This window comes from Micrasema longulum, unplaced genomic scaffold, assembly GCF_059751315.1.
Source record: "Micrasema longulum isolate JH-2025_06_02 unplaced genomic scaffold, ASM5975131v1 h1tg002911l, whole genome shotgun sequence".
NCBI lineage: Eukaryota > Metazoa > Arthropoda > Insecta > Trichoptera > Brachycentridae > Micrasema > Micrasema longulum.
In genome coordinates this window covers 2,331-143,397 of record NW_028280030.1, presented here as the reverse complement: position 1 = coordinate 143,397, position 141,067 = coordinate 2,331, and the positions used below count along the sequence as shown (strand labels likewise).

Genomic DNA, 141,067 nt, shown 5'->3' with positions numbered 1-141,067 from the left:
GGACTCTTCAAATAATGAATTTCGCAGGAAAAAGAAAAAAAACACTCTTTGTGGTACACCTGGTTTATATATTGAATAGTTTTATAAAAAAGCTTCTCAAATAATAAAAACAATATTTTATGCAATCAGAAAACTGTGAAAATAATATTTTGAGTTTGTACAAATTTTTAGAAAAAAGGAATGCATTTCTCTCCTTAAGATAAACATATTAAAACACAAATGGTGAACATTTTAGAGAAGGGAATATATTAAATAATAAACACAGTTTTATGATCTATCATCTATCATTGTCTAGTTTAAGTAATCACTTTACAATCTGTGTGGGCACATGGGGTTAATATTAAATGCGTTAGAAAATTTTTTGGTTTCTTAAAACTAATTTCATTGGAAAGACATTTCATGAATTCAACATAAACAATGTACGAGTATTATGTCTATGAAAATCAATTGGTTCAATGAGTTTCCACACAAAATAATTTTTAACGGTATTGATAAAAATCGGAAGTGATCTGTTAATACGGGTCTCGAATTAAAGTTGAAATTTAGCAAAACGTTTTTTTTTTTTTAAATTACGACATATTAAAAAATAAAGATTTTTTAAACATTATTTAGCATTGAATAAAACATTTTTACGAGCGTATTCTAATACATAAATATTTTTAATTTTAAATTTCCTTTCTTATTGAAGATTCTACATCATTACCTAACTCACACACAGCCTCCATATATATATACGCCTTTCAAGGCTGCGAAACTTGTACCTTATAACTGAACCGAGAAAGGAAGAAATATTGTGACACATCAATTTCCAAGCCACAGGTGATTCCTGTGGGAAAGTTAAAGAAAGAATTCTCATTTACGTCCTACACTTCATCCTCATTGTTATGGAAAAGACTTTTTTAAACTCTGTTCGCAGGAAATAACTCGAAGCTATTGATAAAATGGAAATACTTCGGCGAGTCGGATACGTTATTTGAAAAGCCATAAACATCAATTTTGTCTTGTGAGGAAATTCGCTGTATTTTCTCGGTTGTTTCGAAGTGTTGGGAAAAAAAGGGTTTAAAATTAATTTAACGTATCACCGAATATCTTCTTTGCTTCGTATAAAAAATACATAAATCATCAATCTTGACAAGCGCCGTGGCGTAGTTGGTTAGACGGCTAACTCTAAAACTGGCGTCGCGGGTTCGATTCCTGCCAGTTGCATGAAACAAATCCAAGAAAGATTTTTTTTCTCAATTTTTCTCAACCTCGTTCCATATTGTCTCTTTCCCCACCTTCTGACAAGCCTCTTAATTAGAGGTTTAGCGAGTTATTCCATTTTTAAAAAACCTGTCCTTCCGCTCTTTCCTTTCCATAAAAGAAATTTATAGTCCAGAAGTTATATTAACATTTTAAGATTCACCAACTTTTCAACATAATATGTATCTCTCCTGTAAGTATTGATATTGTTATTTTTCCATCCTACCAATACAAATTCAAAGGTAATTAATGTATGCAAAGTATGAAAAAAAACGTTTGTGTCCAAGCACGTGGATAATAAAGATTTGTCTGTTCAATTTGATGACTACTCTCAGGTAAAAATTCTAAAAAAATACTTGTAAGAGGATAAACCGGCCTCGCAGTGCAGTGGTTGATCCATTCACTTACCATGCTTGAGGTCCTGGATTCGATTTCTAGTGGGATTGACGTGCAGTATTTGTTTTAAAGGTGGTTTAAAAATACAGTATTTTACTGTACCTGAAGCAAAAGACTGATTAACATACTTTTATGTAACAGATAATCAAGGTTAGCAGAATTTGGTATTTTAATGTATTGCTCTATGCACAATCGAGAAATGATAAAGGGATGTTAAAAAAAAATAATCTAAAAATATATTTAAACGTATCTGTTTATAATACCACAATGGTATTATTTTTGACAGTCCTTTGTTGAAAAAAAACTTTTGTTCAATCTTTATTTCTCTACGTTTTTTTATCATTTACAAATAAACTTTTTTAAGTAAAATAGAATCCGTTTTACTCGCTTTTTTTAAATAAAATTTAGGTAATTAATAATACTAAAAATTAAAGTAAATTCATAAAAAAAGAATAATATTGCTAATGTTTATTTTTATTTTTTCATTCTATCATTCTATAATATAGAAACATGCTCTTGGAGAGAGGGAGAGGGACTAAAAATGACATACTATTAAAGTATTTTATATGACAAAAATATATAAATGATAACATTATAAAAATATGATATATTGACATATTAGAACATAGATCAGGAACATTTTATAGAAGGTAATATAGAAGTCTAGGTATCTACAGGGCTTAAGACCTGTCATTGGCTGGTTTAAGTGGCCACTTTGCACACGGTTCATATTTACCATTCTGCCCATATTTGAACATCTATATTCCTTAAATTCTTTCATCTGTTGATGTTTGTGAACCTAGACTTCTATATTACCTTCTCTAATTTTTTTTTACCTCTGTTGTAATATGTTGATATTAACAGCTCCCCAGGGAGTTGAATCCAGTTCTTGTCTAAAAAAAATTTGAACAAACTCAAAATATTGTTCATGATATATTGATTTTCTTTACTGTATACATCAACTGGTTTTTTTTTGCATGGTATTCCTTTAATACCACTCAAAAATACAATGTAGCACTTTAGAAATAAACGTAAAATCGTTAGCGAATCAGTTTTAACTTAATATAGTTTATAAACGACAACAGTAATAATATAAATAAAAAAATAAACTGTTTAAATTAAGTTATAATTATTTTTAATGTATCCAACCGCGTTTCGATTATTTTAGCTTTCTTTTGAATTCGTTGATAATTCGATAGCTAGATGTAAGAGTTCTATTTTTGTCTTCGTTTCAGGATTATTCAAGGATACGAAAAGTCGAGAGAAGCGAATTTTCCGATCCTTTGGCTTGGCGTTAATTGCAAAACGAATATATCGCCTAATAAATTTTCGTAATGGTTTCAAATAACTCTTTCTTGCGGCTAGATATCGCATCTGGTGGAGTAGATGATAATGATTGCTTATTGGCCGTCATAACTTAAGCTAGTTTGTAAAGAGACAAAATGTTAAGACTAAAAAAACTTAAGCGCAAACTTAATTAAGCAAAGCATTATGTAAAAGAACTTTACCCGTGGAAAGTGAATGCGTTTAATCAAAAATTAATAATCCTTATAATACCAAACTTCATATCTGTAAACTTATTCACATATTACAAAAGAGAGAGAAAACTCTTTTAAGGAGGAATTCAAAGGGTTTTTTTATGATTTATTTATGATCAACGATTTTGCTCTCCGGATGTAACTTAATACGTTAACGTTGCCTAAACATAGATTAAACTTTTTTTTAAAATAAAAAGTTTTATTTATTGCTTTGAAACGATCATCTGTTTTTCTTATATATATATATTTTTAAACCCTTTATACAAAAAAATAGTGATGCAAATTTTTACCATAAGGGAATTGCAATAAAAAAAGTGGTTATTTTTCCAATACTATACACTTACCAAAATAAATGAAAAACCCGCATTTTAATCAAACCACAAAAACATTTTCATTTAAAAACTTGCCTATTCAAATTATAATATTAAGGTTTATAAAGAAGAAGTAATTTTACACAAACAAAAGGATGACAGCTCTACGCAAAATAAGAGTAACTTTTTGGAACAAATTACTTCAAAATGGCTGAAACTACTCAAAAATATCCAAATATGTACAGGCTGTGGTTAGTTTTATCAAGTGCATTCTTGTATAAAAAATTAACAAGTAAATTTTACACCTGTAAAAATTTGAACCGTCATGTCAGGGAGAAAAGAACTTACTTTAACCCAAAAAAAATGTTTACTTGTTTGAATGGAATGGAAAATGCTCGTTATGGTAAGTGCGTTTTCTTTTGAATCTAAAATGCGGAACATTTTTTGATACCTATTGGTTTAATAATTTCCTAATTGCAGAAATCCAGTTTCTCACTAAAATAATGTTAACAACACTTTCAGATTTTGTGGTCGTTTGATAAAATTGAACAGGCTACCCATGAACGTGTGTTTAATCTTAAATAACATACTTATTTATTCCTATGTAAATTGTAACTGTACTTTACATCTTAAGTGTAAATAATGCATGTTCAAATAAATTGAAAGATTGACAAAAACGAAAAATTGAAAAAACTTGTATTATAATTAATTTTTTACAAATATAAATTTCACTTTCCAGTTAAATCAACGAACAGTGTGTAAATGTTCTCAAAATCTCTTAAATATTTTTTTATACTTAAAATGCATGTCAAATTTAACAGTTTTTAATTTATAATAATCAAAAGAGTTTGTGGTTTACGCACGGCATAATTAATGGTGTAGAAGAAGCGAAAAAAACTTATTAAACACTTTTCTAATACCTTGATTGCCAGCATCTTTCTTCATTTGTACAGCTAAGAGAGGAAGAAAGGGGAGATCTAGTTTATTATGCTATTAAGTCCTCCGCAGGACGCTAAAGGACCTAAAGGTTACCGCCTGAGCCATGGCCCAGGGGAAGGAACAGTAAAAATAATACATTCATGAGATTGAAAAGAAAACAACTTCGAGGAAAGGTTTTCACCTTAGATTTCGGTCCTTATGTGGTGAGTTTATGGAAAAAGATGTAAAAGAGTTATAAAAAATGCTCCCCGCACTTTGCGTACAGTTCCTAACACAAACCTCAATACTTGTAAATTTCTTAACTCTGTTTTGTGTGTTTGTTTTATTTTTTTTTAGTTTTTTTTTTATTGGTATTACAATCGAGTCCTTAATAAGTATTTGAATGTTCGTTTTATATGCCTTATCTTACCAGCATTAGAAAATATTTTTCAAATATGTGTGAGCACGATAAACAATCAAATTAGGTGTAAATTGTGCATTCTGTGATGTACTGCCGATAAAACAACTTTACTAATTCAAATTTACTAGAACTACAAAATCCTTCGACAAGCTTTTTTTCTTTATTTTAAGTTTGTTCAATAACCTCCCAAAAACCATTATTCACGGGGTAAATCTTTTTTTTTAAGTCCTTAATTTGTATCTGTTAAAAAATATGTGTCCCACTGAAAAGTGTATAGAATTAGTGGGTCACTCAAATTACTGCATTAATTAAATATAATTATTAATTAACATTGTTCTGCAGCACTGCAAGTAAAAACCTCCTAACTTTCACATTACAGAACATCGAGATACGCTGCATTTGGCATACCAATTCAATGCCCTATGCTCCACTGAGTGCGAATAGGTGAAAATTGTTGATAATTATGAATCATTCAAATCATTGCTACTCGTGAACGCTCTAGCTATATTGTATATCTATCTTTATACTTGTCGTGTTTCCATTATGTTGCATTTTATTTGTCAAAAGAACTTTAATTGTTTGGTAGGTAGGTAGTTATTGACAAACTCGAGTGTTCATAATTTTGATAAATAAAATAAAAGTGAATTTAGCGATTTCATAGTAAATAAGATTTTCATGACCTTTTTTTTATTTTTAATTCATTCTTCAAGGCTTTGCAGTGTCCTTTATGAAAATAACGCCAATCTTGACATTTCAGTAAAAACTTGGTCAAAAAGAATCGCCATTATCTGCGCCTTTCCTGTCATGTTGATATTACAACATCAGATATTCAACATAAATATGATTTGTTGTGCTGGTGAGTATGCGGCAATAATATAAAAATGGTTGTTAATTTGCAAAAAAACTTTATAGGTTCTATATTTAAAAAAGCATTTTTCAAGTAACCTCAAAAAACGTTTTTCGTGACTTACTTTTGAGTAGGGTAGGTTGCTTTTTATAGGCGAATAAAGGACGGTAAGAAAATCCAAATAAATTCACTCATTTGACTTGGGTGGGTGTGACCCTCTTCTTGGAAAGCCACTGTAGACCTGGCTGCTTTATTTATTTATCAGCAATCTTAGGGGACGCAAACAAAATTACGAAATGTCCACTTTTTTTAAGTAGTAAAAATCTTCTAGTTCTAAAGATTTTTTTCGTTATTTTCTCATGTATAAAATTTAGAAAAATTCATCAAAATAGAAAATTTTAAATTTTTATAACATGTTTACACTTAAACACACCATCATTATTTTAAGCCACCTAATGGTCCATATGAAACTGTATTGGCACAACATGTTCATTAGGGTGGTTCGATTTCTAATTTTTTGGCGATTGGTAACGGCCCTATGCGGAAAAGATGTTCTGTATTTAAAGTATTTTAACATTTTCATGGTAGTATAAAAAAAAAAATTTTCGGTAAGAAAATTTTTAAATATTTATTTTAGTATTTATTGCAAAGATAAAAAATTAACATACAACTTTTTTATTGATAATATGTATTAAGCAGCTTCAGAAAATTATTTTGTTTTATGTTAAAAAAACATCCAAATTCCAGTGGACGGTTATTACTTTTCTTAAACACTGGAATTAATTTTCTTAATTTTTGCAATTTTTTATCATACCTGTTTCTTTTTTGGTTTTCTGTAGAGAGAAACTTATGCTTTCGTTCCTATTTTAACAATTTGTGTGGCTTGACTGTGACAGGAAAACCCCTTGGTGGAAGGTAGTATGGCTTCCTTAATAATCGATGTGTCTCCTTTTGCTTCCGAAATCATTTTATAGGTAAATTGTTCAGTCATTCAGGCTCCGCCAGATTATTGTTTAAAGTCAAATCTTCATTATCTGTAGCACAAATATCACATTCTGTTAATTAGAATATTCAAATTCTTGTTGCAAGTGAATTCCGTTTTATTTTACAGGCTCTCGGAATTCTCCTGAAAACTATTTTTTCTTCCGTGTTTTCTCTTGTCAGCTAGCACTGATAAAATAACATTCTTAGGATACCAAGTAAGTCTTTTTTTAAACTGGGTCATATTAATTGAGTTAAATGACAGTCTTTAATGTTACTTAAATCTCGGATGGATTATTGTGAGACGCAGACAGCTTATGATTCTTATTTGCGGTTGTAGAACACTTACAGTACCAAATTTTTCTAGGGGTTATCTTCGATTATCTTATCATTAATTGCAATGTCCAAAGTTGATGATATCACAATATCCATTAAGTATAGCTGGTCAATGCTTAAACCTTTTTTATTAATGAATTCAGGTAGCTTGCATTCTATTGAGGTGAATAAAACTATAGGCAGCTTCTCGCCATATATTTTTTTTTCTATTTCTCTCGTAAATCGTCTGAGCCCAATTTTAGTTCCATCGAAATTTACAAAAATATGACAATGCGGAACGCTATTGGCATGTGACTGGCACACAAACCACTGTTTCATCGAATCCAATCGCAATCAGCTTTGTGAGAACAATATCAGACCTTATCTTGTGTTTTCTAATTTTTCTAATATTTTTTCAATATACTCGGACTCAAGTTCTTTTTAACAGACTTATGTGTTTTTTTGTTTGGATTTTTATTCCATTTTTATTAATTTGTTACTATTATAGTTTTGTCTTTATGTTGGTAAAAATATAAATTAATCAGATCAGAATTTGGTACAACTGGCTGAGATGGTTAAAATTCAATCACTGACGTTCGATATGTTGCTTAGTGATATAAGGCCAACATCTTAAAGTGCAGCTGACACGATAACTACCCCTGCTCAATCAGAAGCGCCATACTGATCTAATGTTCTTGTGAGGGGTTTGAGAATTTATGATGGGGTTTTAACAATATCCGACTGTATAGGAAAGAAAAAAGTCTCGTTTACACGCTGGTTCCGATTGCTTGTATTTTTTCTCTGATTATTTACATTTGTTACATTCAACATAATTTAAACTATTGTCTTAAGTGTTAACAATTTATTTGATGTGTGCATGAGTGTCATACACTAATTTACAAAGAAGTTGTCAATATTACTGCACATTCTGTTTGTTTACCCAATAAAATAAATAAATAAAATGATCTTGTACTAAATGTTTGGGATTAATGCTCGTTGTTAGATATCGTCTTACTTCTTAAAAAATATTTACAAGGTGCAGAAATGTCTTTTTTATGTCGTATGTTCGTTTAAATGCCAAAATACGTACCAGATTTGGTTTTCAGACAGGTAAAAAGCATACTTAGTGGCATATCACAACCATGCCCGAAAATATGGCAAATCATGTCTTCACACAATTCAGACAGTATAATAATTATTTATGTATCGGGAACAGCGGTCAGCTGTCGAAATGCGATCCATCAGGCGAATGTGTGGTAAAACGATGTATGATAGGTGCACAAATGTCGAGATCCGTGAATGTAAGGCTGAGACATGCAATATCGACAGAATCAAGAAAGGGGTGCCGCGTTCGTTTGAACATGTAGAGCAACATGTAGAGTGTTCTGGGCCTTCATTTCAATACTTTTGGGGCTCATCTTGTACCCCCCTGCCTAGCCATATGTCCCGTCTATTTCAGCCATAGTTTTGTCACACGGTTCATGACGTTAGCAACTTTGGTTCTCCCACTGAGGCTCACACCATGCATCTGCTATTCCATGAACCGTTGTGTGCATTTTTAATTTCCAGACATTCTTAAATGTAAGGGTGTCGTATTTTGTCCATACATTGTCATCGTTAATATGCACGTATAAAGACCTTTCTTCTCAGATAGATTGGAAAAAAACAATGTTTTATTGCATTCGAAATTTTTGTGGAATTCTTTCAAATCATATAAGGACATATTTATCAAATAAAATATCTTCGAAATATAATACTTTCGATGAAAAAAAAAAGTACGAAATAAAAAAAAAAATGAGAAAATGGTATTTAAAATGTCAATTTTTTTACCAGCTACTGTTTTTGAAAAACGGTTACAAGATTATAGTCTAAAACGTGTGTAACTGACTCAAAACAAGTCAGAAATGCTAAATTAATAATTACGTATTCCTTAATAATTTTAGAGGATCACTCCCAGTTAGAGCATATGTGGTAGTGAGGGTAAATAATTATGTATTCAACAAATCTCCATAATACATAATGTTTGTTAGTTCAGCGCGGTGTTTCTGGCAAATAACTACGTACTCTATTATTGTCTATGAAGTCAAGAAATTTTAGTGGGTGGAATCAAATATTTATTATTAGTCTTACAGAAGGGAAAAAAGAAACGTCGGGTGTTAAGCACTCATAAGGATACGATGAAAAACATGTATTGACCTTATTATCATAGAAGTTTATTACTAATGACAGAGTTTATAAACGGGGAAATGTTTTCACACAATGGCCAGTAATAGTAGTTAAACTTATAGGCGAAATATTATTATTATTTAATTTTAGGTGTAATTAAATATGAGTGCTATTCAGTATCATGAGATGGATAATTATTCAGAGGACTAATTCAGGTAAAATAATTCAGTATCATTCAAATGAATCTCGTGTTTAAATAAAGGCATAATGGTGAACTTTACAGTGTGTGAAGTACCCACTTAAACCATTTGACGACAGTCATAAGTTCTGTAAATGCTTAGACTTCCATGTTCATTTCTCTAAAATATTATCGATCTCTCTTATAACACGCTTATCTTAATAACTCTCTAAAGAATAAAATCAAGACCTGTCTCTAAATTTTTTCAAAATTTAATTAAATTTATAATAGTTCAACGCTACTATGTAGCACTAAACCAAACTAAACTGTATTTAATAAAGTATTGCAGACATTCGTTTTGATTATTTAAAATAAATAAACACTACGCCATCGGACCCGTTATCCAAAAACTTAATTTAAAATATAAATCAGAATATTTAGGCCAAAGACAAAAGATAGAATGCAGTTTTAGTGAGTAAGTTCCCTTTTTTTCTGACCAAAGAAAGTGTTTTTTATTCAGCAGTAAGTTTCAAAGGGGTCTAATGGTTCAATATTTCTCCATTACATTTAATAAGAGGGTTTTTATTATATACAAAGGAAAAGTGAAAGGAGGGTCAGAAATTTCAGTCAGAGTGTGATAAATCCAGTAAAATTAGTCATGTTAAAACAACTGTGTTGGATCTTTTAAATCTTTGTTTCGAGTGAAAAATTGATACCCTATATAGGATTGTTTATACTTTCTGTAACGTTACATAATATAGTTTTTAAACAAAATATTAAAAAAAACCTTTAACAACCATTATAAACAATTGTTATAAATACAAAATGATAAAACAAAGATATATTTATGAAGGTGAACTTATTGCCGCCAACTATTTTTTAGTCTAACCAATACAAATTTTTAAAAATGTAGTAACAGTAAAAAAAAAATTCGATAAAACAAATAAACAAAAAAGTAAGTTTAGTTAAGGAACCAATTAAATGTGAATCTATGTATTTTAACTAAAATATTTTGAGTTTGTCCAAATTTTTGTAGACAAGGACTGGATTCAACTCCCTGGGGAGCTGTTTATATTAACATATTACAACAGAGATGAAGAACATTTAAGAAAAGGTAATATAGAAGTCCAGGCATCTACAGGGCTTATGACCTGTCAATGGCTGGTTTAAGTGGCCACTTTACACACTGTGTAACATTCACCATTCTGCCTATATTTGAACATCTATATTCCTTCAATTCTTTCATCTGTTGATGTTTGTGAAGCTAAAGAGCTGAAACCTGCTGAAAGATGAAAGAGCGGTTTCAGTTCTTTAACTTGAACAAAATAAGTTTTTATTTTGAAAAACACGTAGCAGTAAAAACAACGAAAACTTAGAAGCATGTAAATATTTTACAAAAAAAAATGCTTTTTCCGAAAAAGTGTTTTTTTAAATTAAAATAAAATAAACTAGACGTCCAGAATCAAATCAGATGTTATAAAAAAATAAAAAAACTTTAAAGTGATATTCTATAGCGTTCTCCATGGCGTTATTCTTAACGTCCTGGGTTCCCGGGGAATTAAAAATACTTATGGTCATTTTGCATTTTATATATTGCATTAAACTCATACAATCTGAATTATGCTATTTAGATAAATTATTAAATAATAAAGTAGACTTTTTAACCTACTCTCAAAAATTAATCTCAATGTCCCCTTTCGCACGACAAGAAATAAGTATTTGTTCTATCTGCCAGTCTGTAGCACTAACTATGCACAACACTCTTTCATCTATCGTTCTTGCTCTAACTATAATGCTTTTTTTTTTTCATCTATAGATATATTTGACATGCCCCTCAATTTATTTAAAAATAAATTAAGACTCCTTTTTTCTGGCTGCGATACGATCTCACTTACTAATTAATGATGCTCACACTTACACTCACCTGAACACTTACTCCTACACTAATACACATTAACACACATATACACTTACTCTCATACAAATACACATAAACAAACCCTTTTGTTGTAACAAAATTTTATAATATGTATGATTCTTATTTAGAAACTTGGCTGGTCTGTCTTTTAACTGTATTTTTTTATCTTACTATATCATTGTCGACTGTTTGTTTCTTTAAAATAAATAAATACAATTATGAATTCATTATTTTATAATTTCTCTAACCAAACTAGGATAAGTAACTCCGTTGTAAGACTATGAAAATATAAAAACAATAATCAATACACACAAAAAAAAAAGACAATGAATAACTATATTTTTAACAAAAAACCTCTCAGACGCACCGCGACCAATTTCACAAAGGAAAGCCGTCTGTAATTTCTTTGGCTTGTGGCTCTTACAATATGTCCACGGTTCAGGCATTACATCACATGCATTTTTTTTTTTAAAAACATAACTTTGTTTTATGAACCACTTTATTCATTTACATAACCGACAAGTTTCGGCAACAACACGCTGCCCTATTCAGAGTTAATTTACAACTAAACATACATTATTTATCTTTTCTGCTTCAATCAGATATTAATTCTTTTAATATGTGGTGCAAAGCCAGCTCCCTACAATTAAATATAAAAAAAATGGAAAATAATGTGTTTTCATAGAATGAAAAAACCTATCTCCTTTGATTACAAAATAAAAAATATTAATTTAGATGTCGTCAAGTCTATTAAGGACCTCGGAGTTATCATGGACTGTTAACTTACCTTTAATGAATATATTGATACTATGATTAACAAGTCACGAAAACTCTTGGGTTTTGTAAGCAGGACATCTAGTGACTTTACTAATGTGATCACAGTTAAAACACTATATTTCTCACTTGTTTGTTCTCTTTTAGAATATGCATCCGCGATCTGGTCTCCCTTCTATGTAGGCCGGATAAATCATATCGAATCGGTGCAACATCGTTTGCTTAGAAAATAAGCATGGACGATTAGCCTCGAGAGGAGTCTACACTTACGGAGAAATAGAGTCAATGTTAAAAATCTCAAGTCAACAAAAACGTAGAAATAACATTGACTCCATATTTATGTCTAATTTGCTGAATGGCTCAATTGATGTACCATCGTTACTAAAACAAGTAGCATTCAATGTTCCGGTCCGCCGATTGAGAAATAATAATTTGCTGTTCCTCGATCAACACAGCACAAACTATGGCTTGTATCCACCAATGTCTCGATTGCGTCGTATTGTAAACTCGAGACAAGATCTGGACTTTTTTGGTGTAAGTCTTTATAGATTTATGGACTGCATAAGTCCGTCAAATCAAATAAATAAATAAAAAAAAATTATAAAAGAAATAGTGAACATATTACCCATTCCTCTATTCTTATAAACACCCACTAATATATATTTACTGATTCTTCTATATATTATGCATGTTTAATTGTTTAATACCCCTAAATAGGGCAACGTGTTGTTGCCGCAACTAGTCAGTTGTGCAAATAAATAAAGTGGTTTAAGAAACGAAGGTATTGTATTCGTATTTCTCAAAAAAAAATGTAGAAGTACTCTCTTTTATATTTACATACTTTTATTAAGCCGTCATACCTTCACCATGACGGTATAGTTGAAGATAAACTCTCCCGAATGATTAAGAAGATTCGCTACCGATCCCCCCACCATCAAGTTTAGATATAAGCTCATCGCTTTGGGTCGGGTCTTGTACCCCTCGATATTTATTTATTTATGCTTTATTAAGTTAGTTCATAACATTTTAAGAACTAATATAAACTTTTAATAATACTACAATTTTTTTATCAAACTTTCTCAATTATACATTTTTTCAAATTAATTTTAAATATTTCAATTTTATCTATTTCTTTTATTTCTTCAAGTAACTCATTGTACAGCTTTAATCCCTTGTACAGTGAGTTTTGAGATTCTGTTTTTTTCCTCATTAGTAATCTTATCTTTTTTTTACCCCTTGTTTCATATGTATGACATTGTTGGTTAAATTTTATTATTGTTTTTATTTTATTCATCCCCTTAATTATTTTATTTCTAAAAATTGCCACATTATATTTAATTTGTTGCTTTACTGTGAGCAAGCCAATTTCTTTGTGCATTCTTTCTACATTAGAATATATTATTTTTTTTAGTATAATCCTCATTGTCTTATTTTGAAGAATTTGTATATTTTGAATTTCTCCTTCATTACATAACAAAAAAAATGGAAGAACAGTAATTTATGTGTGGACATATTATTGTTTTATATATAAGAATACTACTTTTTAAATCTATGGTATATCTTTTATAACTAAAAGTGTCAAAAATTGGTTCCACCTTGCAATTTTTCATTTAATTACGATTTATTTAAATTTTAAATCGTTCTGAGGTTGGCACTTTTTTTCTAAAAAGCCTATTAAAAATAAGAGAGAAAAATAAGTCAATTTAGAAGTTGACTTGAATTTTCATATAGCTGTCACTTTTGAAAATGACGCCTAGATGCGAGGCTAGATTCTGCCCGATTAACATACAAGAGCACCTAAGCTTAAAATTTTGCCACTTTGAAAAATATGTTTAGTTGTTATATTTTTTTCAACTGTGTTTCTTTGAGTGTACGTATCGAGACGTTAATGGGGCCAGCTTTGTAACCGCTAGGTAGATAAATACGTATGATCGTTAAACATACTGTCTTGGTTATTGTCCAAAGTCATATAAAAATCTTGTTCATGCGAGCTTTTTTCGCTTGAATTGGGATTTATTGGAGTTTTTAATGAAAAAAGAAATGCGAACTACATTTTAGTAGTAACACATTAGTTGGATTCGATAAATGACGTCGAGATGACAAGTCGGTAGAACGTAACTAGGTAGATATAAATAGAGCAGAAGTTAAGGATGCCATCTCGGTATGTACCGATAGAGATTGCCTTTATAATTGCGGCCCAGAAAAGATGGGAAGATGATGTGATCCCAGTCGTGGAAAGAAATCGGTCGAAAAAAGCACTAGATACAGAATAATAGAAAATATTAAAAGAGGCCTATATCCAGCAGTGAAGAACTGGCTGATAAAAAAAGAAGAAGAAGGTATCATTTCCTATGATCTTATGAAGTAACAAAGCATACATAAATTAATCGAACCGTTAAAAAAAGCCATATAAAAACTATTGTATGACTTAGATGCACCGAAATTAAGTTTACCGTCTCGATATGTACAGATGAAGATAGCGTTCAAAATCGCGGCACTGGTGTTTTCTGTCTTAATTACTCATGAATTTAAGTCTCAGAACAACATTTTTATGCACCAAATACAAAATTATGATGGGAATAAACATGTTTTTGAAACATTCTCGGTACACAACATTAAAAACGTATTTTCCGATACTATTCACCCAATTGAAGGCAAAGGTCTAAAGGACCCTCCATATCTTTTACATCCCTCTAGAGTATTATTAGCCCTCAGCGATTCTCAAGGGGTGTTTCTATACTTTGAATCTCTCTTGAACTTTGGATTTTTTCCCAAGTCATTTGACCTGCAATCGTTTCATCAGAACAGACTTCTTCACCGAGTAATGCGTTTGAATACTAAATATTTGAAGTGCGTAAAAAAAAAATTGTCTTATATTTTAGATGCATAGGGATATTTTCTTTATTCTTCTTGAATTCGAGTGATACATTAAGAAAATAATAATAATAATACCTGTAATTTTCTCAGTGAAAACCAAATGCCGCCTCTGGAACGCCTGCATAACACCTATAAATAAATAAAAAATATGAGAATGGGCGTGGCTTTACAAGGCATTGACGCATCATCGTTATCGGCGTTCTGGACGTCCACTGCTGACTATTCATCGGCAGTTCATGTCAGAACTATGGGGCGCGAACCTGACTTGGGAAGATATGTACCAGTTCCGGGCCGTGATTTATTTTATAGGTAATCTACAAAAATGATCATTAATTTGTACCTACATATAAGAACATAATATGTAAGTAATGTAATCATAAATCACTTTGTTTTGTGTGTTTCTGTGAAAATGAACTCAAACAACAACTATAATTAAATAATCAATTAATCAATTAATCAATAATTGACAGTCCTGCTTTACTTGAACTAATTTAAATTCAAATACCTGGTAGGTGCACTAGAAGTACAGAATTATTTTATTGTAACAATTCTCGTATCAACTTCGAAATGCATTCACCTATATCCAGAATACATAGGTATGGAAATAAGTGCGAAAAAATATTTAATATTTTTAAAACAAACTCTGTAAATGCATTAAAATGTTATCTCACTCACATTGATCCAAAAAACGTATTATTAATAAAATATTATTTTAGCATTATTTTTCTTTTTCATTATAACCTAGCTAAATACTAGTCACTTTATGTTTATGTTAAATTATTCTCAATTTGAATTTGCTATATTTATATTTAGAACATAAGGTTTTCTCACTTTAATTTGTTATCTTTCATTTGTCATCTTATATTTGTATGTTTTTTTTAAAACTTTTTTGCAGTTTAAAAAAAATTGAAAAATTAATGATTTGTTTAGTATTGGTTATTTAGTTGAATAATATTGTTAAATTTCATATTATATATAACACAATGAATTTTTCCGTGCTGTAATTATTTCTGTATTTTTTTTTTATTGAAAAAGGTTCTTTGAACCGTTGATACGTAAATAATTAACCACGCGATAAACGTAGCTTTGTAAATTTTGTACAATGCTGGTACAAAAGTTTATTCACAAATACCACAATGATATTTAGCAGTAACTGTCAACACTGAGCACTAGCCAATTATTTTTAAAATGGATAATACCAAAAACGGTCACTGTGAACGCCACATGTCCTATGTAATACATAATACATGGCAACGGTATCCTATCAAAGAAAAATAATCCTTCGGAAATAATGTTCAAAATATTAGTTTCCAAATAGAGAATCTTCAAATAAAATTGGCAATCTGCAATCTTGTTTTAGTACTAAAAAGCTGACTTGGGTTAAAGACGTAAAATATAGTTTTTTTTTTATATTTGGAGAAATAAACTAATATAATCAGCTAGTTTCTTCGTTTACTGAGAACGAACTGGGCGCTGGGCGCACTTCATATATATTTGTTTGTAGGAAGATAAAAACGGTGCTGGTGATGTATAAAAAAGAACGATTTTTTCATTTATTTTTGGGTAAATATATTTTCTATAAAACATTAAAATCGAACGTCAAATACAATGGTTAACTGTGCGTAATCGCTTATTTTGACGATTTACCCCTGAAAGATACACAAGAGATGATAGCAGATAGAAAAGTTTCAAACGTTTTCGTAGAAACATAGGCACAATAGGCTCGAAGATAATTCTTCATATTATTTTGACCTTTTGATGTTCATCGTAAGACTTAATAATGAGTGTTGTATAAAAAGCCAACACCAACGTACGTAAACTGGTTATAATATAAAAACATATGCCATCGAAATTACTCTACCGCACATTCGAAGAAGGACAGCCGCCAAAGCAGAGAGGTACAAACAAACAAACAAACAAACCCATGATTCTAAACATCCCCTACACAACCACCAAGCGACGGCCTCACGAGGAAATTCAAGAAAGTGAACATCTACCCTACTTCCTTTGGATCACCTTCAAGAGACTCGGGGTTGGTGTAACGCGATGTAAAAAAATCTCCTTAAAAGGCTAAAAATTTCCAAATTACATAAATGAGAACATTCAAGAGTCTCTCTTTTTATTTCAAATATGTTTTTAAAATGTTCCAATCACCCTTTTTTAAAATGGAATAGTTGCGTAATGAGAAAATTCAGATTTAAAAAGTATATTCAACGGACTATCTATATAAGCAAAAATTTAAAAAATATTTTTTTAGTGTAATATATTATCAATGCAATAGTTTGTAAAGTTTTATAACTTTTAAATTACTCCGTGTGTGACGTAACATTTTCTCTTAGGTGAGTTCTGCTGATTCGTAAAACGGCTTCCTGTAAACCGAAAATCCATCGGAACACCCTATCATTGGTTGATTTAGAAGAACTAGGGACGTCGTTCAAAGTTATTCGTGTAAGTTAAAATCATTTTTTTTCATTAATTTGTAGAAATCTTTGCCCTATTATTTAATGCTTTAATTTTCAATGCTCGCAAGAATATATTTTTTTAATATTAAATTTCCTGGAGCATTGAACATCCTCACTCAAACAATTGCTATTTATAAAAACAAAAAGAAAGTGATTTAAATTTGAGCTGGTAGACGTTATGCAGGAAGAATATTACACAAATGATAGCGTTGAAAGATGTAGCGAAAGAAGATTTAATAGGCAATCATGAACCACGTTTCGTTGTCATACTTATCATGTCATTTGGCATATTAAATCCTGCTACTTACTGCAATAGGTTACCGGATGCACAATGTCATAATACAGTCCATTTTAGGCTGCACTATATAAGGCACCTTGTTTATATTATATGGATGGGTGAATTGATTTGAGGTTAAATGAGAAAGATGGATTACAATTGAAGTTATTTATTGAGTAGATACACACAAGTTACACCCTTACATTTTTGTACAGAAGGAATTGCAAAAACAAACACTGGACTGAGAGTTGTGGTGAGCGGCACGAAATGCCAAGACGAAATGTGAAATGTTCTTCCGGTGCACGACGTTTAATATATTGTCCGAGCTGACGTTGCAGAGGATTACACTTGCGGATCAAAGCGGAGTTTGGCTCTGCCAACCACACGGCTTTTGGTAGTGTTCTACACTATATCACTGGACAAGTTACACACATCTTCCGCTAAAATGTTAATTAGTGCTTCAAGAGTCCACAATCTACTCGCCTAATAAGAAGGACCATTTTTGAAATTACTTTAATAAATTAAGGACACTTGTATTAACTTACATGGTCATAATATGTCTTTACATTTGTTAATACAGAGTGGAGCGGAACCGATGAAACATTTTAAGGATGTATAAATAAAGAACAGTTGTAGGGATGAAACGACAAATCTCCATGAGGAATTTTTCTCAAAGAGCGAGCGGTGTGACATCCCTAAAATATCCGCTTGCTTTCGAACTGAGCGTTTTGGTGACTGCCCAAATACTGCTCAAACCAACCTCACATTTTAAGAGATATTAATTTTACTGTTGTGAGTACTAAATATCAACCTTTTTAGGGTATTTTGATATTTTCCAATTATCGTGTTGGTCGAAGGGGTGGAAATGGTGCGCGAAATGCAAAAAAGTCGAAAAAGAGGCTTTTGCGTGACGAAAATTGAACGGTTATTTTCGTAAAACATGCCACGATGAAACATCAATGCACTTTTATCCAAATTATTGTAATTATTCAAAACATGATAATAGTTTAAATACAATTAAATTGTGCATTCGTCGACCTTAATTCAGTCCGAGCGCGAACCCCCCCAAATTACTCAGTTGGCTCCGCTCCACCTGCACAAAATAGTTTTTTTTAACTTTGCTCACATATTTGAAATCGTCCTCCGAGACATATTTTTGTTTTATAGTAATATAAAGTAAAAATATAATGTACACTTTCACAGAATTTACTAAACGTAATTAGTTACATAGTCCATGTTCCATATTTTATAATTTTTGTGGATTATGTTAAGTTATATAATCTTATGTAATTCAGAAAAGTTTTTTTTGTCGGCAAAGTAAGCTATTAAATCAACGATTTGTTATTTTACTCCTTTAAGTAGAGAACTATTATTCGAAGTCTGCTTTATTATGAAAAAAAAAACAGATTAAAAACGTAAAAAATATGAATAGGTAAGTACTAACTAGTACATACATTATCTATAATTCTTTATGTATATTTTCCTTGCGAGCCTTATTTTACTATTGTGTGGCTATGATGCAACACTAGTTTACATAGGATACAGACCTAATACATCTCTCTTATTTTTTTGCACGATGAAGATGTATTTTTTATAATCTTTAAATGAACGTAGTTATATGAGAGAAGCCACCCATAGAAAAGTGAAACTGAGATAACAGCCATTTTGTGAAAAGAGTGAATTATAAAATCTACACAATAGTTTGAATGTTTTTGACTTTAACAAACGATAAAAATGAAAACACAAGTTTTTTTTATATATTACAAACAAGAACTTTATTGTGTATTTGACCGGTTGAAAAGATTTTTAAACTACCGTAAATTTTTTCTACTTTTTTGGGTGTTTTCTGCAAATTGAGAAATGCCGTTATTGTGATCAACACCTTTTTCCGGAGGTGATTAATACAGTTTTTTATATGAAAGCGGTCTGGCTGTTTTTAGCAAAACATAAAATCGAGCTAACTGCACCCGATAACATAAATATCTCATTTTTCCGAAATTGTGGACTGGCTGCTTTCTATATAACTACGTTCAAATCAACATTTTCATACCAGATTTGGAAAGTAAAATTTATTTATATGTTAATTTTAAAATATTCATCTTAGCGAACGAAAAATATTTAAATGAATTATGTGATACCACACAACATTTAATCTGTCTAACTGCATAAGAAAGAGCACGAGTATAGGACTTATAACAAGGAAAACAGAGACGCTGTTCTATGGCCAGTATTTTCGTGAAAGAGATAACAGCATCCAGATAGCACGATATATGCATGTACCATGCATAAGACAAGGAAAACATTGGTGGTGCGTGTTTTTTTCATTCGTTTAAATCAGTCGGTTATTGGCAGTTATTGGCACGATAGTTAAATGACCGGTGTAATTAGGACTTTTAATTTATGTTTATATAACAGGCCTCAATTTTAATATTAATTATAATTCTCGTGGAAAAGAAATTATTGTTAAGCAAGTCTCTTTTTTTTTCAAATGTCTGAAAAAATGTATTTTACTTAATTCAACACAACATTACAGCACCGTTCTCAAAAGATTTTTTAGAGCATCCTTTTAAAAGTTATTTGACAGTTTGAAATTTCGATTTGCGATTATAAATACATTCAACGACATGGGCGAAAAATAAACAATATACCATGTAAGTGTATGAACAAGTTACAAAAATGGGTGAATTAAAATTAATATATTTTTTTACAGAATTCAATAAAAAATCATGCTTAGGGAGTGAAATATTTTTAATAATTGATTCTTCGACAAAACACCGAATTATTTACACAATTTATTTCGAAAAATTCTACTTAGTAATAATAATTTTAAACATTTGTCATAATTTTCTGCAGCTGTCTCAAAAACGCAGGATTATCCAAAGGAGCCTGAAAAAAATAAAGTTATCATTTTAAAAATAAAAACAATTTAAGAGTCACCCTTAACAATTTAAACTACGACTGGTCTCAATAAACAAGTCTCATAAAATTAGGCGTATCTTAACAGAGAAGAATGAAATAATTTTTAAGATATATCAACCGAGATGAAGGAATTATTAGAAAATGTAGAAATCTAAGCATTTACATGGCTTATTACCTTTTATTTGCTGGTTTAAGTGATTACTGTACATGCTGTGTAACGTTTACTTGTCTGCTTAATATTTGTGGTTTCCGCACCTTATTAATTTAAATATGTATCTAGTCAAAGCAAGCGTCCACTCTCGTTATTTGAAGCTATATCGAGTTCAAATGAGTAGCAGAGAATTTTGTAATGGAATTTCGTAAACGGGTTGTGGTCCCAATCCTCATGTCTCGGACTCACTAATCATAGGTCCTTTGTTCGGACTCCATTCTACTACAACTAGATTTTTATTTTTTGATAGTGAGTTGTTTGCAATAACAAAAAAATATGAATGAAGAGTTATTCTGAACGCAAATATGACTTTTTCAAAAAAAAAAAAATATGTATGCCATCAACCATAATCAAGAAAATCAGTGGTTTTTAAAAAAATATATTTGTCAGTTGACTATTAAACCAATCCAATTTTTTTTTTCTTTATGTATCGCATTATTAGCGCTATTATTTTTTTAGTTTTGTATTTTTGATATTACTTTGCGTGTGACTGTTGAGTTTTCTTCCCTTTCTTCTCGATGAGTTCTGCTGATTTGTCAGTTGGCTTATTGTAAACTGAAAATCTTTTGCAACCTCTAGACCAAGTAGACTGTCTGATATTTTCTATATGCGTAATATTAAAACTAAACATCGGAAACATTCTACCATCCCTTATATATGTGAAGCATTTAACAAGAATTTTAATAGTCTTGATGAATTTATCACTTCATATAATAGGAACAAATGAGAACTAATAAGCTTGATTTAAAATAACAGTGAATAGTCGTTTTGTCTCTTTTCTTGCTTTTTATCATCAAATCAAATGCAATTTTCCACTCCTACTTTCCTTCATTCATCCTTCACCACTCCTTATTGATTTCCTTTTTTTCTTTCCAACTATCTCCTTATGTTGTTCATGTGTCTTTTACTTTAAAATTAAGTATATTGATTATTTATATAGTTTATACAGTCGTCGCTTTATTGTAGTATAATAAGTGAATACACATTACTGGATGGCAGGCCCTACCATGTCTGTATACATTTTTTATACAGACATGGTAGGGCTTTGTTTTTATTTACAACCTTTACTATAAATATATATAAATTCTTTTTCTTTTAAAATTTTATTTGCACACATTGTTTAACTAGTTTTTTATACCTAAATATGTTAAATTAGTATTTATGTAAAATAAAACTTTTGTATTTAATTTTAAGTTTATCACATTATATTGAAATGTTTATATTATTTTTAATGTGTGTCTTTTAAGGTAAAAGGCACTGCGTGCCGTGTATATTAAAAAATAAATAAATTTGTTTGTATTTGAAATAAATTAAAAACTCTATTTTATTTGGAAATTTGGAAATACTAGTGACGTTATGCAAAGTACTTCGTTTTTGTTAAAATCAAAATTTTTATGATTTTTTCATACGTTTTTCAGAAACTTCGCTGTACAATTAAATGCTCCAAATTTTTCCACGTGTAAGAACATATTTTTTATTTCCAAATTTCAGTAGGTCTGAACTTCTTTATTCAGTTTTTTAAACTTACACTGTGACCCGCCACGTTGATGAAGTTGACTGCGAAATTCCCACCTGCATGCCTATATCCTTCAAGCACGTTATTTACCCAAACGGAAGTTCTTGCGGCTTTCCTATACTCAGACTCACGACTCCATCTAAGGTGCTGTTCCCACTCCATTTGTCCTAAGAAAGTTGGTTGTTTATGTAATTAAAATGAATCAAAATTTAATGCAACAGAGAGAGAAAATATTTTTGAGATGATAATATAGAAGTCTAATCATTTATGTGGATAATGACCTCTCATTGGCTGGTTTATGTGGCTACTTTACAAATCAAACATGTCAAACATTTGAACACACTCAAAACATTCTCGTTTAAAATAATTAACTTTTTTCTTACAACTTCGATAGTTAAAGCATTTGCTTAGTGGTCAAACATTTAAATAAAAGATGGAAAATATTTGTATTTAACCCCTTACCGACTTTTTTTGTCTACCGCTTTCTAGACTTATCCATCAGTACGCAGGATTTATATTTGTATGCAACTACGATTATAAAAGTGTATATTAGTGTAGTAAGTATCTTGGTGAAGAGATAGGTACTTCTCAAAACCTCTGGTGTATTAATACAAAAGTCGGCAAGTGTTTGTATAAAAAATATTTACTAACTTTTATGATTATTCTTTTTTTTAATTGGAGAAATATATTTTTTTTAATTTGAGAAAGAATAGCTATTTTCACATTCTTAAATTGGGTGGTATTATGTGGTATTATGATCACGTATCATTTATATTTTACCATTACGTCATTTTCGTATTTGTGGAGATATCTCTAAACTTCGATTAAACATACATTTAAAAAAATATAATACTATTTCATTTTTATATACATATCAATCATATCATGAACTTATAACAGTGTTATTAACAAAATTTATTTTCTCATTTCTATATTATTACCATACCTTTATGTAAATATTTTTTCGTCCCAAAATAAGTTTGGTTTAACTCCTGGGAAGACAAAAAAAACGTATGTTTGATAATAATTTCAAAAAAATAAATACGGTTCTTTTCTCCAAACGTTTCGACATAAAATAAAAATAACACAATTCTGATAGCTAATTGCAATAAGAGAAATAAAACTGTATTGCATAAAGCAATAAAATAATATTCTTTTTCTAGTGGAGTTAGTGCTTAGCGTATTTGCCTGTCTTAAAGAATGTGATTTTTAATTTTAGATTACATATGATCGGAGATACGCTACCATTGGATTATCGGTGAAGTTGCCTATGCACCAGAAAGTTCGAATAAGGTAATAATGATGGCAAGTGTTTACGTTATATGCATTGTTTATGCATAAATATTTTCATATTTGCGAACGGATATAATTCGTGGGCGTAGAAAAATATGACATGTTTTCATTTACCTGGAGTATTGCAAATCAAATCAACATTTCCATTGTACACATTAACTGGTATTGTTGTCCTGTTGAGAACTTCTTCAACTGTAACAAAAAAACAGAATTTTCACTTCCAATTCAAATTGTTAAGGGAGAAATAAAATATCTATTTTTAATTTATGTACGTATTTAAAAAAAACACATTTTTATAATATTTGAAATACTATAAGATCTAATCATGTCATGCCTCGTTTGGTTAGTGCAGTAATCATGTGCTTTTTCAGGTTGTTTTTTTGTTGTTGTTTGTAATGCATTTTTTCAAGTAGTAAGGTAAGGCGCTGTTTATTTAATTATTATTGTTATTATTATTATTATTATTATTATTATTTTTATTATGGATAACTTACATAGTGTCATTTTCGTAATTTAATACCTCAAGAGCGCTTTACAGTGTGATCAGTGGTTTATTCGAATAATTTTGAGAACAAGTGGATTCTTAATTTTCCTTAAAACATCACTTCACTCTCACAGTTTTGCTCGTCTGCTAGGAGAGCATTACATGCCGTAGGGCCTGCGATCGCAAATGCGCGTTCGCCGAATTTAGTGCGCTGTTTGCATAGAGGTATAATAACTTTTTCTCTCGACGTAGATGTAGCTGATTTTAGTTTAAGACGTCTGTCAGCTAGTTCATCTGGAATGCAAAGTTCCCTTAGATATTCTGGAGTTGTGCAGTGACTTATACATAAGCCAACAGAGTTCGTATTCCACCCTCTGTGGAAAACGTAACCATTCTAATTCTCAAAGTAGTGAAGTGATATGACTGAACTTAGAGATTCCAAAAATAAGTCTCGCTGCGGCATTCAATACAGACTGTAGGTGAGCCATTTTATTCATTGGTAGACGTGTGTAGATACTATTACAATTATCGACTCTAGACACTACAAACACTCTATTTTACTAGACACTACATTTAAGTCCACTGTTTAGTATTTTTGACTGTTCGCGTTTGGCTTTATTTTGTTAAAATGTCAGATTTGCTGCCTGGTATAATATTTGTGAATGTCAACATTTTTTATTAATTTTATGTCATCGTCTGGTATGTTACCCAATGCAATTTTGTGTACAATTTTTACCGTCTCAATTTTACTAAGCATTTTACGTCAAATCAATACGTTTTTTCGTACAATTCAGTTGTAGGGGTCAGGTAGGAGGTTGGATATTAGTTTCATAATTTCATTTTGTTATCCTAATCTTACGTCAAAAAAGCATTTTTACAAAAAGTAAATTCCAGGAGGTAGGTAATATTAAAATATTCATAGTGTTGAAGAGCGAATAAGATAATAGATTGCAAACGGCTTTAAGGATCTACGATGCAAATATTGATTAATAAAGAAAACAAATAAGACCAAAACAGACATGGCATGACTAAATGTAACAGATATTTGAAGATGAACATGTCAGGAGTCGGAATAATTGGCACGCGTGCATGGGAAGATGTGTGAATGTAGAAAAAGTGTATGAAAACACAAAGTGATTACATGGCGTCCTTTTCTCTCTGCCTACTCCTACGGGGAAACGGCGTGATAGTTAGTTCGTTTTTTTTATTGAAATAAAGAAAAATATTCTTATAAATATGCAAATATGAGACAATGTCATAACAGACATTTTTTTTTATGTTGTGAAATTAGAAAAAACGACAGATATTTTAATTTTATTTAATGAAAGCCCGAATGAAGATTATTTGTTACCAAAGTATTCAATACTAGGATTATTGTTGGCAAACTTAAGCGTTCTGGATAAAAAGGGTAAAAATCTGAATTGATTTGAGGATTTATGTGGTTTGTTGTGAGTAAAAGTTCAATTTTTAATGGTTTTTATCATTTAAATTAATTAGAAATTTAATGACATTTTACTTACTGATGTGAGTAACGGGCTTCATGAAGTCATAGTACATAGCATTAAATACAGAATTAGATTGACCACCCCATTTAACAGTGGATGGAATATTGAGGGTGGTTTTTACAGGACCATTCATGAGTTTGTCCAAGTCCCAAGCTTCCTTGCTATAGTATTTGCTGAATGTGTGTCTGTCAAAGGACATTTCTAAAACATATTGGTACATTTAATTATATGAGTATGAGTGCCTGACGATATTTAAAACGAAAAATAATAGAAATTCTCATTATTTAGAATCTTTAATTAAAAAATGTATAGACGTCAATTTTGTTGTGACAATGCATCAATCCTGTAATCATATTTTTCAGTCATTTTATTTTACGGTTGAAATAATAAACGATTTGAAATAACGCGAACTCTTTAATGTTGAAAAATATATTTTCATTATTTTATTATTTATTTTATTAGCTCATTGTCATTAAACCTTATTGCAAATTGCTATTTTTAAAATCAATTTATTTTGAGCCTCGTGTAGAGAATTGCAAATATAAATCTTTATTACCATTATGAAATAATAGAATCGGAGTGTGGTCCCGTGGCTAGTGTCTCGGACTTAGGGCTCAAATATCCGTTGTTCGAATCCCACTCTACTCCAACTTAATTCCCATTTTCTAAAAGTGAGTTATCTATAACTCGTTGAAAATGGCTCTCAAAATCAAATATTTAGTTTAATTATGAGAACGCTAATATTTGTTTAAAAATATAATTAACATCTCAACACATTCTCATGGGTTCGGGATTTATGTCTCAAATAATGTGCAAAAAACTTATGTTTGTTAATAAATAAATAAATATTTATGTATATTTATATAAATGTGTATTATCTATCAACGAACAAAATATTATAATAACGACTTTTACTTAATAATGACAAGATTGATTACTATTTTACGTGTAATTTGTCAAATGGTAAATCTGAATTCTAGATAATTAAAGAATAGGTGTTTGTTTTATATCTGACAACATTGTTCTTTTTCCAAATGATAAGAGAAAATACACGTTTTCTATTTATGTGAGTGCTTATTCACGTACAATTTGGGGCGTTATGTAACCTAGCCGGACTGAAAGGGGGATTCAAATCCCCCATAGACCGATTTTAATTCGATAACTCAAGTATTATTAAAGATATCTGACGTATATTTTTTGTAATCATGAAATTAATAGATAGAAGCATTTTCCTGTTTTTGCTTATAAATTTTCAAACGGTTTTTTTTAAATATTAAAACGTAAAAAAGACGTAAATAATACAAGGGTTAATTTCACTTAATGTACATAAGCATTCGGCAAACTATCAAAACGGAATAAAATTCACGAATGAGTAAAATATGTGTACGCGAAAACATGAATAAATTATTGCACAGTCATAAATTCTTCCAACGTTTTATTCTCCTGACGCCATTTACAAGTGGGCGCTGGGGTCGTTTGGTCCCCCCGTTCGGATCATGTGTATTTTTGGATGCTTAGTGAGGGAAAGTTCGAAGTTAGCCATACTAGTGACTAGTAGTACCCGCTGGCGAGCTTGTTGAAAATTGTCTCTAGACATGGCTTATTACGGAATCGCTACCACAAATTGTGTAAGAATAAACACATACGACATAAAAAAATATTTTTCTATTTTACCTTCTGGGGTCCTGTTTTTGCTGAAAGACTTTCTGGTATTCTTCGTTAAAATATTGTAAAAATCGACTCCGTCTGTTTTGGACAGAATAACGTTTTCAGTTCTTCCCCATTCCACTGTGGCTTGGTAATAGTTTCCGCTATCATACACAGTCTTGGTATACTGGGCTTGCTTGTTAACAGCCTCCAGTCCAGCTCTGTCGAGCAAACTAACCTGGTACAGGAACGGACCCCACGAGAGAGTTGACTCAATAGGATGGAGCCAAGAATTACCCATTGCTACTCCAGAAATATTGGACTTCAAATTTCCGGCTTCTTGTTCCTAAAAATACCAGTTTTTTCATAAGAGAGATCAATTTAGCGAACTTCTAACGTTTTCGTATTATTTACTTCTAAGTATTACAAATCAACCTCATTATCGTATTATCAATGAAAAATGTCACATAAGATAAAAATTTTATTAAGCATTTAATTTCCAGCTTCCATTAAAATTACCTCAATTATTGTACCTTTTGAACATTTTAAAATGTAATGAATGGTAATTTAACCTCTAGTTTAATTATAATATTTTTGAAACAGTGTTTTTTCTTGTAATATTAATTCTTTAAAATATTTTATTATCTAATTTGATTTTTTCAATTATTTACTAATTATTTTAAACTTTTTTTGAATGTGTTTTATAATTTTGAAGGTGAATTTTTATTTCTTAATCTTGGTCAAAAAGGATTGTATGTGTTAATTACCAAACCAAATATGTTTATTGAATAATTCTTGTAAAAAGCATTTTTGCCGTATATTAATAAAATAAAATAATACCTAAAAAAAACATTTATGACAAGATTAGGATGGCCGCCATGGTGTAGTGGTCAAGACGCTTGACTTACACACGAGCGGTTCCGGGTTCGATTCCCGGTGAGAACACCAAAATTAAAATATGTTTTTTTTCAATCTTGGGTGTTCTTTGATGTAATTTACTGTAATTGGGCCTTCTGGCCTGTTGGGGTGCAAAAATAAATAAATAAATAAAATCCTAACATCGTCTTCTTTTATAGATCTAGTCATTCATGCTCTTTTATTTGTTAAATATTTGACCCGGCCATATTAAAAGTTTCTTTAAAAACTGTTTTCGTATTCACTCTCAAAAATGTACGAATGTGTATGCTTTTTCACTATTTATTTTCAGCAAAACATTCTAAATCTTTTCGATTATCCTGTTCATTTTGTTTATTATTAAATTTGAGAAAGGTATTCAATAAACTTACATCCCAGACTTTAAGTGCGATTTCAATTCCCATTTTTCCACCATAAGATTGTCCAAAAATATAAAGTGGTGTACTGCTATATTCCGGATGGACATCATAAAATCCTTGAAGTAGGGCAACGAAATCGGTCGCTGAAAATCCCAAAAACATAATAAATTTTGGTATCTTAACAATACGAAAACGCTTTATTACATAAAAACTACTTGCATTTTGGTAAGAAATGAGAATTAAAATGGTTATGGATTGAAAAAGTTTGAGACTTGTAAAATCAGGAATGAAGGTGCAAGTTTTTTTAAGCGATTGATTTAATTTATCATACCGACTTGCTGATTATCGGTTGCATATTGAGATGGTTTTTCAACAAAACTGTATCCAGTACCAACTGGGTTGTCGACCAGAAGAACGTTGAAATCATTTATCTAAAAAAGAAATAAATAATAAAAATGAAAGCTAGGCAAAGAGGATTACTTACTACATAGATTGATCGAATATATCAATTTCAGGAGATATGTCAAAAAAACATTATGACCAACTTACTGTAATATGTTACATACTAATCAAAATGGCATCGAATATTAAATAAAATCATAGTAAATTTTTTAATGCACAAATTAACAAATGTATACGCCACTGAGAACAGAAAAAATATGTTTCATCTATCTTTTTTTGGATTACCCAGGCAGACTCTCTTGGTTTGAGTTCCAAATCGAGAGGTCCGAGGATTTCAAAATTTCCGTATCCTGTGGAAGATCCTCCCGGACCTCCTTGGAGCCAGATAAGGAGGGGTCTCTTGGAAGGTTCGGGAATATCAGCCAGGGTCTGCTGCAGCCACCAGAACATGTGCGCTCCTTCCCGGACTTTCACATAACCCCAATCTTGATTTCCAGGACCAAAGCCTTCCTTGGCTAAAAAAGTAACCAAGAAAAATTTCAGTAGTACAGTTTTCACTAAACTTGAACGTTGCGCCTTGACACCAAAACAATTAATGACTAAATCGATTTCCAAATTGTTTTTTTTTTAATGTTCCTCTTTATGTGTTCTCTTTTTTTTGCTATATTTACAGTTTGTCTAAATAAATTTTCTTAAAAAAAGAGAATGGTTTTATTACATAAAAAACAATAAATCAGCACTAAAAACGCTTAATCGAAAACCATCAGTAACAACTGTATTTTCATTAAGTGGGTAAGTTGGTATTCTGTGTATTGAAATACCAAAAATTTTAGTGTTCAGACGATTTATTTAAGTATCAATATTAAATACATAAACGAACAGAACTAGACCTCAGTAAAATGAAACAGGTTGTAGACTCGCGCACTCGGGATCAGGAGAGATCCCAGGTTCAAACCCCATCACACTTCAATATTTTTTTTTTGTAAAAAAAAATATTTGCGTTCTTATGATTTACCCAAATATTTGATTTTGAGAGCCATTTTCAACGAGTTGTAAATAACTCACAATTAAAAAATGGGAATCAAGTTGGGGCAGAGCGGGATTCGCACCGCGGACCTCTGTGCCGTGAGTCCGAGACACTAGACACGGGATCAGAACTCGATTACAAGAAACGATTTGATTTTTTTACGCAATGATATTACCATTACCATAATAACTAAAAAATGTATTTATAAATACCCCGAAATTAGAATATTTGAGTATATTATAAACATCTACAATTTGTTACTTTTTTTAAACCAATACATTCAAACAAATGTCAAAGCGCTTACCAATACTCGAAGAAATAAAAAACTTCTACATAATTAATTAACTAAGTCAGGTTGTGGTCCTGTGGTTAGTGTCTCGGACTTCAAATCCCACTCTACCCTAACTTGATTCCCACTTGCTAATAGTGAGTTATTTACAACTCGTTGAAAATGGCCCTCAAAATTAATTATTTGGGCAAATCTTAAGAACGCAAATATTTCTTTTTTCTACAAAAAAAATCTAACTAGATATCGTCATCATCATCTTCTATCTACATTTAATGTTGTATAAGCACTACATTGGTCAATCCGAGGCAGCGTATCTCGATCATCTGTTACTGGCGGTAAGGTAATCAGTCTTACGCTTTTCTACGACAAATACGCTTTTACTATGTAAGACTTAAGAATAAATGTATATATTTGTACCTTGGACTGCTGCCAATAGAGCACAAACACTCAGCAGTAACTTCAGCATCGTGGTTTGGTTACACACTGCTTATTGAATGAAATATTTCAAGTAGTTAAACTCAATATCTTCTGATTTTGTACGTTATCTTTTTTTGATAAACAAAACAATAAATCATCAATAAATTGATAAAATAGAGTTGTCAAATCATTTAACAATAGATTATAATAAAATGTCGAGAAAATTTATTTTGAAAACTTTACAAAACACATTTCCAATCAACTAAAAAAAATTACCTGCCACTGTATTGAAAAATCGATTGTTTGACATTTAATAAACCCTTTCACTCCTGGTGTTCATTCAAATGAGGGAACATTTTATTTAATGTAAAACAATAAAAATAAAATTCGTAAAATATTTTTTTTTTTTTCTCAAGAACGTACAAAAAATTAAAAGAGATGAGATATTTAAAAAATATTGCGAACCATAAGTTCGTTTTTTGGCTGAAGTTTGTAGTCGTCAATACACACTAATATTCCTTTTTAGTTAGGCAGCCGGCTTCTGCCTGTTTTGGTTGTCTTAGGAAATTCCTGTTCTTATTTTTAAGGCTAGTTTTAAAAATATTTCCTTATAAATATACTTTTTTTATGATAACAACACATATTTTATTAATTTGTTGATCAGTTTGCGGATAAGTGTCTTTTTTTTTTAAGGAAGCATTTGATATGATATGATATTAGTTTGTAGTAGAACAGAGTGTGAACCTTGAACGTTTGCTCCGTGAGTTTGCAATATTAGCCATAGTACCACAACCTAATTTCATAAAAATGAACCCAAAAGTATTTCTTAAGTATAAATACCTGAAATGCCAATATAATTCCTTTTAGTATGTACAGAGTAAAAAATATTTTTTAATATTTCCAGGAATAAACAAAGGTCTGAAATATTTTAACAGAAAAAAAAATGTAATATGCATTCCCATAACTAAAGATCGCAAGGTTATCAAAAACAGCTTCAAACATAAATTTTTAGATTGATTATTGTAAGAAATATTTATCAAGATTTTTTCCTTAAATTTACGATCTATGCAGAATGGAAGGATAAAGAAAAAAATATCAAAGTTATCAAGAAAAGCGCACTGCAAAATACTACTTCAAGAAGTCGAGCAAATAACCGGAACAAAAACAGTTAAAAATATTCAGTTCGGTTTAGACCCTCCGTTTAGGGCTAATTTTTTTTTTTACTTGAGCGTTTAGCGGCTATTTGATTTATTATTCTTTTCAATATTTCTGCCGTAAATTGAAACGCTTTTCTGATGATTACATGCTGACAGCTCTATAAGGTTTTTTCTTGTTATTGTTATAGTGTAGTTAAAGTTATAATTATTATAAATAAGGATAAGTAACTAAAACATAAAATTTATCCAAGTGGCACGTGGAGCAAGCACTGGACTGAGGCGGTTAAGTGTGTTTGATAATACAACTTGTATTTACTCAATTTATTTTACTTGAATATTGTGATAATCAAATAAATGTATACCAAGATTGTCGTTTGATTCAGTGCAGCTGGTATTGCGAAATACTTTACTAGCAGATCAATCGGGTTCTTTGACCATACTATTGCACCAAGTTTATTCAAATTTGCGTGTGTAGACCTAAAGACCTGAAAAGAGGAGGAGAGTTGCTGACTCTCTGACTCCGCGGAGTGCCGATGGTGGCGGCGTCAGTTACACCTTGTGCTGAACAAAAAAATGCGCGCCGCTATTGCGGAGATCGAGAAAATTATCTCCTCAGATAGAGTTCGTCTTAGTCAGGACCAAAGATCAGGAATCGATCTGCGGGTTTCAATATTTTAGCTATAGTTGGCCAGCTAACCTTTAGAGCGGCAATGTAATAGAAGCCAAACTGGCGAAAAAAAAAGTGGTTTATGTCGATAATGTGAAATACGAGTCTGTGGTTTCATAAGCAATAATTACTGGGTGTTTTTTTTAATTTTTATTTTATTTTATTTGGGAAACCAACAGTTCTACAAACATATTTATAGTAAACAAACAGACATAGTAAATAAACTCCTAACCAATAACGAATTTTCACAAAGCATACAAAGTTAGTAAAGAAAATATAGTAGGTACATATTATATAAATTCATTTAAGTTTATACATATTCAAATAATATTTTCATTTACTCGTATATATTTTTCAAAAATCAAAGTTTTTTTTTTTAAGAACAGTAAGTTATTGTAAATAGTGGGATTAGGACAATGATGCATGAAGAGAGGATAAGGAGGGGAAGAGAGATGTACATTTTTATTATTATAATGTCTACTAAGTTACATAATGCATTTTCAGTGTAAATTTTAAATCTGACAGTGATGTTTGTGTAGTCTATGTCATTAAATTTTGTATTTTGCGGCATTGCCACCAAAAAAATTAAAAAGAGTGCAGATAGTAGAATCGAACCGAGAAGGCTGACTATCTTCATCTACTTCGAAGAAAAAAAGCGGACCACGCTTTCGTAGAAAGCACGAGGGAGAATATCCAGAAGAAATTAAACCAAAAAGAAGATGGTTTCATACCAGTTAGGGTTAAAAAGATAAAATATGGCGGTGTTCTCATTGAAACGAAAAAAAAGGAGAGTGTCGAATGTATAAAGAGGTTATCTCTGATAGCTTTAAGTCTTGGGGACTAAATGTCGTTGAACCGAAAAGCAAACTCCCGAAAATAGTTGTTTATTATATTCCTCAGGAGATGACTGAGAATGAATTTGTTAAAGCCCTATTGAGTGCAAAATAAATGTGTCATAAGAAATCTATTTCTTACATCTTATCGCACAATTGTTATTTTATTTTTAGTCTTTATTCAATTAAACACACACGTTATTACAATATTAATACAATATAAAAATAAACACTTAAGTTTTAAAACGTATTTATCCCGATAACTTATTAAATAATAGTTTGTCATCAGGTGCTCGGATATAAGTTTTAATTTAGATTCAATTATAATTGTACAGATATAATATTGTCTATATATAAAATAACAAACATATATTTATTTTGTATTTGATGCTTTGAAAAAACATAAAAAAGCATTTCAAAGAAAGAAAGAAAAAAACTGAACAAAACCAAACAAAACTCATTAAAATATTTTTTTAAAAGAAGAAAAACAGAGAAAAAAAATACAATTGAATCAAATAATAAACAAACACTTGAATATATTTAAAACTTAAGACAACAAACGTAAAAGAAGAAGGTGCTCATAAATGCAACCAAAACGAAAAATTAAGAGTACCTTTTGAAATTAAGATCTAAATTTTTTAAATAAAATAAGTTAAGGTTAAAAAAAGTTTATTAAATGAAAGTTTCAGATAAATAATAAATCAGTACAGAAACGTTTTGTTGTTTAACCGCTTTTGTAATACAAATATATTTTTATTTTTACTATGACATGGTTTAAGTCAAGTGACAGCAAATAAAATATTTTTTAAACAATATGATCCAACGTACACTGTCCATATTTATTTTTAAATTTTGGTACAACTATGTAAATACAAAATATGTAAATCTTGTTTGTTAACTGTGTTTTCATACCACGAGTCTGTCTCTTGGCATAAGGTCAAATCTGTATCAATCAAAGAAACCATTTTGAGTGATTATAGATTGCCTTTCTTGAAAATCTCGAGAGCCTATAGAACGGTTTCTACAGTGGCATTGCCTATTTTGGTGACGAAGCTTTCCGCTGACTTTATTTAAGTCGTGCAGCATTAATTAGTATGCTGAAAAATGGGAAACCGGCTGAATATTTTAGACATATAGCTAGTCATAGTGACAAATCTTTGAAGGCGGATATCAAACCTATTTCAGAATTGACTATGGACAAATAGCAGAGATGTTAGGAATCCTCTCCAAAAGGTAGATGGACTTATCCTTTTTACCCAGACGTAGACGTGAGGACGAGAGTTTGAAAAAACGCTGGTGTCTAAATTACCGAGCAGTTTGAAAGATTTCAAATCAAGTATAATTCAGTGGTCGATTCCATCCTAATGCTCTTGTTAATGATCCAAGTTGCGCTTGTGGCGAGTTAAGTCAAACAGCCGAACATTTTTTATGGCACTGTCTTTTATGGCAAATAATGTTGGACGGTTTGATGAATAAAACATCCTGGCTCTATTAAAAACAGTGTTGAATTTAGATTATTTACGCAGTTTGATAGCTATTAGGTTGAGAAATGGGAGATTCTCAGGGGTAACCCATAATACAGTGACTGATACTTGAAAAGTTTTTGTCTTTGAGAAAATGTGCAGAATGGTTTATAAATATTATTTAATGTACTGTCCAGGATACCCAATGTCTTTGGGTATGAACTGAATCAATATTTTGTGCCGTTCTTTCCTATCAAAGCGAAATAGTGTTTCTTACCTTTGGCATTGAAATCGTCAAACGTAGTAGCTACCTACTAACAATCTTTCCACAGTTACTTGATTAAATTGATGCTTTAAAAATCTTTCAATAAGCGGTGCTACGTGCATGATTATGGAATTTATCGTTTGGTGACTTATATGAATGGCGTTAGAGTTGAGAAATAAATAATGATAATAATAATCTAAGCTGATATAATTAAAATTAATAAAATTGCTGTAATGAACATAAGCTACTGTGATACAAGTAAATACAGTTTTTGTTATCATTCGTATTTGCAATATGGCCATGAGAATGAATGACAATATCCGACTAAGGCCCTTCATATAATCTGCCAAACTCACAGTTTAAGGGCAGTGTAAGTGGTTTAGTTAAATTAAATTAAAATCGCGATATACGAAATTGAAAATTTTAAAAGTGTAACTTGTTTATTAATGATAAAAACCTTACATTTTTTTAGTCAAATCGATAGGAAGACCCAAGGTCTTTTAAACGATTTCGGGTCTGTGGAGATTGTAAAAAAGTGGACAATATTTAATATGCGTAGTCGGAATGTCATTGAAGATTAATAAATGAAAAGGAAGTGAGATTTGCAATTAAAGTATTTATTTATTTTATTTTATTAGGTAATTCAACAAAGATACATACTAGAAACATACAATTTGAAAGCATTCGTCGATACAATTTTGTCGATAAATAGTTTAGTACTACTTCTTTTCTTACCTCCACGTAAAGCAAGATGACTGTTTTTTGTTGAAATACATTTAAAAGCAGTATTTTTTACAACCCAAAATTATTGTCCTATTGCCACATTACATATAAAATGGATTTTTCATACAAATCACTGCCAATTAGTTTTCATTCCCCATCAGGGACTGTGACGTATATCTAAAAAGCACGGAAGGCGAGAGCTTTTAAACCTTGGGAAGCTCCGGATGGACGGATGTTTGAACTTCATTAGTCAAGCTTTGTGCTCAAGCAACGCCGACATCCCATGCTTGCCCGTGCCAAGGGTAAAAACATACTTAAAGCAGGTTAGAAAAACTCGCGAATATGATGAAACTTCAAGATAAGGAAGCGATTTATTTCAAGATGGATACATGTTTCGGAATAGCCAAAGAATCAATGTGTTCGATGACCTGTTTGATTAATATTTAATGAGATCACTCTACATATTAAACCGTGTTAACAATTATGAATTACTAAACATAATTTCATATGTATTTTAACACTTTTACAATTTCATCAACAATATTTTGAGTATATCTTTATGTTTCTAGACACAGTTGGATTTCTCTCCCTTACCAAGATTGAAATATATTACAAGAAAGAGGGAAAACGTTTTTAAGAAGGGAATATGGAAGTCCATGCATTTATAAGGCTTATTATATCGCATTGGTCACATAACACACTTTACACACTGTGTAATATACACCATTATGCTTTTGTTTACAAAAGTCAAGAGATAAATAAGTTGCCGCAATGCGTATATTTAAACATATACAGAGTGGTGAATGTAACACACTTGTAAAGTGATCTTCACAACTAGCCAATGCCAATTAAAATAAAGTTGAAGTGTTTTTTTTTCAAAGGTAGAATTTTTTTTTCTTCGATAGAATCATATGTATTTTATTTTCCTATCTCCATTCCCTGTAAACTAAGTAACAAATTACAAACGATCTCTTTACGCAGCGATATAAGCACATTTGTTTGTCTTTAATACGCACACATCAAATAAACGTTGTAATGCAGAGGCAGAAGTCCCGAATTTTCAAAATCAATGAAATATTAGTGTTATTGAGTGCAGTCGGATCTTTTCTATGTTCTGCTAAAAACAACCAGGCCGCTTTCATAAAAAAAACCATAATCACCTTCTGAAAATAGAGTTATTCACAAAAATGGCATTTATTTATTTGCAGGAAAAACACCCACAGCACTAAAAATATCTTACGGTTTTAATGCCGATAGGAAGATTAATGCCTCCAGAATTCTAGTTATCTTTAATAAATTAAATAGCATAAATACACGAATATTTTAATTTTATGAATTCATATAACAAAATACCTGAAGTTAAAAAAACATATTTTAATAAAGAATGTCACCTAGTATATTTAAAGTTTGAATGGGGTATCATTTCATATTAGATCTGGCTGTTTTCTGTCAAATTCATGTTTTAGGTTGTGTGGTCAGCCAGACTGTAAAAAATCCCCGAAATTTTTTTATACGTAATAAAATTAATTGAAAAGTTATTTCTAAAATAAATTAAGTAATTCTTTATACTAAAGTACCCTAATATAAATATAAAATAATATATTCAATACCTAATTCACAACATACATCATAGTTTTACAAGGGCTGGCTGTTTTATGCTCATTTTTTTTTGCACCACATCATGCCAGGAGGCCCAATTACAGTGGTGAATTACATTACAGAACACCCAGGCTTGAGAAAATTCACAGTTAATTTTTAGTGTTCTCTCCGGGAATCGAACCCGGAACCTTCCGTGTGTAATTCAAGCATCTTGACCACTACACCACGGAAGTCGCCTTATGCAGATTTTAGGTTGTGCGGTCTGTCAGATTTATAATAATTAAAACTGGTCAAATACATGATTCAATTCTTTATTATATTATGGAGAAAACAATTTTTACATTATTTATCATTTTTCAAAATAAAAAACATTCTAACTGTTGTGTTAATTCGATTATAAACACTATTATCTCAGTTTACTTTTCTATGGTTAGATACTCTCTGCAAAACTACTTTAAGCTGGTATTTATGTTTTCAAGTTGTTATTTTGTAAATACTTTTTGTACTATAGAAAATACTAAAATTACACAGCTAAATATTTTACACGCGTATACAAGAGAAAAAAAACCACAAACAGTTTTTATAATTTTTCGTCCTTTGTCCAACCAGCTTCTACTGTGTTTGTCCTTTAGCATAGAATTGTCGTACTTCCTCACGAGCATAAATTACACCATTCTGAAGGGAAGGCTTTTGTCTTCGTCTTAGAGCCCTCGCTAATCAGAGTTGTGATTTTAATACTAAGTCACCTCTGTGACCCCCTCACTAAGAATGACAGATGGTGGAAATGACGCAAACAGCAAAAAAAAAAAAAGAAAAATGCCTTGCTTCTTAAACCTAAATAAAACGTTTAAAAAAGTAAACTTGATTTCATAGAAAAAAGGATTTAAGTATTTAAACAAACATATATATTTATACAAGTATATCAATAGCAGAATTTTAAAGATAAAATTTTAATTTTGTTTTTCAAAACCTCATGAGAAAAAAAAATATTTGTGATTCTGAACAAAAAGACTTGACCAAACAAAGATTTGTATTATGGAAATCAACATAACAGCTTATTTTGATAATTGTTTTTTTGTAAACGGTATTCATCCAAGTATACGGTAATTCATCTATAGTAATACGTTCTTGTTAAAAGTACTGTATAATTTATAATTACTAGAAAATAATACAAACTTAATATTAGAAGGATGTTCTTTTTTATAAAAAAATATATTTAAAACGATTGTGTCTACGTTTTAAAAAATACTTGTGATTAAATTATGCAATTAATTATTACCACTTTTTTAAGGCCATCCGATTGTTTATACATAAGACTGGATTGAACTCCCTAGGGAGTTATTACAACATAACGCGTGTAAGTATCTATCTTAACAGTTTACAAAGATGTGGAAAACAATTCACAATTTTTCCTTTGTTTAAACATCCATATTTTTTCGATTCCACCATCTGTTGATTGAGTTAAGTTTAAGAGATGAAACCTTAATTGTTTTGAAAAGATTCACCGGATTAAATTGCTTCACATACTGGGCAAGGCCTGAAAACAATTTTTTTATTTTGTCTTGGACCAGTTGGTTTAGTTACAATATTTTGAGTTTGTCTGAATGTTTGTGGATAAAATACTTCTATATTTCTTTTTCTGATATGTTCTCCGTCTCTCTTGTTATTTGTTAATCTAAATAACAACCTAGGGGGTGAAATCTAGTATTTTGTCTATTAAAATTTGAATGAACTTAAAATATTGTAATCTTTAATACTTTTTAATATTTTTTGTTTGCTGAACTCGAGGTTTTTTAGAAGAAGTAAGTTTTTTTTTTAAAAAATACGTTTTCTTGAGTGAAAAACATTATTTTTTCTTGTCGAAAAATTTATATGGTATTTATTTCTACCACACGAATTCTCAGTTCTCACGTGTGTACGACGCTTGAATATATTTTTTAATGTTTACGCTTCTCGAACCAGTTGATTTTACAGATCGTAAGCCCTGTAAATGCTTGGATTTCCATATTACCTTCACTAAGATTTTTCTGTCTCTAATGTAATACGTTAATAATAATAATTCGAAAAAAAAGTGGAATCTAGTCCTGAACTACAAACTTTTGAGCCAATGTGAAATATTTTGTAAATGATTTTCTATAATAATATTGTTTATTTTAACTTATTTATATATTGATTTATTTAATTATTTGGTGTTTATTTTGTAGAATTCTTTATTTAAACTTATAATGTTAGAAATCAGTGTTTGATTTCTAATATTATTAGTTTACTTTTATATTTTTAACGCAATCATTTAAATAAAACTATTTTAATTGAAAAATCATTTTAATGTTATTTTTTTAGATTTTCTGTGAAATATGTGAGCGACTGTATTATAAAGTATATTCCATCATAAGTTATAATTCGCTGAAATTCGTACTTTAAATCGACGATAGATTGATCCATATTCGCTCACAGCATCCGGACTTCGTCAAAGGCTGTCGGATTACCAATGTCAATTTGCATATTAATTATCATATGAAATGCGATAGCCGAGAACGGGATATTTCGCGAGTTGCGCGAAATGTTCGCTCGACGGTAGTTTGACTTCCGATAAATATATGCAAAAGCTTCTGGTATCCCGCACTGAACATGCAAATTCATCCATTTCTATAGGACAGGGAAGCCCGATATATGGCACGTGTGCCGAATTCCATATTTTTAATAATATAGACTTTTGTTTGGTTTTTAGTTTAGCAACAAACGTGTGAGCGGTGTAACGGATGGTTTCGGTTTCCTCTTGCTATTTTCGATTTAAAAACATACGGCTCGTGGTATTGCTATAAACTGAAGATATTTTTTTCTTATCGACGACTCTTTTAGCCGGTAGCGTATTATTTTTCCGTATTAATTATTATGCTTTTTTTTAAAATTAATTCATTATTATTTTATTTTTTTATTTGTTTTATTTTTCCATAAATATATTTACATAGAATTTTAATAACAAAAATACACGTTAAAAAAAATACATCTTAAAATTAAGCCATAATATAAATTGGAAAAAAAAGTCCTACAAATACTTCAGCGTCTGAGCGTGGGCCATTCCTTTTGATTAATAATACGTTTATAGCATATAAATATGGTATGCCATTTCAACGGCATTTTAGACGGGCACTGCCTAAAACGCAAAAACAAAGTCATGAATATGGGTAATATGATTTAAAACGTAAGTTTATTTGAAAATGAGTACCTAAATAAATTAATTCTAAATATGTTTTAAAAATTGCGTATTTAATTATACAAATCGTTTTAATACAATTGTTCAGAACTTCAAGCAATGCATTCAATCGAATCAAATGCATTTAAATTATTCAGCTAAATTTTGAGTTTATTTTTTTTTTTGGGACAATGACTTAAGTTTATCCCCTAGAGAGTTATAAAGATAAAGATACAACTGACATGGATATTGATTTAACCCTTTATAGGGCAAATTTATAATTTGAGAATTTGATTTCAAATGTAATATTTTAAAATACTTATTGCCACATAAAATAAATTCGATAAAAAAAAAAATTTCAGATAAACTAAATTTTTGTCAGTCGATATATTGACCAATGATTGTTTAGACTCATGTTAGAAGAAGAAATATTTTTAAAAAAAATACAAAGGTATTCCTTACAAAATTTTATTATAGATTATAAACAATTACAAATACAAGTACAAATATCAGTAATTATTTTTTTTACAACCGTTTTGACAACGGCATAAATACATGGATTTCTAGGTTATTGCGCCAATTTTACATGATTGGAACAAAAACTTAGTCAACGACCGTTCTGGACAACGTATTAAAGTTGAAATTTCTATGGATGGTATTGGAAATATGACCCTGAGAGCGACTGGTATATTAACAATTTTGGCCTTTGCCCTACAAAGGGTTAACCCCCCAATGAAAGAACATGTATGTCTTGGCATTTACATGGCAATTTTTATTTATATTTACCTATCATCAACTGGTTTAAATGGCCACTTTTCACATTGTATGACATTCGCTATTATGCTTACGCTTGAAGATCGTATACTTTTATTAATTTGTTTTTATACTACTTTTATAGATTTTCCTGATAACTAGATATTGTTGTTGTAGTATGTGTCTTATACCTTTGCACTTTTCACTTAATTAAATGCTTTCTGTATAATACAAATAAAAATCCAGCAGAGTCATCTATCATTGGATGTAGATAAATTTATAATGAACTTTGCCTTGATAAACAAATTTTTAATATATGTTTAGCATGTATTACACAACAATCACTTTAGAGCCCGGGTGAAAAGTTGTATATATTTCGCATTTTCAAATTTGAAAAATATTTTGCAGATTTACCGCTAATAATTATTTGTTTTACTTTTACTGGTGCAAATCAACAAAATGCTATGAACCTCTGTACCATCTCTTCATTTAATATTGACCTACAAGCCAAAACGATTAATTTCCCCCAGTAGGTCGAATCCCATTTACCTCTCCAGCCATTTGCGATCACTGCAACTATGTACACGCCCCTGCTTTCCACGTGTTTCATTTTACGGGAAATTCACAATACTATACGAGTATTCTAGCTTAAATACTAATAATTACCCACTACGCTTACATGAAGCTTAAGAGACGAGTTCCGAGTTAGAACAAAATAGACGATCTAATTATTGCTAAGCATAACCCTCAATTTAGTGTATCAGAATTTTAAGAACATTGTTATTTGCGTCATAATTTTACAATGTGATAAAAACTTTTTTTAATTATTAAAATAAAGTTTCATTTATTTACATAATTTATACACAATTGATGAATGAACTTAATGGTTTGTCAATAATTATTTTTAAGTGTCGCAGTTAAAACGTATTTTTTTTATATTAATCTGTTTGCTCAATTATTTCAATATAAACTGTACAATATAAATATGTACTGCAAATAATATTTTATTCAATTTTAATTTTTACTATCAAAATTAATTACTTAATTGAATTATGAAATTATTAAAGAGGTAAATTAAAATTTTAGATATTTGACCTTAACTTTGCTACACCATGATATAATATAATTTATTATGATATTATATCATCTAATTTTTTTTTAATGCAAAAAAAATATCAAGATACGCTGCCATTGGTGTACCATGCAGTGCCCTATGCATTATTATGTGCGGAAATGGTGTGATGATTATAATGTATATTGATGTGACATAATATTAATAAACGTATTCATTTTAGTATAGAAGAGTCGCCACAAAAAATAATAATTGCGCTATGTTGTGTTTTCACACTAGAATATTTTATAGTCCTGGACTCGTAACTGAAGTATAAGCCTGATTATCTTGCCTTCGTGTAACAAAAATTATCATGATTCGGTGGAGTTGGAGTACCAATGCAGTGCTCTATGCACCATTAGGAGCGGAAAGGGAATAATAATGATGATTATGATTATAAAATTGTGTGTTGAGCGTATTAAATAAAAAAATGTATCTCGTACATATTATACAGATATTATATTATATAGATTATATTATATAGATATACATATTATACAGTGATACTTTAACCCACAAATTTGGAATATCCAGTGACCGGTTTCATTGCTTTCACGACATGTTCGAAACTGGTATCTTTATCAAGGAGTTTAATGTATTTATACAAAACAGAGGTAAGGATAGATAATTCAAAGTTATTTGAAAGTAAATTAAATAAAGTTATTTTTATCTTAATTTATATAATAAATTACAATGAACTTCCATCAAGATTTTTCACTTACAAACTTAAACCTTTCGATGTGTTATAATTAATATCATTACAAAATAACGATAACTTGCACACTAGGTACGTCATTTTAAAACGGAGATGAAAACATTTTTAAGAAAGCAATATGGAACTTAAGGCATTTACTCGGTTTATTGGATGGTTTAAGTGGCCATGTTACACTGTGCAACATTTACCATTCTGCATATGTTTCAACATCCACATTTCCTCAAATCCTCCATCTGTTGACTTTTGCGAAGTAAAAGTCTACAAACTCTTGGATATACTCGAAAAATTGTTACCACTTAAGACTTTATGTGCGTAAATGCATTCCGTCGTTATTAAACAGCAAAACGGTTTTTATCCACATGCCTTGTAATGATATAAACAGCAGGTTTTGTTTTATTTATAGAATTAATACATGCCCTACCTAAAGACTCGAAATAAGAATTAGATTTATATTTACTCTTGTTTAAAAATGCATTTGCAATTCTATCGAGCAACTCACGTTTCACCTTACTTAGTCAATTGTATTTCATCTCACGTTAACTCAAACTCAACAAATTTGGGAGGATTTTAATTGAATATATTACTTTAAAATTCTACATGGGCCAGATCGCTTAAATTAATATTTGGTAAATATATTGATACAAAACGGGTTTAATCTATTTTATATGTAATTTATGCATTCGATACTTTTTGTGTATGAATTGATTGTGCTGAAATATGCATTTTGTGTAAGTTGTTTGTAAAATATATAAAAAACAAAAGAAATTTCAAATTAACGAAATTAACCCATTATTATGTGATTTTTAGTGATTTTTTGAAGTCTTTGACGATCACTAATTTATAATTATGTGTATTAATTGATTGATCGATGATCGTCGTTAACCTTATTGGAATATAAATCACGCGTGTAGAAATGAAAATAGGTGTTTATGTTAGTTGATATACTCGAACAAATGTTGTATTAACTCATTAAAGAAAAAAGAATAATATTAATAATCAAAATCTCAATCTTAAAACAATATGGCGGATCTATATTAGATGGAGAGTAAATTCACTGAAAGACCCTACGTATAAAATATTAATGTTAAAATGCTTTAGTGTTGTATAGATTACCTGGAAATTAATGCATATGGGTATATGTTATAAATTATTAAAATAATTAATAATTACATCTGTATGTTTAATTATTAATTTTGTCTCTGTTTGTTTGTAGTAACAATGCATTCAATTAATGTATCATTCACGTGCAATAACCTCTTACTTGGCATAAGATTTCCTAACTGCAATCTCGTATTTCATCTGGGAGGGATGCAGTGACTTCACGCTTTGAAATCTAATTGAACATTTTAGAAGCTGTATTACCATTTAAATAATATTACACCGTGTTTGGTGAGGAGTTTCTGAGAAGATGGAGAGGTACGACGATATAACGGAAGAACACCAGGAGAGCATGAATTATGCATTCGTCCGCATCACGGGGTGTCAGGTGGAGGAATATATTTCACCCTGGAGAGAATCTCAACCCCATTCAAGTACGTTTTTTTTTTGAAAATTTTATCAAACGAGCTGTGAAAGATTATGCACCCGCTCGCACATTTATTTTAATGTGTTTTGTTACTCGGTTCTACAAAAATAGGGTGCGGTGAAATTCTGTTTTAAAGTGTTTCAACTTCACATTGGTTATTTTGTATTTTAATTAGCATTTATTTCATTGCAATCATAAATTCACTTCTTTATTTTGTATTTATAGTGGTAAATAAAAATCTCTCTGTTGAACTTTAAAAATGTAAATAAATTTTAGAATTTATTTATCTATTTATTTATACATACATTTCACATTTTACAAAATGGCACAAAAAACCCTCTGACAATTTTTGCTTGTACTAGGAGTATATGAAAGGTCGGCAAGCCAGAAATATTAGTATGCCGATTATAAAAAATAAAATAGATTTATAAATGATTTAATGGAATTGCACAATATTTAGATTACCATGCATAATACATTTTCTGATTCCTTACTTTGAATGTCTGTCATCCAAATCGTAATTCTCTTTATCAATACCGATGGTTTATCAGATTTCCAAGCACACGGAATCAGGTTATATATAGAATTATATTTATACGATCATATTTTATCAATTCTCTGTTTTTGTACAATTGAAGTAATCTAATACTGAAAAATATCATCATCATCATCATTCCCTTTCCGCACTTAATGGTGCATAGGACACTGTATTGGTACACCAATCGCAGCATGTCTCGATCAATTTTGTTACATGAAGGTTAGGTGATCAGTCTTACGCTTCAGGTACCTGTCCAGGAACTATGAAAGATTTAAGTGTGAAAACACCCTTTTAAATAAATACTTCATATCATCCATGTCGGGAATCGAACTCGAGACCTCTTGCATGATAAGAAAACGCGCCAACCATCACACCACGAGGCTGACAGTATAACCACGAGACAATATAACCAAGTATTTTATTTGTGGAAATCCTAATAATAAATTCAATAATCCTAACGGTTTCGAAACACGATTTACGTTTACAAGGGAAAATTCTTGATGGAAAAAATGTATTTTTATTTATTATAGAAATTTAAAACGAGTGAACAAATTTGCAACATCCAGTGACCGGTTTCATCGCTTTCATGTCATTTTTGAGACTGGTATCTTTATTAAGAAATTTAATGTATTTGTACAAAACAGAGGTAAGGATAGAGAATTCAAAATTATATGAGAGTAAATTAAATTAAATAAGTTTTGTCTTAAGGACCATTAAAAAAATGCTTTGGGTTAACTAATGAGTTGATATAATGATATTTCTAATGAGTTTAAGTACTGCATAATTATTATTTTTAGTTATCCCATCTTTGTTGGTTTGATTTCAATAGTCATTAGTAATGGATTAAGGTAAAAGGTGACTTTCAAATTTATTTTTATACATTTTTGAATGCCAGAATTTTTTTATATTCGGAAATCAGTCGGCATGTCATATTTATTTATTGATTTTAAACAAATTAAATACGAGTTTTATTATAAAATATACAGAAAACAGCTTTGTTTTATACCATTCACTTTTTTTTACCGGCTGGCTTCAAAGCTACACAAACTCATGAAGGTTTAATTAGCACAGAATTACTGCTTCGAATATAGATTTTATGAGCTTTATTATTCAAAACGGAAAATCACAAAGCTGGTGTTTTAAGTACCGTCTTTTATTTAATTTTTATTCAATTACAGGAGTTGGTAAATTATTGTTATTTAACAACGAAAATAAAAGTTTTTTTCTCTTTTTACACTCGTAAATAGATATGCCTACAATAATAATAATAAATTAACGAACAAAGTGATTGAAAAAGAAAAAAATGTACATGCAAACTGATTCATTAAAAATAGCAAAAACTTCATTTCTGTTTCTCTGATGCAGACGGATGCAAATCCTAATATCAAATATTCAAAACAAGCCATAAGAATCTACTTTCTCTTAGTTATTTTTAATAATGTATAGCATTAATCGGTGCTTTCAGTATATTTATACATTGGTTTTTCCATTATAAGACTAGCATTCCTTCAAAATCAATGGACGTGATCATCAACTGGTTATGACAGTCAAAATGTCATTTCACCAAATTCTGGATTTGCATCCGTCTGCCTCTAAGGTACGAAATTAGTTTCTGGGAAATTACATAATAAAATGATAAAACAAGTAAGCTCTGATTGAAGAACTAATATTTAATCTGTGAAAATCTCTCTTAACGAAAATATCTTAGAAAGTTTTAAATATGTATGAATAAAACTTTGGCAAAAAGTATCACAAAAACAAAATGAAATTTCTCTAAAGCAAAACTGAGAATGATAAACTTTCCAAACTTCAGCTTCACAACAATTTGAGTTACATACATTTATACATACACTTTTGTTGCCAACTTTTTTATATTTGAGTAACTAACTAAACCATTTCGTATGAATACACAAAGTTGGAAAGAATCTAGAGTTCGGCCCGCATCACGATTTCACAATTTAAAAGATGTTTGCACACATCCAAAGTTGTAAGATAGAAGATGAAGATTCTTTTGTTGTTCTTCTTTGCAGGAATTTAAGGCAGTTACATCTTGAGATATTTTACTTTTTAATGAATCTGCTTCTTCCGGTCGGTCTCGGAAATACAGTTTTAAGAAATTTATATCAAGCCCGAGCATTTCTCGTTACTGCATTCAAACGTAAATTTCAACTTAAAGGCTTTGAAATGTTAAAAATTCTTAATTAATCAGATTAGAGAATCTAACTGCACACGAACGAACAAACAAACAGTCAAACCACTACGCCGTTTTCCCGTTGGTATTGGCAGAGAGTATCACTATTTCTTTGCATACATCACTTGCTTTATCTACATTTATACATATTCTAATGCACGCACGCCGATTGTTCCGACTTTTAACATGATTTGGTCATTTTTTATCTTCATCGTTTTCTGCATCCATAAACATTCGCATGGCAAATCCTTTGAGCTGTTCTTTCTATGTTCATTCGCTCTATACTCGAGTATTCAAACCAACGCCGGACTTCTTTTATAATGTTGTCGATAATGCTAGTCTTAGCCTTTAAAATGTACGGATTTTGACATTTGCGCACCTATAATACATAGTTTAACCCTCAAAATAAGTTCGCGGCCTACAGAGACGGCGGCCTATACGGACAAAAATCATTTTAGGGTTATTAATCAATAAGTAAGCTACAGTTTACCGCAAAACTACGGTATTTAGGTAGAGAATTGTAAGCTTAGTGACAAACCATCTATTACACGTTTTTTGTTAAACTAAAAACCAAACCAAAAATTGCAACGCTTTTGTTCTATGCAATAGAGCAGTGGTTATTTATAAGTAGACCGCGAATTAGAACTTTTTTTTATCCCACATTCGCCTGATTCCATACTGCGCTCCCATAGATAAGTGTCAGCACCAGGACTCCATTCCTAACTACTAAACTCGGTTTCATTAATACATGAGAGTGGAAATGACGACTATTGTACCGTATAAACTCCCAAAAATACAGTATCTGAATAAAAAAACAAACAACACACGCCATAATGGCCCCCAAAAATTTATAAAAGGTTTTAATATCTTCGTTTGGGTATCACTGCGTTTTTTCCACCAAATGTAAGGAAATATTTATTACACTTTAACGATAATTTTATGTAACCCTTTAATCTAGAAGTAATTAAAATAAATGAATAGACAGCGTTGTATAGTCTTAATTACCCCACAGTTAACGCCCGCACCCGGATAATCCGAGCTTTAGGTAAAGATTCTTATGAAAATTGCAACGAATTTCTACGGTCGTAAATTTAGAGGAATTTAAAGTCTTCCCCTTTAAATTACGGCATTCATATGTTCGGTAAGCCATTACCAGAGTGGACTAGTTCAGCAAATAAACATCTAGATAAAAACAGGTTAATATAAGAAACGAGGGGAATTTTTTATATTTGTACTTATGTTTCCTATGTATGCTGTGTTCGGACGCATAACGAATAAATTTATCAGTGTGAAAAAGAACCGGAACCCTGGACAAGCGTTTTTTACTCGATGGCTACTTTCAAGTAAAATTCCAGTGGAGATAAGTCCACTTCGTTGTGTAGTGGTTGGCGCGTTCGCCCAATGTTCTCGAGGTTCTGGGTTTGATTCTTGGAAGAGCGAACGTGAAATATTGATTTTCAAGACGGTTCTACTCTGCAATATTTAAATCATGACCATGTTCGGTATCTTGGTGTTCAACTAGACAGAACTCAGTCGTTTCTCACGCACATCAAGACCGTTTCGGTAAAGGCTAAACAATTGTTTTTCCATTCACGTCGCCTAAGTTGTGTTGAGTGGGGAATCCGCTCTCCAGCCCTGCAGATCCTATATTGTGGGTCCTATGTGGCCCAGGTGACGTATGCGGCCCAGGTATGGGTACACCGTTTGAATATCGGAGTGGCTCGACTAGCACTTCTTAATAGACAGAGGGTTCCTCTGCTGGCACTGACAAGAGCATGTCGAACTGTGGCGCCTGAGACTCTTCCTGTGCTTGCAGGAGTTCTTCCAATAGATTTTGAGACAAGAAAGGCAGTAGTAAAACGCTCTGTGAGGAAAGGAGAGAATATGGAATACTTTGGTGTTGAGCTGCGCCCTTCCGAGACAATATTTAGCGTACTATTTGATATTATGCGAGGCGTAACTCTCAATCAATGGCAGAATAGATGGGACATGGCATGTACGGGGAGATGGACGTGATCTTTTTTACCTTCCATCAGACACAGGATGTGTAGTAAGTTCTTGATGTTTGACCATCATACTGCACAAATGGTTTCGGGACATGGGAAGTTTAGAGACAAGCTTCATAAACTTGGACTTGCCCCTGTCTCAAGCTGTGCTTGCGGAGATAACCATCAATCGGCCGAACACATCCTGTGGCACTGTGTGCTATTAGATGACGCCAGAGATGAGATGCTGAATGGTCTGACAGGGGTCATGCGACAAGCGTGGAATGTGGATCTGATGGCCAACAGTACGAATTTTGCACTCTTCTGTCAGTTTGTCCGGACTTGGGTATCGGGTTGGGAGCTCCTCAGATGCGCGGACGCCTAGATGGGTAAAATATGGTGGGACAAGCAACTGTTCCTGTAAGATGCTCATTCAGTTGGGACTGTGCTTCCTTCCGAGCGGAACGCACACGTTCTTTTGTTTTGTCCTCCCCTTACGGGGGTGGTATTCGGATCCTCTGCCTCTGACCACCCAGGGAGTCTTTTTTTATCCAAAATCGTTCTCTTATTGTAAATATCCGTGTTTTTACTTATGTTTTGTATAATTTATGTTTGTTATGTTACTATCGTTTTAAGAAAATGTTTTTGTAAATTTGGATACGTTTATTTATGTAAATTGTTTGTTAACATATTTTTTTGAATAAAAAAAAACAGTGGCATTAAAGGAATCCTGAGGGGTGAGGACGACGTGTTGGCCTCTGTCCATACGTCCTCTTCCCCCCTCCTTAATCTACATAGAGTTTGTATTCCTTAGGAATATTTATAATACCTTTCCTCTATGCGCAGCTGACAGAGAGTCCCTCAGGACTCTATAACAGCTGCTGGTGGATGGTAGGCTTAAGGATCTCCCCTCAATGCAAAATTTTAATATTTTTGGACCGGTGCCTGAAGCTTAAAACTGATCACCCTACCCAAAAGACACCGCATCGGTACGCAGCGTGTCTTAATAATTTTATATATGAAGGCAAGATATCAGTCTTACGCTTTAGGTGTCAGTCCGGGAATAGTAAAATCGAACCCGTACAAGCGTAGTAGGTAAATGCGCCAACGATTATACACTTTGCTCGAGTAATCCCCACTCGATTTCCAATATCAGGATTTTTACCTGAGGTAGCCGTCGAGTCTAAAATACTCGATGGTCGCACATGTCGGTAATTACCGACGTAATAAAAAATATTTGGGTAACAACAGCAACAAACCATCACGTCGTTTCCCTGTAGGGGTACGCAGAGAGAATAGAATGCCAAATCACTATATCTTTGCATACTGATCTCGCTTCCTCATCCTCTCATGCATGCACGCCGATTATTCCTACTTTTGATATGTCTACGTTCAATTATTTGATGGACTTGATTGTGCCATGTCTTTCTCGGTCTTCCTCGTTTTCTGCATCCATCAACATTCGCATCGTAGATCCTTTAAGCCGTTTTTTCACTATCCATTCGCTATACATATCCAAACCAACGCAGCACCCCTTTCTTGATAATGTCAATAATGCATATTTTAGCCTTAAACAGTTCGCGTATCTCGACATTTGTGCACCTATCATACATCGTCTTATCATCCATACACCTGAGGGATCGCATTTTGACAGCATTCAAACCTACTTTTATTATCATTTTTCCAATTCCATACTTCGCTCCCAGACATTAGAGTCAACATTAGAGTCGACACTAGAACTCCATTATGAACTGCTAGTTTAGCCTCCTGCGATAAACATTACACGATAACATGTGTGATTGAGCACCAGGGCGCTTGTTTCATTTAATAACCAGAACCGTATTCTTCATCCGCCTGGACACAGACAAATAATAATACAATTTGGAATCTCATATGCCGAATCAGGATAATTTTATATTCTATCTCAGGGTCTAAACAGGGTTAAGAAACTATCTACCCGAGGAGAACGTGACGGTCAAATTATTCCTCTTAAATAATTTTAATCCCAAACCGATTGAGTTTGTGCCTAATCTGGGAAATGGGAAACGTTTCGGAAGAGCAAACGATTTACCGGCTCTGATCACTTTCCTAAGTAAATATTGGCTGGTTTATAATCAAATCGATGAATCGAAGGTATTGGTGAGTCGGAACATTCATTATGCTAGCTCATGTCAGCACACATACGAGTACCAGACTCAAATATTGATAAACTTTATTACTAATATTTAAAATGTCAACATTGTTAGCCAAAATTTCAATGAATGAGTAGTGTAGAATCATTATAATCATTATTTTTATTTATATACAGAATTCATTGAACCTCTTATAATCGTCAATACTAAACTATAACTATAAAATACAAATCAATAAAATATAAATCATTAAAATATTGATCAATAATTAGTAAGACATTTAAGTTTGTAAGTGAAAATTCTTGATGAAAGTTCATTGTAATTTATTTTATAAATAAAAGACGAGTGATACTTTCATCCACAAATTTGGAATATTTAGTGACCAGTCTCGAAAATGTCGCGAAAGCGATGAAACCGGTCACTAGCTATTCCAAATATGTGGATTAAAGTATCACTTGTCCTTTATTTATATAATAAAACAATAATAAGTAAATTAAACCTATCAAACAAATTTTAATCAAAAACTAAAATCAATAAATTAAAATCAATAATCGCCGATCTAATGCCAAGCTGTCTTGTCCTGCAAATATTCATTAACTCTATAGAAGCTCTTTCCAAACAGGCTGTGATTGACAAAATCTTTGAAATTTTTTGTTGGCAAAGCCTGAATTTCAAGAGGTATCTTATCGTAGAATCGATTGCAGTTTGAGGTAAAATATTTTTTTTTTAATTTGCAGTCTTGTAGTGGGCACGACTAGCATATCTTTATATTTTGTATTGAACCTATGGACATCTCTGTTTCTTCTAAAATCAACAAAACTTTTAGGAACGTACATTAAATTTTCATAAATATATTGACATGTGACTGCCTATGTATTGATTTTTTTAAATATGTCTGAGTCATATTGTAAATTGCTCGAATAGCTCTCTTCTACAGCATAAAACCAAACTCAAAATCTGTAGCGCTTCCCCACAGCAGTATACCGTAAGACATAATACTGTGGAGGGAACTAAAGTATACCAACTTAGCTGTTTGATTAGTAAGATATCGAATCTTTTTATAACATCGTAGGCTGGAGAACTAAGTCTGTTCAATAAATTAGCTTCATGTTGACCCCATTGAAGCTTAGAATAAAATTTTATACCCAAAAATACGGTGGAATCCACAAGATCCAGTTTATGGTGTTTAATTTTCGCATTAAACATAGTTTGTTTGACATCACGTGTCACAAATCTAATACATTTAATAAAAACTTTTAAAATATGCGTTGATTAAGGAAAACGTACCAAGCAACTCTTATTAGCACTACCAATAGGTATACATTAAACTTCATTTTGTGGTTAAAATGTAGCTTTGAACTCTAGGGGCTCTGCTTATAAACTTGGCATAAAGTTATGCCTAAGTATAGAAGCAGATCAAGAAATATCCATCTCCCCCTTCCAAAAACTCGGTGACTTAAGAGTATGCCGATGATGCGGTTATAATTGCGGTTAATTTCAGGTCACTGTAGATAAGCTTAATAGGTATTCCACATGCATGGGTTTAAAAATCAATATTTCAAAAACCCATGTTCTGTGTAATATTTCATGCTTTGATGCTCAAAATCTCCAGACTCTGTCAAACCAAATCATCGAAAGAGTCGAGAGTTTCAAATACTTGGGAATATATGTTACAGAAATTGGCAGCTTTCAACAATAACTGGTAGTGTAGTTAGAATAGCAGACGCCCCATTTAGCAGTATGCAGGCTGTCTGGAGATTGGATATTTACTTAGTGAAAACCAAATGCCGACTTTATAAAACTTAGGTGTCTCAGAAGAATCTTGGGTGTGCGTTTGTTTGACTTCGTGAGTAATGAAGTAATAAAAGAATTGACGCAGCAAACTCTAGTGACAACTGTCATCAAGCGAAAGCAATGCAATTGACTGAGCCATAGATTGCGGATGCCTCCTGAGAGCCTTAACCATGCTTGCCTACTTTACAAAGCATCATGTTCTCGACGTCCTGGACTTCTACTGCTAAATGTTCGTCAGCAGTTAATGTCAGAACTTCGGGACGAGAACATGATTGGGAGGACGCACAGTAGATGGCAACCGATAGAGATGCATGAAGGCTCTTTATGGAAACCGTATGCTCCAATTAGGAAGCAAACATTGAATGATGATAGTGGTAGAATACGGATGGAAATGTCATCTTTATTAAAGTGGTAAAATAAGAATGGTATTTTCAGTCTTATTTTACCCTAATGCCTAGGTGTAACTTAATACCAGGTTTATAAGTAAGGCCATAGAAGTTTAAAATTTCTTTATAAAATGGGCGTTGGTAGTTTTGATACCAAGTCTTTTTAAACCATCAGAACTCAGCATTTTATAGGTTTGTCAATGCTAAAGGTGAAAATAAATAAGAAAGATATAAAAGAGGGTTACAAAAATACACCATAATACCCAAATCATTTAAGAAAATATATTTCATGGTTTATAACGCCAATTTCAATGTCAGCAAAGTGTTGGACCGAGGATCAGTTAATATTCAATGAGAGGTTTTGTTTTTTTTTAACATTATTATTATAACCTTTTTTTCCTTGTTTGTGCCTTAAAAAGTCACATCTTACCAAACCTTCGGATCAAAACTCACATTATTCGTTTTTAAAACATCCCCATTTTTTTATAAACGTTATTATCATATCTTAAAATAAAGAAATCGACTACATTCTACGATTACATTCTAATTATAAAATTATTCCCGTAAAAAATATTAAGAATATTTCTACGTAGGTTTTTTGCATTTTTCAGAAAAATCCTTTTTTGTGAAATGTGAGATTGATTTTGCATTACTCATTTATAAAATTTTATTTAAGCGATTGAAGAACACAATTAGGTTTGTGAAACAGAACTAAAACCCTGGCAAGTTTTTTCGACTCGATGGATGCTCTTGAGCTTAATCCTGTATAAGGAAATTGAGTAAAGATAAGTCTACATCAATGTTTAGTGGTTGGAGCGTTTACCTACCATTATTAAGGTACTGCGTTTGTTTCTTGGCAGGGTGAAAGTGAAATATTAATTTTAAAGGTTGAACTGCAAAACTGCAAAATTTCTGAACTGGCACCTGAAACATAGAACTGATCACCTAATTTTTATGTAGTAAAAGATCTAAAATCGCTGCATTTGGTTTACAAGGGCCGGGTCGTATACACTGCTAAGAGTGAAAACGAGAATGATGATTAAACATTTGTATATAATCACTGGCTGATTTTTCTGCGTCAACCGGTTTTAATACGTACCCGTCTCTTCGTCAGGACATTCATTGCACTGAGGTGCATATTCTTCTTCATTATATTACGATTACTCCAAACAACAGAAAATAAACATTGAGGCCCAGAGGGTAATTTTTCAAGGTTTCCGAGATCCAAATCAGCCGAGGTCAGAAGGGCCGATGAAAAAAGGACCAGTCATCCAACACGTAGCAGTTGCCGACCGCTGACTGTTTGCCGCAAGTAAAAATTAAACCAGTTGATAACTCAAAAAAGTAAACGAAAATTAATAATATATATTTTTTTCACAATTATATATTCCAAGAGATAATTATAATTTGGAACAACAAACACCGTACATAGCTCATATTTATTTAAACTACCTATCTAAACAACGTGTTTGCTTTAGAAATAAAGCAAATACTCCTAAACAGCTGCCATTTAGATGTGATATAATGATAAAATTAATTTCAAATGAACTGAGGGTTTTCTTCGGGAGTTTTTGTGACAGTTTCTACAATATTGGCTTGTTTTATGAGACCTGAAACTATATAAACGAAATTTACCATCTTAAAATCACACATGATATTAGATAGAAAGACAGACACCTGAAAAGTAACGATTTTCAGGATGTTAATAGAGTATAAAAAGTCGTTGGTTTGAATGATCACATAACATAAGGAAAGGTTAAGAATTCTGCATACACACATTTTATTATCTTGAAATAATTTTCTAAATGCTATCATTAATAACGACCATACGGTATATTAAGTCATTATATAATCGAAATAAGTTGGATGTGATAAAAAATAAGCGGTTCATGAAACAAAGTAATTTTATTTATTCCTTTTAAATATAACAACGAACAACAAAGTTAATGCAACAAAAATCCAAAATATAACATAAAACGATCCAATTTTGATAAAAACGTGGGTTGACTCATATTAACATGATGTTTTTTCACTACATCCTAAAATTTAAATGCATAATTAAAATTCTTTATCTGTAGTCGAAAATTTACTGCATAGATTTTTGATTTTCAAACAATTTTATAAATTTTATAAAACCAGAATCCTAGACCAGTACTTTCAACTCGATGGCTACTCTCAAGAAAAAATCCTGAAAAATGTAATCGTCATCATCATCATCATCATTCCATGTCCACTCCCTAGTTGAAGCATATGGTATCCACAAAGAGCTTCCATGTAATTCTATCAGTTGCTAGCTCCTGTGCGTCCTCCCAATCAGGTTCTAGTCCCGAAGTTCTGACATAAACTGCCAACGAACAGTCAGCAGTAGAAGTCTAGGACGTTGAGAACCTGATGCCTTGTAAAGTAGGCAAGCATGGTTAAAGGTCTCAGGAGGTATCCGCAGTATGTGATCTAGCCTAATGAATCGCCTTCGATTGATGTCAGTTGTTACCGGAGTTTGCTGCGTCAATTCTTTTTTTACTTCATTACTTTGGCTGCCAGCACCTGTGAATCCTCCCAAGTAAGGTTCGTGTCCCGTAGTTCTGACAACACGAACTGCCGACAAACAGTCAACATTGGACGTCCAGGACGTCAAAAACCTGATGCCTTGTAAGCGTGGTTAAGCATCCGCAGTACATGGGCAAGCCAACCGTATGATGCCTCCGCTTGGTGACAGTGATCACCGGAATTCGTTCCGTCCGATCTCTTATTTCCTCATTTGTTACAAACTCAAACCACTGCACACCCAAGATTTCTCCGAGATATAAAAAAATAAAATAATGTATCTGAAATACCTTAAATCATTTTATTTTTGCATTGTGTGTAACTAAAACTACATAAAATTACGATTGGTTACTTTTCCCCGCTTTTGCACAACATTTAATCTGTGGCTATGATCTAAAAAGGGTCAAAGTCAGATATTTTTTTTAATGAAATATTAGCATTTTCAGGATTTACCCAATTTTTTTAATTTTAGGGCCATTTCGACGGGTTCTAAATAATTTTTAATAAAAAATAGGAATCAAATTAGGGTAGAGTGGGGCTCGAACCTCAGACCTTTGATCCATTTTTGCAAAAACCTAGCAACGGACCACAACCCGATTTAGTTTATTTTATTTATTTTCTGACCTTCATTTTGTAGATGGATAATGTGAATTGAAATATATAAATAAAAAACTATTTTATATAAATATTCGTACGTAGTTATGTTTTTTAATTGTATTAACCATAAAAATTGTCAATTCATTACAATACCTCAAAATGGCCGAATAAAATCTCTTCTGTAATATTGCAATTTATGACATTGGCCAAAAAAGTCAGGTTCTTGTGTTTGGCAAGTGTAAATAAGTAAATAAACTGAAAAATTAAACACTTCAAACATATTTATAATATATATATATAATATAAATATACATAATATATATATATAATATATATATATATATATAATATATATATATATCAACAATATTATGCGTTTGTCTAAGTTTTTGTAGACAAGAACTGGATTCAACTCCCTGGGGAGCTGTTTATATTAACATATTACAACAGAGATGAAGAACATTTAAGAGAAGGTAATATGGAAGAATAATGATAAATTACCTGGTCCATGAAGAAGTATAGAAATTGAAAAAATAACATTTTCAGGCGTTGCCTATTATGCAGGTGAAATAATTCAATTAGATGAATCTCACTCGCATAAATAAAGGTTTTAGCTCTTTAACTTCACAAACATCAACAGATGAAAGAATTAAAGGAATACAGATGTATATATAGGCAGAATGGCCACTAAAACCAGCCATTGACAGGTCATAAGCCCTGTAGATGCCTAGACTTCTATATTACCTTTTCTTAAATGTTCTTCATCTCTGTTGTAATATGTTAATATATATATATATATAATATATATATATATTATATATACTGAGGCCTGTGGTTGGTGTCGTATCAGCCCATCCCAGTGGGGATGTCTGGAATCAGGAAACATCCCACTCCTTCTAAAATTTCGATGCTGTAGTAATGCGCATTAATCACTAGATGAAAGAATGGAAGGAATAATGATGTTCAAATATGGGTTGAATTGTAAATGTTACACAGCGTGTACAGTGGCAAAGTCAACCAGCGAATGATAGGTCCTTATTATTGTAAATGACCTAACGTCTATACTTGTTAACCCTTCAATATAATGTTCTTTATCTCTTTTGTAATATATTAATATTAATAACTACCAGGGAAATAAAGTTAGTCCTTGTGTACAAAAATTTGCGTACTTATAATATCGTTGATAAAACCAGCTGGTTGAAGAAGTATATAAATTCTAGTCAATGGAATCGGTCAGAATGTTACCCGCAGCCATAATGGTTAGCTCTTTAACTTCATTAAGATCAACAGATGGAAGAATTGAAGGAATGTAGATTTTAAAACAAAGGTAGAATAGTGAATATCACACATAATGTAATTTTTTTCTTTTTTATTTGAAAATTTATTTATAAACCCTTACAGACTATTACAATTATTTTACTTAAAATAATATAAACATTTTTCATTTATACTCTGTTGTTCAAAAAAATATTTTTTACATCTTTAGAAAAGTTTTTTGTTTAGTTTTGTCTGGTAGTTTATTGTATAATTTCAGTCCCTGGTTCATTAGTCTTGATTGTCCTTGTCTTGTTTTAGAAAGTTGTAAATGGTATTTGTCTGATATTCTCGTATTATGTCCATGTTGACTACAATTTTTTACAAGTTTAGTTCTTTGTCTACAATTACATTAGTGGCTAATTTATGGATAAATGTTAATGATTCTAGTTGAAAGAGTTCAGTTATATTTTGCTTAGTTTGTTTAAAAAGTTCTCTAGTTGCAGTTAAATAGGGAAGGTCATATACTAACCTTAATATTTCATTTTATTTTAAATGGGCATTCAAACCAGCCAATGACAATGCATAAGCCCTCTAAATGCCTTAACTTCTTCTTCATCTCTGTTGTAATATATTAAGCATATTTTTTTTTACAAAGATAATGCTAAATACCACGCAACAATAATTTGAGTGCGCCTAGTGTTTGAAAACAAGTACTTGAGTAAATATATTTCAGATGTTCTCAATATAGGGAAGGTAACCCCGACAGAAAAATCCACTAGAGAAGGCAACGGGAAACCACTCTGGTCATCTTTTCCCACGAATCACTATGGCGAGTACATCCAACAAGCAGTTGTCCTAGTCTCGGAGTAGCGCAGGACCGAGATGCTTTCGCTGTAGCAATCACCAACGTCAGGGGGACCTGATAAGGCACCGCAAGAAGAATAAAGATCAGTATTGATGAACATTATAATTTCAATTGAGATAAGAACTTTAAAAAAAAAGAGTATGATAGTGGCATTAATTTGTTTGATTGGCTACTTCCCATATCGTGTAAAGTTAATTTTTTATCTTTGTTTTGTACAATAATTTTCCATTTGAAAATATTTTTTTGTTAGAAAATTAAGAAACATATACTTATTTGATTACTTATACAAAAACTCAGAAAAGCAGTTTTCGTTTTTAACCTTAATTCATATCTGAAAAATTATTTGCATGCATTAAAATCAATTTATGCCAAAATATTAAACAGGAGTAAAAAGTGGATTGTCAGTGATGACTTTTTAATAAAATTAAAACTTCAAGGTGGTTATTTTGATCAGCCACTTAGAATGAGAACAAATTTTGTAAAATAATTAGCAAACCTATCCTACATCAAAACGAAAAAGGGTCAAATATAATTATTTAAACATAAATCACCCAACAATGTTTGAAGTATGTTGAAATGTTTATAGACAGGCTGAATTTCCTCCCAGGGGAGTTGTTTAGATCTAAATTTGTTGCAACAAAGGGGAATTTTGGGAATAAAAGGGAATATGAGACGCCTTTTCTTTATTTACATTTAAGTCAAGATTGAAATGTCACTATCTAAATATTCAAATTGTCCCTTTATCTTTCTTCTTTCCTTCCCATCCCTTCTCATCTCTTCATAGTATGGTGTTAATTTTTTATATTCGTAGTATAGTGTTAATTTTCATATATTTTTTTTTTGTTAATCTTTATTTTTAATTTTTGTACAAAATTGTAAGATTCAATATGTCCATGTATTTGTAATTTTCTCAAACTGAACGGTTTGAGTAGGTAAGAAAAAATTGCTTTAAGGTAATATTCCCGCTCTTGTATGTATATATATTGTATACGTATATAAAGTGTTAAATAAATACATATGGAAGTCTAGGTATTTACATGACTTATAACCTGTCATTGGCTGGTTGAGGCGGCCACTTTACGCTCTGTGTTACATTCATAATTATGCCTGTGTTTAAACATCCACATTTTCTCAAATTTCACATCTTTCTACTTTTATTATGTGTAAAGAGTCGAAAGCTTTATTACATGCGTGGGATTGATCCGACTGAACCGTTAACGGGAAAACTAAAGCTGTTTGCGGACACCATATGCTTTAACTAAAGAGCGGTGATAGAGTAATAAATATTTTTATTTGCATTAGTTCAACAGGATGAGTTTTTCTAGATCGTTATGTTGTGTGTCGTTCGTGATTTTTGCCGACGTTTTGGAAAACGCTGCAGTCCATCATCAGAGTTGTTGTATTTTGCTTAAGAAATTGCAACATTGTGTACTTGGGATTTATACCGCGTCATAGTCGTCATTACACACAAGTAATGTTATTGTTGTAGGTGGACGTGGACGTGGAATGCATAATAAACGTGGGGGGTACGTCATTGATCGATGACACACACACGTGCAATGTTTCACCTGAAATATCGAACAACGACCTTTGTAGAAAGTCATAATTTTATATTGAACACATAGAATTAAGAATAGTCCAGAAGGAGCGTAGAATCATATTTGAATACATCGGACTGTGGTCCAATAATTCCCTCACTGTGCCCTACTTTCGTCGCGTGCATTCGTGACGTCGCCGCATAATGTTGTCTTTTTGGAAAAAAAAAATCAAAACAAAAATTTAAGGTAAAAAAAAGCAATCTGTTAATTTCTCTAAAATTTTATTATGCACGCGGAAACATTGACTGACAAAACCGAGTTGATAAGTATAGAGTCATTTAAAAAGAGTATTTGAATAAATGAACTTTGAACTTAAAATATAAAAAAAAAAATATTTAACATTAAACGGATATTTTTATATCTTGTCAAATAATATTTGATGTTTTAAAGATAATAAATATCGACTACGGCGTTGTTTAATTCGAGGTCTAATTTTGATGAGTTCTTTGATGAGACAATCTGACCGATGGAAAAATAATTCAATTTTAAAGTAACGCATTTGCTATTTAAACATTCGTTTGCTAATTACACATAAAATGTGATACCATCCTGTTTCTTTAAGATCCTAGCAGTGTTTTAACACTTTAAAAGGACACAACACGGCATAGTTGAATTCAAATCAGGAGTTGCGTACTGAGCAACGTCTACAAATAAACTAATCGGTCAAAACGTAAACCTACTCATTTATGAGTAGTTTAGTCGCTTTCGGTTTGATGTGCGTATGCGGTTTCTGGAATATTTTTAATTCTATGATTGAACACAATATATTATATTCTGCAAGACTAACAGTATTGAACATAAAACAACCGTTTACAAAAGAGCAACGTCCTTCCATACATTAATTTCGTATCTTCCATAGAGAAATGAAGTACAAAGGAACATGGTTTAAAAAGAGACCACAGTGCGTGGTAACGTTAGTAAGCTTAATAAGTTAGCCCAAGCAAGTCAGCCCAAAGAGTCAGACCAACCAAGTCAACTTGACGCAGTCGCTCAGTTCCAGTGCAGTAGTCGTGTCTTCTGTCAATTTCTATCTGGGGTAAGAGCTCCACATCCAGCAACAAGCATTTATCGTACAACAAAGTTTCTTGAAAATGTACGAAAAAAATATTAAAAATTATTTTTATAAAAACGCACAACTTTGATTGACGTCACTGGTTCATATGAACCAACCAATGATGTGACAGCTGTGAAGGATATCCGGTTAGCTTACCGTAAACGGACCAATGGGAAGAACTTACAGTGAACAACCTCTGACATCACACGCGGAGTTATTTCAGAAATACAAAATTTAAAAAAATCATAGCGCTGATAATACGATATGCAAAAAAAATTATTCAAAAATTGCCTTAGTTTAATAGTCTTTTAATAAATAAAAAAAAACAAAAATAAGATACACAACTTCCTCATTGACACGAAGTTTTTGTTTTTGTATTTGTTAAAATAAAATAAAGTGTTTGATAGACTCAAAACAGTGTTTTATTTTTTATATTTTTATTTATAATATTCATGTACAAAAAATTGAATAAATTATTTATTTATTTATTAATATACACGGTGCGTAGTGCTTTTTACCTTAAAAAGATACATATTAAAAATATTATCAACATTTCAATATATTCTGAAAAACTTGAAAATTTAGTATAAAAGTATTATTTTACATAAATACTACAAATACACAGCAGTTTTGTATAAAAACATATTTGGATAGAAAAAAATAATTAAACAATGTGTGCAGATAAAATTTTAAAAGGAAAAAAAATTATGTACATTTTTTTTAAATGTTCAAAATATAAGTATATTAAATGCAATAAAATTATTTTGTCTCAAAAACAAAAATTAAAAAAATAGTAATAATAATGACAATTAAAGTATAGACGAGGACGACCAAGGAAGACGTGGCATGATCAGATAAACCAAAATCTTAAGTCTGATCATGTCAAAAGCCGACAAAACCGAAGGGCATGTATGACAAAATGTATGAATGTGGAAGAGGCTAGGATTGTATGCCAGGATAGACGTGTGTGGCGGTCCATTCTCTCTGCCTATCCCTACGGAAAATGGCGTGATGGTAGTAGGAGTAGTAAAAAATAAGTATACACGTAAATATGGTACACAATAGTACCCATACAAAAGTAAAGCATACAAAGCACTAAAATAAAATTAATTTAGGCTGATTTTTATATAATTCAACCCGCACAATATATAAGATGCGAATGGGAAGTGATGACGATGATTATGATATTACTGTTCCAAAAATAAGTTAATAATTATGTTACTCTGACAACTGACGTTCAGAAAAAAATAGTATTTACGTATTTTGCCAACACGTTCATGCAAATCTCTTCACTTGGCGTTTTAGTTGATTGTCCCATGACAATGGTGTGTAGTGAATATATGTGTAATTATTCGTTTAGTTGCCACAACAAAGGGTCCAGCAGGGCTTATTTTACAGTGTGTCACAATCATCCACAGGTCAGTAATGGGGACAACTACCCAAGTGAATAACCGCGGAGCAAATGGTTGATGAAACCGTCAACCAAGTGGACTTTTGAATATTTAAAAATTAAAACGTGTTGTCGGAAAGAACCGCTTTATATAAATGTCAATATATATTTTTTATTCGGTGACTAGGCAAATGAAAAATAGAGTTCTCTATGTGAAATTAAATCTGAATCCTTGATAAGCGTTTTCAACTAGATGACTTCTTAAGGTAAACATTTTGAAAGAGCCTGAATCATTATCGAAGTCTGAGTTTGAATTCTGGCAGAGTTGACGTAAAATATTTGTTTTAATAACGGATTAACACTGCAATATTTTACTCACCTTTGACTCGTATCTGAAGCGTAAGATTGATCACCTTGTCTTCTGTGTAACGAAAATGAGCTAGATACGCTGCGATTGGAATGACAATGCAGTTTCCTGTGCACTACTGGACGTGCATATGTAAATGATGATACATTTTTTAAATTTTTGTTCCTTTTTTTTTCACAGGGCAAAATGCCTTGATTTAGTATACAAGCTATTCTGTGGAGTGTTGACAGCAACGTTATATTTGTTTTATTAAAGTGACAAAAACGAGGATATCCCTACATGCATAAAAAATTAAACTTAATAGAACGTTTGTAATGAATACCGATAATTTAACTCATTCGGGTTTAATGGCTCCCCTTGGGTCCCCCAGGAGCCTATTCTTTTCGATAACTTTGTTGTTAATTATCATACTGGTTTTAATTTTTGCATACCTACGCAATAATGTTGAGAACGTATGAAAATGATTAATATATTTACATTCGGTTTTTTTCAAAAATAATTCACATTTGTCTTTGCTTTTCCTTCGTGCAAACAGCAAACATTTCAATTTATCGCGCTATGTTTCAATCATCTTTGATACGTTGGTCCGTTTGCACGTGTGCGTCTTGCTATTTGGTTGCTTATTTCCAGAAATAACCAGAAAAATACGGATTTTATGCGTTGGACTTTACATGCATTCTCCCTCTCAGCACAACGCTGTACCTCCCGCAAAGGAATTGCGTGGCTTTAGATCAGTGTTATTCAATGTGTAGCAGTGAGAGAAGCGCGACGTCAATTAGCATTCTCTCGCAACAGTGTTGTATCAACACATATATGATTTTCGCAGAAAAAAAGAAATATTTCTTTATTTTTTGCTAAAAAAGAAATATTTGAGTTCTTATAATTGACTCAAATATTTAATTTTGAGTGCCATTTTCAACGAGTTGTAAATAACTCACTATTAGAAAATGGAAATCGAGTGAGTGTAGAGTGGGATTCTAACCTTGGACCTTTGGTCCGTGAGTCCGAGACACCAGCAGTATAATTTAACGGTTTTATCATACAACCATGATTTTTTTAAGTCGTATTTATAGCATTATAGCTATTTTCCTGGTGCCCCCTCAATATTTTTATTGCGCTTAGGCTCGGAAAGGTTAACAGCATCTACGTTAGAACAAAATGAGAGCATAATTTTTTGAGAATATAAAATTATATGTTATTTTCTTCAACATGACGCTTTAATGTTAGTTTTCTCATCTTTATCAACAGAAAAACAAAAAAACATGAGTAAAAATGTTGGGAATCAATTTTAAAAGAGCGTAGTTCAAATGGCAACTAGGTTTACAAGTCAAGCGTTCAAGTCCGTTCAAATAATTTACAATTAGCTACTGGGAAACCTGTCAATTCTGTCACGTGACCCGAAGCATGGCACGCCACTCCTCAGTGTGACGTCATGAGTTGAGATTTGACTACCCTAGCGTCAAAGCCTTTATCCGCTCCAGTGGGCTACGTGTAAACAATACCACACTATCCTAGTACTATAATAGTATTAGTTACGCGAGACAATATTTCTCATGTCAGGACGAAAACAAAAATACAGTTTTCTGAGTGAAATAGAACAGAATCCTTATTGAGTTTCGAATCAATTTTCGGATAAAAATCTTAAAGGTCCGCTTTAATTAACGTGTTCACGTACCCTACCAAAGTTGTTGAGTTCGATTCCCTGCTGAGTCATTAAATTAATTACTTTGATTGGAACATTCTACTGTTCTGTACTTTTTAATATCAGATATTACTAGATATTCAGAAAAAATATACATATATAATATTACAACAAAACACTATTTTTTACACAAAAATGATGAATGTTTTTATTTATTTTAAAAGGGAAAAGAATTATTGTGTACATAAAGAGGATTGACGTCTTGTAATAATGTTTTTTTTTTAATCGATTGGTAAATATGAATCACTAAAAAATATAAAGTGTTATCAATTAAGGTTACATAAAAAAGAATTATGAATATAATTATCAATATTTAAAGCATAAACTTTGTGGTCAAACATTTTACTTAATTTAAATCAATATTTGTATATAACCACTTCCCGACTTTTCAATGTCTACCGGTTTCGAGACGTACCCGTCACTTCGTCAGGAAACCAATTAAACCAACAAATGCAAACCAACATGCAAAACCCACTATACACTGTGAAGGTGTATATTGGTGTTGTGATATTTTTATGCATGGTGTACCCATGCACAAAAATATAAAACCAACACGACATGCATTTTAATAAGCACACGCACTGATTAGGACAAACATGCACTGATTAAATTATGAAAATATTATCTTGTTTGAGAATTAATGAAAAAAGTAGAGGGGATGGAGGGAGGGAGGGGATAAGCTGAATAGGTTTTATAGGGTGACTATTACAGTATAAAGAACTATATTGGAAGTTTGTTTGATTATTGATCAAAGAAACATTATTTTTTAAAGCTTTCCTAATGTGAAATATTTCCATATTATTTACTTTCAACCAAATTCGCAAATCACCTCATCAATTTAAATCATGACTTTAATAAAAATAATGGAGTTTAAATCTTACATACAAATAATAAAGGGTTAATTAAGTTAGTCTTGGCATCAAGTCATTGGCTGGTTTAAGTTGCCACTTTACACACTGTGTAATATTACTCCTCTTAACCAACCTATTAATACCCATTCACAATTCTTATTTTTTAACTTACTCAAATAGTGTCCATGCGGCTCGACTTAGGAATCATCTCCCATTCACTAGCAATGATGTTACTACAGTATCTCTGTTTAAATCACGTCTGAAGAATCATCTTTCTCTTCATTAATCTCTCTTTTATTTTCGTTATAGTAATAGCATTGATTTAATTGACATATCTTTTTTCATTTTATAAAAAACGGAAAACGTTTTTTATTTTTTTATATTTTACAAGGCGAATAAAAATTACGATGGTAGCGATACAATTATTTTTTTCCGTATGCCGTCGGATAAATTTTCAGAAATGCTTTGAAATCTGCATATTTTTTCAATAAATTGAAAAAAAAACGTTTTACGCCCTACACAGCCCTTAAATAGCGGGCACGTATTACATTACCGCGCCGTACTTGTAAACAATGTTTAGTAAAAACGCACTCGGTGGGCATGACGTGTTATGTCTAAGTGACGTGACGCCAATTGCAAGCCACTTTGTAAATGCTCGTTTTTAATCCCGAAAATTATGAATAAAAGCTTGTTTTTTAAACATTTACATTTATTTCACATGAATACGTAATAAAAATTCGTTTATAGTTTTCAATACATTTTCAACTTTATTCCCGATTTGTGAAAATATTCGTTTATTAAGTGTAAATAGGTTAATATTAAAAACTGTAATTTCAGAGTTCCTACTTAACCACCATGATTCTTTTAGAGGTGAAAGACAGTGCTATGCAAGCTCTTGACGTCACTGCGACCTGTGAACATCTATTGTGACAAATAACCACCCTGAACTCTGGCCTTTACAATCAGTTGATTAAGAATGATTCCAAATTCAAATACTCGTAGACTGAATCCAATTCGGATCTAATCGAAACGGTTGCTTCAGTATTTGGCCACCGGTCACCGGTCACCAGAGGTGGTTATGCTGCCCGTCGCCTGTGCCACGTAGTGACCACACTTCCTCCGTGACCTGGGCTGGCCTGTGTGAATGAATTATTACTGCCGGCCCTAACAATAAACACTGATGATTGATGCCGAGTACTGTATCAGCATGTTTCCGTTAGTAATCACAAGTGATACAAGCAATGAATATCGACGCGGGCGATTGTTCCGCGATGATTATAATGGGGTATTATCGAGCGCTCTAGAATATTTTATAGTCCTCAGACTGGTACCTGAAGCGTTAGACTGATAACTTTACCTTCATGTTACAAAAATGATTAAGATACGCTGCAATTGGTGCACCAATGCAGTGTTCTATGCACCATTAGGCCTACCGATAGTTAAAAATACTTCCTTTCAAGGTGATGTCACCGCATGACATAATCAATACTATTTTGAATAATTTTTCATATTTTTTTCTGCACACACAAATTTAAATACACATTTAGTCATGATATTTACAACTACAATACGCGTTACTCAGAGAATATTCATGTATCTAAGTTTCGCTCAACGAAGTTTGGCCAAAGGTTTCTGGAAAATATTTGCCATTCCGAATTTGATAAACTGCCCGATGAGCTTAAACACAAAAAGTCGAATGGCAAATCTAAAAGTGCCGCAATTCAAATATATCACTAAAATATCTGTTTGATAGTTAGTCACTAATGTTTTCTTTATATAGATGGTGTAAAATACTGTGTTTTATGTTTTTTATATTATGTTTTCTTTCTATTTCGGATGTATTAACCATGTATGATATTATGCATAGTCATAAAAATGTTTTCCTTTTATGTACGGTCCCAAATGAGTTTTTTTTAATAACTCCTCGGAGTATAATAATATGTACAAGATATATTATAATGTTTTATTAATAAAAAAAAAATGAAAAAAAGAAAGAAAAAAAGAAAAGCATTGATGAAGGTGATTATTGAGCGCTCTGTGCAGGAGTAAATAATTCAGTTCTGCCTGTAAAGTAGAACCAGAACCCTAGATGACTGTTTTCGACTCGATGGCTGCTCTCAGGAAACAATACTGTAAATGAAAATTCAGTGGAGATAGCTCTTGGGCCGATTCCTGGCAGGCTGGAAGGGAAATGTTTATTTTAAAGGTGGTTTTACACTGAAAAATTTCAATGTTCCTGGATTGACACCTAAATCATAAAACTGATCACATTCTTTTCATGCAACAGATGATCAGAATACGTTGTATTTGGTTTACCAATCCTGTGCCCTACACACCACCTAGTGCAAAATTGGAATGATGGTATTTATCAAGCATTGTTTATATGATTAACAAAATATGTTTAAGCAAAAGTAAATGGTTTATTTTTTATCTGCTTGTTTTTATTCGATAATACAGTAGGCAAAACGCGAAAAGTTACGAGAATAGTATGTATTATATTATAACTCCCGATTCTACTTGCGTCACATCTCGGAGCAGTATAAGCACATTAAAGTAAACACAGGCGTAATTCATACGAAAAATAGATGTTTTGAATACGTGGCACCAGCATGTACAACATTATCTCTATTGAGTCCTTTTAATATAGATACTATTTGAAAACATGTTATATGGATAAATTATTTTTATCCCTAGTAATCAAAGAACAAAGTATCATTTTACAAATGTTTGTAGGTTATTAAGTTAGATAATCTTATCTTAATTTAACAATGAGCGTACATTTTTTTACGTGCTTTGCTTGGTAACCGTATACTAACGCAGGAATTGCACATTTTTTTAGGTGGTGGAAAACAAATTCCCACGAGGATGCGGGGCGATAAATTGCGGGGGGCAAAGCTCTAGGGCTTCTACAATATTATTTAACGGAGTGGACTGTATTTGAATTTTAATGAAATAAATTAATATCCTCGATTTGCGGTATACAGTGTCAATCGGTCACATTCCCAACAAATGAGATGAATTAGGGATAGATGCCACCAATCTGGTTCGTTTTTGGTGGAATTGCGGTGGTCCAACCGGTCGATCGCAAGCGGCACCAACACTAAGACAGGCCCTTGATCTGATGCTATACACTGGTGGTTGGTGGAAACAAAATCTATGATGCGGCACACGTTCAACAAAATAAACGCGTTATTCACTGCCCGAGGTCTTGCTGTGGCGGGTTATCAAACGATACTGGCGGTGGGAAGTGAACAGATGTTGTGGGTAAAAGGATGTTGAGTTGTGACAATAATCGACAAATACACACCCACATAATTCGCAACCAGTTAGGTCAGTGGGTATTTAACATAATATGTAATAAATCACATCTTTCACTTACAGCTCTGATTGGTTAATATTAATCATTTGTATTCCAGTAAAAAATAAATACGGTGCAGAGTTGATTTTACCATATAACACAAAAAAAACATATTTTTACTTTGTAATAGCTTCATAATTAATGCAAGTCTTCTTGAACAAGCATCTCCAGAATGCGGCAGCGAACTTGTTTTAGGCACAATGAACACGTGCTGCGCGCGCCTCAGGAGAACCTAAACCCAAGTTGCCTCATCTGAAAACCTGCGGGTTACCACCGCGCCGCGTCATCCTGAAAGGCCGTCGATGCCGCAAGCGTTAAAATAAAAAAAATAACAAATCGTCAGGAAAAAATAAAAAAGGAGAATTTTAGCATAAAAACAAATATATTATATTTGTCCTTTTGGCGGTCTCAGTACATATTTGTAGTCACTGCTTGAATAGAGGTACGCGATTCTACTCTGCAAAGAAGAGAATTATTGGAGCTTTAACATATTAGTTTTAAGGAGCTTTAATAATACACATTTTTTTATTACTTTTGGTTTATTTTTTGTATTCTTTAACTACGTAAATGTTTCATAATAAACTGAAAAGCTTGGTCTTTGGTACTAATTTATATGCTTTTATTTACCGTACGATAAACTGTGCTATATTGACGCTTGAGTATAAAAATATTAATTGTAGCGTAAAACGTCAAAAACCCACAATACATTAATCACCCACTTTGTTATTATGGGGGTGGTCTTGGAATTGGCCGAAACCAGTTGTGGAGGTACTCAACTTCCCTAAAACATTACAGCTCCAATAAAGCGTAATGTAAACCCTTATTGCGCGTACTTAGAGTTATATTTTATTTATATCTCTATTCGAATTTCGTTTTTCATTAAATTCGTAAAGAAAACCTGCCAATGTACTCAATTAACACGAGCAAAAATATACCCATACGTATTTCTTAATTTACCCTGCTGTTTTCCCTATACTTTGAATACGTGTGTAAATGTAATATTTATGTATGTATGAATGTATGTGCATGTTTTTGTATATGTGCATATATATTGGAAAAACGTGTCTTATTTTAATTATGGTTTTCATTCCTGTTTGCCTACAATTCTTATGTCTGCCAATAAATATCCCAGTCTTAATTTCTCTGATAACAAGTTGTCTCCTTTCATGCGATCACTGAATCAAATTCAGCTATAACCATAACTCTCCCTCTTTCATTCCCACCCAGTCCGATGTTGTTCCCTCTTTTTCTTAATGCTTTGGCTGAAACCAAAACCAAAAGTTTCTTTGATGATCAAAAAGTTACTTCAAAACGCCAAAAAATTATTCGTTATTTTTAAACCTTACAAGCTAATTTAAACAAGTTTTAAATAAAGTACACCATGAAATATGTAAGAGGCACAAATATAATAAGTAACTAAGATGTTTCTTTTTAGTTCATTTAGTAACAATACTCACCGGCCAAAAGCCGAAACAAACTGAAGGTCACAGGTCACAGATCACGCGATCAAGTCACGAGCCATAAGATCCACTCGAGTACAGCCAAACGTAATCTGACAGCAGGTTTCGGATGAGCCGAAGTTTCGACCAACTTTCGGCTGATACTGTTGCCGAAACTAGTTCTATTGGCCACACTGGTTAAATCCGAAACTAAAACCGAAACATCGGTCGGTCACTAATTTTAATATTTGTTTTTGTATTCCTGTACTTTTACTTATTCAGATATTATTTCTTTGACAAATAATTGTAGTATACATTACTTTACGGGCTGTTTAATTCATTTCGTAAGATTGTGTCTATTTTTTTATTTGATTTAATGTATATCGTTCTTGGAAATTCCCGTATTTATAAAAACAAAATACGTTTTTGTGTGGATTTGAAGTTTTTAAAATGCATTTTATGTGCATAAAATTTCGATGCCCTAAAGTGCCAGACTCAACAAGGATTTTATAATGAGCTGCAGCAACTCCACTGGCATGATGGCATTAGATATTCCTGGGTGTGTCACTTTAAGCTTTCTTCTGAAATTCTTAACATTCTGTTTTAAACATCAAATTTTGAGTTTGCAGTGTTTTTTTTATAACCCAAACGCGATTATATTGTGGGTGAAGTGAATCGACTGACAAAATTATCAAACTTTTGACTTCAAAGTTGTAACTCTTGCGAGCTTTTTGCGTAATCTTTAAAATAAATTATTTTGATCGATAATAACACAGATTTTTTGTAAGTAAAAAAACAGGAAAAAAAGTTTTCTGTACTAGATGTACTGATTACAGAAATGTTATGACTTTATTTCGTCTTTAAAATAATAGTTCACTTCACCCGTAATGGGCTCATACTCGTATATTGCAAATGGGTAATTATTCCTATTTAGAAATTGAGAAATCATTCAATCAGTCTTCATTGGAGAAGCGTAGAACTGAGATGGATCTTATGTACATTTTCAAAATACATAAACAATACTTTATATGATGGCCTATCTCTAATGCAATCAATTTCTTTTTATAATCTCAGTCGTATCACCAGAAGTCTAAATCTACTATTTCTCAAATCTTCAAACAGAAACTTTTTTTTTATACCCTAATGTCCAGAATGTACAGATTGGTCAATTTGTCACACAATTTGGAATTCTTTGGAAAAGATCTTCTGGCGATAGGTAGATCTTTTTGCCATTAACACAGTGTGGGATAAAGGTAGATTCTCATGGGGTAGCTCAAAGTTTTATATAATGATTGTGTTTTTAAAATATTGTATACCATTATTTTATTGCCCTTGCTTGTTTTGCCACGTAGTTTTATCCTATTTTTGTTTTGTTTCTTGTACATATGTTTCTTTATATATCTGTAGTTATTGGTTAAGGCCACATATGTAATAAATAAATATGTACAGTTAACATGCACAAAATACGAGAATATCGCAACTACATAAAATGCAAAATTCTAAAACGAGACAAGTACAGCCGAGACTAATAAACCAGGGACTGAAATAACACAATAAACTACCAGTCAAAACTAAACAAAAGACTCAGACAACCTTTACAAAAGATGTTTTAAATATTTTCGTTAACAATAAAATATGAAAAATATTTATTTAATAAAATATAATCCGTAAAGGTTTATAACTAAATCAATTGCAAAAACATAAAAATTCACGGAAATCAAACAAACACATTCCTTAAACATTATAAACAACATTTAAATTTATTTCAACAGAGAGAAAAAACATTTTTGAGAAGAGATTTGGAAGTCTAGGCTTTTACAAGGCTTATGACCTGTCATTGGCTGGTTTAACTGGCCAAATTACACACTGTGTAACATTTACCATTCTGCCCATGTTTAAATATCCACATTTTCTCAACTCTTTATAAGCCCTGTAAATGCCTAGACTTCCATATTCCCCTCTCAAAAATGTTTTCTCTCTCTGTTGAAATCTCCCTAGGGAGGAAATCCAGCCAGTCTGCAAGCATTTGGACATACCCAAACTTTGTTGGACAAAAAAACATCGCCAAAAATTCCAAGCAATTATTGCCTCGATCATCGGATGCTAATTAAAATACATAGGTGTGAAATAAAAACGAACAAAGCGGCTCTCATTTTTCTTATGAAACTTCGCCCTTTCATCGCATGATACAGCAAAGAGGCGTCGTTTTATCTAATAGCTAACCATCGAAGTTTTCTAATCAGAATCTTGTTGTCTTTTATTAAAGTTCTGTATCGTTGTTCGTGCACTAAAGTCATGTTGTTTTTCTTTCGAGTTAGTGTAGGTAGATACCGCTGCGCAACTGCAAGATTGCAATAACTTCTTTTGTGCTGGTCTCTCCTAAACAATGCGGTTTTGCGGTGATATTTTCTGAAAACTTGATCGTATATTTCATGATTCCTAGATTGTATCACAGTTCTATCAGAAAATACGTACTAAAACGTAAGAATGGTGATTGGTTTGGTTAAATAAACGATCAAATGTTATCAAAACATAACCAAATCAGTTGATGGAATCTCGTCGCATTACAATTTAAAATCGAAAATAACCAAATATAGCAGAAATTCTCTAAATTTTATTCGTTTTTGTTTAGTAATTGAATATATATTCTCTAGAACAAAAATTCCAAGGTGGGTAAGATTTAAATATGTTTACTATACTTTTTGTGTCCAGGTGGATAAAAAATACAACGTATTAACGACTTGATGGCCACTCTCAAGTAAAAATTCAGAATAAGTAATTCGAGTGGAGATAAGTCCGCCACTTTGAGTAGTAGTTTGAGCGTTCACCTACTTTTCTTGAGGTCCAGAGTTTGATACCTGGAAAAATGGACGTAAAATATTTATTTTAAATGTTTAAACTGCAATATTTCATATTCCTGGACAGGCACCTGGGCTCCAATTACAATGGTAAGTTTATGTAATAAATTATCATCGATCATCTTTAAATTATAATAACTTTTTCTGTGAATGAGAATGTTTAGGAAAATTTTAAGTATCTTCAACAGTCATCTGTAACTAATTCAATTCTTCAAACCTGAATATATTTTTGTACAGAAAATCCGAATTGACTTGAAAGAAAATTAAGGATCACTCTTAGTTTTCCATTCTCATAAGGACCTTGACACGTCAGTCAAAATTATAGTTATTATCATTTCCCTTTTCCGCACTCAATAGTGCATGTGGCTCCATATTGAAACAACAAACGCAGTGTGTCTTGATCATTATATTTTACATGAAGTTAAGATAATCAGTCCTACGCTTCAGGGGCCAGTCTAGCACTAAAATATTGCAGTTCAGAACACCCATAAATTCTTTTACGTGAACCCTACCAGAAATCAAACCTGTAAGGAAGGTACCCACTCCTTTCTCAAAACTGTTCATGAAAACTTGCGTCTTTTTCAGTTTCGCATATTCACTATCAATTTTTTAAAACTAATTAAGTGAAAATTTAATATTTCTTTACAATCAAACTGCGGAAATAACAAAACAAAGAATCTTTAAAATCTTTCATCGTACCCCTCACTGCAGTATTTTCAATGAGTGATCAATCAAATACACATGGTCAGCACAATCACCTTTTTTCCCAGTATGACAGCGAGGAAATACAGTGTAAGTTTCAAATTGAGACCGTGGCCGCACGCTCCAGATCCCGCTTCGGAAAGGAAAAAGAACGAAGTAATACAAACAAATCAAACAACGACACAAAACCCAAATACAAATAGAAAACATTTGAAAAATTTGCCTCGTCCAACATGCACTCAAGCAACAGAAGAAAAACAATACGTATTCCAAAGCACAAACGTAAATCATATTTTCAAGACACTACTGACAAAGTCTTTACCAGGATCCTAACATGATCCCTATCGAACTCAGACGAAATTACCTCTCATCTTGACACTGATTCCTCGCAAAAACCTTAATTGTTCTAATACTAACAGTAGGAACAATTTTGTATAAAGACCCTAATCGTTTTAACAACTTTTCAGACCTTAGAGCAGACGAAACGGGTCCTAGAACATGGTAATCGCGCGGTTCTCTATACCTAGTTTTTTCCACTTTTCTACCGATTAGCTCACAAAATAAAAACCCGCTTTAACGTAACGTTACGTTTATAATTCAAACTTAGTACCTCAAGCATATAGACAAATGCACCAGCCACTACACTACAAAGTGGATTTATAATTTTTCTATTTCCTTTTTCAGAATAGTAGTCATTGAGTCAAAAAACACTCATCCGGGGGTTCTGGTTTTATTCCACACACAGAACTGGATTATTCTCTCTCACCCAAAATTCTTTGATACTAATTAGACTGAAATAGAACTCAAAATATTGTTGAAATAATAGATATGTGTAAATAAGCCCACCGGTATTTAGTTTCAATTTAACGGTATAAACATTCGCGACTTTTGATCTAATATTCATGAATTCGAATTGGTAAGTTATATTAATTACCATTTTAATTAATTGCTCTGTCTACCAGCATAGCCCTGGTTAATGATTTCAAAATAGCAATCACTGATTCTTTAGGCTTACAGAAAACGTTCCCTCTGTTTTTGGGGCTAAGTCCACGCTAAGCCGTTAACTCAGTGAGTTCCAACAAAAGTTCTACGTAGACTACAACGCCGCGCCAGTGAAGTAATCCTGGCGAATGACTGACCCACGCAGATAAGCTGCCCTTAAACATTTTTTCTCGCGGTAATACGCCTATCTCCTTTCCCTCAAAGCCATGGCAAATAGTAAATTTGTTCGATATTTTAGCCAACGAACCTCCTTTAAGTACGTCCTTTCTCTTTTGTGCCTGAAATTATTTGTTAGCTTCGTTGTATCATTTTGCGGTTTGGCCCGAGTTAAGTCTGAATGGGATTTTGGTTTTTCTTCTAGTAACCTTTAGCATTCGCGGAAGAAGAACAATTTTTACTATTAAGTTCATTGTACTTTTGCATGTTAGATAATTCTTTATTTTAAGTATATTTCTGACAAAACGGTTTTTAAGTGTTTATTATGTTTACACGATGTAATATAGAAAAGTACAACTAAAAATTATTGAATTTTATCTGTTTATTTTTTCTCGCCAAGTTAAGACTATTGATTTCATTTACAGTTATTAATAGTAATGCCGCGCGACGCGACGAAAACATATTTTAAAAAATATACAAATATTGGTATTGATAATGTTTTTATGTGTTTTTATAATGGAAATCAATCCTTACTGCCGTTTCTTATTTTATTGAGTATATGGCAACCGTAAAATAAAACGCAGCCTATTTTAATCATATGTTACAAGAAGGTCAGGAGATCCGCCTCATCCTTCAGGTGCTAGTCCAGAGACCGTGAAATAAGTACTTCAGTGAAAAACTATAGTATTAGTACAAAAATACGATGAATGCTTTCATTAAAAAAAAGTGTATAATTAAAACAAAAAAATATACAGCTTTACAGTTTACTATTTGACTAACGCTTAATTTATGTAGTAACCGGGAAAAGTGGTTTATTTTCTAAAGGAAAATAACCAATGCAATGTTAGAAATGAGGATAAAACATTTCAGTGAAAGATAAATCCTTACCTGTGAAGTGAAATTTTCAATAGTTCAAGGAGCTAGAAGTCTTCAAGTCGTGCTACGAAACAGGAAAAGATAGGAAGTAACGTGAGAAGCACAATCCTAAAAGAATAATGGGTCTTAAGGATAAAAAATCTCAAACCATGTACAAAAGGTGAATACAAGTCTTCACTTTTCCAAACATATAAACTTGCATTTGTTTTTTGTGTAGAATTGTAAACATGCGTTTTTATTAAAATTTTATCAACTACATGACAAAACACAGAAAAAAAATCTAGCAACCTTTTGAGTAAAAAATATATTTACGAAGACATTATTTAAATAACAGTTTTACTCTGTGTAATAATATTATTACATATTTTCATCAGTGGACATGTATGACGTGGTATAATAATGGTAAAATGTTTGCTTTGGACCTGCTGAAAATGTCATCATTATATTTAAAATTACTACTATCGGTTTATCCATTTTTTCAATTATACATTTTTATTGATATTTATTTTATTTTTATTATCTCAAAAGGTAAACAGAATAATTGGAAAGTTTTCATATTTCTTAGATGTCGCCGCCAAATATTTCCGGTTGAAACTTGAGTTTAAATCCGATCAATATATTCATATTTGTAAAAAACATCACCTCTGCAAAAACGTTGTGAAATAGCGGATATAACTTATCTACTAAAAATTGCCTCTGGTTCAATTGACTGTTCCGAAATACTATGCAAACATTCTATCAATGTTCCTTCCAAAGTTGAACGAAATAACCTTCTTCTTCACATACCTCTTGTTTCATCTAATTATAGTCAAAATTCATATTTATGGCGGATGTTTAATAATTTTAATGTAATAACTAAATCATTAAACATAAATTTATTCACAAATAATCTTAATGACGTACGGCGTTTGCTTCCGAAAGAATTCGTAGCATTTTTTCTTTTCTTTTGAATTAACATTAAATTACAGTTCATTTTATGTTTGAAAATCTTTTTTGACTTACTGTGATTGGCTTCTTTGTTATTTGTTTTGTTTTATATATAAGATAAATATAGCTGTTGGTTATCCAAATAAAGAATAAAAAATAAATAAAAATATCAGCTACTCAATTGAGCGGCGGGGCATTTCATTAAATGCCGGCGTTCTGTTGAATGGCTAGGCTGATTTATAAACAAATTAGATAAGCTAAATCTTTAACGTAATGGCTGGTTAAAAGCTACCCTTAGGAAACGACCGAAATTAATAATTTTAAAAAATATTTTATTTATGTACTTATTTAGTAAAAGATTAATTAAAGTTAATAAAATACTTTTTGATTATTGAGCTTGACGCTTCCAATCCTAACTTAACCTTATTTCACATAATGAAATAAATTTAAATATAAAACAATCTTTTTATTTATTATATTTTTTCTTAGTATACATGGCATTGCATGTCCTATGTGAGGGTTTACATTTTATTGTAAATTTTAATAAGTGCTACTTAAGAAATACGATAGATATTTTAAAACAAGAAATAAGTGCTATCGGAACCTTAGTAGTTTGTATATAAAAATGAGATAATAATAGTTAGTGTATGCAATTCAATAAAAAAAATATCGATTTAAATATGTTTTTTTTATCCATATTTTGTACAAGGATTGAAATAGAAACAAATTCAAATAAATTATCTTTATCATATTATCCTTATGAAATACATTGAACAGTTTTGGAGCTATTAAAAATGAGGGCCTTTGCGCGATTCTGAATTTACAATAAAAGATTTCAAGTACACTATTCAATCTTTGACTAGATTCATAAAAAAAATGGAAATATAAATGTTTGCCCATAAAAACCAATGTTGACACTGCTGGCAAAAAAATTTACCCTGCTTCATAAGTTCAGCTTCCTGAAATAATTAGTTGAGGGAAGAATAAAATTTTAAAATTCAATTTTAATATTTTATTTTTCTACGGTTTCTTATATTATATAGGTTCCTTTCTGTTTATTTAATCTATAAGAAAGAGAAGACTGAACAACGGCATGATAAACCATTTTGCTAGTGTTTAGACGAACAAAACTAGTTAAACAATTGAAAACATAGGCAAAATGTATGTTTTTTTACAATCTGATCAGTCCATAATTATAACTGTTGTATTAAAATTAAAGATGCTATGCGACGTTCAGCCTTTTCGTTAAACGTTCCTTTAGATCTTGTTCAGTAAGGGCGAATTCGCCGCGATTCTCTCGTTCGTATTACGTAATTGCGAATCAAGTGCACGCGATTTACGCGCGTATTTCGAATTCGCGCGATGCTTGTGGACGCGATGTATTGGCGCCTAGTATCTCGCTAGCGCGCGAATGAATTTGCGCGAAACGTTTCGTGGCAAATTCGCCCCTCTGGACAAGCTCTAAGCGTCCGCTACAGCCTAGCCACCCAATTGAGCGACTGATCTAACTATTTGGCAGCGACATAGATACTGTCCTATACATATTTAACTTAACATAACAATTTTTACTTTTTATAAACTCGCACCTGAAGCATAAGACTGATCACCTTACCTGCATGTAACATGTGATCGAGATACGCTGCATTTGATGTACTAATGGGATTTCCTATCCACCGTTCGGTGCGCGATGATGATAATTGTACCATCATCATCATCGTTTCCCTGTCTTCCTTCAGTAGTGCATTGGGAATTACAATGGTATTTCAATTGCAACATATTTATAATTTGTATAATTTATATTTTAAAAATTATTTCCGATTATCTTTTTTGCATTGTATTATTTGGAATTTGATTATTTAATACATTTACCTTTTTTTCTAGATTGTGATTATATGTCATTATAATTTGATCTAATTAATTTTACTATGTATTTTTATTGTTATTTATTGTGGCTTGACACGGGCATAGCCTAAAAAGCCTTAAGTTCATAAATATTTAATTTTGTAATTTTGAATGAATAAATAAATAAATAAATATCTCGATCATCTGTTATATGAAGGGAAGGTTATCTGTCTTACGTTTTGGGAACCGGTCCAGGAAAAATGAAGAATTGCAGCGAAGAACCATTTTTAGAACCAATATTTTAGGTTAGTCCTACCAGAAATCGATTTTTAGCAACGAGACAACCACTACACTTCGCCTTATCTTCACTTGATATCTTTCATCAGGATTTTTACCTAAAGTATCCGCCAAATCTAAAACAATTGATTTTCAATATCAATTAGGTGTACGAAATGGAAAAGGGGCTCTGAATCTATTTCAAACAATATGTCTATATTATAGAACTGTATTTTTCATCTGCCCGGCTCTAATAACTTTAACTATAATTATTATAAAACGGCGGATCTAATCATTAAACTTCACAAAGTACCGTAAAACACTGTTTTATTGCTTTTGAAAAAATTCAGCGAATTGGAATCACATAAAAAAATAACTTGAACATGTCCAGCAAAATTATTTGCTTTGAAGAAGAAACTCGTTTACCCTTTTTCATTTGTCACGAACTGAACCCAGCAAAGCTTTGCTATTACTAGATTTGAGTATATAGGCGTTTGTAAATTAAATTAACACAGTCGAAAAATTGATTTCTGTGTTTCGGATTACATAAATTTTGAGGATATGCGATAACAAGGAATTTTGCTAAGCAGGTAATTGAACATTGTTTTTCTGTCACTATTTTCCAGATGCCTCTCCGATACAGTGCAAAAAAGACAACTGCAAGTTGGATCGTTTACGCCTAACTTATTTAGAAAAAAATAACCTTTTGTTGTCTTATTTTCTATTCCGCAAAACTGAACCGATTTTGCTAACCGTGTTCCCGGAGGCAGCGGAACAAACAGGGCATTTTTACGGGATGTTGAATGGTTTTAGTTCCCATAATAAGCAATTCGTTTAAAAAAACAAAGCCATAGAGACTCACCAACAGTAAATACCTACAGTGTATAAAAAAACTATTTTAATCTATAATCCAGTAAGAAAATACGAAAATATGTGTGTATAAAGAAAGGTCAGACTGCGTTTCTTCTAAATATTTAACATTATAAAGTATACTGACAAAACTTTTGTTGATAATGATAAATGGATAAACGTAAAAAAGGTGGTGTAACTTTTTATTATTAAGTAGGAACCTAGGTACTTGTTTATGATTTAATTTTAAAACTAAAAATAATATTTTTTTCAAATAAAAAATTATTTTTGCAAATCTTAAACTCTGCTCTTTTACCAAGAGGGTGCTCTTAATGTCGGAATACAATTTTCAAAAATGTATCACATGTTATTTTGGTTTTACCAAAAATTCAGTGAAAAGAAATAAATGGGTAGAAAACATAAGAAATTTATGGAAATAATCTGATTGAGATCAATTTAAAACGAATGTTGTTTGTTATAATATAGCTGACTTGAATGCATTATCACGGATGTTAAGATTATATAGTAATGTAAAAAGTAATGCTGATATTGATATCTTTGACAATGCATTAAATAATTATAGGAGAACTGTAATGCAATGTATAAAATCAAATAGTCTCTTATGTAAGTTAGGTAAAATAATTGTAATAAACTGTTAGCAAAATTAAGTTTTATAGCTTTCATAATATTATTAGAATTTAATTAAGGTTGTCAATTTTAAGAAGACATTAGAAAAATATACTTTTTTAAAATTATTTGCGCATGTTGTGTTCACATATAAATGATAAACAATATTTAAATATATCATTTTGTGATTATTATAGCAATTTCATATGTATTGTTATTTATTTGTGAACCATAATAAATAAAATAAAAATTCAGAATAATTTTTTTTTAATACACAAAAAATAAAATTTTGAATTTTTTTTTGTAAATGCATTTTTGTCGAATTTAACCCATTGGATGGAAAAAAAAAAACATTTGCGACACTAACTTTTTTTTTAGTTAATAAATATTTAAGACTATAAATATGCTCATGGCAAAGATCTACATTTTGTTTAACCACACGTAATTCGGTTTAGTAGTTATTTAGTCTATCGAAGACACACATTCGAACATTGCCATTGATTGTAACAAATGAATTTTATTTTATTTCTGGATACGAATCCGGATATTTGGCAGTCCGGATGACTGGAGTTTGGATAAATAGAGTTTTAATGTTTTTTTTATTTTTTCAGGCGTATAATTCCAATTGAGTGGGTTTTTTTTGTATCCATCTTCATCGATCCGCTCTAAATTTCCAGAAGAAATTTTTTAAGCAAATTAACTCCAATACCAAGAATGAATAGGATTAAACTAAGGAATCAATCTATGTATCCGTTTAATTCAAGACGGATCAAAATAGAATCAAGTGTAAAGGCAGAAACTGATAGGAAACAGCTAGAGATGAGAGATTGGATTCTCTAAACCGTGTGAAGCTTCCGATCAGGGGTTAAGCCACTTTTGCTCGCCTTGTCTATCTTCATTTATGAGGGAGAAGTTAGTTAACCCATAAACAGGGCTTTCAGAAATTCCTGTAAATTTGGTTAGTGAACAAATAGTATTTCGTCATTGTCATTCCCTTTCAGCACCTAATGGTGCATAGGGCACGGAATTGGGGCACTAACCGCAGCGTATCTAAATATTTTTTGTAAGAACAGAACAGAACAGGGCTTTCAAATAGTATAGTATTCATCGTCATCATTGTTCCCTTTTCCCACCAAATGGTGCAAAAGGCACTAAAATAGTACACTAACCCTAGAGTAACTTAAAAATATTGTAACAGTAAAGTAAAATGATCAGTTTGACTCTCCAGAGGTTGATTACAATGGGAAGTTTATATAAAGTATCTTCAATTACCTATAAAGTAAAATCAAATTTCAATTTTATTTCAAATAAAAAATAGAAACGTATTATGGAAGAAATTATTGTAAATTTTCATACAAATGTGAACATAATTATTATTTTTTTTTTTTTTAAAGAAATATTTGCGTTCTTATGAGATACCCAAACATTTTATTTTGTGGACCATTTTCAACGAGTTGTAAATAACTCACTATTAGAATATGGAAATCAAGTTGGGGTAGAGTGGGATTCGAACCACGGACCTTTGATCTGTAAGTCCGAGACACTAGCCACGGGACCACAACCCGATTTTGCAGAAACTTAGAAAATTAAAGATAACTTTTAACTTTCTATTATGATTGAGGCCCATGTGTCCAGGGACTTTGGAATATTCTAGTGTCAAAACAACTGTTTAAGTAATAATTTCATTTCAACCATATGGAATCGAATCTGAGACTTCTTGCTTTGTAGAAAAACGTGCGTATAAAAATATTTAAACGCTGCTACTTAAGACGTACCCATCTCTTCGTCAGGACTCTCAGTATATAAACATGTAAACACTAAATATGCTCTCACCTTTACGTTATACAAGCATTGATAGTATTTAAGAAAAAATAAATGCACAGTATGCGACAATCACCAGTAATTTTCTTCTTCCTTTCCTTGCCGGGTCCCCCCGACGTTGGCGATAACTACAGCGGAAGCATATGTATCTGTCCTGTGCTAATAATTTCGCAGCCAGGACGACTGTTTATCAATTTATTTTTTTTTAAATTCTTTATGTACTCGCCGTAGTGATTCCTGGGAAAAGATGACCAGAGTGGTTTCCCGTTGCCTTCTCTGGTAGATTTTCTGTCGGGGTTACCTTCCCTTAGCTGGTTGGTTTAGGTTTTGAGGCGCCAAAAACTCGCCTTTCATCCTCTCGATATCTGTTGTGATCACACCATAGTTTTAAACGTGCATAATTGTTTGATTTCCTTTAGTTATCTCTGAGTTTATATATTATTAGTTTGAAAAAACTTGGTGTCCATGAAAGCTCCCACTTACTTGCCCAGATCCATTTTAAATGTCTTGTCACCTCTTTTCAGAACCGCATATTGCAAAAACATTTTTTTTTTAGCTATAATGAACGGTAAATTATGTTTTGTTTTTTTTTTTCAATTCTTTGTCTAGAAAAAATTCGTGATTTTTTAAGAATAACCATTTACTGCTTTCAATGCCATTTTCACTGTCAGTGCGCTGTAGTGCAAAATACAGTGAATTTGTCTGTCACCTTCAGTATAAAAATTGTCCCTTTTCTGAAGGCTATTGGGTATTATAAGTCCGATCGGGTGAACCAGGGCCGCAATTATGAACGCTATCTTAATCTGTTCTATCTCGGTATGTTCTACCAACTTCTCGACGTCATATAATTGAATAGAACCAATGAATGATCCTGAAAATTCTGTCCTCGTTCTTTACTTCATTAACATTTAAAATAGTTCTTATTTATAATTTGAATAGGTTTTTGTGATAAAAAGTGCCCACTTCAAAGCTATTATAAACTCCAATAAATCTTAATTCAAGCACAAAATACTCGCTTGAACATGATTTTTATATGACTTTTGACTATTACCAAGACGGTATTCTTACCGATCGTCTGTATTTATCTACTGAGTGATTTCAACGCCGGCTCCTTTAACGTCTCGATACGCACACTCTGAAATATAGTTAAACAGATGAAAAAAAATTAATAAATATTTTTTTTTTTTTTACAGTGGCCACATTTAACGGCTAGATGCTCTTATTTATTTATTTTTGCACCACAACAGGCCAGAAGGCCTAATTACAGTGGTGAATTACATCACAGAACATCCAGGCTTGATAAAAATCACATTTTAATTTTTGAGTTCTCACCGGGAATCGAACCCGGAACCTTCCGTGTGTGAGTCAAGCGTCTTGACCACTACACCACGGAGGCTGCCAAATTATATTTTGATAAAGCAGCATCTAGCTAGTCTAGGCACTGTATCTAGTTGGTACAAACCGATGTACTTACATCAAAACTTGATGGTGGGGGGATCGATAGCGTATCTTCGCAATCGATCGGTAGAAATTTTCTTCGACTATAACGTCATACTAAAGCTATGTTATTTTAGTGTGAACATATGTGTACCGTGACGTCCGCTTCCCCTTGTTTCATATCGTTGTACCTACCCAAAGCTTGAAGGTGGGGGGGTCGGTAGTGTATCTTCGTTATCGCTGGAAAGAATTTATCTTCAACTAGACCATCATGGTGAAGATATGACGTCCTTATCTTCTCATCAAAATCGAGGCCCAGAGCCTTCACCACCCTTCCAACGGCCATTCTGTAACAATTTGTTCAGAGCAACCTTTTCACGTTATTTTTCCTGTTCCAAAGACACCCTGATTTAGACATTTGGTAGTGTGTGACAAACCAGTCAGGTGAAAATTTGGAATAAACTAGAAATTAAGTGGAGTTTACATGATTTTCTACTAATTAAGTCATTAAAACTGCGCCAGTGCCTAGTAATATTGTCGAAATTAGTTTCCAACACCCGAAATATCATGTTGGCCTATTCGCCTTATAATGAAACTGTAAACACGAAAATTTTAAATTGCAAAGAGACATGCTATAATTTACAACCAAGATTATTTGAATGCTGTTTCGGTTAACCCAAACATGTATTTTTAAATAATGTTTTTTACATGTTTATGCTAGCTGTATTACTTTGCGTGCAAGAATCACAACCGTTGCGTTGCCTTGATACTAGATATCTCATGACACGCAGTTTGCACTTCAATTCAATTAATAATTCACCCCTTAAAAATATTTTTTTATGATCATGACATGATCAAAATTTACTCACACCACTGGAAACTGCCAAATGTTTCGTTTTAATTTTGGAAATATAATGAAATATAAATTAATCGTGTTGTGGTCCTGTGGCTAGTGTCTCGGACTCACGGACCAAAGTTCTGTGGCTCGAATCCCACTTTACCCCAACTTGATTCCCATTTACTAATAGTGAGTTATTTACAACTCGTTGAAAATTGCCCTGAAAATTATATATTTGGGTTAATCATAAGAACGCAAATATTTCTTTTATTTAAAAAAAAGAAATAATAAATAAATAAAATAAATTTAATGGTTTTAATGACCGTACCCAAAAGAAGAATAATTTGGTAGTGAACACAAATATTTTTTTTGATACATATCTACCTACGTTTTGCTCGACTCGGTGACTATTCTCAGGTAAAAATCCTGAATTCTTGTTTTATTTGAAATTTTTCTTGATTTTTAAAAACTCGCTATGTTAAGTTTTATAAGAAATATAGTGTAGTGGTTGACTTTTCTCAGGTTAAAGTCCCGAATAAGGGAATCGAGTGGAGATATGTCCGCCTCGTTGTTCAGTAATCCACGCGTTTTTTTACTATTCTTGAGGTCCTGAGTTCGATTCCTGGCCACTCTGGATGATAAATATTAAATTTTATTTAATTAAATTAACTGTAATATTTTTTCTGTACTAACACCTGAACAGTGGGGCTAATAACCTTGTCATCATGTAGCTGATGAGCAAACTACGCTGTAACAATAATTTGAGTTTGTCCAAATTTTTGTCAACAAGGGCTGGATTTAACTCCCTGGGGAGCTGTTAATATATATATATTTATTACAAAAGAGATGAAGAACATTTTGGAGAAGTTAAAATATAGTCTAAGTATCTACTGGGCTTATGACCTGTCATTTTCAGGCGTTGCCTAGTATGTTGGTACAATAATTCAATTAGATGAATTTCACCCGCATAAATAAAAGTTTCAGCTCTTTAACTTTACAAACATCAAGAGATGAAAGAATCAAAAGAAGTCATTGGCTGGATCTAGTGACTACTTTACACATTGTCCAACATTCACCTGCCATCCGGCTGAACCAATTCACAACAAATTGGAAAATTGTTATCAGGCGTTGCCTAGTAGGTGAATCGGTTCAGCCGGATGAATCTAACCCACATGATAAGGGTTTCAGCTCGTTTACTTAATTGGTTGGTTTAAGTGGCCACTTAAACCAACCAATGACAGGTTACAAGCCCTGTAGATGCCTTTACTTCTATACTACCTTCTCTAAAATGTTCTTCATCTCTGTTGTAATATGTTAAACTACGCTACGTTTAGTTTACCATTGCATTACCCTATGCACCACTAGATGTGGAAAGAGGTATGATGATAATTATACAGAAGAAGAGCGAAATTTAATTTACATATAACAAGCGTTAAAACCTGAAACAAGGGTTCATAATTGAACGTAGTTATGCAGAAAGCAGCCCGTCCACAATTTTGAAAAAATGAGATATTGATGTTATCGGGTGCAGTAAAGTCAATTCTATGTTCTGCTAAAAGCAGCCAGACCGCTTTCATATAAAAAAAAATGGAAAAATCACCTTCTGAAAATGGTGTCGATCACAAAAACGGCATTTCTTAATTTGCATAAAACACCCACAACACTAGAGAAATCTTATGGTACTTTAAAAATCATTAAAACTGGTCAAATACATAATTTGATTCTTGTTTGTGATATACAAAAAACTAATTTATTCATTGTTTATAATTTGTCAAAGTCAAAATATTCCAACCGTCGTGAAGATTTGATTATTCACACTTTTCACAAAAGTGCTGATATCTCAGTTTCACTTTTCTGTGGCTGACTGCTATCTGCATAACTACATTTAATTATATTTTAATTTTACTAGTTTAAAATATTCATCTACCCAAATCACAAAAAAAGTTCTACTATCACCAAAATATCCGAATTCAAGTTATTTTTAAACACTTGTTTACACGTAGTACCAGAATTTGGGTAGAAATTTACAGTTAGTTTTAGTTTTATAAATGGATTTACAACGTTCACTTCAAACAATTTCACCTTAAATAACTATTTCAATAAGGTAATGAAACTTAAACTTTTGTATTTGTTGTAAAATAAAATACTTAAAACGCTTTCTTTTGACTCGGTTACAATGAAATCCCATTCGAAAAATAATATTCAATATATTACAGAAAAAGAATTATGATAATTTATTCAATTTTATTAGCGTCATTAAACAAATACATAAATTAACGGATATTTATTTATTTATTTTTTTCAAAAATATTTACAAAAAAAATTCTTAATTAAAGTCCTGCTGAGTTGCATACATACAACTCGTCAGCAGGTTCTTATAAATTACATTAATTATTTACACTTAGCCTACATTAACAATAATTTTACTTGAAAAACAATTACAGATTACATTTTGAAAAATTAAAAACTATCACTAATACAAAAAACTTTTTTCTAATAACCATAATTTGAGCAAACGTCGAACTCCTGTATTTAACTCAGTATTTTTAATATTGTTTGGTAACATATTAAATATTTTAGGTATACTGTATTGCAGTGTCCTTTTGCCATATTTATTGCAGTATCTAGGAACAGCTAGCCCTTCCATACTAATAAACCTGGTGTTGTAATCATGTACCAACTTGAGTTTATACTCGGAGTGCGACGCATGCTGACAAATTAATTTGTACCAAAGTAAAGCCCTAACAGATAATTTATTTACAGATTTATACATTAATGATATTGAAATATTGTGTCTCTGGCGGTATACATCTTTATGTAGTAGCAATTTGATCATAGAATTTTGCAAGGTTTGAATAAAATTAATATTAGTTTCACTTGATAACCCCCAGGAAGTTATGGCGTATCGTATAATTGATTCAGAGAGAGATAAATAAATAATTCGTAAAGTATTAACAGGGACATAATATTTTAATATGTACATTCTATTACTTATTGCTCTTAATCGCTTACACAATTTTCTAATATGTACATCCCATTTAAAATTACAATCTATAGTTAAACCTAAATAAACATACTGCTCAATATTTTCAATATTTTCACACATGCACGGTTGCATAATATCACTATGGATACACGTATAGTTATGTGATAAAATTGACGGTGTTGTGTGAGTTTTATAGTTCGGTGATCTTATGTGCATAAGTTTGGTTTTCTTTGAATTAATTATTAACCCTGCATCATGGGACCATTTTTGCAGGTTTAAAAAGTCTTCTTGCAATAATTTCTCTGCAGTTTTGAGGTCCTTATGAGACACAACTAAAGCAGTATCATCGGCGTATACATAGTGTTTGACATTATTAAATAGTTTATACATGACTGTCACATATAATTAAAGCTGTAGTCTGAACATGTTCAGTAGACTCAAATCAGTGTTTGATTTCTAATATTATAAGTTTAAATATGGAGTTCTACAAAATAAACACCAAATCAATCAATACTAATTTAATGATAGAATAATTTAAAAATAATGAATTTAACAGGAAAGTTATTATAGAAAAAAACATATTTAAAATAGAAACATTTTACATTGCACAAATTGTCTAATATTTTTTTTCAAATATAACACAAATGACGCCTTCAATAATCGTTTAAAAAAATAGTTAATCTATTTTAGTTCAAATTTTTTTGTTTTGGAATTAAGTTTTTTTTTTCTAAAAATATTTTGGTTGTAAATATTTCATTGTTACATTACGTCAACATTTTGATGTCGGCGAATTGCAGATACTATAAATTACACCAAACGTTTTGTTCGACAAATATTTATGCAAATATCGCAACGACTACGCACACCTCAAGAATCGCAAAAAAAAAAAATAATTAACAATTTTGATTGAAAAAGTATGTACTTATTTACGATGTTATGTGTACAACGGATAGTTTATTTAACGTTTGTTGATAATTAACGAGTAGTTTAAATAGCATGTTTTGCTTATAATAAATACTTTGTATAGAAACAGCGGTTTTGTTTGATGATAGTCAATCTTAATTTATATTGACAGACTTATGGCTTAGAGTTAAGACAAGGCGGTCTAGAATTCTAGAAGTCTAGACTCTAAGACTCCAGTGACTCCAACATACAGTAGTGTTCCATAATTTAGCGATAGAAGTAAAGTCTTAGTAATCGCTAAAGTTTTATTTTAATTTTGATGAACACAAATAAAAAATAAATAAGTTGATTACCCAAATAAACTGTAAATACGTTCCGAGTAGTTAAGTTGTTTTGTTGGATGATAAACAAAATATTGTTAGTCGAGTAAGCCGAAATAGGATTTTAATGTTTTTGACATAGAATTATAAAAGTTCAGAAACTGCGAACGCGCATCAAACTGAAGCCGATTAAACTACTCATAAATAAGTAGTTTTACGGTTTATTCATTAGTTACTCCGTAGACGTCGCTTAGTACGCAACTGCCTATTTAAATTTAATGATGCCGTGCTGTGTCGTTTGTGTCAAAATACTGCTGGGATTAAAAAGGTAAAAATGTGGGTTCACATTTCATATCAATATGTAGTGAATTCACAAATAATATTATTTAAGAATTCAATTATTTTAACTTCGGTCAGATTGATAAATAAAACAAGGTGGACATTTTGTTAGTATTCGCAGAGGAGTCGAATTTTTCACCCGGTCCTGTACTATTAAGCCTTAGTATAACACTATAAGGTATTAATTTACTTAATTAGTGAATGATTTTTTTTATACGTTTGCCTAATAAAAGTATCTTTTTATTTTTTAGTCCCGTCAATCAAATATTTTTTTGTGGTAAAACATAACATAACATAACACAAAATCAAATTTATATTTGTGTTATGATAATATGTTGGTTGCGGTCTGGCAACATTACGCGGCCACTTCACGCATGCGCGCAGGTGATATGTCGGGCAGAAGGGGGCATTTGGGAGACTTTTGGACGCAGTTAGACGTATGCAAACGTAATTCTACGCGCCTTCTGGTATATTTTAATTCTAGTGATGTAATTAAAAAAAAAAAAAAAAAATTTCTTCGATGTTTTGCACCCCCGTGAATCCTACAACACTTGGCCTATTTTTATTGAATGAAACAAATAATTAGCAAGTATTGAACCAAAATCAAGATTCCTGGAAAAATAGTGATTCCTAGAAAAAGATGACCATACTGGTTTCCTATTGCTTTACCTAAACACTTAAAAAAATACACCCGAGACAATTTTAAATCAACCTGAAAAAATACATGATGACCACACTTACCAGACAAGACATAGAGTAGACTTTATGTATCTTAACATCTGGTTGCGCGAATTTCGCTTATTTTATTTTATTAACATAAACGGCAAATCTGCCTTTTACAAACATTTATAATATTTACATATTTGGTTTATATATATATATATAATTTTTAAACATAAATTATTCTACAAATAATAAAACATTTTACAGTAATACAACAAGAAAATTATAAGCACTTTTTTATACAGCTGGGCAAAGTGAACAAAAAACTGTATATATTATGAAATGCGTGAATAAATAAATATAATTACCATTCACCATCTTTGAAAATGTTCAAAAGGTTTGTTCTTTAGGAACAATACCCTACACTAAATATATCAGATACGTGGGAATAACTATTGCCGAGCTCATGAAGTCTATTTAATACGGCATTATAAGTAAACACTGCCCGTGAATTGTTGCTACAAAACGGTGGCACCTGTTTTTTTTCTCTCTTATTCATACATTTAGGGTTGGGCCGCCGAAGAGAAAATCTTAATTAAAAAAATGTCACCGCACCTCGAAAAAGTTAAGGAATCACTTTTCTTGATTTAAGAAATTTTTCAACCATCTTCTTACCATAACAAGAAGTTTTTTTTTCATCCCATTGTTTTATATTTCAAGTTCTTCAATTATAGGGCAAATAAAGAAAAGGGGTGTTATGGTCCAACAATAATAAAAATAATATTTAATTTCGAGTATTGGTCCCGTTGCAATGTTGCACACGTACAGACAAGAGTTTCGATGTTTAAACCCTGCTCTGCCACGATCTAATTCTTATATTCCAGCGCAGTTATTTATCACTACTGAAAAATGGCTACAAAATTGATAAAAAAATTAGAAATTGTCGTAATGCAATTTAAAAAAAATCAAATAAATATTTGCGTTTTTATGATTTCGCCGAATATTTCGGTTTTAAGTTGAAAAAAACTTACTTTTATAAAGTAGTAATTAAAATGGGATAGACTGGGGTTTGTACCTCAGATATCTGAATTTACACCAACGAATTTTATATCCACTTTATCAAAGATTTTTCAATACGATGATATTGGTGTAAAATAATATTAATTCTTAAAAAAAATCAAAACCAGCATCATTATGGTCACAATACCTGAGGAAGGGTAAAAAATTAGACTCCAATTTTTAAAAAAGGTGAAATAACTAAATTAAATTTTATAGAAGGCAGATAAAGAAGAATACATGCAAAAAGTACATTTTTTATCTTGGGAAATATGACCACATTTCTGATTATCGTAAGCAACTGAAATGGCTTAAAATTAGACAGCGGAGAGACTGTCACTCCCTCTCATTTCTGTTCAATGTACTTCATAGTCCTAACGCTCATATATACCTGCGTGAAAAATTTCAACGCTTATCAGTTCATGGTTTACCTCTTCGTTCTAATTCTCAAGGCACTCTCTTAATACCCATCCACAATTCCTCTTTCTTCTCTAACTTATATAGAGTCCATGCGGCTCGACTGTGGAATCATCTCCCATCCACCATCAAAGATGTTACTACATTATCTCTGTTTAAATCACGTCTGAAGAAACATCTCCTTTCTCTTCCTTAATCTCTCCTCCTTTCTTTTTTCCTCTTTCCGCTTTTTTCCTTTTTTCCATTAAGTAATAGTTTTGATTTAAGTTAATTTATGAACAAATACGTTAATTTTTATTTTTATATATTAGCTTTTAAGTCTTTTTTTTTCTATTGAATATGTTCTGTAACTTGAATTATAAAAATTAAACTTTTTTTGAACTGGTTGGTTGGAATTGCCATTTGAAAATATGCACTAAAAGTTAAATAAATAAAAAAATAAATCAAAATAAATAATAAGTTTTTTTATTTATTTAAAACTTCAAGCACAAAGAATAAGTACTTTGGCGAACTTATTGCTCAAATCAATATCTTCCTGCCAACCAAAAAACAGACTTGTCAAAAAAAGAGTTGGTCGAAATTTTGTACAAAAAACCATAAATAAATATTAAAAGATACATGCATGTTTTTTTATTTGTAAACATTTCTTAACATAATGCATATGTTTTATATATCTTATTAAAGAATATTTTTTAATCCAAGGTATATATATGAATGTATAATTTATATAATTATGAGTATTGTTTTTATGTTAAATTGAATGTGTAGTAAACAAACGTAATACCGTATTTATTTATTTTTCCGTATGTATTACTTTTCCGTTTAAAACGAGTTTTTACCTATGTTAGGAGCTGAGATGCACTCAACTTAATAAAAATGTATTTTTTATATTAAAATACTTCCTTTAAAATTCAAGTGAATAACCTTTATAAGAAATGAGTATTTATGAAATGCTTGGAAGTAAACCTAGTTCCGTGTGCGAGCTCGTCAAAAACTTATGAAAGGTATTTAATACTATCTTGACTTTAATTTACATACATAATCAGACACATTTTACTATGAGTACAATATTAATAATGTTTTACAAAGTTATTTAAAAATTAATTCCCGTTGTAATGAACTGATTACAAGATAATTACGGGTCATGTATCAAAAGTATTCTGTTACAATTATGATAATTTGGTTTCCTTTCTAAGGAGAAAAAACAAAGGTAAAAGGCATTTCGGATTCCGAGAACACCCCTTGTGAAATGTTTACCTCTACACTTTCCTGTAACCGGACAAATTTGTACCCTTACCGAAGAGAAACGAGCTCGCTCGTTTTATTTTAACTACCCCTAAAGAAGTGGGGCTACGTGCTATACTCCTCACCCCTGGACTAGCGATACTTAATACGGACCGGCGACCACACTATGTACGGCGATAATAATAACTATCGCTAATAAACGATATGAATTACTGAGGACTACCAGTTCTTTTATAATAACTTGTTTTTTACTTTACTGAAATGTACTTTATAATAAATGTATGAACCTAAAATATTGTTTACCGTAGTAAAAAATGAAGTAATAATAAGTTAAAAATCATGTTTTTATTTATTAGGAATTAACATTTAGTTTTTTTTATTTAGTATCTAGTATTAAAAAACGTATTTTTCCATTATTTGTAGGCTTAATTGTCACACACATTGATCAATTTTTAAGATTTCATAATTAAGCTGGCTATTTTACAATACGATCAAGTCGGTAAAAACTGTTAAATGATGCGACATTCTAGTATACAATATTTTGCTAATAAATTTCAGCTTATTCTAGATTCAAGATAAAAAAATATCCAGACCTCTTTTTGTAATGGTATTGTTTTATAATAAAAGTGCTCGCTATATTACTATATTTATTTTCTCAGCACAACAGACCAGGAGGCTAAATAACAGTGCTTTATTTTAGCATAATGTGACACCCAAGCTTATGAAAAACCACAATTAATTACAGCATACTTCAATGCGTGAAACAAACGTTCAAGAATGCGTTCAAATTTAACAAGACACGAAATGACGTCAAATTAAACTGTTTTTAAAAAATTGCTCTAAATAAACAGAGAAACATCATTATTTAAATTAAAGTTTGCAAAAAGTCTAATTGTGTCTGATTAAGTTTAATTAAATCAGCGAGAGCATAATGCTATTGTGCAAATTTCTGATTGTATTTTGAACAATTGGCTATTTTTTATAACGTGAAACAGTGCAAACTGCGATTGAATAAAAGTTAATTTAATTTATAGGTGCAAACGTGCTAGGTTTACATAAGTTATATTATGTTATACCTTAAATATGTTAAGCAAGATGTTCGTCCATTTGAAGGCTGCGCACACTCGCCCAATGGCCAATGAAATTTCCTCCAACCCCCGTTAGTTGGAGATAAGTGATGCTTGCAAAATTTAATTTCCTCCGTCACATCCCTTAAACCTTAGGAGTATTACCACCGACTTGTTTGGGCCTCAAATATATTGTGGACTGAGATATAGATAACAATAAACTTAGTCCCTTATTCATACGAAATGATTGTGTTTACCAATTTAATCAAAAACAATTCGCAATGCTTCTCAAAAACATCACAATAAATGATAAATGAAAATAACATAGCTTTTTTCCATATAAATAGTATTCATTCAAAATCAATAATTGAAGGTATCAATTTTTTTTAGTAGCTCATAGCCTAAGTGATTTTTTACAAATTACGTGCGCCTTAAAGTACAAAGAACACTGCATTGATAAATAAATCCAATGTATCATTTGTAAGATAAACATTTATTTTAATCAGTAAATGGTCAGTATTATACTCCTTGAGATATAAAAATAGCTTTCGGATAAATACGAGTAGTGACAACTTAGTCAGAAATCGAAAAAAAATCTTTGATAATGGCAACAACATGTCAAATAAAAATGATCACCAGTCCCCTAATCGCATATTGTGATTTACTCAGAATGCTGTTAATCGTATTTTGATGATGAAAGCAAGAATTATCTTTAACTTAACGTTCCTGACTTTCTTTTACTGTGAAGTAATGAACTCGGTGCTAAATATTTTTTTATGACGTCAGAGTGCTCACCGCTACGTAACTAGGCAGATGTCAGCGGATTGTTTTTTTACGTGTCCGGAACATAGATTCGTTTGTCAAACGCATATCGTTTTAACGTCAGTTTAAGTCAATTGACTCTCGTTCAGTCAGTTTTATTATTTATTGAATTATTCACTATTCTATAATTTACATAAATTGAGAGGTTCTTTGTCTAGGGATTTCCTGTGTTTAGGCAGAATCCTTTTTGTGTCATGTTTTTTTGTTTAATGATACTCTAACAATTCAAATCAATCATATTTTAATTAAATTGGAAAATTTATAAAAAAACATGCCTATAATAGTAAAAATTGATTCATAAATATTGCTTTCAAAATATAACAAAAATAATAAATCAAACAAACGGCTTATACTTAAACTGATGTTAAAAAAAATTAAACAAATGTTTTAAAAATAAAGAGATATTTTTTAATTAAAACAGACACATTTTTACGTAAATCAAACATTATACAGGTTATCAAAATGTATTCTTTTTATCCACTTGTTCACTATCTTCTCATATGCATTGCAATTTTTCTACATCTTTATGTCATGGTATAACGTGTTAAAAAATCTGGAGCCCAATACTGTAAAATCCATGTGAAAAAAAGGCAGTTCTGCTTTGAGGTACCGAAAAATTCATGCTCGTTGGATATCTTGCTTCATTTTTTTGGATTCTATTCTTTGTTGAAAACCATAAGTTAGTAAGAACCAATCTGGCATAAATCTGTCTGACAGCAAATTCATTGATTCAAATAGAGTATGTAAGGATAAAGGGGGTGACAGTTTAAGCATTATTGTTTGTAAAGTTTTTTGGAGAATGATCAATAGCTAAAAATTGATTCCAAACAACACTCCATTCAATCATTTCGTATCACGCAACGGTTTGAAATACAACAAAATAAACTGATTTAATCGCTCGGTAATCTCTCTTTCTCTCTAGCTCAATGAGTTAAACATTTGCCTAACACTTTCTAACACCAATTTCTCGAGTTTTTTTATAGTCAAAATAATGAAGCATTCCCATCTAAGATGGCTGTCAATTAATATTTACCGATATTTAATTTCTTATGAGCTTTTTAAGGAAGAATATGTGCACTGCACAAAAGAATTATCTTTTCCAGGAGTTTGACTTATAACACACGTGTGTAAATTCAAATATGTATCTGCTTAATGCAAAGATGTATTATTTTACCAACATTCAGGGAAAATAAATTTAGGTATATCATCAGGAAACGAAGAGATAGCTTTGTCGAGTCCCATGTTAAAGAAATTATCAATATCGACAAGAAATAGTATTTGACCCAGGACGCTACCCATAGGAACTCGGTTCAAAATATACGTTATATGCCAAATTCAAAAAAGATGTATTAACATACATGAAATAAAAAGAATAAAAAAAAACACAAAAAACAATAGATATGTACACATTATTTATCACGTAACTACCTCTTTAAGAGAGAAAACTCTTCCTTTTCAGAGAGGGAGATTATTTTTTATTTATTTTTATATTACTCATTTTATTATTTTATTTTAATTTTTAAACAAATAGATTGTAAAAATATAGATATTTACCGCGTTTTACCTGAAATAAAATTTACTTGAAATTGGTTTAATCATGCGTTTTCTTAGTTTCGTTTGTGTTAAATAAACTAATAATACACAAACAGTTGTATAATTCTATATATCAGATTATATGTATATGAGACATTAACATAATTTTGACAATTGTGTACATAATATCATTTATTGTTGAACTCACAAACAAATAAATTAAAATAAAATAAAGGAAAATAATTAACCGTAGTATATTCCCCTTTCTCGTAAAATTAATGTAAAAATCTCTTTCTAAATTAAATCTAGATGTTTAAATCTTCACATGGTTTTGAAGCCGCAACTGATGTTTTCCCTGGCCTTAGTAATCATTCCCCAGCAGCGTAATTTGTGAGTTAAGGTAAGTGTTAGCAATATCTACGATCGGTGATAACCAAACACGCCTTATAACACGCTAAGCCACAATTAAGTAAGCTAAACTAAAAATTTGTTCCTGGAAAAATTACGATTTCATTCCCCGTAGATTGCTATCTTTTATAAGAAAGGGGAAAAAATATTAAATAATACTCGTTACATTAATCAATCCATCTTTGAAATATTTTTGAGAACCATTTTTGCGGGTGAGTTTATTTTATAAAATTGATAAATAATTAGTATCAAAGATTCAGTTGTACTTAATAAATGATTAGCTCTATGCTCAATTCTACTTTAATTCTTATTGTATGTTAATAATATGCTACCATGTGATTTTTTTCATATTCTTTGGTTTTGACTGAATAAATTTCCAATTTACTGAAATCAAATCCATTCCGACAAAATCGGCATTTTTAAATATTTTGACCATTTTAATTCACACAAGTTATATGGTTGATAGGTTCATTTCTAAAATTGTTAGTATGATTACTAGCTATCTCACTGGAGCTTTATTCAATCTCACTTTTCTTAATATCTCGTTTAAATTATTTATCTCAGTGTTCTTAATGTATGATTCAGATTTTAAAAATGTCATGTTAATTTATTTACAAATAATAAAAATGAAATGTAAAGCCTAACTAAATGACGCCTGCTTAACACCACTTCTAGTCTACTGATGCAAATCGTGGCATCTTGCTAAAGCCCAAAAACAGCAAAACACAGAGTTCTCTTCGATATTTCTTGAAGAAAATCTTGGATGTGCGATGGTTTGACATTGTGAGGAATGAAAAAATAACGAAACGGACGGAGCAAACTCTCGTTTTGACTTTCATCAAGTGGAAGATATACTGCGGGTGCCTCCTGAGATATTTAACCACGCTTGCCTACTTTACAGGGCATCTGGTTCTCAATGTCATCGGCGTCGGCTGCTGACTGTTGGCAGTGCATGTGGGACGATAACTTTACTTTGGAAGATGCTTAGGAGCTGGCACATGAAAGAGATGCATGTAAGCTCTTTGTAGATGCCATATGCTCCAACAAGGGAGCGGACAAGAAATTATGATGATGATTGAAAATGCTTGCTGTATCAAAAACACTTACATATACATATATATACATAAATGAATCCCAGTTATTGGTCTTGCAAAAACTTGAAAATGGCTTTACAGATTTACGTGCAGTTTTTGCGAAATTTTCTAATTTACGTCATTAAAGATTATAAATAATAACATATGCATTATTATTACGTTGAGTGGAAAAAAAGGTTAGAATCAAATATGTGTTTTTTATCGATTTTCCAGGGTTGCATTCGACTAAAATGCATATGTTGAAAAATTCGGAAGATGTTGTTTTTTGGTTTTTTAAAAAAGTATACCTTTTAACGTTTACAAATATCAATTATTTTTAATGGATACTGAATTGATTAATTTTCTTATAATTTAAAAAAATTTACATGTTACCTTATTTTTAGTGGATTTTTAGTAAAACCATAATAATTTCAACTGAAAATTGATACATTTTTGAAAAACGGATTCCTACACAAAATTCACCACTGTTGGTAAGTAGCGAAGAGTTTGACATTTGCTAAAGAATTCTATATTTAAAAATGTTTTTTTTTATATTGTGGAATTCAACCATAAACAAGTACCTAGGTACCTTCTTATTAACGAAAATTATTTTTACTTTTATCCGGACAGTTTTGGCACGCTTTCACGACTCAGTGATTTTTCTTTTCTTTTGGTTTAGAATTAAATATCAAGGTCACGTCAAAACCCGGCTGGTGGTCAAAAATGACTCAATTCACGTTGGGCATGAGTTGAGAGTCACAATTTCAAAAGGTTCAGAATAAATCGTGGTCTGATTTTTCTTATTTAACACGTATTCCCGTATTTTTTCCAAGGATTATAGCGCTAGAGTAGTGATTTTTGCACGATTTTGATTTGAACATGACGAGGACTCTTAGCCAATCCCACAAGAGGTATAACAAATAAATAACCCTCTTTACGAATATACAAATAGATAAAAAAAAGTTCAAAATTAATAATGTGTGTCCTTATTTACAAAAAAAAACATTTATACAACCAGCTGATAGCTGGCAAGCTAATGTTCGGGCAGGACAACGTCTGTCGAGTCCGCTAGTAATAAATAAAAATGTATATTTTCTAAATAATGTAAAACCTGTGCTTTGGTATAAAAACTAGCTATTTTTGTAAACTGACAAAAAAACAATGAAAAATAACGAAACCACCGAGTTTGTTTGATGTTTTATATCAAAATTACATTTAAGCTTACAATTTCTTTACTTTAGAAGCGTATTCGGCTTCGATTTGTTAGAAGTGCAAGTCAGCATCCAGCATATGTTGCACAAAACTACAATAAGCATACTACATTATGTACTAAAGTAGATGCCGTTAAAATGTGCAAGAATTAAAGTACGTTTAAGTGAAGTGTCAGATGCCATAAGTTAGATGCCTTGGTAAGCTGTACTTGGCAGCGGAAATAAACATCTAGATACATTTAGAATTCGAGATTGTATTTACTGAAATTCTAAGGCTACATAAAATGCGTTAAAAGCATAAGCGATATATTAAAATGATATCAAACATGTGGAATATATTTTCTGCTATTCATCAAACAAATTGTATTCAAATTTGTGAAAGTTATTGTAATAATAACAGGTAAAATAAGAAACAGAGAAGAAAAAAACTTCTTGTTTCTAACTTACAAGAAATATAGTAAGCGTTTTCATTTTACTCAAAATGCAGTGTTTAAATCATCTTCAAATAAAAAATATTTTTAATTGGATAATTAATATGTTTTTCGACCTTGTGGTGGAGTGGTCAGCGCATTTTCTAACCATACAAGATGTCTTGGGTTCGATTTCCGACATGGTTGACTTGAAATATTTATTTACAAAAAGTGTTATTTATTCGTTTTATTTTATAAATTTGCTGCATAAAAATTAGTTTACAATTTAATAACAGGGAATCCATATAAAACTGATGAAAAAAAAAGAAAATGGAGTGTTCTTTGTTTATGTAAGTCTCTATCTAACATTGCTCAGCCTGTTCTAACATGGAGATTGTTTATCTTTTAGAACATAAGTTGTTCTATACTAATACAACAATAAAAAAAAAACTAAAACTACTTAATTATAAATGCCAGCTAATCAAATGTAAGAAATTGACCATCATTATTATTCAAATATCAAGTATATACATGTGCTAAGAATACATGTTATTTAAACATAAATAATATAGTATAATATATAATAAAATAAAGTAATGAAAAACATAAAAATATAAATAATATGTTTACCAATAATATAAAGTACTACGTTTACTGCGATTAAACGAGAGCAACCCCCCCAAGCTAAATTGTAATATGATAGTTTGTTTTGGCAAAAAGCTAAATAAATTTGTCTCATAAATTAAGCATTTTAGATATTTCTTAGTTCTTATTACACTAGAATATTTTCACTGTCCTTAGACTGGCACCTGAAGCGTAATGCTGATAATCTGACCTTCATGTAACAAAAAAAATAACAAGGTAACCTGGGATTAGTATACCAATGCAGTGCCCTATGTACAGATAATGATATATTGATACAATAACCATAAAGGTTTCCAATATTTTATGTATTCATAATTAATTCATGAAAGATTGGATACCCCTAGGATAATTGTTTAATATTGGTAGACAGTTGAATTAGATCGAAGAGAATTATGAGTTTTGAAGACAATCTAATATTTTTTAATTAATTTTTTTAAATCAAAAATTATTATTGTAGTATTTTTAAAGATTTTTCATTTCTCTTTTCCACATCAGATTATTCCTTATATTTTATGTATCATGGCAAAATCAGATAATATTATTATATTATTTTATTCTTTTATATTGTTTTATTAATCTCCTCAATAAAATAAAATTAAATGTGAGATCAAGAACACTCAGAGATCGGGACATATTCAAACTGCCTTTGTTTTCCAAGTAATGCTAGGTACCACACACCTATGGTTCGCATGTGTCGGGATTATTATATATACTGCAGAAATAACAAAATTGTCATTTTTCATAATACTTTTCAAGCTTTTGCGAATAACCTCTCCAGAATAAATCTTAGTTAATAAGTACACATGTTCAACTTATTTTTAATTAAATTGTATAATGAATGAACATTTGAAAAAAAACAAACAGTAACAAGTACAATCAATTTTTTGCAATTCAATAATTGAAGATATAATGTATCTTCGATATACAAATATCATTTGCATGCGAAATTATATCGACGAATACTTCAAATTGTAGATTTTCAAGTAACATCTTTGTTGAATTACTTTGTAAAATAAAATAAAATAAATAAATGGAATAAATAAATTTCAAGTGAATATTATAATTCATCGTTTAAGGTGGAAGATATATTTGTTAAAAATTCATTCCACGTCTTCTAGGATAAAAGGAAATAAAAAAATACTTCTCAAATACAATGTTTATTATATTTTTACAAAACTACAATTTGACTTTTAATCATACGTCTTAAAAGATAATTTACGATCTAATGAGAAAAATCACAATACATAATTTACTTTTAACAGAATACAACAAATACTAAGATCAATGTTCTACGGTGAATTAAAATAACAGAGATGTCAATGTTAACACTTTCAGATCAATAATTTGATTGAAACTGAAAGATATAAAGACAAATGAAACATTTGAAAACCAAGGAAATTAAATAAAAAAATTGTTCTAACCTTAATCTCTTTTGGAAACATTAACGCTTTATTTTTAAAGCCTTCATAAAGCTAATACTGATTTTAATGAACTACTCGTACCTGAGAAACACGGAGAAAACTTAGCCTTTGTAAAGTTGCGCCCTTAGGCGTAACAAATAGCATTCAAAAAATATTCTCAAATTTTCCAAGTTATACTTAAGTTTGAATGCTACAAAGCAAACCGAAATTGAGAAATTTTATTCACATATTTTGCAGAAATTTAACAACAACTTTTTTCGGATTTTTGTCAGTAAATAAAATATATTTTTTTATTTTTTTAGAAATACTATTTATTCATGCCGAGATTATTTCATTATACTAGCCAAAAAACAATTATATGAATTGTTTTATAAACAAATCATAATTTAAAAAAAAATAACATATCTTAATAATCAATATTTAGTTATTCTGTTATTTGAAAATAATATTTATTCATATTAACATATTATAATCCTGATATTCTATTTATAAACATACTTTTTTTTATTTAAAACATATATCATACTCAATATTATAACGAGATTCATATTTTTAATATCTATTAACAAATGTTTACCATGTTAGATTATAGACCGTGATATTAACTTATTTTAAAACTGCTGTTTTCTTAAAATAACCTTTTTTTATAAAGATAAATATTTTTATCTGTTGCAAAAGGCAATTTTTTTTTTTTTAAATACTGTTTACTTTTTTCGATGTTATTTTTTTTTCACATCATGCTTTTTTTGTCGTATTTTTTTTCACTGGTTTTAAAAGGTACAACATATAAATAAATTTATATAAATTCAAGTCATAAATCAAAAAAATATTACTTGAAGCACATATTTAAGTAATTTTCTTTTTTCTGTTTTCTATATTTGCTATAGAAAGGTTGTTTAAATTAATATTATCATGTCTTTGCTGTTCATTTTTTAATTATATGTATGCATGAGTGTCCCACATTAATAATACATCTGTATTTACAAAGTATATCTGTACATGTTCTATATTTACCAAGTAATATTTAATTTACCTCTGCTATGAAAATAATCATTGATAAATTAATTAAAAAGAGTATTTTTTATTTTTTTAGACAGTTCTGTAAACTTTATACTTATCAAAACATTACCTTCCCAAAGAGGTTCTTCATATTTGTAGAAAATACTTTTCACTGACAACATACTTTTTATTTTAAGGAACAATGATTCCCTATCTCAATTTGTAGTGACGTTTTTTTTAAAAATATGTATATTTTTTTATTATTATCATACAGGGGAAGGCGCTTGAAGTGTTACTAACTTCACGTTGCTGTAGCAACCAAACGGCTAATGCGCTCATGTTTTGACCCGTGTCAGTCTGTTATATTGTTATAATTCTACAGAAGCATACAGTTTTACGTCACAGTTAAAAAAAGTTATCGAATGGAATTCAAACTCTACAGTGCAAGTGCTCTGTATTTGGCTGGAAAATCGCATCCAGCCATTAATAACAAGCTACTTACGACATTTACATGTCAACAAAATGTTTGTGTATTGAATCATTTCATTTTACAATGATACTGGTTGTAAAAAATACGCCATGAAAGTGGACATCCAAAAATAGCAACATCGATAAAAAATGTTTCGAAAGGTGAAGGCCGGAATTCAACATAAGTCACAACAAAGCGCAGTTCAATGGGAAAAAATCTCAATGGAATGGCTTGTAGAATAAGGCACTAATAAAAAAATGAACTACAATTAAAATCCTACAAAATAAAAAAAATTCAAGATTTAATGTGTCTTCACAAAGAGCTGTTTGCCTAGAAAGAGCAAAGGTGTAAAAACACTCGCACGTTGGTAATGAGCTAGAAAATTTGGTCTTTTCTGATGAAAAAATTTTTACGGTTCAGCAATATGCAAACAAACAAAACGAGCGTGTATGGAAACAGTGCGACTTAAAAGATAATTTAGACCAGCGAATTGCTTTGCGAAAGCAAGCGCCTGCATCAGTGATGGTTTGGGCCGCGGTAACTGCCACAGGACGCTCACCACTTGTTTTTATTAAACAGGGCGTAAAGGTTAATCAGCAAATCTACCGTGAAAAAAATTTAAATGATGCGTTTTTACCTTTGGCACGTAAAAGAGTTGGTATCAGCTAAAAACAATGAGACGGTCGACGCCTTAAAGATTGCTCTTCGCCGAGAATGGGACAAAATACCATCAGCATATATTCGCTCAGCGAGTGAAGCCTTCCTGGACAGACTCGATTCTTTTAACCACGCTAAAGGTGGCTACATTGAACAATTACATTTTTTTGTTTAAATTGATATGTTTTTACGATAAACTGAAGTTTTTAAATTAAAAGAATCAAAATTTACAAAATAACAAATTTTTTAATTGGTAATACTTCAAGTGCAGATTCAGTACTTCAAGTGTAGATAAAATTATAAATTTTTACAAATTTGCTTTAAATACACCAAAAAACAGGCCGTAACAAATACTTAAAAAAAAAAAAGTCTGGGAAAAATAGAAAAAATATATATTGAGAAACAAAGTGGAATACAAAGTTTAACAATGAAGTAAAACACGTATTTAAAAACCCAGCAAAATACGAAGTTAAAACAAAAAAACATAGGAGGAAGCATATTCAATGACATAATAAAAAATATGTTTATGTAAAACAAAAAGCATTTTTAAAAAAAATACTTAGTAAAAACTAAAAACATAGTATTTGTGTGTATTTTATGCGTACTTGATAAATTTCCTTTTAGTTTCTAGTTGCTTAAATATTCATGAAATGCATAAAAAGCACTGGCAAAATCAATTGCACTAATTTATGTACCTACTGAATCAAAGGCATAATATTGCATTTATGTATAAAACATTTTGGAGGACAAAATTATTTTGTACAACAAAAACTCTTTTTTGGCAAGTTCAACCTTAAGTGTTCCATTTTTTACTGAATGTATTGTTTATTTATTCTGATATAGGTTTTTATTTAAAAAAATATAAATCAACAATGTTTTAAGTATGTCCAAATGTTTACAGACTTGCTGCATTTCCTCCCTAGGGAGTTATTCGAAACCAAATTTGTTGAAAAACCCACATGATAAAGATTTCAGATCTTTTGCTTCTCAAAAATCAACAGATGGAAGAGTTGAAGAAATGTGGATGTTTAAACATAAGAAAAAATGTGAATGTTACACAATGTGTAAAGGGGCCACTTAAACCAGCCAATGACAGGGCGTAAACCCTGTAAATGCCTAGAATTTTATGTTCCCTTCTTTAAAAATTTTTCCCTTTCAGTTGCGACAAATTTGAATAATTATATCATTTGTCTTTGTTTTTTACTCCAGATTTGTAAAACTCTTGACATCGTCAGGAATCTTATAAAACATCTGAGTACAATCGATCATTCTACTGTGGTTAAGTTTCTTTAGAAGTAATATACTCTGCTCTGAGCTCTCACATTTTAATTGCTGATACAACTTTTTTTCCATGTTTTTCGAAACCTAGAACTTCTCTATAAAAGTAATTTAAATAAGCTTTAAATCGCATAATTTTATTCCTGTAAGTAGGTACCTTAGAAACATATTTTTAATCTTTTTCCATCTCTTTCCTTTGCATAATATTATATTTATTCGTGTATATTTTTGATTAAAATGAATATTTGTCGTCCTAACAAGTCAAAAATCCACAAATTTTATTTTATTTAAATAAAATATTATATTGATGATATTTAAAATCAGATTTGTAGCTCAACGACGATAACTATCAATTATTTGTCAATATTTCTATAAAACACAAATATTAAGATAAAAGATTAGATACACATACACAATTTCAAAGAAACTGTCCTGAGTGTACGAATAGATAAGCCAATAATTATTGTTACAAATAACAAATACATACATACTCGTATCGTTGAACTAAATAGTGTACTTTCTAGCATTCAGGTTTTTTGAATAAACAGAGCAATAATTGTAAAAAACGTGTTTGAAATTGAAATTTATTTGAAATTTATCGTTTTGGTATTTGGATATAAAACTTAATTACAAGAGTTCATTTTAATCATATTAATTCAATATTTAAAACATTATCTGATTATTATATTGATCACTTTAAAATGCGACTTAAAAATAGGTAACGTTTTGATTGAATTAAATTGCATTTTAATGGATTTTTGATTCTCACACAATGAGTGGTTTTTATATTATGCTTTGATGACAGCGACAACCATTTGTCAAATTGCTTGAATTTATTTCAACACAGAGGGAAAACATTTTTGAGAAGGGAATATGGAAGTCCAGCCAGTCTGCAAGCATTTGGACATACTCAAACAATTTTAAGTTGTTTTTATATTGTGTTCATACATTCCAGAGAAATGTCTAATGATTCATTGTTATTTATTAGTCCATTATATGTTTTATTATGTCCAAGAAAACATTTTGAAAATACAATATCTGTAGGCACTATGTGTTCTTACTTTTTTTTAATTTGCCAAAGATTATTTTACAAAACGCTACGTTCCATACTATATTTTAAAAGATAAACATCTTTCAATGAATTGTTTTGCCTATGGCTTTCAGCATATTTCTTATTCCTTCCAATAATAAAAGTACTAAAGTATTCCTCTTGTTTTGCTTTATAAAGGTTTAAGTATACATGTTAAAATACATGCTTAAGTTCTTAAAAAACTCATTTGTGCTACAAGCTTCCACCACACCTCTGCCACTCAGCATTTTTCCAAATTGCTATCCCTATTTTTCGCGCTTGCTGGGGACAATTTTCAATTCTTGGCGTGAAAACTGGCTGGAAGCCTTTAGAGGCAAGTAAACATGAGTTAGGATTTAATAAAACTGTTTCATTTCTACGGTCGCTTCCCATCCGGCGAACGCAGTACGTTTCCGGTAATATATTTTTCCGAGCCTGTAGATTTACATTGCGAATACATGCTTTTTTATTATTTATGGTCCCTTGCAAATTATTATCTGTATACAGAGATCCGCGCAAAAGCTCCGTTGATTTAAGAAAGGTAAATATTCTAATCTAGACATAACAAGGATACTTTTATACATCACATTCAGAATCGTCCTTAGTTTCAAAAGAAATTTAGTCATAACTTAATTAAATCATCGATATGTCCTTCAAAGGGACGGGACTCCTTTGTTAACTTCTTCGAAAGAATAAAATATTTTTTTCATATCACACATTGATATGTCAGAGATATGAAGGATGTTTAATTCATTCATGTCACAAACAGCGTTGACTTACGGCATTGAAGTCTTTATCACGATATGCATACATAAGTTTACGAAAATAAAGCACCGGAATCAAAAAGAAGTTTTATATGAAAGAAAACTTATCATTTATATATTGAGTCATTTCTGCTTTTGCTTTAGAGTCCTAATTTTGTCAATTTATTTCTTCCTACGCAGATCTTTCAGGCCTGACCTTAGTGTATCTGTGAAAGGGAAAAGTGTAAACTCTATATGTCGATTGACGAACTGTCGACCCTCGTTCTATAGAGAATGCGTGCCAGGAATATATCTAACGTACAAAGAGCTATAACCAGATCCCATCATAGCTCGCATTGTTATGTAAAAAAACTTTTTGCAAAGATTCTGGATTTCTTCAATATTTTCAAAAAATGAGTATTTAAAACGTGTTACAAAGTGTTTTTAAACGTATGGTCTTGTAACGATTTTGAGAATTTGAATTGTATGTCTTTAATAGTATTGTTGGGTCAATAATTATTGTGCACTTAATTAGTAATATTTTAATGTTTTCTGTTTATTTTTATAAGCAATACTTTATATTTTAATTTGCTTTGTCCCTAAATTAAAAAGTAAACATAAATTTGTTATAGAAATGGAGAAAATTTTAAAGACGAAAATACGGAAATCTTGGAATTTTTAGGACTTATGACCACCATTCAATCTCAACCCTTTCACCAAATATAAACCAATATTTTCACTTTCATAATTATATATCTATTTTCATCATTTTAAAGTACACAACATAACATTTCTTTTTAGATTCGTTCAAAATCTTTTCATTCTTCATACTTTCAAGCATCTCTTCGTACATTTTAAACCTTTATACAAATAATGCAATTTTGGGATTCTGATTTTTTTAAGGAAGCCTTATTCTGTCCTTATTTAAGTCAATTAAGTGGTTAGTTTTTAAAAAAATAAACTTAATGTTTCGTATATCTAAGGTTTATTTTTAATAACTGGTATCCTTAAGTACGTCTCCATTACTTTCTGGGTATTTAAATAGTAGGCATCACAAAAAAAATATATTTTTGGTTGACATATTTTGACGGCTGGCTTCTGGCTCGTTTGTTTGTTTTGTAGCAAATTCCTGTTGGCCTTTCAAATGATATTTAACCCATGTTTTTAATGTCCTCTACTAAAATTTTACCAATTTAATCGCAAAGACATTCAATGTAAGACAATAATACCATTTTTTTTGTTGATTAATTATCAGTTTAAGACCTATTGTTCATTGAGAATAAAAATTCAATAATTTATTGAGCATAAAATATTTAAAAAAACAACAAAAAAAAATAGTAATAATTTCAATAATATGTAAGCACTAAAAAATATTTTTTCTATCCACAGGAATAAATTCAGGTCTGCAGGGGTTAAAATCTACCTAGGCTGTAAATTCCAGTATTTTGTCTACAAACTTTTGGACAAACTCAAAATATTATAACATTCATTTTTATTTATCAGATTAATTACTATACATAAGTGTTTGAGTGTGAAAATTTCTTACACACAATGATGAATGTTACATGGTGTGTAAGACGCTACTAAGCCAGATAATGACAGGTCATAAACCTTGTAAATGCCTAGACTTCAAAACTCTCGTTTTTTTAATGTTTTTCTTCTCAACTGTAATAAACCAATCTTAAAACTCCTCCTGAGATTGAATTCTGTCCTTGTCTCAATAAACATATGAAGAATGTTTTATCTTTGAAATTTTTTTAAACTTTTAAGGTTTTTGATTTCTATCATTTCTTCGGGTAACTCATTTTTCGAGATGTGACAGGCAAACTACGGTTACTTTAAATATTATGAAATTGACTGATTACTATGTCGAAATCAATATTTATATCCTCTATTACACGGTAAATAGCATCAACTCTTTATTTCATTAATAAAAAAGATTATTTATTTATTTTAAATTGTAACTTTACGCCACATCAGAGATTAAGGACAGTAAGAAAATAAACAGTGCTCACAAAGATTTTTTAAATGTGTATTTTTGTAATTTGTATCAATATATTTAAGATAACAAATTTACTTTTAAGCCTCTCATCGAAAAATACAAAATGTTTAACGGACGAAAAATCACTAATTTGCCTTGGATGAAAAGTTGAGTTTTTTAAGATAATTTTTCTCTCTAGCCTTCTCTTATACAATTTGTTTTGAAACCTGATTTCCACCTTATTGTGAATCTTATATTTTTAATCTTCATACATGATGATGACAATCTTAATTTAAAAAATTTTAACTAAAAATATTGTTACTTTTATGGCAGCAAATATTGAAATATAATATATTGTCAACCCTGGAAGGCAAAAAAGTTTTCCTTTAATCTCTCGGAAGGGTTAAGGTGTAATTGTTATCTGAATTAAGATTCCGAAAGTGCCGGAAGGGATATTGCATACCTCCTCCCTCATTAAGGGGGTGTAATGTTATTTCCTCGGGAACATTTTTCCTGGCTAGTCCAAGTGTTTACACACGTCAGGATCTCACCACCTGTGCGGAGTAAAGAGCAGATACTACACACACCTCCCTTAACTTCATTCCATGCAAACTCACTTATTTCTCGGCAAACTTGCCTGGTTGTGCTAATACTGGGTCCAAACTTGCACTACTAGCTCTTAAAGAGCACTTAAAAGGTTTGTTTTTAGGTAAGTATTAAATGTTTGTAAAGTAAACACTCTTTAAAAAAACTCACATTCATTTTCTCAAAAACATACACCTTCTTCTGTTATATTATCAATAAATTTAAAAAAAAACAATTTCATTCTTTTTTAATTATTCATTAATTTACATCCCTATTGTGTCGTCACCAAATCAACGATATTTTGAGTTTGTTCATTTTTTTGTAGACATGGATTGGATTACACTACTTTGTCACTACAATAGAGATTGATTACAAATTCACCAAAATCGACAGATGAAATAATTGTACACGGATGTTATATACGGATGCTCAAACACGGGCAGAATGGTGAATGCTAAGGAGAGTGTAAAGTGGTCTCTTAAACTAGCCAATGACAGGTCGTAAGCAGTGTAAATGCTTAGGCTTTCATCATTTCTCATGAAAAATGTTCTTCATCTCTAATGTAATATAATTAAATAGTTAATTTTTAAATAAAAAATAAATTAATTTCAAAGTCTCGTATACAAATTATAGTATACTTCATAAAGACAAATGAATTAGTTTTTTTATAGATATAAACGTTTGGTACTTAAACCCAGAAAATTAGAATAACTGGTGGCTGGTATCATCACTTTCTAAACATCGGCAAAACTGGAATCTTTATTATTTTTACTTTTTTTAATCTTGAAGTAGGGTTCACAGGAACATATTATTTTGTGTCATCTAATAGTAACAATTTACATTTATTTCATTTATGAGTTGTTTTACACATATTTCTCAACTTCAGTTTTTTTATAAATGTTTTTTTCTTATACCGTAATATTTTTCGACTGCCTTATATTAATTTGAATTTTGTTACTACGCCTTTTTTTATAAAAGGGAGTCTTATTTTTACATTTTCTCGGATATTGTGATCATACTCATATTGACATTGATCAATTTTTATTCCAAAACTCTGTGTTTTTTTAAAATTAATAATATTTTACACAAATGTTATCCTATTTTAAAATGTCCTTTGAACATATGTTAGCACTTTTAATTCATTGAAAATCGAATTTACAGTTGATCAGTTTTTTTTTTAAATAATTCTTATCGTTTTATTTTATAATATGGTTTGTTTCTATATATTTTATTGGTTTGATTAAAATAATATGCGCCTGCAGTAGTTAATGCGTGGTTCAATAAATATTGTGATGTTGATACTTTTGCATGAAACATAATCAACAAATCTTATAATTCTGATAAATAATAAATAAAATCAAATATATTTATATAAAATCACTGGTTCAAAATTAACGAGTTTTCAATTTAAGTACTCGTATCACTTGTCTTTTTTTTAATAGTAATGCACAATAATTTTTTTTTTAAATAATGTGTATTAATTATTTCATACGAGAATGGTTTCCGAACAAAAAGTACAAAGATAGTGCTTTAAACATTTATTTGATATTTGAATGGTTTCCTTTTATTTATGGTTCCTTTTATTTTTTGTGGACGCGGTAAGCTTATTGACCACATTTTTATACTGGTAAATTGGTTTCACCTAATAACTACCTTTCCTGGAATTTTGGACTTTTTTGAGATCCATTTAGCATATTTGGACCCAATACCTTGATCAAACCTGATCGTATTAGCCTCCATCAAGAAAACGGGGTGATGTGTCATAGTTTTCCTAGCCTATATCACCTTCACTTACATAATATTATATTTATACATGTGCGCATCCTCATACTGTTTATTTACATATGGCAAGCGTGGTTTGTTGTTTAATATTCTTCACGAAAAATCCATGAGAAAAGCAAGAGTAGAAACAACAGGAAACATTTTTAGAAAGACCACCCAGATAGCCTATGCAGATGACCTAGTCTGTATCTCCAGAACTATCCTGGAATTAAAAATTGATTTTCAAAGCTAGAGATGGCTGCGAGTTACATGAGTCTTGAAATTAATATATCAAACCCAAGATATATGTTAGCAAAAAAGTCACAAATAAATTATGCCCAGCAGGCAACCGACGTTGAGTCACACCACATAGATAATGTCAACTTCTTTAAATATTTACGCCGAGAAATTAGGTACTAACGATAAAAATTAGAGTACCAAGATTGGAACACGGCTATCGGTAGCAAACATATGCAATTATGAATTGTTAAAACATCTGCGATCCAAATTGCTCTCTAGAAAAATGAAGACTATTATTTATAAAACCATTCTCAGACTATTTGCATATGTTACCGAATGCTAAGTTCTGACCAAAAGAAATGAAAATTTGGTATTAGTATTTGAAAGAAAAATACGTATGAAGATACTTAGTGCAGTCAACCAAAACGTGGTGTGGAGGAGAGGGTTTAATCATGAATTAGAGGCACTATATGGCAAACCAAACATTGCAAAATTCGTAAAAATTAAGAGATTAAAAAGGTTGGGCCATGTGCACAAAATGAATGATAATCGTACCCCAAAATAATTATTTATACCACTCCGGAAAGCAGACAAAGCAGAGGCAAATTAAAATTAAGATACACTATGATGTGTACATTAGAGCAATTGGCCTGACAAACTAGAGAAGAGCCATAGGGTGCAGGAAGGAATGGAGACAGATTCTGGAGTAGGCCGGGGCCCACAACGAACTCTTGCGCCAATAATAATGAGGTTAGGGTCGTTATTGGTTGTGTCACTATTTTTATTGGATTAAATTGTACTTTTTTTAAAAATAAATGTGACGCGTTTCGTCTTGTAAGGGCATTATCAAACTTACTTTAATATTTACAAAGTTTCCTTATCTACCAACAATAATTGCTTTTTAATAATATAGGTGCATAAAAGTGTTAATAGTTTATTGGGGTATTTAACAAGTATTGAGGATTTTTATATGGACTTGGAAAAGAAACGTTATTGTAATCATTTAGGATATACTGAGTAAATTTAAGAAGGTCCATTATAGGTTTATTGGGAAAGCCTTGCATTATTAAAAATATTTGCTGGGTTGCAGCTTCAAAATATATACAATAATTAGATTTCAATGTCGATTTCATTTACAAAAGTTTACTTTCGAAAAATAGTTCAAACTCTATATTTGTGTTAAATCAGTAAAATTAAATTTAAAAACAGGACAATTAAATCCAATAAAAGTGTTTAATTTTGGATACCTTACCAAATTTCAAAATAGAACCCTACCAATTTTTTGCAAACATAATAAATAAAAAGGCAATACAGTTATCATTTGTGTGAAATAGAAACTAAACAGATTAAAGTATTCACTAACATTAGTTGAAATCTATTGTTTTCATTCAAAAGTAGACATAAAAAGTCGGTGAGTGGTTTTATACTTATATTTACCAGCATAAATCAATATGTTTAGTCATGAATAAAAAAAATTAAATGCATAAACGCTTTTCTGCGTTAAAATGTGTTAATCTTTATATTTCCTTTCGAAGTAAAATCCAGTTTTTTTCTTCAAACATTTGGACGAGCTCAAAATATTGTTGATAAACCCCAAAACGGATATAAACAATAGAAAAAAAAAAAACGTAAACGATGTAATTTGCAATTCGCTTTGAACTTAAATGTTCCTGATAGTGCAACTTCACAATAGCAAAGATTAATATGAAATAAAGCAGTACATTAAGTACATATGGGTAATTTACCACTATACGTTTACGGTTCAAGTTTAATATTAGCATTATACGCATGGTTATTTCAGTTTGCAGAAGCATTCCATGTGGACAAAAGATGATCAGATATTGAGGATGATAAATGCTTTCCACTCCAGAAACCAATAATAGATATTCCCTCATATTAAGTTCAACGTGAAATTATTAGAATGCAAGATCGTGCCGTTGTTGTGCAAAAGATAACCAAATCATATATTTACGAAATCTGCCAAAAAATATTGTTGTAAAATAAATTATATTTTTTTTGAAGATTTAATAGTAATACAATTGTGAATGACGGTATTTCAATATAAGCACAATGGTTTTGTCAATTTTTGAGTTTATACTTTTCTCTTCTTCTTTCTTTTCCACTATTACCCTTTTACTACATAAGGTAATATTATTGCTACATTACCGTTTAATAGTTAAAATGATGTAATTTTATTAGAGTTAATGATTTTGTGAACGAATATTATTGTATTGTTACGTACTTTTTATTTATAATGTGTGAGTATTTTTAATTCAATCAACATTGACAACTCTTGCCGATCTGTTTTTTTCACGGGATTTTTCTTGGAAATTCGTTTTGCAATATGGTGAATATGTTCAACAAATTTCGTAGTTTTATAGGATAAAGTCCTCCTGCGGTGGTTGGTATGTGGTTCGGTGATTGTATTGTAGGTGATTTTGCATGAACCCTAATCAACAAATCTTCTGGTTCTTCCCGAAATTGAAAATGTTTGGTTCTTTGCAATATTTCAATGTGAACGTGAATAAACATCTTATGTTTCATTCTCGGTGTCAAGTAAGGTTTTGTCAGTACCAATATTTGTGTACTTTTGAGGGCTGCTTACCGAATATCTAAAACTTCAACTGAATAGCCTGTTTTGTTGACTACTGGGAATAGTTTGTCTTAGCGGAAAGGAGTTGCAAAGTAACGTCGCATCGCTGCGCGTAGGAGTTTGAATTTGGGCTTGTGTGGGCACGGCGCGCGCTCAGTTCAGTTGTATCTCCGGAACGAGTTGGTCAATTTGGTCAATTTCAATGATCAAGGTCTCTACAAAATGTTAAAAACTCAATATTTAAGGTCATTGAAAATTGAGCCCGACATTACAGCGCCAATATATCTTACTGATTATTTCAATCCGAGAAATGATTCTATATGCAATAAAAATACGGTCTACAACTTGTACAAATCACTATGAATACACTTTGAAACACAACAATCGACTTAAGGTTTGAACGTCAGCTTAGTCCGACGATTATGCTTTATGTTTCATATTTTGGTTAACATTCACAAATTCTTTATAGGTAAGCCATTTGCACTAATGATTTTAATAAATAAATTTTATGTATGGCGTGGTTTTCTTTCATTTATTTCAACTTTCTTTCTCACAAAAAAAACAAAAGAATCTCCCAATAAGGAGAGAAACGTATTTTATTTGGCATTCACAAAAAATAGATCCGACGGTAGTATCAAAATTACTCTCCGTTTATTTTTTTTGTTACCACCTTAGAGTTGTAAAGGAAATGTTGATTTCAGGTGAGTATAGTTTAGAAATATTGCTAATAACAGTTTAATGATAGTGATATTTTAGTTGACAACAAGACATTTATAAACTATAATGCTTGTACTATTTTTAGAATAAATAAAATAATATATATAAAAAAAAACAAAAACTATCGTGACATCACGCTACTTAGTGTACCGGAAAAAGTACTTGCATACATAATAATGCAAAAAGTTTGAGGACCCATTAAGCGAAAATTAAAAGAGAACCGGTTTTCCTACCTGGCAGGTCATGTGTATATCATATTCACAACATACGCGGATCATATATCTTTCTAGTCGATCCCTCATGACTGAGGATTGTGACCACCACTCCCGAAACTACAGTCCTTCACTTGTCTCGTTAGTAAGCAATTTTGAGAGCTGTAACAAAAGAAGAGCCTGTTGCTGTTTTTTTATGGTCAGATCAGTTCATGGGAGGCCTTGTTTTTCCTCGCCTTCCCTCTACACTGCCGACCACAACAAACTATTCCGAGCAATTTTCTTCTCTTTTTGCGAAGTTATAAAAATATCGGAGATTTTTCCTGAGGCATATGGTCGAGAGTCTGTCAGTCAGCTTCAGTTTGTTAAGAATTGAGGCGTTGGTACGTCTGGTGGCCCAGAGTATCCTTAGCATACACCTCCAACACAGGATAGTGGATCATATACACTTTAGCTAAGTAGAATAACTACCCACTTACTCTGCTTAAGGTTTCACCTCTGATTAATTTGTTAGTTTTTTTGTTGAAACGATAAGAAAAATAGTTTTCTGTTTGTCTTGAAAATGGGATGTAAGACCACTGATTTTGGTTTATTACCTTTATGAGTCCAATCACCATTGTTGCAAAGTCCAAAAACAATGGCGCGAGATAACTACTTTTAACTACAGTGTGGATATCTGTTAAGGACATTCTATCTTTCCTGCATTCTGCTTCAAGATTATGGCGTTGTAAGCTGAAAAATAGGCACTGAAATAACAGATATTCGATATTCTGTGAAGAAATATCATCGCATTGACAATAGTCAACATTCTTTAATTTAAACCTTTATAGGCAACTTCTCGTAGCTCTGTGTCCGGTCAAAATTTGGGTCATTTCGAAAATACTTTGGTGATGACGACGGAAGTTTTCTGCATCAGCCCGCGTTGGGAAAACATTTTAGTGATTTTACCTATAGAAACAACGCTGTAATGATCCTCTCAACGCTGCCGCATATTTTGTTTTATACGGCGTTTAGCAAAGCTAAGGGGGAATTCTGAGATGAAAGGTGCCGTTATTTTACAAGTTGCGGCTCTTGCTCATTCATCTGCTCTCTCATTCCCTACGATACTAGCATGTACTCTTATCCAGCATATTTGAATAATCATTTCTCTGATTTTAAGATGCTAAATTTTACTCTGAATATCTACAGTTAATGGATTTACCGACCAAGTATCAGTTATAGCTTGAACGCCCAAACGACAATCTGATAATATTTTTTGCAATAACCCACCTCTCTTGTGGTTTTTTTAATAACCATTTAAGAGCTTCTCGTACTGCGAATAGTTCAACCTGAAAAACTCAGCAGAAATTGTCTAATTTAAATGTTCTGCCTGGTAATTCTTTATCGCCCTAAAAAGGAACAAATACCGCTCCCACTTTGCCGTCAAGCAGGCTACCATCCGTAAAAGTTCTTATTTTGTTAGGAGCATAATGAGGTATATCTTTGTCAAGTCAAAGATATTAAAGTCATAGTTATTAAAACGTTTATTTTGCAAACAGTTTAGGTCCTTCAATTTTTTCCAAATTCTTTTGATTCTTAAAATGTATTTGAGTAATGCTTAAAAGTATTGACGAAACCAATTTTTATTTGTTGTGGGTTGACTGATTATGGTTTAGCAGTACCCAGATATATTGCAATTGCTTCGCCATACCTATTTTGCTGAGATAAAGTTTATCATTTCGTGGCACAAAACATAAATGAAATTCATAATAATGGAAACTAACTCATTTTGTAGAAAATGGAAATATTTCGTATTATGTTTAAGAAAAAACATTATTTGATCTTACGTTTTATATCAACCGAGATAATTCATAATGTCATTGTGTAGAAAGCATTACAATAAACAAAAAGTTAAATAAGAACAGTTGAGCGCATTATAAAGAAAAATTTCATGAAAATGATTAGCAAATGTGTTTTTTTTAAATAAAAATAAATACATTATTTGAAAAAACTGCAAGTTGTGTTGATAAGTAAAAAAAAGTCACTGTTTGACATTTCAAAATAAAAAAAAACGTGCTCCTAATTTATATCACCAGTCCTGATAATCTACAATTCTAATAATCTATAATCTAAAATTCAGTATTTATTATTAGTAAACCGTAGCATTATTATGATCTGTTTGCAAGTGAGGAAGGTAAAAAATTTACAAATAAGCCTAATTGAAATATATGCAAACATATAAGGCACTGTCAATTCTCACTAGGTATAGTAAATACCAAATTTTATGTTTAGATCATGAGACTTTTTATTTCGGTATTTTATAGTGTCTCTGGACTGATTTGATGTAAAATGCCGATCATTTTGCTTGCATGAATCAAATTAATAAGATACGGAGTAATTGAAATAACAATACACTGCCTTTTACACCGTTTTATGAGGGAAAGGAGTTGAAGAAGTATTGAGTAATGTATTTTTTATTTTCCAAAAAAATATTTGTTTTTTTGGTTTCCCTAAATATTTAAATTTTGGGACCTTTTTCTTGTAGTTTTAAATAACCGTGTAAGGAAATGGGAAACAAGTTATGTTTAAGCGGGGTTTGAACCTCAGAGCTCCTAATTTGGAGTCCACTATACAGCATGGGACCACAAACCATCTTTTTTGTATACCACAATTTTATTCAAAAAATCAATTCAGTATTTTTTAAACTAAAATATTTCATGATCCCAGAAATGGCACGTGAAGACTGATTTTTCATGTAAAATGTTTTATCGAGATACGCTGCGGTTTAAATACCAATACTCCCTAATGCGTCATTGGATGTAGAAATATAATAATGATGACGATTTTTAATTAAGTATTGTTATAATTTTTTTAATTGAAAAACCTTAATTTTATTATCAATAATGTCAGAGTTCCCGACATCATAAAAGTAAACGGTTCAAGTATAGAGATAAAATCAGAGAGGCACTTGTTTTCTTAATGACTTAATTTTATAAAGAATGTATTAACATAAATTATTATTTTATGTGAAGCTCAGAGAACGGTTTATGATCATTGCTGCCATAAAATATTAAACCAAAATCCTGTATATTTTTATCAGAAAATATGTTTTTTTAGTATAACTACTCTTCTTTCATTAGTTTCAAAGGCATGATGAGTCATTGATTTCCATTAAACATGAGTTTTTTTTATTTTATTAACTTGAAAGGGGATAAAATATTTAATTTATTCTAGGAAAACCTTTTGAAGAAAAACAAATAATTTCTGTTTATTTTTTATTGTTTATCTCGTTGTGGATTTTAAGAACTTATAAATTTATTGCGTAAAATTTTCGATCGATTTAAATTTCATTAAAATTATATTTAAATTTCATTAAAATTCGATTTTTATCAAAAATACGGCATGACAATTCCACCAAAAAAAACCCACTTGAAAAATGTTTTAATATTAATTATTACTCTGTAAGGGGCTGTTTTTAGAACTTTATTTTTTTATTAAGCAATTTTGTTTTTATAGCAGTTAATAGGGAATTATCTTTTGTTTGTTTTACATTAATTTGAATTATAACACAATGTTACTTTCAAAGTATTACTTTTAAATTATACTTTCAAAGTACATAAGCAAAACTGTAATCAGAATATGAACTAAAATTTTGTACACCTAATGATAAAAACACTGCTTAAGAACATTTTTTGCCATTACTCTAAACCATTTTAATTGTTTTTATTACAAAGCATCAGCCATGGGGCCTTACTCATGAACTTGTTATAAAGGTACGCCTTGGTATAATGATAAAATACGAATGGGAACATCGTTCTTGTTCTGCCACTTTGACTAGGCGTAACTTTATACCAGGTTTATAAGTAAGGTCTTATTTTTTTATAGAGTTGAAATGGTATTAGTTTTCTGGAGTATTTAATAATTTTAAAATGGTAATTTTACTTGATATTTTAAGTTTCCGTTATGTTAAAGAAACTTAACATGAAATTCCATTATTTTTGGCTACTTAAATAATATTGAATCACAATAAATCAATGTTAAGCATAAAATTAAATATTTTGATTTATCAGTCTTTTAAAATATTTTATTTGTATTTTAATACAAATCAATGCATTTATGCGTAAAAAAATCAAATAAAGAGACAATTTTCTATTTGTGTATGGAAAAAACACTGATTATAAAAATATATCATACAACAATATTTTTTTGATTAAGATTTCTAAATAATGACTTTCTGATGTCAATTTTTAAAATCAATCAGTCAATCACTTTTTAACCTCTTTATCTCCTTTATCTCCTCTTCATCCATATTCATTTTTTGGAAAGTAAGTTATAACATTAAAAAAATGATAAGTAGATAGTAATAGAAAAAAACATGTACCATTTATAATGATAAAAAAAATTATAGTAAAAAAGTCAAGCCAACAAGACTTATAATGAATCATTAGCTGGGCCAAGAGATACTCTTACAAATTTTGTAACATCAACTATTTTGCCCGTATTTAAGATGTGAAATTTATAAAGATCGTTTATTTACAAAATAATAATATCTTATATTAGTCTAGACCGGAAATTTTACTGCAGTTACCTTTAGTTAGCTCCCGCATCATGTCTTATTATAGAATAAACATTTATTTCTCAGTATCAAGAAATGGATATTTATTTACTTCAATATCGATGAAGCGTTTAAATATGCAGAAACCGTATAGAAAATACATTTACAAATTATGACACTCCTTCAACACAGAATGAAAGGAAATCAATTTCCTTCTTATTCTTGAGTTTTTCTTTGCTGTGAGGAAATTGAAACTCGTCCTGCATTTTGAGCTTCGGTTCAGGTTCCTTATCAGAATTTGTATCTCTAAAAGTAGTTAACTGTGAAATTTCTTAATTCAAAGATATGGAGAGAGATAAAAAAATGAATTAACGCCTACATTTTCATTAATTCAATGTTTTGAAACATTTTCATACCGCGGCTATCAAAGCTTCAAACTCAAATAATATTTCAATCACAAACTGATTTTATGTGTTTTCTTAGTTGCAAATTATTCAATCACCGTATTAGATGTATCAAACTAAATAAGCATGAGAGTTGTAAGCCACTCACTACATTAAGGAGAGGCAGAAAGCTAGCATCACGCGTGAGTTATTTTATGCCATGCACAAAAACACGTTTTTCGTTGGTAGATGTATCAACAATACCTCAAGCGACGTGACTTCTGTCCGGCTCTTATGTTTATTTAAGACTTAATTTAATAAAAACTATGTTTGCCTTCCGTAGAAAATAGCTTGATTTATTCCATACAAATTTATATGAAAATCGCACACGGAAAATCAATAAAAATTAATAATGCTTATGTAAATGACTAAACAAATCCACACTTTCATTTATTTTTATTTGCTTAATTACATTCTTCATACTGTTTACTATATTTATTATAAAGAATAAATTTTTTAAGTAACATCATTGTAAGATTTTTCATTGTATCTACATCTTAAGTATGTTTTAGAGATTTCACCCATATTTTGGTGGTATGATTTTTTTATAAATTAATTTAAAACAGGAAATGTAGAAGTTCAAGCATTTAAAGGGGTAATTACTTCTCATCGACTGGTTGAAGTGGTCACTTTACACCCTGTGTAACATTTACCATTCTGCCTGTGTTTAAACATGCACATTTAAAAGAATGGTGAATGTTACTCATCGTAAATTGACCTCTCACACGGGCCAATGATGGTCTTTTAGCTCTGCAAATGTCTAGACTTCCATATTCCCTTTTCAAATATTTTTTTTCTCTCTATTGCATCCAATTTGTATACAGTCAGTACTTCCCAAAAATTTTTAATACATTGTATTGGACCAAATAAACCCAGAGATTCTGAAATTCATAGACAAAAGCAACATGGGTTTGTTAAAAGTAGAACAACCGCAACTAACTTGCTACTTTATCAGGATCATATTATTAAAAGTTTCTCAAAAAAACGTTATTATTAAAAGTTGATAGCACATATATGGATTTTACAAAAGCTTTCAATAAAAAATCAGATAAAATTCTACCTAAAAAATTTTACTCTCTAGGTATAAACGAACCATTGCATAAATAGTTTGAAAGCTATTTGTCAAACAGAGAATTATTCGTTAAAATAAAATCATCTATATCTCGTGCCATCCCCGCAACAAGTGGTCTGCCACAGGGAAGCCATCTAGGGCCAGCATTATTCCTAGTTTTTATAAATGATATTGTTGAATGTTTTATTGATGTCAATTTTTTACTTTTTGCTGATGACATAAGGATCTACAAGGAAATAACAAATGAAAATGACTGTTTAACACTTTAATAAAATTTTAATAGATTAAATAAGTGGTGTATCTCTTATAATTTGTTTTTTAAATTTTGACAAATGTAAACTATTATCTTTTTGTAGAAAAAAATCTCGAATTTTATTTTCGTATTCAATAAACAACATTCACCTGGAAAAAAGTCACAAAGATTCAAGATCTTCGTGTCATATTCGATGAAAAACTTTAATTAAAAAGCCACATCAACCACATTACTTCTAAAAGTATGAAAACTTTGGGTTTCATTCTTAGAACCATAAAAAATTTTGAATCAGTAAAAATAATGTAATTCTTGTTTAAATACTTGGTTAGAAGTCAATTAGATTACAACTTTACCAAATGGTCCCCTTTTTACAAAATTCATATAAACAATGTTGAAAGAGTCCAACGAAAATTTTTAAGATTCATTTATTTCAAACTGCATATTCCTTTAGAACAAATCAACTACATGTCTTTGTAAAACTTTTTGAATTTACCTACTCTGGAGGATCGCAAGAAAATAACTGATTTAATATTTTTATATAAAATCGTTAATTCAATTGTTGCGAACTCCTGGATTTAACATTAATATACCAATACGTAGAACTAAACAAAATAGTCTTTATTATTGTCAAACTTCTCTAACCAACTATCTTCGTCACTCACCAATACCGCGTATACACAGACTAGGAAACGAATGTTCCTCTCATATTGACATTTTTAATTAGTCTCTGTAAATACAAATCATCTCTTTGTAAATATTTTATGATGTTCTTTAGTTAATTAACGAATTATTTGCAAAAGCTACTTATGTTAATGATCTGGTATTTATTAATTTTATATATTTTGAATGCTGACATACATACATGTATGTATGTATATCTCTTGTTATTTTTCTTTTTATTTTTATACCCGTGTTTAAATATTGTTTTTAATTTTTTGTATATCTAACTAACTCAGTGTTTTGTATATTTTGTATTGTAAAATGCACTTGTATCATACAAAATAAATAAATAAATTTAGATCTTAACAACTACATACAATCAAAACATTGTTGATGATTATCTGTATTCACGTATTACATATATAAATCATAGTTTGTTCATAGTTAGTTAACTTTTTTTCTATTTTTTAGCCCAAATAGTTTTTAAATATTTCAATATTTTATTATTTTGCCTTGTTTGCCAATTTCACCCACTTAACGTGTAAATACTACTAATGTTTATACTCAATTTCTTTCGGGTACGTTTTTAAACCGATTTGACTAAACTCTTCTTACACTTGTTTTTTACAATTTTAAATTGTTTTTCCGCGAATTTTTTTTGTTCGAAATTGTTTTACTATAAGAATTGAAGCCATTTTTTTTGTAGACCTATTGATCTTTTTGTCTCCGACTAGAAATTTTTCTAATAGCGTTAATGGTGAAAAATAAATGAATTATCGTCGCTTAAAATACTTTTTTTTTCAAGGATAAAAAGAAATTTTACAAATCAGCATCAAATATCAAAATGTGTTAAAAAATATTTTAATATATATTACATCTAACGCGTTCGTAGGTATCATTAGTTGAACGTACGTATGAATCATTCACTCTATTTTACCCTTGTCGTGTGTTCACTATACGACAGCTGACAATCCTTAAATGTGTCATACATAGATAATATTCGAAACGACGCAGGTAACATGCCTCAGGCAGAATTTTCCTACAAAAAGTACCTTTTTTATGGGAAAGCTTCAACACTAGTGCGTAATATTATTCACGAAAAGAGACATTTGAAGAGGAGTAAGATTGCTTGTCAGTTCTAATGTAATCTACAATCGAAAATACCTTTTTCTATAGAAATTTATATCGTAGAGTAAACATGTAAAAAATACATTTAACGATCAGCGGCTTTTAAGAAACTACACTATTTTATTTTACTATCAATCTTTTTGTACTTACACTTGTTACTTGCTGAGTACTTAGCATGGCATGCCTTTGTTTTGTAAGTTCTTTCGTATCACATATATATATATCTCATTAAATTTTGTATCCCAAATATGTATCACCTAATTTTATTGCTCATTACACAAATTGCTTACATGATGATATCTCTAACCCATGTAATTGCAAATTCATAGAATTTGTAGAAGTGTACAAGTATTTGGGTATTTTTATGGATCATGATTTTAAATGTGATTGCCATATATTTAAACTTTGTGATCGATTGCAAGCTCTTTGTAAGTCCTTTTTTTTACTATGTACAAGTATAATAAACTTTTTATTATATCCTACTAAATATATTAAAACTTGTCATGTTCCCAAAAAAATAAATTAAAATGAAATAATATTATAAAATCTGAATGTATTTTTACCTTGGTTGACATTAAACATGAATGAAACCTGTGTTAAACACCAATGTAGAGTTTCAACAATAATTTTCAAAACAAACCTGTATAAATGAAATCAATATTTTTATAATTATAATATTAATTTTAAAGTCATACCCTTACAAATATGTTTAAATAATGGAAGGTTTTTCCCCAATATAACCAAAATATTCCTCTAATATACTCAGTATACCTACTCTACTTATTTTGGCTTGTATAGAAATCCACAAACATAAAATAGCAATATATTCTTTGTTTATTTTATAAAAAAAAAGTAAAATTATAATTCAATAAACTTGTTTTATTTTGAATACATTACCAAATTAAATATGGAATTTTACCAATCGTCTGCATACACAAAAAATATTTTATTTTGCCTAAAATCACTCACACGAAATTATTATTTTTTCTTAGTAGAATCAATTTTTAGATATCGTATAAAGTCGTGGGCACATTCGGCTTAAACTAATATGAAAATGATCCAGGGTCTACTGTAGGTACTAAATAGTTAAGAGAATTGTACCTGCAGAGATTTACGAACAAAGAAGTGATAATGTTCTCCTGTACAAAACACTTAAAACTCTGCCTGTTCGAGGATTACTGTGGCTTTGCATCATTTTAGAACAATTTAGTAGTAATACTTTCAAAATTCCTCTCAAACATAACCATAATACACGCTTCACGTATAACGATGGTTTGGTAGTACCAAAAGTATGTAATACATATAGTGTATACACAAAATAATATATGCACAATAGTCAATAGTATTTTGGTATCGTTTCCGCTACATACGAACGACAACTTTGTGACTCTTGTGCTAACTACTGTAATCCTTTTATATATCGTGGGGTTACTGCCAAAAGTTGGTAAGTCCACATTTTAGGTGTATGGAGTTAGCGATGAATTGCGTGTCTTTACGTGAATATCTATGCCTGGAAAAAGTTTCTAGCTTCTTCAATCTCAGTAAAGCAGTTTTATAGCTTTTATTTTTTTTTAGAAAATATCGTAAGTCCAGCTTTTTCTATTATCAAACAGAAGAAAGTTTTTAAAAACACTAACAATATTAACTTAGGCAATGAGCAAGCCAAAATTAGCATGTATCTTTACTACCAAAACATTGTAATATCACTAAACATATTTTTTTCATCAGAATGTAAAACTTTGAAATTGCGATAACTTCATAACATATTTTATGAACTTACCAACTTTTGACAGTAATCCCACGATCTTATATAATAATAAAATCATTATCATCATACAGTACGTAAGTTTTAGGTGCCAGTCCAGGGATAATATAAAATTGCTCTGTAAAACCACTTTCTAAAAACTTTAGAACCTAAAGCATGGCAGGCAAACGTGCCATCCACTGCACAAAATGGTGAACTCATATTGATCTTATCCCCTTTTTATGGATTCTTCCCTCAAAATTCTGGTTCTGTTTCACACGTAGGACTATATATTTCAATCCGCCCAAACAAATAATAAAATACTACGTACTTCATAAATAGATACATACATGTTCTGTATCTCGTCAAAATACGTCAAATTAAAGTGTGCAAAATTATTTTTTTGTACATTTCAAACATTTTAAAATTTAAGCATCCATGAATTCAAACCAAAATAAATCTCTTGGGAGAAAACCTAACCTATCTACAAACATTTGGACATACTCAAAACATTGTTTATTAAACAAACTGGTATAAGAATAATAAAAATTGAAAAATTGTTTTCAGTGGTTGCCTAGTAGGTGAATTGGTTCAGCCGGATAAATCTCACTCACGTGATAAAAGTTTCAGCTCTTACTTCACAAAAGTCGACAGATGGAAGAGTTAAGGAAATGTGGCTGTTAAAACATAGGCAAAATGTTACACGGTGTGTAAAGTGGCCGCTTAAACCAGCCGATTTCTGATTTCTCCTTGATGCTTAGTGTACACTTTCTTTTGTTTACTTACATCATCGCTAGTTTCCATTGAAACCAAAACATCATAATTGGTTAGCTTTAGAACAGACAATTGTCTAGTTGGGCGACAAATTGTGAATTGCAAATGTTAAAAGAATGAAAAATTAGAATAGTCATATATTAATTGTTTCTTCTTGTTTCTCTTCTCTTCAATATATATAAATATGTATATAAGTATGTAAATCTTAATAATAAATAAATAAAGAAAAATGACAGGTCATAAGCCTAGACTTCCATTTTCAAAAAAGTTTTCTCTCCATCGCAATAAATTTGGATCTACACAATTATTTATGAAACGTATTATTTTAATACAGTATTTTTATTTAACGTAACTGATTAATAAGACAATTTGTAGGTTTGTGGATAGTTTAGCGGCTGTTGGATCAAAGAGTCAGAGATTTGAATTCCGCTCTGCCACAACTTGTTTTTTGTTTTTCTAATACGATTATTTCTGACAAAAAAAAATTGTAAATGAGCATTTCGGGTAAATGATAAAAACGCAAATATTTATTCAAAGATATTAAATAAAGAAATTATGTATTCGGGTTTTACTTAAGTTATTTTCTCCAATCCTCTGGTATCTTTTGGGTAAGCCTACAGTTCAACAATCCATCGTTTAAGAGGTAAAAATAGAACTCCAGCCAAGATTTATGCGACAGGATTTATTCCCCGCATCGGCGTATTAACAATAAAATAAAGCGGGTTGGATAACTTTGTCCGCAGTTTGGCAGGGTTGGCTGATTTCTGATATTCCATTGGGTTAAAGAAAGAAAAGTTAAAACTGTTGATTAATCAGAAAATACCATTTAATTTGCAAAAGGTTATTTTCATTTCCACAATTGAAAAATATTTTTTAGAAGCGCCAGAAAAAAATGGAACTGTTTTTTAATTAATGCATTGAATAAACTGATGTTAACTTTATTTATTTTTTTTAACTGCGTTGGTACTTCAATGAAGCACTCTAGCCTTACGAAAAATTATGTACAAATTTTTTTCTCTTGCGCGCCGTTAAAATTAGAGTGTTTAATTGTACTGCAAAGTTTCTTGAAAATGTCTAAAAAAATTTGTTTATAAAAATGTAAACGACGTCACTGGTTCATATGAAACAAACAAGGATATGAGAGATGTGAAAGATATCCGGTTTGCTCACCGTAAACGAAATAATTGGAAGAATTTACTGAAAATAACCTCCTGACATCACACGCGGAGTTATATTTCTGAAATATAAAACATTAAAAAAAATTAGCGCTGATAATACGATATGCAATTTTTATTTTTGCTTTTTTGGCTTAGTTTAATAGTCTTTTAACAAATAAAAATATCACACTTAACTTCTTCGTTGCCAGGAACAGAATTTCGACAGTGATAATAATATTTTTAAATACGTATTTCATGTTGGGATCTCCGGGATGATAGTTAAAAGTTCTAAGCATGAGGTGGACTAGTCTTAATTCATTTTTCATATTCATGATTTTTACCTCAGAGTATCCATCGAGTCGAAAACACTCGTCCAATATATACATTTTTTATTCTACCCTAGACATAAGAAAGAGAAACAACATATTGTCGGTGTAACGTATGAAGTCATTAAGTACCATGTCGTCGTTTTAATTTTATTTGTTCATACTTATGTGAAACACTATGAATATGTTTATATTATTTATTTATATCCACGCTCAGGCTTTGCATATATTATTATTGTTTCCGTTATTTCCTTTGACATTTTATAAATAAAACGTTTGTTAAAAGGAGAGAGTTTGAAATTAATTAAAGAATACATCTGCGTATATTATTATAACTTCTATTGACGTTTGACAAACACGAATGAGTTCCCAGGCTCGATATTCAACAAAGTTAATGTGACTCAGTTAAATTCTATTTTTCCATATCGCAGTTTTATTTAATAACCCAAAGCGACATATTTTATCATTGTTAGACCACGGTTTTTGTGGTCTAATGACTAAGAAACTTGTCTTGACTAACTCGAATTTGGTTTCTGGTGAGATCACAATATAATAGACGTTCATGAATTTGGGTTTTCCTAACTAAAAGTGTATCGTAATTAATTAACCATTTCTAGAGCCTCATTAACGAACTATGCCTCTTGCGGTGTAAAAAAAACTGAAAACAAGAATTTATTTAATTTGATTATGTCTAAATCTTTGTTAAATGTATCAAATGGAGGCGATGCGGTGGGCCAAGCCATGTACTGCGGATGCCTGCTAAGAGTCCTAACTACGCTTGCTTATTTTACATGGCATCAGATTCTCGGCGTCCTGGCAGTGGCGAATTGTGACTTTTTTCATGGGTAAGCTATATTTTTTTTAATAATTTGTACATGCATGTACATACATACATACTCGTACATATAAGTTTTTTTTTTACAAACTTAGCATACAGATAAAAATGTTTTGTACATACATAGTTAATTATAACTCTAATAAAGTGAAAACTCACGTTTAGAGAGGGAGTTCGTCTTAAATTAATTGTTATTTTTACATGTATATATATATATAGTTATAAAGAATATTCATGGCTTCATTTTCTATGGTTTTATAAGAAAACAACTTCTCAGACTCAATTTTGGCGGCCCCCGATGTGTAGTGGTCAAAACGCTTGACTCACGCACGGAAGGCTCCGGGTTCGATTCCCGGTGAGAAGACAGAAATTTAATTAGATTTTTCTCAAGCTTGGGTGTTTTGCGCTGTAATTCACCACTGCAATTGGACCTCCTGGCCTGTTGTGAGGCAAAAATTATTAATAAATCAAATTCACTATTTTCCCATCTCCCATCTCTCCTCTTCACCTGCTGTCAACAAAAGACGGAATACCTACTTATTTTTAATTTAAACAATTACTACTAATAATCCACCAATTAATCTTAAACAATATATTATAGTTTAGCATAATATGAAAGTATATTTTCCCTTATTTTATATTATACAAAACTTTAAAAAAATTTAGTATGTTAAAAATAAGTCACAATGTATATTTTATACCGAAAACATTTACTGACAAATTCGCAATAATAATGCAACATTAAAATCACCACGTGACCGTCACTGTCCGCTCCTTTTTCTTCTAAAAATTAATAGTGCCAAAAATCGACGCAGCACCGAGCGGAGCACCATTAAATAAAATGGGCGGACAAAAGAACGGGTGTCGTGTGTCAACCGAATACTATCAAAGAAAAATGTTTTTTGGGAAATACTGTTCAATATGCTATTCTTAAAATAGAAAAACTTCAAATAATATCTGTATTCTGCGGGTGAACTCAGAAAGAAAAATAAACCGACTGGGTTTGGCGATGTTAAAATAAAGTATATATTTTGTATAAAGAAATAAAATTCAGTAATCAGCCAGTTTCTTTGCCCCACTGAGAACGGGCTGGGTGCTGGATGCCCTCAAAGACCGTTTTTATTTATTTTTTGAGGAACGTATAAACGGTGACGTTAATTTATATTAAAAATATATAGTTTTCTTTATTTTTCCATAGCCAAAACCACGATAAAATATCAATATTAATAGTCAAATATGATGGTAAGCTGCGCATAATCGATTATATGGACGATTTGCCCTTGCGGCCTTGACTTTCTTTGGTGACTGTGTTGGCAATTCATGTCAGAACTGTGGAACGCAAACCTGACTTAGTGGATACACAAAAACTGGCAGCTAATAGAGTAGCCTGGAAGCTCTTTGTGAACACCATATTTTCAAACTAGGCAGCGGACATCCAATGCCAATAAAATAGTTTTATTCTAATACAGTAATTTATCCCTCAGATACGTCATTAGCCCTGTAAATTCCAAGACACACTACCAAACACTACCAAATAATTCATTTATCTCGGTTATCGATTAAAAATACTTTTTTATCAATTATTGTTATTTAATTTATGTTTTTGTAAAAAAAAATTGTATTATTTAATAACACATACCTCCCCTCCACTTTTGATTATGATTTATCCCAACTCAATCCAGGGCTATTGGCCTTATAGAGTTGGAGACATGCTTTTTTATTGTAACATGTATCTTTACGAATAAATAAAAACACAATGTTTTACAATTTTTTAATTATTAAAAAAAAGTCTCACTAATCGTTACGTTGTTGATTTTTAAAAATAGTTTTTTTTTTGCATTACACGTTTCTAAGTATTAACTTGATTTACATTCGTATTTTATCGACATTTGTTTACCTGACCAAAAACCGGGCAAAGATTGAATTTGCTTAGTACCTACTTAATTTGAATATATCAGAGAAGCATTGTCTTTTTGGGTAAGATATTCTATCTCTATTACTGCAAATAGACAAAAAAGCGGTCTACAAATGATATCAAAAGAGATTACTCTTGGGGTATAAAAAGGCAAAGGAAAAATCGAAGAAATGGCCTCTAGAAGATCTGATGCCGAGTAAATAATTTATTTTCCTTTGTACCTTTCTGATCTGTATAAATATTTAATTCAAACATACGCGATTTCATATGCACGGTGTATGTCGATATTGGTGGCTGAATTATTGAGTGTGTATACGCGGAATAGAAATTGTAAGGCGTTGCTTTATATGAGCCGCGCTCCGTGAATTAAATGCATCGATTTTTATTGGGGAAGAAGTGTAAGAAGATGGAATAAATAATAAAATCGTTTCAGAATAAGTCATAAAGTATGCATAATTCAGAAACCTACTACGAAATTATGATGAATCATACATTTATAACCTCGGTTGGCCTTATGTTGGCCTCTGTTTATACATTGTGATTTGTTTATGGTGTTAACAGTATATTTGAAGTCATGAGGGAAATTCAAAAAAATTGTCTAAGAAGCGTGTAAATGAATTTATTATGTATAAATAGTATTTCTTAAAAAACAAACAAACGATATAAGAAGCTAAGTATCAAACTCTCCAAACACAATGAAAACACCCACCCTTTTTTTAAAACTATTTATAAGGACTTACGTTTCTTACGTTTACTTCTACAGTTTCGCATTACTTACTTTCATTAAAATAAAATCAAATTTAAAAAAATACAAAAGTACAATGTTTAAGTATGTCCAAATGCTTGCGGACTAGCTATATATCCTCCCTAGGGAGTTGTTCATATTTAAATTTATATTAACAGAGGGAAAACGTTTTTGGGAAGGAAATATGGAAGTCAAGGCATTTACAGGGCTTACGACCTGTCATTGGCTGGTTTCGGTGACCACTTTAAACACTGTGTAACATTCAACATGCTGCCTATATTTGAACATCCACATTTCCTCAACTCTTCCAACAACTTCTTTTACTTCACAAGGAAAAGGAAGTTTAACTTCAAAAACATAATTGAAATCACAATTAAGATATGGTTTCTATAAACTCACTTTACTCTGTAGTAAAAAATTTGGGTAATAAATAATATGCCAAATAAAATTGAGTGCTAAATTAAATGCTACAAAAATACAAAATGAAAAATATCAAAATATGTAAAAAGCAAATAAAAGTCAAACTATGGAAGAAAAGCAGATTTGTCAATTTTTGCTAATTGCTAATCTTGAATAAAAAAAAAATTGACAACCTCGTCCCTATCGATGTGCAGCAACCAATTGCAAATCAAAACAAAGAAACATCTCAGAAACACCTCAACGCAGTACTGTTAATTTTAACTGTCGACTTAACTAAAAAAAACTTAAAATAAGTTAAGATCCTAAAACGACTTCAATGAACATTAACCATCTTTCTGCGTTAAAACATGTAACGTTCGGGTGGGAATAGGACAAAACCGTTACATCGGTATCTTTGTTACTAAGAGAATTTAGGTTTCGTGTCAGTACGGAAGCGACGCTATGAGTGTTGTTTTTATTTATTTATTTTTATTTTCTTTTATTTAGGAAACATACAGTACAGTTACAAAGTTTTATATTTTACACAGATAGACGAAACTCTAATGGACCAGTGAAGATTCCATAATATAAAATAATTATATGTAAGGTCATTAATTAAAGTACAAAAAAAGAAGGAAAAAAATATAAAAAGAAGTTGTTTAAAAAGAAAATTAAAGTAAAAAAATGGAGAAAATTTTGTAAAAGAAATTAAAAGTTAAGAATTAAAGTAAAGAATGAAAACATGCTCAGATATAAAAATAAATAAATAATAATAACGTTTTTTTTTAAAGGAAAAACATAAATATACACATACATATTTAAAGGGATTCAAAGAAACGATGAGACGAATCTTTAAAGAATCTTAAAATAAGAAAATAAATTTAAGTCAATTTAAAAACATCTTCAAAATTAATGACACATAGTAAGAGCAGCAATATATTGATTTTATATACATATACAATATAAGTAATTAAAAGTAGTTTAAAAGTATAAAAACATATTAATACAGCTCAGAAAAAATAACAAGTATGGCGAGTAATATTTAAAATTTGAAAAAGCAATATAAAGAGAAGATTTTAAACCAAAGGTAGTTGATACAATTTCAGTAAAGCGATTTTCGCAGTAATACAAATTTCAGTTGAATTTTTTGTCAAAATTAACAATATTAATGTATGTAATGTGAAGTGATGTAAGTGAAAAGGGGATCAACGGGAGTTTAATTCAAATGCTTGTTTTATATTGCTGTGTGAAGGACACAACGCAGACAAACATATAGCGACCGAAAGGCGGTTGAGTCCATTTCATTCCAATACAAATGACAACTGTACTATTTTTAAAAATATATTAAAACGACCAATTTAGCTTTGTGATTGTTCCGTTGCAATTTACCGATAATTATAGTTACTTATTTAAGTTAACGTCATTTCATGAATAAATAAAAACATATGCTTGGTGACCTGATCTGACCTAGTAAAAATTATGTCATTATCTTATTTATCACAGGGCATTTGCTTGTTTGTTTTTTTTTCAATCTTAACTCAATCTAACTCATTAAATAAATGTCTTGTTTAAACTTAGAATAATTTATTTTTGATACACTTTTTTTCATAGCTGAATACCTTTGGTATAATTTTTTATTCAAAATTTGGTGCTTATATTGAAAAATACGAAACAATCGACGAAAGATTTCGAAGGTGTCACAATTTACATTCTTCTTTCGCAGTTTCCCAAAAAGTTGATTTTTTGGGTTGAGTCGTGTTCGTCCTAAAGGTGTGACATGGTCAGTTCAATCGCCTTCAAGTCAGTAAAGAAGTACAGTGTCAGTTTTGACTTGAGACCATGACCATACGTCTCCGATCCCACTTCGAAAGGGAGGAAAAAAATAATAACATAAACAAAACAAACGTCATTAAACCCTTACATGTACTTGTTCAAGTGCTTAATACAATAAGCACTTGAACAATAAAAAAAAATAGCATTCTTAAGCACTTAAGTACGTCAAATTATCAAGACAATATTGGAAAAGTCCTAACATTGATCGTTACATAACCCTATCGAACTTACGCGAAATTTCCTATCGTCAGAACACTAATCACTCATAAAACCTTTATTGTCCAAATACCAACAGTACATACAATCCTATGCAAAGACTTTAATCATTCTAACAACCTCTCAGACCTAAGTACAGACGAAGCGGGTTCTAGAACAGTCAGCGCGCGGTCCTCTTGAGTTAGTCTTTCCTCTCTGAACATTTTTTAAAACTATATTCATGTAATATTAAAACAAAGATAGAGAAACTTTCGGAGAAGAGAATATAGAAGTCTTTTATTGAAGATATATTGATATTCGCAGATAGGCAGAATGTGTTAAGTGGCAACGCAAATCAGCTAATGACTGGCCGCGTAAGTGCCTAGACTTCCATTTTTTCTCCTCTAAAATGTTTTCTATCTCTTTTGAAGTATGTTTTTCGTGTTATTAGGGAAATATCACGTACTACGGATACAGATTTGAATATATGAAATGGAATTGGAAAAATGAATTGTACATTCAAAATCAATTTGGATATTGTGAAGAAATGTTTTCATACCTAACTTTAAAAATGAAATCGTTATCAGTCTTTGCTACATGGTTATAATATGTTTTTTTGTTCAGTTTCATGTTTTACTTTTCTTCATGTAACTGTTGTGATTATCTTAGGGCGTATATATTATAAATCAGAAAAATTAAAAAAAAATGTCCCTAGATAAACGAGACATGTTTGGCATTGATCAATGTATCTTCAAGATTCGTAACGATGTTTTATAACAATATAACCGGTTACGAACAAATTTCAAAATTAACGTGAATCGTGACGTATTAGGGGCATGGCCGATACAATTACTATTTTCACGGAAATTCGAATACAAAAATTTTCATTATTTTTTATGCTACTAATAAGTAGTAAAAAATCTTATTTAACTTGACAGTATTTCGTAGAACATTATTAAAATAACATTATAGTTTTAAAAAACTTGGTATTTTCATTTTACCCATGGGTATTATCCAGTTTTTTTTTTTTAATATTTTGAAAAAATTAAAACTTATTTAATTCACCATTTTGTCTATTGTTAAAATTTCTTTCCTAAATTCAATTCATTTAACTGTTAATTTCTGCGAAATCAAAAAGCTGAAATCGAACAGTTGGAATTTCACTGAATTATTTAGTCAAATAATCATTATTACAGCATTCTTGTGATTTTTTTATCAAAAATGTTGTTTTCTTATAAGTTCATTAATTAATTCAATTAGTTTTTTAATGGTTTGACACTTATAATATTTTGAAAAAGGTTTTATTTAATTTTATTTTGCTCACAGGCTTGTTACAGAATAAACCATATGTTTTTCAGTTTATTTTGCGTTGACAGCTCATAATTACTTTGTTTAGAGCAGAATATGATTAATAATTCACTTTACGACACGAGAGAATATAATGTGGATACTAGTGACGTGTTATCGTGTATACATACGAATTAACATGTAATAAAGTTTCTACCCCTAACTCGCTGGATTAATAATATTGTGCTTCCATCTCCTAAAATTATATGCTAACCTATCCTTAATCTGTAAATATTCGCACATCCTTTACGCAAAGTGAAATACTTACATAAATTATTATTTATCGATTCTCGCTTAGCCAAAAGTAATCTCACGTACCCACTCGTATTTTGCTGTATTTAAAACTGCAACCCTATTTTATCGTGTCAGTATAATGTTTTTTTTGGTTTTATAAATAAAAATTATTTCAATTATCTGGTTCGTTCGCGCCACTAACCGGATGAAAGATAATAAATAAAAATAGGACACAAAATGCCGAACGCTTTTAAAATGGAACGGAAGGTCTGTTGATGCCTGTCAATAGTCCGGATTCTCCTGAATGAGGTTTCTGTGATTTTCTCTTCTTAAAACAAATGCAGAGAAGTTCCTTAACATGGCCACAACCGAATATTCTACCAGATCTACACACTATAGTCAGAGTAATTAGAACGAACATACCTTTTGCAGCTATTTTAAGCCTTGGACACAATAAACGAGGCACAAAATAAGCCACATCCATATGTATTTTTTTTTAAAATACCGGATGAAAGATAGGCGCACGATTGACAAGTCGCTGGTTCACGAGTTTAAAATGTGCAAATTGCGTTATGAATACTGCTGAACTCTAAGCAAAATGACAAGAAGCACTCACCTCGTCTGCAGGTCCAAACTTTATTCCAAACATGCTCCATGGGAGGCTGGGTTGAATAAGACACGATTGGCTGTGTGACTTGATCGACTAAACAATTCGCAGTGCGAGGATCCGAAATTACACTGGCGATCACTCAAATAAGTAATCAGCGATACAGCAATTACATGCACTCGCGATGACGGTCAATAACTTATTACTCGTAGAAAAAAGTATTGTTACGCGGTGAGGTTGCAACACTCTGATCAGAGTTCAGTAGGTAATTTTAAATTACTTTCATAGTAAATGTGGCAAAACCAGATTCATTTTATAAATAAATAAATACTTTCATTATTTTGAAAAAACAATAAAAACCGTTTTGTGAATAGGTGCGTAGATTTTCACGGTCACTTTCATCAAAATGTATCGAGTTTTTCGGGTGATCTCGCGTACATTGGATTCGTTCCGGCACTACATACGACTAACTATAAACTGGCACTGAATGAACCAACTGCCGACTGCGACACGGTACAAACTACTTGTTCACCACATATCGCACACCGCACTCGAGGACAAAAGTCTACTTGGCGGTTCACACATACGAGGAAAAATCACTCTGCCGAGAGAGCTCTTTATAATATGATAGAAGTGTAGAATATTTGTGCTGATAGTGCTGATACAATTTTTTTTAAAGCTATTGAAATGCTTTTAGAAAGCCATCAGATCTATGTATATATCCACCCAAGAAGACAAAATACAAGTGGAGAAACACATATTTTTTTTTACCCAGCAAAGTTATCCCTGAAAAAGACGATACAGTTTTGTAAAGTAAAACAAATTAAATAAATTTTGATGTGGGTGAGATTTATCTGACAGCAAATGAGCCATATAAATGCTTTGACTTTTATACTTTCCTCTTTTAAACAATCATCGTTTCAGTTGTAACACAGATATTGTATTAATTTAAATAAACTACCTAGGGAGTCAAATCCAGAACCAATTTGCCTAAAAATACTTAAGACATACTGATCAATATATTTTTTATTATACCAAATACCACTACTATCACGCTATTTCTCCGTAGGGGTAGACAGGGGGTGGATTGCCACACACGTCTATCCTTATAAACATCCCTAGCTTCTTTTACATTCATACATCTTGTCATACGTGCCCTTCAGTTGTGACTATTTTTACATGACCAAACTCAATATTTTAAAGTATCTGATCATCCCACGTCCTTTTTAGTCATCTTCGTCCTACGTTACTATTAATTATCACCCTTTATATCTGCAATACCATTATTTTGTCATCCACTCTTTCTACGTGACCAAATCATCTCAGGGACCCTTTCTTGATATTATCGATTATACCTGTCTCAGATTTGTACTCTTGTCTGATTTTATCATTCGTAACCCTGTCATATATTGATTTTCTACATATTTGTCTAAAACAATACATTTCAACCACAATCGCTCTGCCAGCAACAGGTATAAGTGAATATGGGAATATGTTAATTATTTATTGAAAAATTGCTTTAGATGTTCAAGTCATGTTCACAATTTTTGCAGACATTAAAATTTATAGTAAATATTAAACCCAGACAGCAATGAATTTATAGTCACGTTTGCGTTCGGAGAAATAATATCTCTTTGTGAACGAAAACATTTTACGCCAAAAACGTACCGTTTGTCTGAGAAACGAACAAAGGCATTTTTAAATTTTATCTCAAAATCTTATGTATTGAATTTATTTTATATTTTCATTATGAAAACACTCCATTTTACATTAATTTGTGTTTATTGAACCATTTTTCTGTTAATTTTTTAGTAAGTACATTTGACTGGCAGATTTTGAAAACATACATAATCAAGGATAACCCTGGAAAAAACGGTCATTTTTTCGTTGTATATTTTCATATTAAGTGCATGTTCTTCATATTTAAAAATATAAACTTCAAAACTTAATCCAAGAAGACAAAACTGATATTATTTCTTTAAACCCCTGGACGCGGACATGGCAAAAAAAAACAAATTCATTTATATATTTCGACAGAGATGACGAACATTTTAAAGAAGAGAATATAGAAGTCAAGGCATATATAGGGCTCGTGGCCTGTCATTAACTGGTTCAAGTTACCACTTTACATATTGTGTAACATTTATTCTGGTTATGTTTGAACATCTTGATTCATTCAATCAAAAAATATTTTCAGACGTTGCCTGGTATGTTTGGTGAAAAAATTCGCTCAGAATGTCACCCGCATCAACAAAAGTTTCAACTCTTCATCTTCACAAAGATCGACAAATGGAAACTTTGAAGGAATATGTATGTTCAAACAAAAGCATAATGGTGAAAGTTACAGTGTGTAAATTGGCCACTTAAACCAGCCTGGACTTCCATATTCTATTTTATAAAATGTCCGTGATCTCTGTTGTAATGTACCTATTAGTATTAATGAATTTCGGCTTTTGTAATATATATTTTAAAATGTACTTCCTTTCTCTCCTTTGCAATATATGAATGTGCATTATGTATACTAATATATTTTTCATTAATATGTAAAGACGTTTTTTTATTTTTCTTATTCTTCTCAATTAATTTTGATTTTTGCTACCCTTTTGTAAAATACAAAACAAACTTTATATTTATATATGTTTAGCATAGAAAAGCCTGCAAAACGTTCAAATAAATACTTTTTATAAATAACTCTTAAAGGGCTTGAACCCAGTTCTTGTCTACAAAAATTTGGAAGGACGCAAAGTTTTTCCAAGTTTTTAAAAAAATGTTTGCTTTTTTGCCTCCTTCTTTTCTTCCCTTTTTACCCCCTTCTCTCTTCATAGTATGGTGTAGATATTCAGTCAATTTTATTTGTTAAAAAAATATAAATGTTCATTAATATTTTGTTCTGTAATGAACCAATAATACATTCATACACTACTGATTTTCTTAAAATTAACGGTTTGGGTATTTAAAAAGGAATGGTTTTAAGTTAATATAGGTACCCACCTTTATGCATGTGTACGTAAACTGTATGTGTATAAAAGTGTCAATAAATAAATAAAATATTATTGATAAAATAATATTTATTAATTGTATAGTTACACTTACATGAACTTATTCAAAGTATTCCTGACTAATTATCCCTAATGACTGCCCGTAGTATGAATTATAACAAATAACATACATTTTTCTTGTAATGGTATCTACACAGGTCTACCAATGAATAAAATGATTCGCATGCAGTCTTTATTAAAAGGAAATGCGGTCTGATATTTCTTCATACAAATGTATTCCTGTATTTTTCCCTTGATAATATCACTAGGGCAGTGATTTATTTCTCTCAATATAGATATTTACTATTTGCGTGTCTCTATGGGTTTGCTCTTTAATAAATGTTTTTTTTATGAGAGCTAAGACCATCCAAAATATCACAGTTGTATCTGCAGTCTTTGGAAGTACGGTAGACAAATACGATACATAACTTAGAAAAACGAAAAAAGCACCGATACAGAACGAAACTATTTAAAACATAATGTAGGAAAATTTCAATCTGATACTTTTTCTCAAAAAAAATTTAAAATCTGTTCAGTTTTGGGGTGCAGAAAACGGAACGACAAAACCTCCATTTTATCAACTTTAATTAGACTTAATCAGTCCGAGGTGAAGTTATTTTTTCACCTAATATCGGGGGGGGGGCATCTGCGAGAAAGTGATAAAAAATAATGTTGAAATACCGATTTATTAAAATCGTCTAGCATCGCATATAACGCCGCAGGAAGACCTTTTTTGTAACCTTTTAGTTCAGCCATATCACTCCATTTCTTCGTAAATTGCACTGGCTACGTTTTTTTCCAGAAGATCGAGTAAAAACCATGCTGGCTTACGCAATAGTTACTGCAGAACTTTACCCCGTAATATCTTCAATGACTATTAAATTGTTTTTTTAACCAATGGGAAAAAATAATGATTTGGGTGATTTAAAAATAATTACTTTTATAAACAAATTACAACCGAAATGGAGAACATTCAGAAATGGAAATATACAAGTTTAAGCATTAGGTGTATGACCTGCTATTAGCTGAATTATGTAGCCACTTCACACATTCACCATTTCGCCTACGTTTGCAAATCCATATTTCTTCAATTTCTTAATGTGTCAATTCTGGTGAAGTGAAAGGCCTACACTTTTATTTTTGTAAAGAGATGAATAAAATTGAATTATTTTACAAATTAGGCAACGCCTGAAAACATTTATTATTTTTTTATGATTCTTCTTAGACTAATTTGTTTAGTTGCAATATTTTGAGTTTGTCCAAATGTTAGGTACACAAAAGACTGAAAGTTCATTTTAATTCAATCCCAGGGTGTAAAATTACCAATTTTTTTTATTATAATGTAATAATTTTTCACTAATAATTTGAGATAAACAAATTTCAACAAAGACGAAGAATATAACAGAGAAGGAAATATGAAATTTACAGAGCTTATGTTTTGTCATTGACTGGTTAATGTGCCTATTTCACACACTGTATAACAATCACAATTTTGCCTATGATTGAACATAAACCCTGAACATGAGCAGTCCATAAGCCCTGTAAACTTCATATGCCTAGACTTCCATATTTTAAAAAAAAAATGTTTTCTGTCCCTTTTGTAAATTGTTAAGGGGTAATATCCGGTCATTTGTTTTCCAACATTTGAACAAATTCAAAATAATGTTTTATGTTAGGTGGTTTATTCCTTTTTGTATTTTTTTGTTTTATTTTATGAAATTTAAATTATTGATGGAAGGGTTTCAATCGAAAGACATTAAAATCTCTTATTTAAATAATTAAAACAAAACGGTTTTTTTAGTAGCGAAAAGTTTTGTCGTAATAAGTTTTAAGGGTGTTGACTATATAAATGAACCTTTTTGCTCACAATTCGGGTATTTAATGTAGTTAAATTAATAAGCCCGTATACAAAAAGCTTTAAGCAGTGTTGTTTATTGAAATCGATTTGGTAGAATTATCCCTATCGGCAAACATAATTTATTATTCATACCAGTTGTTGGAAATGTTTAGACACGCATATTATAGCCATGGAACGGGGGAATAATCTGATATACCGATTCATCCCTAAAATACATCCCCTCATCCGATCTTTGTCATTTTATATTATGGGCGAAGAAAAATAGTCCTTTTATGTCAAGTTACATGTATAAATAGAGTTTATATTAAATACTGTAGAGTAGATTTCTAGGTATGTAAACAAACTATTACTTCGCATGGGCTTTTTGATCCCCTTTGAGATTTTTTTATTCATATCATAAAATATAAATACATTTTATTATCTTCTTAGAATCAGATTTTGTGTATAACTCCAAAGCCGATATGTAACATCTGCAAACATCAATGTTTTTTTATCGTTAAAGGGTCCTGTTGAGTTTCTTCTTCTTTAAATGCTGTATAATAGTTTCACAAGTTTATCGAATCGAATTCCTCTCCATCTTTTTCCACGTCCATGTGGACATCACTCCACTCTTTTGGAGGACCTAACTGCCTCTTCCTGATTCAATCCCGAGTCCCTTAGTTCCGCCGAATAAACCGAAAGATCGACATCGACGGCTTTCTAGGACAACGAGAAGACAAGCCAAGTCAAAGAAGAGGCAGCAAGCCAAGTCTATCGCCGCATCCTCAAAATGCTAGTCATAGGAGGCTGCTGCGTCCGTTGTTAGACTTTAATGTGAGTTGTGAAATCAAACCACCTTATGCCTAATATTCTTCTCAAGGACTTACTCTCAAAACTCAGAAGTTTGTTGTTTTGAGTTTTCATCATCATTATTCCCTTTCCGCACCTAATGGTGCATAAAGCGCTGCATTGGTACACCAATCGCATTGTATCTTGATCATTTTTGTTACATGACTGTGAAATGATCAGTCTTACGCTTCAGGTACCAGTTCAGGGACTTTAAAATATTCTAGTGTAAAAACACCTTTTTTGTATCGGGAATCGAACCTAAAACCTCTTGCATGGTAGGCAAATGCGCTGACCACTACACCACGAGGCCGACATAAATTTAAATAACATGTTGAAATTTGCATCCATATTGGAGTACTGGCATTGCACAAGGGTTGAATATTTAGCATTTGTTTTGACCGAGTATATACTAGAGTTTCAGGCAACATGAGTCGTTTTAAAAGTTTCTCCA

At 31.0% G+C, this 141,067-nt stretch overlaps 1 protein-coding gene across 2 annotated transcripts; it reads right to left on the bottom strand.

Annotated features, from left to right (window-relative positions):
- Positions 1–20,354: 20,354 nt before the first annotated feature.
- On the bottom strand, positions 20,355–134,957 carry LOC148271361 (retinoid-inducible serine carboxypeptidase-like). Of its 2 annotated transcripts, none has more exons than XM_088241485.1 (9): positions 134,902–134,957; positions 29,158–29,387; positions 28,802–28,901; positions 28,483–28,613; positions 27,224–27,542; positions 25,565–25,750; positions 23,675–23,752; positions 22,280–22,434; positions 20,355–20,507 (listed from the first exon to the last, which is right to left on the bottom strand). In XM_088241485.1, the coding sequence occupies exons 1-9, from the start codon at positions 134,939–134,941 to the stop codon at positions 20,448–20,450; spliced, it is 1,299 nt and encodes a 432-aa protein (XP_088097611.1). In that variant the 5' UTR covers positions 134,942–134,957; the 3' UTR covers positions 20,355–20,447. The 2 variants fall into 2 exon arrangements, with proteins under 2 accessions (XP_088097611.1, XP_088097610.1); XM_088241484.1 differs by lacking the exon at positions 134,902–134,957 and adding an exon at positions 30,606–30,705.
- Positions 134,958–141,067: the final 6,110 nt, after the last annotated feature.

What these genes read in the sequence shown, in the direction of transcription:
- LOC148271361 (XM_088241484.1), bottom strand. Translation starts at nt 30,654, where the DNA reads ATGCTGAAGTTACTGCTGAGTGTTTGTGCTCTATTGGCAGCAGTCCAA. An exon ending in TCGCACTTAAAGTCTGGGAT is followed by an intron (nt 27,543 to 28,482) that starts GTAAGTTTATTG and finishes TGGTATTTTTAG; the next exon opens with GAACAAGAAGCCGGAAATTT. An exon ending in CAAAAACAGGACCCCAGAAG is followed by an intron (nt 25,751 to 27,223) that starts GTAAAATAGAAA and finishes AATATGTTTTAG; the next exon opens with AAATGTCCTTTGACAGACAC.